This window comes from Schistocerca cancellata, chromosome 9 (genome assembly GCF_023864275.1).
Source record: "Schistocerca cancellata isolate TAMUIC-IGC-003103 chromosome 9, iqSchCanc2.1, whole genome shotgun sequence".
Taxonomy (NCBI): Eukaryota; Metazoa; Arthropoda; class Insecta; order Orthoptera; family Acrididae; genus Schistocerca; species Schistocerca cancellata.
In genome coordinates, this window is record NC_064634.1 from 394,466,638 (window position 1) to 394,610,816 (window position 144,179).

Here is a 144,179-nt window from a genome sequence, read left to right on the forward strand (position 1 = left end):
CAGTGTTTACAAGACTGATGCCATGATAGTTTTTACAGTTATTACATTTCCTATTTTTTGAAAAGAGAAATTACTGGGCTTTTGCTGTATACAAAGATGCTGAGATTTTGCAGTTTATCTGACTTCTTGAATTCAAATGGAAATCCCTGGAGAGAAAACGACTGTCTTTTTTATAAAACACTATTGAGAAAATTTAGAGAACAGGCGTTTGAAGCTGACTACAGAATGATTCTACTGCTGCCAACATACATTTTGCATAAAGACCACAAAGATAAGATAAGTGAAATTAAGGCTCATGAGGAGGCATATAGATTGTTGTTTTTCGCTATCTCTATTTGCAAGTGGAGCAGGAAAGGAAATGACTAGTAATTGTACAAAGTACCCTCCCACATGCACCATATCATGGCTTATGAAGTTCTTGTGTTGATGTAGATCTTCTTGGGTAAAATATATCCGAGGTCAAATAGTACGCCATGCCAATTTCCAAGTGGAGAATACTCGGAAGGGTGTTGTCATCAGGATAAACAAATCTGACATTCTAAGAATCAGAATCCCTTAATCAAGAAGGTGAGTTACAAAATTTAAAAACAGAATTATGTAGGTTAACATTAGATATAATAAAATTTAGTTTTATGCTGTAACAGAAAGGATGGAGTTTCTGGTGAAGTGAGTTCAAGGTTATCAACACAAAATCGAAAAGAGGTAATACAGCAGTAGATCAAATAGTGAATAAAAATTACAGAAGCAAGGTGAGCTACCATGAACAGCATTGAATGCATTGTCATGAGTAATATACAATAGAAAGCTGAGAAAAATGACTGCAAGGAGCTTGATGGGGAGTGAGGAAACAATCTTTTCTCTCACTCCTTTCTTCCCTACAGCTGCCTTAGATTCGTGTTATTGGCTCTCCAAAAAATATTGCCTCATGAATGGACTTGATGTCAGCCAGACCGTGCGTCATTGTTCTCTGGTTATCCTCTCATAGTTTTTTTTTTTCATTTTTATTTACTGTTCCGTGCCAAAGACGAAAATTCTAGTAAAAACTGAATGTGGACGTCACATCCACACTAACAGCAAGAAACAGACGAGAAAATACTACAACTGATGGTCTTTTTACTGAATAAAACCATATAAACAAAAAGCACATTCCAGTATTGGCATACACAGTACCAGTTTTAATAAATTACTGATATAGCAGTGTACTGATACCACGTACACATATGGAAAATCTGATAAAAATTATTTCAGAAGTATAACTGCAATGAAGATGCGAAACAATTTACTGTATTTACGCCGCTTAAACCACTCATCTCATTCAGCAGGACATCAGTAAGTGATGTCAGTCTGACGCTGTGATCATTCAAGAACCGTTTTGAATAACTTCTTTAGTTGATGAAGGTGCCCTGAAGACTTTTTGAGTAAAACCAATTACCCATCCAAGAGACGTGGTTACATATTTATTTGTAAATGCAACATTTTGTAGTATTGTAAAAAAAAAAACACATTAACCTCCACAGTGTAGTTATTATAATGTTATCTGTGACTTTTTATGTAGGGAAACGTCTAAGTAAATCTGAGAGAGTAACTAATAAAAATTCACTTCATTAGCTTTCAGTAATTTTGTATAAAGTTTGCTGTTTTTTCGATATCAAAATTTGACAAATGTAGAAATCTTCAGAACAGAGTTGTTTAGCTTTTCCAGTATAACAAAAATTAATAAGTTGATGTTCAGGCAATACTTTTCCTGTTCAGTGACGGTCAGTTAGATCGCATACTTTAACTCTATTACTTCTCGGATCCATCAAGAATATAACTGTTGGTTCGTTACTCGTGATTTGTTTTTGACTTATGAAACATTGGAATTACGAACATTTTCATTCTATTTTTATTTTGCTTGTGCATAAGATAAGTGTAACTAGTACGGGAAACACTTGTGCAAAAAGTCAGGGATACGATATGGGTAGTCATTTCGAGCTTCGACATCTAGAATAGTGTAGAAAGCTCTATGCCTCCGCAAAGAAGTGGGGGAGCTGCAACCAGAGATATTTGCGACTTTGTCATAATAAGTCGTTGATGTTTACGTTGTGTCAGCTGGAAAAGTAAACGCATTGTGAATGTGCTATTTAAACCACTAAATTTGTTTACTTGTAGTTCACTATAGCTGTTGAAAGTCAGCTGCAGCAGTTTGAAGACGTAAGACACCCACAATAATTCCTGTGCGAACATTATTGTAGCTTTAACGTAATGTTACACTTATCGTTTGTTTATGAGTGTTGGTTTGTCAACCGGCTGCTGTGTTTTTTTCAGAAGTGTAATTGATAATTCCAACTAACCGGCGGTATTCTAAAAGTATTTATATTGTGAAAGTAAAAGTTTCATATTTGTCATGCGCGAACCCAGTCGGGCTATTTCATTTCAGTAATTTCAGTAACTTCGCGTTTGTAGTGTATTGGATGGAATAGTTGCTCAACCACTGGAATTCTGGTAATTAGGTAATGCTGATTGATGCTGCTGTAGTGTTTGCTTCATCTTCTCTCCTGCTTGTTGACACCCTTTCAATGTGGAAAAGTAGGTCTATCCAGTTTGTGATCCAGGAAACATGACAGAATTGTTGGCGACGCGCAATGTTCTGTTATCAGTTTTTTTTCCATTATAATTAAAAGCTATTTTACGAAACTCCTATTTAATTTATACTGGAGGCAATGGGGCAAAATAAACAAAGTAATAACAAAATATTCCTCAGAGACGTTTCGGTGAATGGCCCATGGTGTAAATGTTCGCACTAACGCATTTTAATTACATCCGTGCACAACACTTCTTGTAATTAAACCTAAGTTCTGATGATTATGCGATGTAATATAACGATATAAATTTTATAACTCCAGGAGAAGTTGTTAAGTTAACAGGCATAATTAACATTTTGTGCACTACTATTTACCAATGATTGAGATAATGGGCAATTAATGTTAATGCAGTTAAAGTGTACATAGAATCATACATTGGGTGATTTAAAATTTCTTAAAAAAGGCTCCGAGAGGTAATCGGTGTTTGTATTTCTACCATGTCATTTGTTTTTTATTTTAATTTTCTTTTAAGACAACATTTGTACTGCAAATTTCTCAGTGTGCAATTCATTGCATGCTTTTCTTCAATAGAAGTGTGTGCACTCCTTAAGGCCAATCTGTTTTTAATTTGATATCAACTTATTGAATTTTCCCATTTTCTTGTAAAGCTATATGGGAATGATTTTTTCTCTCATTTCATCTAACATCAGTTTTATGATTGCGGGAAGTGAATTTTATTTTATAATGTGTGAAGTTTGTGATTATAATGAGTATTGTGTATCCAGTTCGGTAGTTTACTGCTATGTTGGTCATCAGTTGAAAGGAATTTGATGGCACCTGAAAGAGGAGAATATTTAGAAAACGCTGTTGGTGTTGACAAAATGGCCATGGGTGAATGGCAGGATTTTAGTGTTCATTGGCCACAATATTTCGGCAAGCGACCACTTTACGAACTGATATGCTGATGAAATGCCTGATTAGAGGCCAGCATTCTGCTTTTGTCTCCCCTTCCCTCCAACATACTGCTTTGTCCATCATCTGCTCCCAGTATTACTCCCCCATTCTTTCTGCCGACACATTGCTCCACCTTTGGTTCACAACCACGAATACATTCTGGCAGCACCTCTGCTGTTCCTCTGCCTGCCTCACAGTTTGTTGTGGGTTATCACCTGCCTCTTTTTAACCCTGTAATGCAGTTTTATTCTGCAGTGGACAGCTGTTTAATGTTGTTTACTTGGTGTTTTAAATCAATCCTGAGACCGCAAATACATGCAGAGCATTGCACTGGTAGAGTGTATCCACAAAAGTGAACTGCATGTGTTTGCAGCTTCAGGACTGATTAAAAATGACAAATGAGTGACATTAACAGCTATCCACTGCAGTGAACAACTGCACCAAAGCATTAATCACCAATTCTCATACTCAATTCTTGTTGGATTGTCTAATGACCCAGTCCCAGGAGTTCGACACCTGTGTCACAACTTTGATATTTTTGGAATCCATTCACTGTAAGATCTGATAGGGAATGTTTCACAACTGCTGACCTTTTAGTCTGGTGCAATCTGATGTATCTTTGGTGCTCTTGACAACAATCTTCGACATTTCTCATTGTCTGACCTATGTATGTCTTGACAATTTTATGAAAAGGATACATTGCTACTTACTATATAGCATAGACATTGAGTTGCAGACAGGCACAATAAAAAGACTACTAAACACATAAGCTTTTGGTCAGAAGGCGTTCTTCTGAAGTAGACACACACATGACCACTGTCTCTGGCCCCACCAGCCAGAGGCAGTGGTCATATCTTTGTGAGCTGCATTTGCATGTGTGTGTGTGTGTGTGTGTGTGTGTGTTTTTTTTTGTGTATTTCAGAAGGCGGCCTTCTGACTGAAAGCTTATGTGTTTAGTAGTCCTTTTGTTGTTCTGTTGTATGGTAAGTTGCAATTTACTCTTTGCATAATATTATTTATACCTGTCTCGCCACATTGGAAGGGTATCTGATACATACCGTAATTCTGTAATCTGAGGTCATTGTCGATACTACCGAGGAGTGACCATCTTTTAGCTGGTGGGTGGAAGTCTGTCTCCACTTAGTATTCATGGAGAATTTGTCCCATATCTCTGGATAATACACCACCCAAAGGAATAAACACAATGGCATCTTCCTCCTGAGGTTCCTCTTCTGTTTCTGATGGTTTTACAGTAGGTGCAGGATGGAGGACTCTGTGAACTTGCCACTCATTTTAACAGTTTTTATTTTGGTACACAGTTGTCAGATGTAAAGTTGTGATTTTCACTATCAGAGATGGTGCGAGCCCCGTGTGCCATTGTTTTGAACACACAATTGCTCTGCTCTATGTGCTTGCGGCTTTCTGTATGGAGGTATAGGTCATGTGCATCTTCTTCCAGTACATGCTGTGGCCCAGTGTGCTGTTGGCAGGAAAACAGCCACGTGTGTAATGGAGGTTAAAGCAAACCCACATTCTCAGAATAATTCAGTAGATTGCCTTGTGAATTGGCTCATTTGTGTGTTTAGTGTTGAGTTAGATGTGATCCAGGCCCTGTATATACACTTACTTTACCATGAGAAGGGTTGTCAGCATGAGAAGTTACCTCTTAAATTGGCATGCACCACAGTGATGTCATTCAAACATTCAACCCCTGTTGTCACACATGAAACATTGAAGGTGTGCGCTGTAGTGGTTGCTCCCCATGAATGGCACCAACTGATGACAACTACCTACAAATTAGACCTTGTACCTGCCCCAGAGAGAATGCAGTGGATCTACATGTACATGGCTACTTTGCAATTCACGTTTAAGAGCTTGGCAGAGGGTTCATCGAACCACAATTATACTATCTCTCTATCATTCCACTCCCGAACAGCACGCGGGAAAAACGAACACCTTATTTCATTTTGATGATCATTCCTACCTATGTAGGTTGGGCTCAACAAAATATTTTCACATTCGGAAGAGAAAGTTGGTGACTGAAATTTCGTAAATAGATCTCGCCGCGACGAAAAACGTCTTTGCTTTAATGACTTCCATCCCAACTCGTGTATCATATCTGCCACACTCTCTCCCCTATTACGTGATAATACAAAACGAGCTACCCTTTTTTTGCACCCTTTCGATGTCCTCCGTCAATCCCACCTGGTACGGATCCCACACCGCGCAGCAATATTCTAACAGAGGACGAACGAGTGTAGTGTAAGCTGTCTCTTTAGTGGACTTGTTGCATCTTCTAAGTGTCCTGCCAATGAAACGCAACCTTTGGCTCGCCTTCCCCACAATATTATCTATGTGGTCTTTCCACCCGAAGTTGTTCGTAATTTTAACACCCAGGTACTTAGTTGAATTGACAGTCTCGAGAATTGTGTGCACTGTCTTTTTTGGAGGTAACTGGGAGGGATGTGTCAACCCAGACAATATACAGTCATCTCTCTTTGATCAATGTGACATGTAAGTGACCATAACGAAGAGCAGCCACAAACTCTCAGCATCAGGACTGTTGTGGTGGGGAAGGGAACACCTAGAATGGAATGTGGATAAGTGATGCCAGGTTTTCTTCAGTGACATGAGAAATATTTATCTGTCACTTGCTGAACGGTATTGAAGAATACGGCTGCGGCCAGTTATCAATTCATGCCTTGGGCTTGTATCCCCCAGGTTCAGTAGGGACATGGTTTGACCATGTTTTGTGTCAGTTTCATAGATTAATATAGGATTCCTATCATTGCTGTCATGGGTTATTTGAGGGTACCTGTTGTCCATTCGTATAGTCAACATTTCGGTGACGGGCCGAACCAGCTTAAATTTGCAGTGCATCTTGCAGGAATGAAACAAATTTGGTTGTCAAGAGAGCAATTCATGATGCCTACTGTGACTACCATAGCAGAATATTGTCAGATGCTATTCCACAACACCCAAAGAAATTCTGGTTGTGTGTAAAGGCTATTGGTGGCACCAAAATTACTGTCCAGTCCCTAGCAAATGAGACAGGAGCTGAACTTCAGGGTATGAAAGCAAAAGCTGAAACGTCTAACTCAGTTTTCAGATGTTCTGTTACAAAGGAAAACCCATGAGAATTGGACCAATTAATACTCGTACCACTGAAAATATGAGTGAAATAAATGTTAGTGTCAGTGGCGTTGAGAAATAGTTAAAATCCTCAAAACTGAACAAAGCTCGAAGGCCCTGTGGAACCCTTGCCAGATCAGGTGAAATTTGTAACTGGCTTGAGGACTTTCTGATAGGGAAGGTGCAGCATGTTATGTTGGTTGGAGAGTCATCTTCAGATGTAGAAGTAACTTCGGATGTGCCCCAGGGAGATGTGTTGGGGCCCTTGCTGGTCATGTTGAAAATTGATGATCTTGCAGACAATATTAATAGTAACCTCAGACATTTTGTAGATGATGTAGTTATCTGCAATGAAGTACTATCTGAAAGAAGCTGTATAAATATTCAGTGAGATCTTGATAAGATTTCAAAGTGGTGCAAAGACTGGGAACTTACTTTAAATGTTCAGAAATGTAAAACTGGGCACTTTAAAAAAAAAGAAAATAGTAGTATCCTCTGATTATAGTTGACCATCTCATACAAATACTTGGGTCTAACAATTTGTGGGAATATGAAACTGAGCGATCACATAAGCTCAGTCATGGGTAAAGCAGGTGATAGACTTTGGTATATTGGTAGAATGCTGGGGAAGTGCAATAAGTCTACAGAGGAGATTGCTTACAAATCAGACATGTGCTCTAATCTAGAATATTGCTCAAGTGTGTGGGTCCCATACCAGGTAGGACCAACAGGAGGTATTGAACATATACAGAAAAGGGCAGCACGAATGGTCACAGTTTGTTTGATCCATGAGAGAGTTTCTGAGAGATACTGAAGGAATTGAACTGGTAAACTCTTGACGATAGACATAAACTATCTTGAGAAAGTCTATTGGAAAAAGTATCAAAAACCAGCTTTAAATGATGGCTTTAGGAATCTACAACAACCCCCTATGTATTGCTCGCATAAGGGTCATGAGGATAAGATTAGAATAATTACTGCATGCACAGATACATTCAAACAATCATTCTTCCCACACTCCATGTGTGAATGGAATGGGAAGAAAGGGTAACAAGTGGTACAAAGAGATGTACCCTCTACCATGGACGTCACAATGGTTTTCAGAGTGTAGATGTAGAATACTTGTCACGCACTGAATGACCACAGGAGGGTAGCCCTCAAAGAGTGAGACAGGCTCGAGCAGTGAGGTCTTCATACCACTGTGGACAGCATTTTAAGAAGAAGCCAAGCATGTTGCAACACTCAGGGTGGAACAATGTGGTGTAGAGTGTTAGCCAGCAGTGGACTTTGATATCACAGATGTGTGAAAGTGTACAGTACCAACACGTGTGTGTGTGTGTGTGTGTGTGTGTGTGTGTGTGTGTGTGTGTGTGTGTGTGTGTGTGTCCTGAGACTGGTTTGATGCAGCTCTCCCTGCTACTCTATCCTGTGCAAGCTTCTTCATCTCTCAGTAGCTACTGCAACCTACATCCTTCTGAATCTGCTTAGTGTATTCATCTCTTGGTCTCCCTCTACGATTTTTACCCTCCACGCTGCCCTCCAATACCAAACTGGCGATCCCTTGATGCCTCAGAACATGTCCTACCAACTGATCCCTTCTTCTAGTCAAGTTGTGCCACAAACTTCTCTTCTCCCCAATCCTATTCAATACTTCCTCATTAGTTATGTGATCTACCCATCTAATCTTCAGCATTCTTCTGTAGCACCATATTTCGAAAGCTTCTATTCTCTTCTTGTTCAAACTATTTATTGTCCATGTTTCACTTCCATACATGGCTACACTCCATACAAATACTTTCAGAAACAACTTCCTGACACTTAAATCTATACTCGATGTTAACAAATTTCTCTTCTTCAGAAACGCTTTCCTTGCCATTGCCAGTCTACATTTTATATCCTCTCTACTTTGACCATAATCAGTTATTTTGCTCCCCAAATAGCAAAACTCCTTTACTACTTTAAGTGTGTCATTTCCTAATCTAATTCCCTCAGCATCACCCGACTTAATTCGACCACATTCCATTATCCTTGTTTTGCTTTTGTTGATGTTCATCTTATATCCTCCTTTCAAGACACTGTCCATTCCGTTCAACTGCTCTTCCAAATCCTTTGCTGTCTCTGACAGAATTACAATGTCATCGGCAAACCTTAAAGTTTTTATTTCTTCTCCATGGATTTTAATACCTACTCCGAATTTTTCTTTTGTTTCCTTTATTGCTTGCTCAATATACAGATTGAATAACATCGGGGATAGGCTACAACCCTGTCACACTCCCTTCCCAACCACTGCTTCCCCTTCATGCCCCTCGACTCTTATAATTGCCATCTGGTTTCTGTACAAATTGTCTATAGCCTTTGGCTCCCTGTATTTTACCCCTGCCACCTTTAGAATTTGAAAGAAAGTATTCCAGTCAACATTGTCAAAAGCTTTCTCTAAGTCTACAAATGCTAGGAACGTAGATTTGCCTTTCCTTAATCTAGCTTCTAAGATAAGTCGTAGGGTCAGTATTGCCTCAGGTGTTCCAATATTTCTACGGAATCCAAACTGATCTTCCCGAGGTCGGCTTCTACTAGTTTTTCCATTCGCCTGTAAAGAATTCGTGTTAGTATTTTGCAGACGTGGCTTATTAAACTGATTGTTCGGTAATTTTCACATCTGTCAACACCTGCTTTCTTTGGGATTGGAATTATTATATTATTCTTGAGGTCTGAGGGTATTTCGCCTGTCTCATACATCTTGCTTACCAGATGGTAGAGTTTTGTCAGGACTGGCTCTCCCAAGGCTGTCAGTAGTTCTAATGGAATGTTGTCTACTCCCGGAGCTTTGTTGCGACTCAGGTCTTTCAGTGCTCTGTCAAACTCTTCATGCAGTATCGTATATCCCATTTCATCTTCATCTGCATTTTCTTCCATTTCCATAATATTGACCTCAAGAACACTGCCCTTGTATAGACCCTCTAATAGTCCTTCCACCTTTCTGCTTTCGTTTCTTTCCTTGGATTTTGATGTCACAGTAAACTTATTGTTTTAGTTTCAAAAGGCTTATTTTTTCATTTCTTGATTTTAAGCTCACACTGTTAGCAGATATACAAATGCTTGAAAACTTAAGAACAGTTAGGATGAAACCGTGTCTGTGAGGGATAAAAGTTTCTTACAGTATTGTAACCTAGCATAATTTTTGTACTTGGCAAGCAGTTATTGTTAACGTCTAGGTGTGCTGATGTTCTCCAACTTTTGGAATACATTGTTATGACTTGTTTATTGCAACAAATTAATTTTTCTTTGTTTGAGTAATTGTTCTGGGGACATTATGTTAATCCATGGGTTGCCTAATCAGCAGAGCCATATCACCCACAAACAACTATAAATGGCTTGTTTGTATATTTTTCATCAGTAAATAAAGTTTTTTTATTTTGTTTTTCAAAAACTTATCTTGATTACAGCTCCCTTTATTTCTTCATTAGGCCTACTCCACTATCTTTTTATTTTACAACATCTGATTTCACTGACATTGTAACTTATTTAATTATTTTGTTAATATCTGTTGATGTTCCAAATTAGTATTGTGCTCAGTAATTTAACTTCTGTTCTGCCTCGTTTTACTTGGTAGAGTATATACTTTGTAAAATAAGGTGGGCAAAGTAAAACTGCCCCAGAAAATATTTATAATAAAACTGCCATGGAATAGACTTCTGTTAATGAACATCACAGATGACGATGGAAATGGCTGCTGCTGGTGTCAAAGCAGTGCTGTTCTCAGTTTATCAAACTGTGACACATGCCTAGCAGCCTTTTGAGTTAATTTTGTTTAATTCCCTGCTATTTCAACCACATTGTGACATAATGTTTTCATGTTTAAATGAAATGAATTTACATAGAGTTATTGCATTTAGAAACTCAGTGAAAGATAATCAGTCTGTTTGGATGGTGTGACTCAGAATACTTAACTCGAGATCTATTCATTGTCCTGGAATTCTTGCTGAGAACTGGATTCACATTTTAGTTTCAATCAGTGTGTAACGTGAAAGAACAGGCAGCTAAGCCATTATACTTCTCATTGTAGATTTATTGCACACAGCAACATAGGTGGTGAGTCGAAAGACCTCTGACCAACAGTACCCTAGCGAACTGACTACGGTTCTTTTATATCATCCCAGACATTGTTTTCATGATTGCTGTTACTGATTTTTCTACATTACAATTAAAAGTAACTACATCCAGTTGAACTTACTCATCTCCATTATAGCTCCAAATAGTCTCATCAGTTCTAGACATACAGTTCAGGTAGATTACGATGTTATTTCACAGATTTACATTACATGTGTAAAATAAGCAGTCAGTTTCCTAATCTTCTCCATTACATAAAGATAAGACATCCAATGCTCCTAGCATGTTTTTGGCGAAATCAAACAATGGAAAATTCAGGATGGAATTATGACAATATTATGAAAGGATAGATTTCTTCTCCCCCCATGAACCTTGCTGTTGATCAGAAGGCATACGTGCCTCAGCCCCCCAGGGGGTCCACAACTCTTTTGTGGATACGTGCGTAGCGAGCACGGGACCCCGAGCTAATGTGGCCTTCCTTCCTTTCCGGGCTGCATACCTTCCCTTTCCGCATCCTTCCCCATCCCCCATCTTCGCCCCTCCTCCCCTCACCTCTGGCTCTTTCCTTCCCTTTCTCCTCATCTGGGAGTATGGTTTGTGCCTACGTCCGGAGACGGACCCTCATAAATGTACTGCATTCTTCGCCTTCCTTGCTTTTACGTCTTCTTCCTTCCTTTGTCCTTCTCTTTTCCTTACCTCTTCTCTTTCCCTTTTCTCCGCTGCGGCGTTTGAGACCTCTCTTCTTTCCTTTCCCTTTCTCTTTCTTCCTCCCTGTGCGTGTCTGAAGGCCGACCCACGCCTTTTGTGCGTAGCCGGTGACGGGGTAACGCGTAATTCCCCGCCCCGGGTAGACAGGTAGGACACGTATGTACCCCCTGGTAACGGCCAGGCCCAGGGAGGGGTGATTACCTGAGCTGATACCTTCCGAAAGTGCCGATTGGTCCCTCCGTCCGGTTGTCGGGAGGTGTGACCTGAGGTGTGAACAATCACCTAAGGCGGGAGTGCCCTCAGAGAGGGCCCCCACAAGGGAGGAGCGCGCCATCGGAGACGCCGGTAATCATGGGGGATTCTTCCGCAATGGTTTCCTCACCTTCCACTATGTCTGCTCACGAACGTAAGTATACTGAGTCTCAGCCACAGATGATTCTTCCATCGTTGCCACAGTTCCTTGTTGTTTCTCGGTCTGATGAAGGTCACGACTTCTCCACGGTCAACCCTTTCATTATTCAGAAAGGTGTCGATGCAATTGCAGGTCCTGTAAAGTCTTGTTCCAGATTACGGAATGGCACCCTGTTGTTAGAAACACACAGTGCCCTCCAGGCACAAAATTTGCTGCGTGCTTCACTGCTCCACACCTTCCCTGTCCAGGTGGAACCGCACCGTACCTTAAATTCCTCGCGTGGAGTCGTTTATACACGCTCCCTCGATGGATTGTCTGACGAAGAAATTCAGCACTATCTGTCTGACCAGGGCGTAACGGCAGTTCATAGAGTTATGAAACGGGTTTACACGAACATCATTCCAACCCGCACTGTCTTCTTGACATTTGACAAAGTTCAACTCCCATCGAAAATCAAAGCAGGTTATGAGATAATTTCCGTTCGCCCTTACGTCCCAAACCCTATGCGTTGCTGTCGATGTCAGCGGTTCAATCACACCAGCCAGTCCTGTTCCAATCCGGTCAAATGTGTTATGTGTGGCAAGGATGCCCATGAGGGTGCTTGTCCACCTCCATCCCCTCGCTGCATCAACTGTATGGGTGACCACCCTGCTTCCTCTCGAGATTGCCCCTTTTTAAGGACGAAAAGCTCATCCAGGAAATCAGAGTGAAGGAAAAGGTGTCGACCTTTGCTGCTCGAAAATTATTCGCCAGTCGACAGCCCACCGTGCCCCAGACAGGAAAATGCAGCACTGTCCTTGCTTCTTCTCGGCCAACAAAGGAGGCGGCCATGCAGACTTGCGACCTCACCTTTAGTACCACGGTCGTCAGATCGGCCAGCGCAAAGATCGCGCGTTCAACCTCACCACTTTCGCCTGCCCACTCTATGGCTCACCCTTCGTCGGGTTCTGCTAAATCTCGAGCCCAAAAGTCAGACGCCAAGTCTTCGAAAAAAGAGCATACTCGTGAAGAGTTTTTACGTACCGCAACTTCACAACCATCGGTTCCTCCTTCATCTAAACATCATACTTCCAAGAAGGCTACAAAGAAAGCCAGTTCCTCTCCTTCTCCGCCAAGGCGTGTCCCATTTACAGCACCACCTGGCGGAAATCGCCCTCGGCCGTCTTCTGTGTCGCCGAGGCGCACTGCTGGTGGCCGGTCAACCGGCCGATCGCTGGTGGCAGGGGCTGCTCCTGACCAACCTATGGATCAGGATCTTCTGCCTTCGGCTGAATGCCATTCCATGCTGTCGGTCGCAAGCTCTGAGCAGTCGTTGAGTTGACAGCACCCTTGGTCACATCCCTCCATTTTCTGTTCCCCCTATGTCCATTATCCACTGGAATATCCACGGCATTCGAGCCAATCGGGATGAATTGTCGGTCCTCTTACGATCCTACTCGCCGGTCATCTTCTGTCTTCAGGAAACAAAGCTGCGTCCCCATGACCGCTTTGTTCTCCCTCATTTTCAGTCCGTCCGATATGACCTCCCCTCTGTTGAAGGCACTCCAGCCCATGGAGGACTCATGATTCTTCTCCATGATACTCTCCATTATCACCCAATCCCCTTAAACAGTTCCTTCCAAGCTGTCGCCATCCGTCTTTCCCTCTCTGGATACACGTTCTCTCTTTGTACTGTATACATTCCATCATCCACACCAATGGCACGAGCTGATCTCCTTCATCTTCTTGGTCAGCTTCCACCTCCCTATTTGCTGGTTGGGGACTTCAATGCCCACCACCCGCTTTGGGGATCTCCACATCCTTGTCCACATGGCTCTCTATTGCTAGACGTCTTCCACCAAGCGGATCTAGTTTGCCTCAACACTGGGGTCCCCACATTTTTGTCTGCCTCCACAACAAATTTATCTCATTTGGACCTTGCGGTCGGTACTGTTCCGCTAGCTCGGCGCTTCGAATGGTTCGCCCTTGATGATACACACTCGAGTGACCACTTTCCATGTGTCCTTAGACTGCAGCCTCCACTGCCATATATGCGCTCGCGACGCTGGAAATTTGCCCAAGCCGATTGGACACTTTTTTCGTCTCTAGCGACATTCGATGACCGTCGCTTTCCCAGCGTCGACGATGAAGTCACACGTATTACCGACGTTATTCTTACAGCTGCAGAACGATCAATACCACGCACCTTCGAATTGCCCCGGTGCCCCCCAGTTCCTTGGTGGAACGAGGCATGCCGTGGCGCACTACGTGAGCGGTGACGTGCTCTTCGCATTTTCCGTCACCATCCTACTTTGGCCAACTGTATCTGCTATAAGCAGCTCCGTGCGCGATGCCGTCGCGTCATCCGCGATAGCAAGAAGGCAAGCTGGAAATTCTTTATTAGCTCATTTAACACCTTCACTGCCTCCTCGGAAGTTTGGAGTCGGCTTCGACGGTTCTCAGGCGCGCCTAGTTTCTCCCCGGTCTCTGAGCTCACTGTCGCGCATGATACCATAGTGGACCCCATCGCAATTTCTAACTCGTTGGGTCAGCACTTTGCTGAGATTTCGAGCTCTTCCAATTACCCGCCAGCGTTTCTCCCGAAGAAACGTGCAGCGGAAGTGCGACATCTTGCTTTCTCCTCTCAAAATCACGAAAGCTACAATACTGTTTTCTCCATGCGGAACTCCAACATGCCCTCTCTTCTTCTCGCTCCTCCGCCCCAGGACCGGATGGTATCCATGTCCAAATGTTGCTGCATTTATCAACCCATAGTCTGTGTTACCTCCTTCGCCTTTATAATCGAATTTGGACCGACAGTACCTTTTCCAGACGGTGACGGGAAGCTGTTGTCGTTCCCGTTCCGAAACCTGGAAAGGACAAACATCTCCCCTCTAGCTATCGCCCCATTTCTCTCACGAGTAGTGTCTGTAAGGTTTTGGAGCGTATGGTGAATTACCGTTTAGCTTGGTGGCTGGAATCCCGCAGTCTTTTAACACCAGCCCAATGCGGATTTCGGAAGCATCGTTCTGCAGTTGACCATCTTGTTGCTCTCTCCACTTATATCATGAACAATTTTCTCCGGAAACGCCAAACGGTAGCAATATTTTTCGATCTGGAGAGAGCATACGTTACCTGTTGGAGGACAGGGCTTTCGAGGCCGGCTGCCCCTTTTTCTTCGCGAATTTATGGTAGAGCGCACTTTTAGGGTGCGGGTGAACACTACTCTCTCCCGTACTTTCTCCCAAGAAAACGGGGTACCCCAGGGATCCGTGCTGAGTGTTGTACTGTTTGCCATCGCCATAAATCCAATTATGGATTGTCTCCTTCCTGATGTCTCGGGCTCCCTCTTTGTGGACGATTTTGCGATCTACTACAGCTCTCAACGGACCAGCCTTCTTGAACGACGTCTTCAAGGATGTCTCGATCGCCTCCACTCGTGGAGCATCGAAACCGGCTTCCGTTTCTCACCCAGTAAGACCGTTTGTGTCAATTTTTGGCGACGTAAGGAGTTTCTTCCGCCCGCCTTACATCTAGGTCCTGTCAACATTCCATTTTCAGACGTCGCTAAATTCTTGGGTCTTATGTTTGACAGAAAACTATGCTGGTCCTCCCACGTTTCCTATCTTTCGGCTCGCTGTCTGCGATCGCTTAACACCCTCTGTGTCCTGAATGGTACCTCCTGGGGAGCGGACCGAGTGGTCCTTCGCCTCTATCGCGCCTTAGTGCGCTCGAAATTGGATTATGGAAGCATAGTCTACTCCTCTGCTCGGCCGTCTATTCTTCGGCGTCTCGACTCTATCCACCACCGTGGATTACGTTTAGTGTCTGGAGCTTTTTACACTAGCCCTGTGGAAAGACTTTATGCTGAGACTGCTGAACCTCCACTGTCCAATCGTCGAGCAGTCCTCCTGAGTTGTTATGCTAGCCATCTGTCTTCCATGCCTGCTAATCCAGCCCATGACATTTTTTTCGACGCCTCCTTTGATGTAGGGTATGCAGGCCGCTCCTCCTCCCTACTACCCCCGGGAGTCCGCTTCCGTCAACTGCTCCATTCTCTTTCCTTCCGCTTTCCTAAAACCTTCTTGACAACTTGGGGTACAGCACCGCCTTGGCTCCGTCCCCGGATCTGCCTGCTCCGTGACCTTTGTCAATTTCCCAAGGATGGTACCCCTACACTTGTTTATCGTCGGGCATTTGCTGCTCTATGTGCACAAATGACGGACGCCACATTTATTTACACCGACGGCTCGAAAACATCGTTAGGTGTAGGGAGTGCCTATATTGTTGGCGACACCCCAAATCGCTTTCGGCTTCCCGACCAGTGTTCGGTTTATACTGCGGAGCTTTACGCTGTTCTCCAGGCTGTCCACTACATCCGCCGCCATCAGCGGATACAGTACGTTATCTGCTCAGATTCTCTCAGCTCTCTCCTCAGTCTCCAAGCTCTTTACCCTGTGCACCCTCTGGTCCACCAGATTCAGGACTGTCTGCGCTTTCTCCACCTGGGGGGCGTCTCGGTGGCGTTCCTCTGGCTCCCGGGACACGCTGGTATCTGTGGGAATGAGGCGGCCGATATAGCGGCCAAGGCTGCAGTCTCTCTTCCTCGGCCAGCTATTCAGTCGCTTCCCTTCACCGATCTACGGAGTGGTTTATGTCGCAAAGTTGCTTATTTATGGCATGCGCATTGGTCAACACTTTCCCGTAATAAATTGCGGGAAGTGAAAGCCCTTCCTTGCGCTTGGACCTCTTCCTCCCGAACGCGTCGTCGGGAGGAGGTAATTTTAGCTAGACTCCGGATAGGGCACTGTCTTTTTAGCCATCGACATCTTTTAAGCGTCGATCCTCCCCCACTCTGTCCCCACTGCTTTCAGCTGTGGACGGTAAGACACCTTTTAATTGAATGCCCCTATTTTAATCCGTTACGCTCCCGTCTACAGCTATCGCCTGATCTATCGTCGATTTTAGCAGATGACACGCGCTCAGCCGACCGCGTTCTCCAGTTTATTAGTGACAGTGAAATGACGTCAGTCATTTGAAGCTTTTTTTGGGGACAACCACCCCCTTTCTGTAGTGGATTTTTAAGCATTTCTTCTATTTTTAGTTTCTCCAATTTTATGACTTTGTTCCCATTGCTGCTGGTTTTCAATTTCGGTTTTAACTGTCTTAAGTCACGGGCTGGGCGCTAACGACCATAGAAGTTCTGCGCCCTAAAAAAAAAAAAAAAAAAAAAAAAACAATACGTGCCTCAGCAAAACAGATAGCTGTACTGCAGGTGCAACCACAATGGAGGGGTATCTGTTAAGCAGTCAGACAAATGTGTGGTTCCTCAAAGGGGGCAGCAGCCTTTTCAGTAGTTGCAGGGGCAACAGTCTGGATGATTGACTGATCTGGCCTTGTAACATCAATCAAAACGACCTTGCTGTGCTGGTACTGTGAACGGATGAAAGCAAGGTGAAACTACAGCCATAATTTTTTCCAAGAGCATGCAGCTTTGCTGTATGGTTAAATGATGAATTGCGTCCTCTTGGGTAAAATATTCCGGAGGTAAAATAGCCCCCATTCAGATCTCCAGGCAGGGCTACTCGGGAGGACGTCGTTATCAGGAGAAAGAAAACTGGTGTCTGTGGATCGGAGAGTGGAATCTCAGATTCCTTAATTGGGCAGGTAGGTTAGAAAGTTTAAAAAGGGAAATGGACAGGTTAAAGTTAGATGTAGTGGGAATTAGTGAAGTTTGGTGGCAGGAGAACAATACCTCTGATCAGGTGAATACAGGGTTATAAATACAAAATCAAATAGGGGTAATACAGGATTAGGTTTAATAATGAATGACAAAATACAAGGTGTACAACTTTGCTTCCGCCACTTTTTCCCATCATTTGAGTCTTTAATGAAACAAATTGGTTACACATGTATCATTCAAAGTATTTTCTATCGCTGGCCATTACTTTCTCCCATCTTTTGGGCAGTGTATGAATCGCACATTGAAAAAATTGAAGCGATCCATGAATCGACCCAGTTTGTAACTTCTTCATGAGATTGGAGGTGTTGGTCAGCCAGCCCATGTGCCACTGATCTAAACAGGTGATAGTCGGAGAGAGCAATGTCTGGAGAATATGGAAAGTGGGGTAGGACTTCCCATTTTAACATTTCCAAGTACGTTTTGACCTCTTTTTTTACAACAGGGGGTCGAGTGCTGTCGTGCTGCAAAATCACTTTATAGTGCCTCTCTCTGTTTTGTGACCATTTGTCTTTTAATGCTCTGCTCAAACACATTAATTGTGTTCGATAACGAGCACCTGTGATTGTTTCACATTGTTTTAATACCTCATAGTACACGACGCTGAGCTGGTCCCACCAAATGCAGAGCATGATCGTGGAGCCATGAATATTCGGTTTGGCAGTCAACATGGAAGCATGGCCACGATATCCCCATGATTTTTTGCATTTAGGGTTATCGTAATGAACCCCTTTTTTGTCCTCGATCACAATGTGATGCAGAAATACCTTCTGTTTTTGCCTCTGAAGCAACTGTTCACAAACTCACAAACATCGTTCAATGTCTCTTGGTTTCAGCTCACAAGAGACCCAAGTTCCTTCTTTCTGAATCATGCCCATAGTGTTGAGATATTTTGAAATGGCTTGATGTGTCACTCCCACTAATCATGCCAGTTTTTCTTGAGTTTGATGCGAGTCTTCACTCAGCAATGTCTCCAATTCTGCATCTTCGAAAACATTCTCTCTTCCACCATGATGCCGGTCTACAGCATTAAAATCACCATTCTTGAAGCGTTGAAACCACTCACTACATGTTCTTTCACTAATATCGTCCTTACCATATGTACTTGAGAGCATTCAATGAGACTTGGCGCCTGTTTTCTTCATATTGAAACAAAACAGTAGCAACTGCCGCAAATGACGCGATTTAGGCTTGTAAACTGACAGGCAGCAGAGGATCAAGTATGTAAAAAGATGAGGGTTAGTAGAAATCCTTGGGTAACAGAAGAGATACTGAATTTAATTGATTTGAGGAGAAAATATAAAAATGCAGAAAATGAAGCAGGCAAAAAGGAATACAAAGTCTCAAAAATGAGATCGACAGGAAGTGCAAAATGACTAAGCAGATATGGCTAGAGGACAAATGTAAGGATGTAGAGGGATATATCATTAGGGGTAAGATAGATACTGCCTCCACTTGTATGGACATCAAGAGCTCTGATGGAAAACCAGTCCTAAGGAAAGAAGGGAAAGCAGAAAGGTGGAAGGAGTATATAGAGGGTCTACACAAGGGTGATGTACTTGACGGCAATATTGTGGAAAGGGAAGAGGATGTAGATGAGGATGAAATGGGAGATATTGTACTGCGTGAAGAATTTGACAGAGCACTGAAAGACCTGAGTCGAAACAATGCCCCGGGAGTAGACAGCATTCCATTAGAACTACTGATAGCCTTGGGAGAGCCAGCTATGACAAAACTCTTCCATCTGGTGAGCAAGATGTATGAGACAGGTGAAATACCCTCAGACTTCAAAAAGGATTAAATTATTCCAATCTGGAAGAAAGGATATTGCAGAGCCCAGGCTGTGGCTAAGCCATGTCTCCGCAATATCCTTTCTTCCAGGAGTGCTAGTTCTGCAAGGTTCACAGAAGAGCTTCTGCGAAGTTTGGAAGGTAGGAGACAAGGTACTGGCAGAATTGAAGCTGTAAGGACGGGTCATGAGTTGTGCATGGGTAGCTCAGTGGTAGTGCACTTACCCGCGAACGGCAAAGGTCCCGAGTTCGAATCTCAGTGCGGCACACAGTTTTAATCTGCCAGGAAGTTTCATATCAGTGCACACTCCGCTGCAGAGTGAAAATTTCATTCTGCATTTAGAAATATATTGGCAAGGGTACCTGGTGATAAACAATTGAATGTAATTTGATGCACTCTTTGCGTGATGTGTTTCTTTTATATAAGAGCAGTGTTGAAGCTATTTGATCAAACACTTTAACTGATGATAAAAATATACATTGCTAGGTTGCGCTAGTGGGGGGCATTTGGGGGGGGGGGACATTTAATACTGACATGAAGGTAATTCTCCTTCATTTTAAAAAATCTGACCATATAATTGTAGATTTGTTTGACTCCCCATGAGAGAAAAGAAATTTGTTCTCCTGTGTGTAGAACTTCATCGCACCAGTAAAAAAATTACTTTTCATGCCTTTATAAAAATATTAATAAATGCAATGTACTGAACATTTTTTCAGTTTATTTGCAGTGCAAGCAACCTGAAAATTGGAAAAAAGTTTCTGCACAGGGACTAGAGTCCACAAACCTCTGAGTACTGTTCTGTACTCATTCCCTCATGCTAACCTGTGCCTGGACACAGAGCAATCATAAATGGCATATGCTTCACCGAACCTACATCGTAAATGCTATTTTTCATGAATTGTTGGCCATCTGGAGCTCCCACATCTGTCACTTTCATTTCTGGCTAAGTCTTGCGTAATTCACCAATTTGGACAAAATTGGTAATGGCATTGTGAGTAGGCATGGTTCCTTTGTAAAACACGGATATCCCCTTACAGATTTGATGGCTCCAATTGTTACTTAACTGCACTGTCTATGTACATAGCCACAAAGTCCTTCCAGACCACCATATTCCCTTGTCGAATAGACACAGAAGACTCTCATGAATGGTCTGTCTAGTGTCCTGATATCAACCTGTGTGCAATCCATCCTCTTCAAGCTACACCCAGCCTTTCTGAATCCTCTTACTCAATCATTCTCAGGAACATCCACTTGGAAGGCCCAGTGCTGATAACTGCAGCAATCCCCTTTAGTTTAATGTGAAATCTGATGTGTGACAACTTGATTTTTTGTATACAAAGTTGTGCCAGATTACCTTATTGAAAGTGCCAGGGCAAATCCATAGAGCCAGTTGAGTGTAATACATTCCCCCAAGTTGTACAGAAGGTGGTCATAATTTCCAAATGTGACAAGCGAAAATTCTGACTTACTTGTCCCTATTTGAATGAAATGCGGTACATTTGAATTCAATTTTTAGTTCTCTATTTCATTGTAATAACTATGCTTATGTAATATCTGTTGTTTTTTTTTTTCAGTGGATCAGTGATCCTACATTGTTTATGCCAGTTGATGGACTCTTATTTTTAGTGATCTCTTGTTTGATTTCTCATTATGACCCAGCATTTATCATGTTGTTTTTCATTCTCTGTTCTTGACATTTGTGATATGTTTTTTCTATTTCATTTTCAGGTGTTGTTCATTATATAAAACATGCAGTTTGTGCCTGGTTATCAGAACCTTGACAACAGCATGTTTGGTGAAATATCTCCTCCTCCACACCATACTAGTCTTCCATCATCAACATGGCTGCATGTGCCTCCAATGCATATGCCATGGGGGACACCACTATCTGATCAGCCCAGCATTGTCAGGTATTACTTGAAAATATACAGTTTCAATCTGTGTATTAAAAGTTTCACAATGGGAAGTTATACATTTGGTACATATACATCACAGAGTATGTAAAAATACACGAATGTTTGTGATCTTTGTGAATCGGAGATTTTTCAGTAGGAATATATAGATTATTTTAAAGTGACAGAAAAAGAGAAAAATAACCCCTTCAGTAAATAATGGATGTTGTCATATGTCATGTTCTATAGAAGTGTGTAAGATACTGCCTCTTTAATAATTTAATAAAAATATATTGTCAGATTAATGTTGCGCATCATTACTTGAATTTTGACATATTGGCTGGTAAAAGTGGACAGTGGTAGGATTAACAATTGTAAAAAGTCTTTTAGAGTGAATGAAAGTGTAAATATGTATAGCTCTCAATGTTAATTTTGCGAAAGTGGACATTGTGTCTTGGGAGATGATCTGGGATATCTTTGGGAGAAGATCTGGGATATCCTATTGTAAAACAGATTGTTAATTATCTGTATAGAGGGCTTCTTTTTTTTCAGTTTTGGTGTATATGAACCATCCTCTAGTTTGATTGTGTCGATTACAAAGAGTAAGCGCTCTAACTTATTAGTAAAATTTAGATGCCAAGTCAGAGGAAAAAAAAAAAAAAAAAAAAAGATTTGAGGTCTAGATTGTGCCTCCATAGCCTGGCAAAGACCTCATCTAGATAAAGCTTTTTCTATGCTGTGGGATAGAATTTCTTTCAGTTAGTCTTTGACCAGTGAACACACCCCCCCCCCCCCCCTTTATTTCCTCAATCCATTAGAGAATAGAACTATCATGTAAAAAATAGAAAAGCTAGTTTTTCATGCATCTCAGTGTTTATGACACCATCTCCTGAACTGTATGTTGAACAATGACATAATTTTGCAGGTATGGTCAGTGGTATAAGGGAAACTGTCTGCAAAATTTATTGTGAATGGAGTTGGCAATAAAACAAGCAATAAATTAGGTGTAAAACATCATGCCTGAAGCTGAAGTTTCAGTGTATGAACAGTGAAAATGTGGTAAACAACAAACTTTCATTATTTTGTAGGTGATGTCAGAGAAAAAAAGTTTTGAAAAGGTTTGAAATTACACCTAGATTAGATTAGATTAATACTAGTTCCATGGATCATGAATACGATATTTCATAATGATGCAGAACGAGTCAAATTTTCCAGTACATGACATAATTAAGTTAATTTAACAACATAATTAAGTTAATATAATAACTTTTTTTAAATTTTTTTTATTAATTTATTCTGAAAATTCCTCTATGGAGTAGAAGGAGTTGTCATTCAGAAATTCTTTTAATTTCTTCTTAAATACTTGTTGGTTATCTGTCAGAATTTTGATACTATTTGGTAAGTGACCAAAGACTTTAGTGGCAGTATAATTCACCCCTTTCTGTGCCAAAGTTAGATTTAATCTTGAATAGTATTGTAGTTATGCACACTGCTATTACTTTTGAATTGGGTTTGGTTGTTAATAACAAATTTCATAAGAGAGTATATATACTGAGAAGCTACTGTGAATATCCCTAGATCCTTAAATAAATGTCTGCAGGATGATCTAGGGTGGACTCCAGCTATTATTCTGATTACACGCTTTTGTGCAATAAATACTTTATTCCTTAGTGATGAATTACCCCAAAATATGATGCCATATGCAAGCAATGAGTGAAAATAGGCATAGTAAGCTAATTTACTAAGATGTTTATCACCAAAATTTGCAATGACTCTTATTGCATAAGTAGCTGAACTCAAACGTTTCAGCAGATCATCAATGTGTTTCTTCCAATTTAATCTCTCATCAGTGGACACACCTAAAAGTTTTTAATATTCTACCTTAGCTATATGCTTCTGATTAAGGTCTATATTTATTAATGGCATCATACCATTTACTGTGTCTTATCAAAATTCAGTGAGAGTCTGTTTACAAGGAACCACTTAGTAATTTTCTGAAAGACATTATTGACAATTTCATCAGTTAATTCTTGTTTCTCAGGTGTGATTACTATACTTGTATCATCAGCAAAGAGAACTAACTTTGCCTCTTCATGAATAAAGAATGGCAAGTCATTAATATATATTAAGAACAACAAATGACCCAAGACCGACCCTTGTGGAACCCCATTCTTGATAGTTCCCCAGTTTGAGGAATCTGCTGATCTTTGCATATTATGAGAACTGCCTATTTCAACTTTGTGCACTAGTTATTGGAAGTCGCTAAGTGGTTTCATTCTTGAATACTACCTGAATACAGCCTGTATAATTTGTACACCATGAGTTATGCTGCCTCAAGACATACAAAGTTTGTACCTTTGCGAAGTTGACCAATGAAATACGAAATATTTGTGATGTAAAATGCCTGGGCATTTGTAAGTTGGAGCAAATTCCCAGGATAAATGTCTGGACAAATGCCCAAAAATGATAAAAGCTCAGGAAATTATGCATTTTAAAGATTAAGTGATACACAGTACTTATAAAAAAATTTAAGCTGATATTTTTTATTGGAAAAGATGTTTTGCAACACTGCTTCTTTATTGATTGGGTAACCAAGCTGAAAAAGCTGCTTTAGAGTTAGGGGAGAGTTATTAGGGGAAATAAATTGGACTGAAAACATAACTTTTTTTTACAACTTTAATGAGGTCAATTCTATGGGTAGTAAAAACCAACCCTCAAGTTTAAAAGTAATTTTTAAAATAAAGTATAGTTTGTATTATGTGGTTGGCCTGTAGGTAATATTTTTACTCATACAATATTACTGAAAAAAAAAATTAAGAAGTTGTTCTCAATCACTGTACCTAACTCAAGCACTTTTCTCAAATTCTGAGGGCACCCGAAACACTTTTTAATATGCTTTTCCATTTTGTTGGAATGTGACTGTTTGCATTATAACACAGTGACCAGGTTATGTTGCTTCTCACTCAACCATATAGACTTGAATGACTGTCAGTGAGTCAAACCACTGTTGCCAATTACAGCTAAATAAATAACCTATAGAATTGCATGAATTACCTTAGATTACCAGCCACTCACTCAAAATTTCATCTACGTAATTGCAATAACAATAATATTGTTACATTCCATCCTGGATTTTCCATTGTTTGGTAATTGCAGTAACAGCAATAGCACTAATATTTGCTTAGAATAACTGCAAGCAGAGTTTTTTTTTGTTGCAGTCACAATAAGTAAATGAAGAAAGGAGCAGAACAGAAAACTATGTGTGTGTGTGTGTGTGTGTGTGTGTGTGTGTGTGTGGAGAGAGACTAAGAGTGAAGAGTAGAACTTGTAAAGATAAAAAGGACCCTATAAATCATAAGCAGCTGTCAGCAACACACACCGTTCCTTGGTACAGCAACTTCTCTCTTCTTTCCTTTCATTCTTAGTAATAAAGGAAAGTGTAAACATTTATCAACTTTTAATATAAGGAGTATCTTCCCATTCCCCTATGTTAATTGGTAAATTATACATTCTAGCAGTAAAATCTACTTTTTTATAAATGCTCAGATTTTGGGTATTTAAAACTGCTTTGGGCAAATTCCCGGGCGAATGCTCATTTGCCCGGCACACTTCACTATGAAATACTGAAACTCAAATTTTTGTTGCCTGTTGAAGCTATTAGATAAGCAACCTGCAACTGAGAATGATATCTTCAGCTGTTTAGTAATAGACAAATGCAGCGTCAATGAGATTAAAGTTCAGAATTTTGAAGACATGCGTAACTGGTTTGTAAAAGCTTTCTTTACTCATACTCGAGATGTATTCATGTGGAGCTGATTGAACTCTAACGTAAATAGAACATTTTATGCAAGGAATTCATTAAGAAGTGTACTGTTTTTCTGTACTGTTATTCTAGCCATCTGCATCAATATAGCATGTTTATTTTTCCCCACATAATGTCATATTGGAAATTAAAGCTGTGTGTAAACTGTAAGTCAAGTAGTACACTTATTAGTGGTGAAAATACGATTATTATATGTTTTTTTTCTCTAAAAGAATTTTTTTAGGATGTACTCATTTCTGAACATCTTGGGCCAATTTGTAATCCCTCCAAAAATTAAAATTTTCAAGTACTGAAAAATCTGTAGCCACATATTCCATGAGTCACATTGCAAGATATGTTGCAATGGTATGGAACAAGTCAGTTTACAGAATATTAACTTAAATGGTATTTAAATATTGCTACATGGTAACCATTTACAGACAAGGTCACGCAACAGAGAACAGTATTTAAATTAATAACCCAAATAAGTATGTAAAAGTTTTGCATTAAGTAAATTACAAATGTGTAAATAAAAATTTGTCTGCGGAATGGAAGGAGCATTCCAGAAGGAACTTCATCAGATTACTTCCAAATTTAGCATTTCTAGCTGTCAGGTATTTAATATTATTGGGTAAGCGAGCAATCATTTTAGTAGCATTATTATTCACCTGTCTCAAGTGAGCTAAAGTTTGTTTTAAAAGTAGTGATGATGCTAACTGTTTTCTTTTAGTATCGTGCTTGTCAAAGTCCTCATTGTTTCTTAAGTGTAATTGGCTATTTGCAACAAATTCCATGAGAGAACAAATGTGCTGTGATGCTGTAGTTAAAATAGTTAACTCTGTAAACAGTAGTTTTCAAGATGACCCAGTATGAGCATAAAATATTATTCTTATGCTACACTTTTGTCCAATGCAGACTTTTTCCTTAAAGATGAGTTGCATCAGAAAAAATTCCACATGACATTACTGAATGAAAATGAGTAAGGGTTATTGAATTGTATTTGTCCAAGGCCTGAAGGCTTGCGATAACATGAAGTGCAAAGGTAGCTGAACTAGTTGTTTTGTTAAATAACTCTAAACTAACTAACTAACTCTCTCTCTCTCCCTCACTTTCGGAGGCAGAAGGGGTGGGGGGTGGGGGGGTTGTGTCCGAGCCTCAATCTCTAAAAATGAAACCCTTATAGGATAACCTTGTTGGCCGCCTGTCTGTCTGTCTGTCTGTCTGTCTGTCCATTCGTCTGTTAGGAACCATTTTTCTCAGGAACAGGTAGGTGTATCAAGTTCAAATTTGTCACACACTAAGGTATATGGTCCTTTGGTGGTGTAATAACTTCAACTTCTAAGTCAGTGCAATCAAATGACATGGCCATTTAGGTCACATATATTGATACTCGAAAACTCATTCATTAAAACCTGTAGGGTGCTTTCTGTTGAACTAGAAGCACAAAATTTGTCAAGAAGCAAGGTTTCACAGCACAAATAATGGACGTCTTGGGGCACAGCTAACCCCAATTCTACTCCCAGTTTTCCTTCTCGTCAACTCCTGACAGCACTCAAACCCTGCCTAGCTGACCTTTTCAAACTATGGCATCCTCCAAAGCCCCCTACTAACACTTTACGAAATTCAGAACCGAAACAATCCCAGACACTTTTGTTAACCTCTCCACCAAAATTCTGAGCCAGATAGAAGTTTCAGTCATATCCGAAGGCTTCACATACAGCCCTATTCCCAGATTTAACCATGTTAGACTTATGAAAGACCTACTTTCCTTATCCTGCTCCCTTCAATGGAAACATTTCTTTGCCACCAACCTCTCTAACCACAGTCAATCCAATCCTAACATGGAACCCTAGTTGTACCATTTCATACCACCATCCAACTGTGACCCTCCCACACTCCCACCTGACCATCCCCTGGTCATCTTCCAGTAATTCCTAACTTACAACCTGACCTCACAATCCTTCCCCAGATCCCTCCTGAAGAACAGCCTTTAAGCAGAAGAAAGGACTGCTTCTTCTTCTTCTTCCCTTTTTTTTGGGGGGGGGGGGGGGGAGGGGGGGGGTCATCAGCCTTATAAGTGGTTTGATGTGGCCCGCCATGAATTCCTTTCCTGTGTCAACCTCTTCATCTCAGAGTAACACTTGCAACCTATATCCTCAATTATTTGCTGGATGTATTCCAGTCTCAGTATTCCTCTAAATTTTCTGCCGTCTACAGCTCCCTCTAGTACCACGGAAGTCATTCCCTCATGTCTTTACAGATGTCCTATTGTCCTGTCCATTCTCCTTATCAGTGTTTTCCACATATTCCTTTCCTGTCCAATTCTGTATAGAACTTCATCTGTAGCATCACATCTCAAATGCTTCGATTCTCTTCTGTTCCAGTTTTCCCACAGTTCATGTTTCACTACCATACTCTGCTGTACTCCAGACTTACATTCTCAGAAATTTCTTTCTCAAATTAAGGCCTATGTTTTATACTAGTAGATTTCTCTTGACCAGGAATGCTCTTTTTTCCATTGCTAGTGTGCTTTTGATGTCCTCCTTACTCTGCCCGTCATTAATTATTTTACCACCTAAGTAGCAAAATTCCTTAACTTCATCTACTTCGTGACCATCAATCCTTATGTCAAGTTTCTCGTCTTTCTCATTCTACTACTTCTCATTACCTTTGTCTTTCTTCGATTTACTCTCAATCCATACTCTGTACTCATTAGACTGTTCATTCCGTTCAGCAAATTGTGTAATTCTTGGTCACTTTCGCTCAAAATAGCAATGTCATCACCGAATTGTATCATTGATATCAGTTGACCTTGATTTTAATTCTGCTCCTAAACCTTCCTTTTATTTCCATCATTACTTCTTCGATCTACAGATTGAACAGTAGGGGTGAAGACTACATCCCTGCCTTAGTCTTTTTAATCTGAGCACTTTGTTCTTGGTTGTTGACTCTTGTTATTCCCTCTTGGCTCTTGTACATATCAAATATTTCCCGTCTCTCCCTACAGCTTTCTCTGAATTTCGAACACCTTGCACCATTTTACACTGTCAAACACTTTTTCCAGATTGTCAAATCCTATGAATGTATCTTGATTTTTCTTTAGTCTTACATCCATTATCAACTGCAATGCCAGAATTGCCTCTCTTGTGTCTCTACCATTTCTAAAGCCAAACTGGTCATCATCTAGCACATCCTCAGTTTTCTTTACCATTGTTCTAAATATTATTCTTATCAGCAACTTGGATGCATAAGCTGTTAAGCTAATTGTGCAATAATCCTCGCACTTGTTATTTATTTATTCACATGTCAAGTTCTGTAGGACCAAATTGAGGAACAAATCTCCAAGGTCATGGAACATGTCAGTACATGAAATTACAACATAAAAGTATAACAGATAAAAGTAAATGTTTATGAACCTGAAATAAGTCAGTCCATAACTTTAAGTAAACGCAGTCAACAATAAAACAAGAATCAGCATAATTTTTCAAAGAACTCCTCGATAGAATAGGAGGAGTGACTCATGAGAAAACTCTTCAGTTTCGATTTGAAAGCATGTGGATTACTGCTGAGATTTTTTAATGTGAGTGGTAGCTTATTGAAAATGGATGCAGCAGTATACTGTGCACCTCTCTGCACACGAGTTAAAGAAGTCCGATTCAAATGCACTTTTGATTTCTGCCGAATATAACTGAGTGAATGCCAATGGCCTTGTTGTGGTGGTAATACTGGTTCCCGTCAGATCACCGAAATTAAGCGCTGTCGGGCTGGGCTAGCACTTGGATGGGTGACCATCTGGTCTGTCGAGCACTGTTGGCAAGCAGGGTGCACACTACCCTCGTGAGGCAAACTGAGGAGCTACTTGATTGAGAAGTAGTGGCTCTGGTCTCATAAACTGACTTACGGCTGGGAGAGCAGTATGCTGACCACAATGCCCCTCCATATCCACATCCAGTCAGGCTTGTGGGCTGAGGATGACACTGCGGCCGGACGGTACCCTTGGGCCTCCCAAGGCCTGTTCGGGCAGAGTTTAGTTTCTATTAACTGAGTGAAATCCGCTTATTCTTGGGAATAAGCTAATAGAGCCAAAAATATCCTTTTAAAATGGGAAGAGTTATCCCAAAATATAATACCATACGACATAATTGAATGAAAATAAGCAAAGTAGACTAATTTTTGTGTTGAACGTTTACTCACTTCAGATACCGCTCGAATAGAAAAAGAGCAGCATTAAGTCTTTGAACAAGATCCTGAACGTGGGCTTTCCCTGACAGCTTACCATCTATCTGAACACCTAGAATTTTGAACTGTTGAGTTTCACTAATCATATGCCCAATCTGTGAAATTAAAATGTCAGGTTTTGTTGAACTGTGTGTTAGAAAATGTGAAAACTGAGTCTTCTGTGATTTAGCATTAGTTTATTTTCTACAAGTCATGAACTTGGGTCATGAACTGCACTATTTCAAACAGAGCCAATGTTGCACACAACATCCTTTGCACCAATCTAGTGCCATCAACAAAAAGAAATATTTTAGAGTTACCCATGTTACTAGAGGGCATATCATTTATATAAATAAGGAACAGGAGTGGCCCCAACACTGATCTCTGGGGCAAACACCCACCCCCACTTGACCACCTCACTCAGACCCCACATCACAGCCATTCCCAACATTGTGAATAATGACCTGTTGCTGTCTGTTACTAAAGTAAGAGATGAACCAATGGCGTAATGGTCCAACTTCTGGAGCAATATTTTGTGATCAACACAAACACCTTAGTTAAATAAAAAAAATATGCCTAGCGTTTGAAACCTTTTGTTTAACCCAACCAGTACCTCACAGAGAAAAGAGAATATAGCATTTTCAGTCGTTAAACGACTTCTAAAGTTGAACTGTACAGTTGATAGCAAATTGTGTGATATAAAATGATCAAGTATCCTTACATACACGGCCTTTTCAATAACTTTAGCAAACACTGGTGGCATAGAAATAGGTCTAAAATTGTCTACATTATCCTTTTCTCCATTTTTATAAAGCGGCTTTATTACTGAGTACTTTAATCGTTCAGGAAACTGACTGTAGGGGACTGATGACCTCAGATGGTAAGTCCCATAGTGCTTAGAGCCATTTGAAACTGACCATTCCTAAAGGAAAAATTACAAATGTGACTAAATACAGAGCTAACATGTGCAGCACAGTACTTTAATATTCTGCTAGGCACTCTGTCATGACCACGAGAGTCCTTAGTCTTCAGTGATTTAATTACTGACTCAATCTCCCCCTTGCTAGTATCACAAAGGAGTATTTCAGACATCAATCTCGGAAAGCCATTTGCCCTGAGAGTTATAAGTTTCCCTGTAGAAACTAAATTTTTATTTAATTCAGCAGCAATGCTCAGAAAATGATAGTTAAATACTGTACATATGTCTGATTTATCACTAACAGAAATATTTTTACTGCAAACTGACTTTATATGGTCGACCTAGTGTTGCTGACCAGACACTTCCTTCACAACTGACCGCATTGTTTTAACTTTATCCTGTGAATTAGCTATTCTGTTTGCATGCCTCATACTCTTTGCCTTCCTAATAACATTTTTAAGCACTTTGCAGTACTGTTCGTAGTGGGCTACTGTAGCTTGATTGTGACTATTTCTAACTTTTTGATATAATTCCCGCTTTGTCCTACATGATATCATTATCCCACTAGTCAGCCGCCCATGCTGCCTGTTACTGCTAGTACCCAATTTAGAACGTTCTAATGGAAAGCAACTCTCAAAAAGCATGGGAAATGTGTTAAGGAAAGCATTATATTTATCATCTATGTTATCGGCATGATAAACCTTCTCCACTCTTGTTCCTTGACAAGGTTTAAAAATCTCTCTATTGCTGTTGGATTAACTTTCCTACATAGTTTGTAATTAAATGTGACATTTGTTTGAGTACAAAAGCCTTTTAGTGTTAAAATTTGTGTGTCATTGTCTGAAAGGCCATTCACGCTTTTACTAACAGAATGCCCATCTAGTAATGAAGAAAGAATAAAAATATTGCCTATGGCTTTGCTACTGTTCCTAGGTGAAAAAAAAAAAAAAAAAAAAAAAAAAAAAACAGTCTGCATCAGATTATATGAATTTGAAATCTACCACCATCCTTTTTCTTGCACCATCATATACAAAATTTATATTGAAGTCACCACATATAACTAATTTCTGGTACTTCATACAAAGTGAATCAAGAATCCTCTCTAGCTTGAGCAGAAATTCTCTGAAGTCGGAGTTAGGGGACCTATAAACAACTGATGGTCACGTAGGCTTTGCATCTGTTCGCGGACGACATATTGAACAGCACTCCTTGCCAGATGTCTGCATTGTTTTCACTGCAGAGCCGGCAGCCATATCTCGTGCTCTTGAGCAAATCCACTCCTGCCCTGGCCCATCATTTCTCCTGTGTACCGACTCATTGAGCAGACTACAAGCTATTGACCAGTGCTTCCCTTGCCATCCTCTGGTAGCATCCATCCAGGAGTCCAACTATGCCCTGGAGCAGTCCCGTCATTCAGTGGTGGTTGTGGGGACCCCAGGACACGTCGGAATCCCAGGCAATGAACTTGCTGACAGGCTGGCCAAACAGGCGATGCGGAAACCGCTTCTAGAGATGGGTATCTCCAAAGCTGACTTGTGTTCTGTCTTACGCTGCAGGATTTTCAGGCTTTTGGAGACAGAGTGGCATAACAGTACACACAACAAGCTGCGTGTCATTAAGGAGATGATGAATGTGTGGAAGTCTTCCTTGCAGTCCTCTTGCAGGGAATCAGTTGTCCTCTACCAGCTCTGCATTGGCCTTACATGGCTAACGCATGGCTACTTCCTCCATCGCGAGGACCCACCTTTGTGTTGCAGTGACTCCCAAAAGTCCACCTCTTGCTAGACTGCCCACTTTTAGCCACTCTTTGGCGGACTTTTAACTTTCCCAGCTCCCTACCTTCTGTGTTGGACGACGATTCCTCAGCAGCAGCTTCAGTTTTATGTTTCATCCATGAGAGTGGTTTTTATACTTCTATGTAGATTTTAGCACATGTCCTTTGTCCCTCTGTGTCCTGCACCCTAGTGCCTTTAGGGTCAAAGTTTTCATGTGTTGCAGAGTGGCTGGCTTGGGCAAAGTTTTAATGTGTTGCAGAGTGGATGGCTTTTCCTTTTTATTCTCGTGGTTGGCCAGCCACTGTAATCTGCTTTCTTGTTGTACTCTCTTCTGTTTATAACGTCTCTCTGTTGTTTTCTTGTCCTCTTTTGTTCCTTTTAGTGTTCGTTGCCTTTGCTTCGTTCTTGTGGTTTTTCCTTTCTTTCTGTTTTGTGTTATATGTCTCATCTGTTTTATTCTCTCACTTGTGGCACTGTTTCATTAGAAACAAGGGACCAGTGACCTCATAGTTTGGTCCCTTCACCCCTCTTTTAAACCAACCAATGAACCAATAAACAACAACAATTAGAAGTTTAGTTTCACTAAATTCAACTGCCCCTACGCAAAATTCAAATGTGTGTTCAGTGTCGTGATATGTCTATGGACTCGTGCACATAGCCGCTCCCCCACCCCACAAGGAACTCCTTGGAAAATTTATCCTGGTAAAGGAAGCCTCTGAATTGTCAAATTATTTAAATGGTGCTCTGATATACCAATAATTTCAGTCAACATCTATAAGCAGTTCACTAAATGTATCTCTAATATCTCTTATATTTTGATGAAATATTCTAATTCCTCCTCTACTTGGAAACATTACATCCTCTGAAGGTGAGCCTTTAGTTAGAGGGACTTCCTGTAAGCAGGTATACCTATAAGCTGACTTCAGTCTAAAAAAGGTGCAGCTTTAACACCAACTACTACAGGAATTTTTCTGTGAGTGATCCCACTATCACCACCACCCACTACACTGTTACCTATAAGCTTTGCCAGCCTCCCCTTCCCTTACCTATTGAGGTGCAGGTCATGCCTGGTGAATCCCGATCTAATGATAGTCCCAACTGGCATCACTGAGAGGTGACACATGCCCTCTGCCATCAGTGCCCTCCCCAGCCCCATATTAATGTGCCTAACAACCGCATTGAGATGAGGCCGATCATGATGCCGAAACAGTTGCATGAAATGCACATTAGTGCCACCAGTTTGAGTAGCTATCTTTACCAGGTCACCATCTACATCATATTCCCTGTCCCTATCAAGACTGTTCCCTGCTCACTAGCTGACCCTTCTTGGTAAAATTCCTACATAACTCTCCTATGCTGTCAGTCACTTGAGCCAACCCTGCACTAGGCTTCACAATGCTGGTGACCTGGTACTCACTACCCAACACTTTCTGCAACTGCTAGCCCACACTTCTACCGTGCGAACTACCTAGCAGCAGAACCTTCTTCTTTCTGTTGGATTTTGCAACTGATCTAGGCCTCTTAACTGCTGAGAACTGTTCCATGTTCCGTACATTTACAGCTACACGAGGCTCCTCTCCACTCAACTCTGATGATTGGTTAAATCTATTGCATATACGATAAGTACAACTGTCTGAATACCTCCTCTTCCTAGCTGCCTTCTTGCCAACTGCCAGTTCCCATTCCCCACCACCCTTCACCCTCCTCAACCTATCTAGTTCCTCCATTGCATGTTGTAACTGCACCTGAAGAGGCTCCTGCTCCTCTGTCAACTTATTTCTACTGTAGGTCTGCATTCCCAGGAGAGGATCTCATTAGAATGCCCATTGGCTTCCCCACTGCATTCCACCCAATGAAAATATTTTGAACAAATCCCACACCATAACCACACCAGACATACGACAGAGCCCACACTTCTCACTCATGATAAAATTTTACAAGTACAGAAAGAAACTGTATGTCTACATTACCGGAGTTCAGTTACACCAGTAGAACTATTTATAGAACTAACAGTAGTGGTCTCAAAATTAACTATCTACTAAGAAAGCAACTACTACACCACAGCTAATACCAATACCAACAAAACTTCACAAAATTATTAGCAGAAACCAAAAATTGAAATGGCCACTGGAACACTCAATGACGTTAAAACACTGAATGAAAATTTTACTGAAATATTTCACTAGAAACAATAAGAAACATCAGCTGAAAACTAAAGCATGAAATTTACTAAATGACTTCAATGCACAGAAAACTCTAAAAAACACAGCGAGCGAACATTTCCAAAGGTTTATTAAATCGTTATTTCGCCACAAACAGCACAACTTTAATAGCTGTATAACAGTGCACAAATAAGTTTGTCGGTACTTAGCTTTATAACTGCTACAGCTGTACTGCATGCCACAAAATGTAAACACAGTATTGAGGCTTAAACGAACGACATAAGCACACTCATGAATAACAGACCACTCGAGTCAATAACACAGGAAGAAAGACTGAGATTAATATAAAGCCACTATTAAATTACTTTTACAGCAAATATTAACACAAATAAACTTCAAAATAAGTAACTGAAGACTAAAACTTCAAAAAATATTGATGAGCTATTTCAACGCAGTCCAGCACATGTGACGTCACACCAGATTACACAAGATACTACTCAGTCTTCGAAATTGTCTGGATGATATTTTTCCAAAATTCAGATGGTATGTTGCAAGACTTATACATTCTACACACCAATGTGAGTAATCGTTTTGTTGCCACTTCCTCCAGTGATTTTAGAAATTGTGATGGAATGTTATCTATACCTTCTGCCTCATTTGATCATAAGTCCTCCAAAGCTCTTTCAAATTCTGATTCTAATACTGGATCCCCTATCTCTTCTAAATTGACTCCTGTTTCTTCTTCTATCATGTTAGACACATCTTCCTTCTCGTAGAGGCTTTCAGTGTATTCTTTCCACCTATCCACTCTCTCCTCTGCATTTAACAGTGGAATTTCCATTGCATTCTTAATGTTTACCACCCTTGCTTTTAGTGTCATCGGAAGTTGTTTTGACTTTCCTGTACGCTAAGTCAATCCTTCTGATAATCATTTCTGTTTAGATTTCTTCACATTTTTCATGCAGCCATTTCATCTTAGCTTCCTTTCACTTCCTATTGATTTCATTGCTCAGTGAGTCGTATTCTGTATTCATGAGTTTCCCAGAACATTCTTGTACTTCCTCCTTTCATCAATGAACTGAAGTGTTTCTTCTGCCACCTGTGGTTTCTTTGCAGTTACCCTCTTTGTTCCTATGTTTTTCTTTGCAACTTCCGTGATGGTCCTTTTTAGAGATGTCAATTCCTCTTCAACTGTACTGCCTATTGAGCTATTCCATATTGCTGTATCTATAGCCTTGGAGAACTTCAAGCATATTTCGCCTTTCCTTAGTACTTCTGTATCCCACTTCTTTGCATATTGATTTTTCCTGACTAATCTCTTAAACTTCAGCCTACTCTTCATTACCACTATATTGTGATTTGAGTCTATATCTGTTCCTGTATATGTTCCTGTATCTGATGTCGGAATCTCTGTCTGACCATATTGTAATCTCACTGAAACCTCGTATCACCTGGCCTTTTTCTAGTATACCTCCTCCTGTTGTGACTCTTGAACAGAGTATTTGCTATTACTAGCTGAAATTTATTACAGAACTCAATTAGTCTTTCTCCTCTCTCTTTCTTTGTCCCAAGCTCATATTTTCCAGTAACCTTTTCTTCTACTCCTTTCCCTACAACTGCATTTCATTCCCCCATGACTATTAGATTTTATCTCCCTTTACATACTGTATTACACTTTCAATATCCTCATGCACTTTCTCTCTCTCTTTGTCTTCAGCTTGCGATGTCGGCATGTGTACCTGAACTATCATTGTCGGTGTTGGTTTTCTGTCTATTCTGATAAGAACAACACTATTACAGAACTGTTCACAGTAACACACTCTCTACCCTACCTTTGTGTTCGTAACAAACCCCTGTTATACCCTTTTCTGCTGCTGTTGATATTCCCCTATACTCATCTGACCAGAAATCCTTGTTGTCTTTCCATTTCACTTCACTGATCCTTAATATATCTAGACTGAGCCTTTGCATTTTCCTTTTCAGATTTTCTAGTTTCCCTACCACGTTTAAGCTTCTGACATTCCATGCCCCGACTCGTAGAACATTTTCCTTTAATTGATTATTCAGTCTTTTTCTCAGGGTCACCTCCCCCTTGGCAGTCTCCTCCCGAAGATCCGAGTGGGGGACTATTCTGGAATCTTTTGCCAATGGAGAGATCATCATGTCACTTTTTCAATTACAGGCCATATGTCCTTTGGATACATGTTGTATGTCTTTAATGCAGTGGTTTCCATTGCATTCTGCGTCCTCATGCCATTGATCATTGCCGATTCTTCTACCTATAGGGGCAGTTTCCCACCTCTAGGACGATGGAGTGCCCTGAACCTCGGTCCACTCCGTGCCCTCTTGACAGTCATGTCCTCCTCGCCGTGTCCGGCGACAGCGACCCATCAGTCATTTACTCCGCATTGTGGCAGGCTCGGATGTGGCTTGCAAAACCGAGCCTTGCTTGGAAGATCTGGTCGCACGAAGTGCAATACAGTTGCCCAGTTGAGTTACACATATAGATGTAATTAGACTTGGGCTTAGAATTCCCAGGCGTAGAGTAAAGTTAGTAATATTATTGCTTTGTAGACTGCAATTTTAGTTTGTATTCTGAGATCATGTGATTTCCATACTCAGTGATTCAGTTTGCCGAAAACTGAGGCTGCATTGGCTATATGAGCTGCAGTTTCTGTTGTCAGGTTGTTATCGTTTCTAATTTGGCTACCTAGATATTTAAAGTGTGACACATTTTCCAGATGTTTGTTGTCAAACTTAATACTGCAGTCGTCTGTATTGGAACCCCTAAGTGGTTGTTGAAGGACTTGCGTCTTGGTGATGCTCATGACTAAACCAAATCTTCTGCAGGAGTCATTTAGTAGGCTCATGAATGTTTTGAGTGATTCAGGAGAATTAGCCATCATGCATACGTCGTCTGCATAAAGAATTTCTAAGATATTTTATTTACATGCCTTTTTGTTCTGAGGCAAGAGATGTTGAAGACACTTTTGTCTGTTCTCAAGACAAGACCCATTTGATCACTGCAGGCGTTGGTCGTGTCTCTCATAACAGCTGAGAAATAAAGTGAGAAGAGTGTGGGAGCCAGTACACAGTCTTGTTATACAGCGCATGTCATGGGACACTGGTCTGAAAGCTTTTTTTTTTTTTTTGTCATCATGTTGACATGACACCATCTAATAAAGTTAATAATTTTGTCAGGGCAGCTGGTTTTCGTTAGTATAATCCAGAGAGCTTCCCGTGGGACTCAGTTGAATGCTTTTCCCAGGTCTACAAAGCACATGAACAGAGGCTGATGTTGCTCTAAGCTTTTCTCTTGCACCTGTTTGACAAGAAATATGGCATCCACTGTGCCTCTGTTCAGGTGAAAGCCACACTGTGTCTCTGGTAGCACTTTTTCTGCAAGGTGCGTTAGACGATTGTTGAGTATGTGAGCCCTGACTTTCCCAGCTGCTGAGAGAAGAGAGACTCCTCTGTGAGAACTGCAGTCAGAAATGTCACCTTTGCCTTTCTAAATCTTGCAAATGCAGGCATCTTTCCAATCTTGTTGAATTATTTCGCACTCCCAAATCTTTGAAATTAGAAAAAACAGTGGGTTCGTAATGTTTGGTCCACCATATTTATAAAGTTCTGATGGTAAGTTGCATAATCCTACTGATTTGTTATTTTTTAGCTTAGCCAGTGCTGAAATGAATTCACTGAATGAAGGGGCATCAGCAAGTTGTTTATTGACTGGCAGGCCTTCAAGTGATTCTATGTATGGAATATCAGTTGTCTGTTGGTTGGGATTAAGAACTTCATCAAAATGTTCTGCCCACTGAGCAAGGATATCATTCTGTTACATCAGCCGACAGGTTTTATCTTTGTCATAAACAGGTGCTATCTTCTTTGATTGTGGACCAAAGATAGTTTTCAGGCTTCTGAAGAATCTGTTTGGTTTGTGTCAGAGTATGATTGCATTTCATTGGCTTCATTCAGCCACTATTTGTCTTTGAGGGTGCACTCCTTCACTTTCAGGTTGTAGTGTGCTACTTTATGCTTGTCAAGATCAGGACTGCAAAGAGATGCTCTGAAATCATTAACAAGCTTTTTGATCTCTGCATCTGAATCTTCAAACCAGTCTTGGTTCTTTTTCTGAGGTTTTCCCAAGACTTCTGTGGCACATCTGCGCAGTTCGGTAGCATATACATTCCAGTGCTCATCTACAGAGGCAGACTCGGATATCAAAAGCCCTTCAGGACCGAATGCATCGTCCAGTTTTGCTCTCATAGTCTGATCGTGGGCCAAGATTTTACAGGATAATTTTGATGGTATTTTTTTGAAGCTCGGTGTGGTGCTTTCAAAGGTATGTTTAATTTGGACCTCAGAAGTCGATGGTCTGTCCAACCCTGAGCGCCTCTCATAGGATCCTTTGGATACATGTTGTGTGTCTTTAATGCAGTGGTTTCCATTGCATTCTGCATCCTCATGCTATTGATCATTGCTGATTCTTCTGCCTTCGGGGGCAGTTTGCCTCCTCTAGGATGATGGAGTGCTCTGAACCTCTGTCTGCTCCTTGCCCTCTTGTCAAGGCTGTTGGCAGAATGAGAGTGACTGGTTACGCCAGCAGTCTTTGGCCACCAATGCTGATTATTAGTCAAAATTTAAGCAGTGATGGGATCTGAACCCAGGATCGAGGACGTTCTGATTACTGATAAAGGACACTACCTGTAGACCATGGATCCAGTTGACTGGCCTACACAACATGAAAATGGATCCTGACCTGATCATACTCCCAGCAGACAAAGGTTCCACCACTGTTGTGATGAACCGGAGTGACTACCTGGCAGAGGGCCTCTGCCAGTTGTCTGATATCTCCATCTGTAAGCTCTGCCAAAGTGACCCCATTCCCGATGTCCAACATAACCTCCAATCCCTGCTGAAATCATTAGGCTCTTCCCAGAACCTCTCCCCAGAATCCATCTCTCTGCTGACTCCATCAACAGCCCACACACCCGGCTTCTGCATGCTCCCCAAAATCCACAAATCTAACAATTCTGTGTGTCCCATCACAGGATTGATGGTCACGAAGTCAATGAAATTAAGGAATTCTGCTACCTAGACAGTAAAATAACCAATGATGGACGGAGCAAGGAGGACATCAAAAGCAGACTCACTATGGCAGAAAAGGCATTTCTGGCCAAGAGAAGTCTACTAATATCAAATACTGGCCTTAATTTGAGGAAGAAATTTCTGAGGATGTACGTCTGGAGTACAGCATTGTATGGTAGTGAAACATGGACTGTGGGAAAACCGGAACAGAAGAGAATCGAAGCATTTGAGATGTGGTGCTATAGATGAATGTTGAAAATTAGGTGGACTGATAAGGTAAGGAATGAGGAGGTTCTACGCAGAATCGGAGAGAAAAGGAATATGTGGAAAACACTGATAAGGAGAAGGGGCAGGATGATAGGACATCTGCTAAGACATGAGGGAATGACTTCCATGGTACTAGAGGGAGCTGTAGGGGGGCAAAAACTGTAGAGGAAGACAGAGATTGGAATACGTCAAGCAAATAATTGAGGACGTAGGTTGCAAGTGCTACTCTGAGATGAAGAGTTTAGCACAGGAAAGGAATTCGTGGCGGGCCGCATCAAACCATTCAGTAGACTGATGACAAGAAAAAAAAAAACAGCCTAGCCACCTGTGGCAGATTCATATACAGTGATGAGAAATCCCTAGCCCAATATGCTGAAGGCCTCACAAAGGCCATTGCAGACAGGCGATACCCTCCAGACCTAAAGCACAAACAGATCTCCTGTGCCATATCCCCACACACACCTGATCCTCACATCCATCCCAAGAACCAACCACAAAGAAGCACCCCTCTTGTCACCCAGTACCACCCAGGACTAGAATGACTGAACTGTGTCCTTTGTAAGGGCTTTGATTATCTATCATCACGCCCTAAAATGAGAGACACCCTACCCAAGATACTTCAATCCCCTCCCAAAGTGGTGTTCTGCCACCCAGCCAACCTGCACAACATCCTAGTCCATCCCTATGCCACTCCCACCCCCAGTCCCCTACCGCAGGGATCATACCATTGTGGAAGACCCAGCCAGATACAAGACCTGCCCAATGCATCCATCCAGCATCTCCAGTCCTGTCACAGGCTTATGCTACTTCATCAGAAGCCAGGCCACCTGTGAAAGCAGCCATGTTATGTACCAGCTCTGCTGCCACCACTGCACAGCTTTTTACATTGATATGACAACCAACCATCTGCCAACCGGAATGAATGGCCACCACCAAACTGTTGCCGAAAGTACGGTGGACCACCCCCTGGCACAACATGTGTGATTTCAGTGGTCACTTCACAACCTGTGTCATCTGGACCCTCCCCACTACCATCAGCTTTTCTGAGCTGTGCAGATGGGAGCTATACTTACAGTGCATCCTTCGTTCCTGTAACTTCCCTGGCCTAAATTAAGGTAACTTGTTGCCCCCCCAACCCTCACTCTATATTTTGTGTGTGTGTGTGTGTGTGTGTGTGTGTGTGTGTGTGTGTGTGTGTGTTTGCGCATGCATGGGCGCGTGCGTCCACACTATCCCCTGCCCCAGTACCCCCACCCAATTCATGTCAGCTAGTTATGTGCTGCCATCTCATGCCCTAGTCTGTGAAATTGCATGCCCAGCCATCTGCCTCCTGCCCCCTTCACCTGCACCCTAGCTAGCCCACAGACAGCTCCCCACTCTCCTATGAGCTGCTAGACACTTCCCCCCAACCCACTCCCTGCCTCACACGTCTCCATCCCTCAATCCACCCCACCCTGCACCCCCATCTCACCTCAGTACACTCACCATAGACCAGGAAAGAGCTGGCAGTCAACTGAGCTCAATGTAGGGAGAGATGTGTGTGTGTGTGTGTTTGTGTGTGTGTGTGTGTGTGTGTGTGTGTGTGTGTGTGTGTGGACGACGCAGCACTTTTACATTCTGGTATGTTTTCTCCTTTATTCCTAAATAATTCATAAAGGAAAAGTATGAAATACAGTAGTTAATTTGTAATTGTATCACATGAAAAAAATATTTCTTTTGTAATTTGTTATCAGACTTCAAATCAAAATTAAATCATTTTTGAAAGCCTTGGAATTCCTAGGACACACATCTCGCTAGTATCAATCTCGGTAACAGGCATAAACAATCAGTGTAACTGATTACGGGAGCCGGTAAGCTATGTGCACTGTTAAGCATGTATGAAACCCTCAGTGGGAGTCCTTCTTGCCCATGGCCCATTTTTTCTCTTCAATTTTGTTCTCGTCAATTAGAACACCAGTCAGTAACCCTCCCAAGCAAATTTTTCATAATTTCCTTTGTTGCTGTGTATCTGTAGAGATTGGTTATAATATTTATAATCTGCAAGAAAAATTAATTCTACTTTGTGTGCATATATGAGGAATCACAGTGGATCCAATATTTAATCTTGTGGAACTCCGTTAGTCATTTTTTTCTTCCAGTCAGAAGAAAAACTGTGCTACTTCTGATGAATTATAAAATGTAACCATTAGTATTCTTTTTGTTATATATGATTTAAGCAACCTTTAGCTATATAGTAAATTCCAAGAATCCTTATTCTTTTGTAATAAAATGTTGTGGTTTACACAGTCAGATGTCTCAGGGAGATCACAGAAAATACTGACTGGTGCTCTTTGTTATTTAATCCTTGTCAACTGTGGTGAGTGAATTTATACATAAATTTTCCTTTGAGCAGCCGTTTTGAAATCCACATGCTCACGAAGGTGGATTTATAAGTGGTAAGAGTTGCGATTCTCTGCAACACGTAAAACGGCCACCAAAATGCATTAGTATCATTTGTGTTCAGTATTGTCACTGGGTCTGATAGGGTGTATACACACACCAAAAACGTTTTGCATCACCCCAGTTCCCAAAACTCCTGAAGATATACATTGACTGTGGGTATTGTATCACAGACACAGTCCCTTTGACTGTTCAGAGATGCCACTAAACCTGCCCAAAGATGTAAACAACAATGTATGGACAGAGGAGGTCCTACAGCCGACCAGTTCCAGTCATTCCACCAGGAAGGAGGTACATGGCTCATGTTGCCTGCAGTTTAACCATGCCTAGACGATCAATACCGCGGTTCGATCGCATCCGCATTGTTACTTTGTGCCAGGAAGAGCTCTCAACAAGGGAAGTGTCCAGCCATCTCAGAGGGAACCAAAGCAATGTCGTTCGGACATGGAGGAGATACAGAGAGACAGGAACTGTGAATGACAATGCCTCGCTCAAGTCGCCCAAGGGCTACTACTGCAGTGGATGACCGCTACCTACAGATTATGGCTCAGAGGAACCCTGACAGCAACGCCACAGTGTTGAATAATGCTTTTTGTGCAGCCACACGACGTCGTGTTATGACTCAAACTGTGTGCAATAAGCTACATGATGTACAACTTCACTCCCAATATCCATGGCGAGGTCCATCTTTGCAACCTCTACACCATGCAGTGTGGTACAACATGGCGATTGGACTGCTCAGGATTGGCATCATGTTCTCCTCACCGATGAGTGTCACATATGCCTTCAACCAGACAATCATCGGAGATGCGTTTGGAGGCAACCTGGGCAGGCTGAATGCCTTGGACACACTGTCCAGAGAGAGCAGCGAGGTGGAGGTTGCCTGATAAACATCAGTGAGGTGGCATTATGTGAGACCGACATACGCCCCTGGTGGTCCAGCAGGCCCATAGTGCAACCATATCGGCAGCATATTGGCGGTGCATTTGTCTTCGTGGATGACAGTTCACGCCCCCATTGCGCATATCTTGTGAATGACTTCCTTCAAGATAATGACATTGCTCGACTAGAGTGGCCAGCATGTTCTACAGACATGAACCCTATTGAACATGCCTGGGATAGATTGAAAAGGTCTGTTTATGGACGACGTGACCCACCAACCATTTTGATGGATCTACACTGAATCGCCGTTGAGGAGTGGGACAATCTGCACCAACAGTGCCTCGATGAACTTGTGGATAGTATGCCACGACGAATACAGGCATGCATCAGTGCAAGAGAACTTGCTACTGGGTATTAGAGGTACCAGTATGTACAGCAATCTGGACCACCACCACCTCTGAAGGTCTCGCTGTATGGTGGTACAACATGCAATGTGTGGTTTTCATGAGCAATAAAAAGGGCAGAAATGATTATGTTGATCTCTATTCCAATCTTCTGTACAGGTTTCGGAACTCTCGGAACAGAGGTGATGCAAAACTTTTTTTGATGTGTGTAAATACTTCGCTGTTACAATGAAATAAATGTACTTTGTAGAAACAATCTTGTACACTTGATACACACTTGATATCCTTAGGTATCTTCAATATTGTTTGTGCTAACTAACTACAGGGTGTCCAGAAAAGGACTCCCTGATTTCAAAATTAAATATCTCGAAAACAAAGATCGATAGAGGAATGCAGTAAACGGTATGTTTATTGTGAAAGCTGTAAGAAGTTTATACAGCAGTTTGAAATAATAGTTACAAAAGCTGCTAACAGATGGCGCTGTATGCTGTACAGCTCATATCAGCATACATAAGTGAAATAATCATATGAAAACACTCTTTGCAAACAGTTACATCACAATGTTTTCAAAATGTTCACCATTGGCACTACAGAGGTGGCGCAAACAAAGAATGAAATTCGCCATCACATTTCGTAGTGTCTCAACCGAAATGGATTCACATGCCACAGAGATCACCGATTCAAGATCGTCCAGCGTGGCGGGATGCTTTGGGTAGACCATGTCTTTCACTGCGCCCCACAAAAAAAAGTCACAGGGAGTCAAATCCGGCGAATATGGAGGCCAATCCATGCCTGCACCAGTAAATTTGGGATATTCCAAAGCAATGACTCGATTCCCGAAGTATTCCTCAAGAAAGCGAAACACTTGTTCGATCCGATGTGGTCGGGCTCCATCTTGCATAAACCATTCAGTATCTGGTCGATCCTCTAACGCTTGCTGTGTGGCAACAAATTGTTCCAAAATTGCAACATAATGTGCACCAGTGGCCGTTTCTCGAATGAAAAAAGTACCAATAATGCCTCAGCTGCATACTGCAGCCCACACAGTAACTTTAGGAGAATACAGGGGTTTTGCTTCACACCAATATGGCTTTTCGGAACCCCAAAATCGCCAGTTCTGCTTATTCACGTATCCATTCAGGTGGAAGTGTGCTTCATCTGTAAACCAGATGCAGCCAACATCAAATCCTTCACTATCAATCATTGTGAGCATCTGATTAGCAAAGGCATCCCTTTGTTGCACAGCTCGTACAGATATGGCCTGGTGCGTTTGAATTTTGAATGGAAACATGTGTAGGCTCTTTCTCAGTATTTTCTGTGTGCTGGAATGCTTCAAACCAGTCTCAGATGCAATTCTAGGGACATATGACATTGGATTTCGCTGAATAATTCCAGAAACTGTGGCGATATTGTCAGGCATAACTGCGGTTTGCTTGCGGCCAACATGCCCCACTAGATCATCAGTTACGCTGCCTGTTCGTTGAAATTTTGCGAAGAGCGTACGAATGGGTTTTCGCATCGAGTCCTTTTGGAACATTAAATTGTGCTTGAAAACTTCGCCTTGTTGTCGTAGGACTCTCCTCTAACCTGTGGTAGTCTAGCACCAGAAAAACGCGTTGTTCAATGGAGTAAATAGTTTTAATCTCTTCCTTCGGTACGCTAACCTTCTTTCATGTTTCAATAGTGGAACTGATCACTCTGGGCTTCAGATCACTATTTATACTAGGCATTATGTATGGCGATTACAGCGCCATCTGTTAGCAGCTTTTGTAACTATTATTTCAAACTGCTGTCTAAACTTCTTACAGCTTTCATAATAAACATACCGTCTACTGCATTCCTCTATCGATCTTCGTTTTCGAGATATTCTGGACACCCTGTAAGAATCTCAAATATTAGAGCAACACCCAGCAATTGGTCACATGATATCCATTGTGTTATTAAAGTGTGACTGAGTGAGGTAGTGCAGTGGTTAGTACACTGGACTTGCTTTTGGGAGGATGATTTTTTAAATCTGTTGTCCAGCCGTTCAGATTTATGTTTTGCGTGATTTCCCTAAATCGCTTAAGGTAAATGCTGGAAAGGACATGGCCGATTTCCTTCCCCATCCTTAAACAAAAAACAACCTCTGCTTGTGCTATGTCTGTAATGGCGCTATTATTGGTGGGGCACTGATGTGCTAAGATTCCAGAATTTGGTTGTCTTTGATTTATTGGAAAACCACCCTGTTTGGTGACTGAATTTGTCATGTTTCTTGGATTTAATGTAACTTAAAACCATCAATGAATTAAGTAATATTACTAAGTCCAGAGCATGCTGGTCATTCTGTATTATAGACCAAATTGTTATTCAGTATTGGGATGTTATTTGCAGATTAATTTTTTTTTCTTCCAGTGGTACTACTACTGTGAGAAAAACACGCTGACAGATTCAGCTCCTCACATGCCTATGATAAAAAAAAAAAAAAAAAAAAAAAAAGTGATTTTTAATAGCCTTCTACCAGCTTATTAAGTGGTATAGTAAACTCGTGCCTGGATTTTCTTTCTTCAGTCAGTGCTTCACTAAAAAGAAAGAAAAAAAAATTGAATTGCTTGACAATTCTTAGATGTTAATAAGCACATTAAATACTCCAACTACGCTATAGTTCATATCACTGCAGTGGGCAGGGTGGCATAGTGGTCAAGACACTGGACGTTCAGATGGTCCAAATCTTTGCCCAGCTCTGCAGATTTAGGTCTTGCAGAATTTCCCTAAATCATTTAAGCTGAATGCCAGGATGATTTCTTCAATAAGGACATGGCCAATTTGCTCCTCTATTTGTATCCTACTGGAGCTTCTGTTCAGTCTGTCATTGCCGTCGTCATCCCATCATCATCATCATCATCATCATCATCATCATCATGTTATTCAATCTTAATATTCTGTCCTTTTTTTAAAAAATTTCAGTGAAATTTTTATTACTTTCTAGTTTGTTTTTGTTGTTTATTTGTTCTTGATCTCTTGCTCACATTAGTTGAATTCTTAATTTCCAGGTTCACTGCAGAATCAGCAGCAGTGGCAGCAGCAGAAGCAGTAGCATCTTCAACGTTAGCAGGGATTCAAAATGAAATATATAATTCAAATGCTTTCCAGTGTAAGAGGAAGATTGAGACTGAGGTTGAAATGTTAGTATGATTTTATGTAAAACAAAATTTTGGTATTATTTGGGGGGGAAATCATTGAAATCTCTGCATGCTTTGGTTAAAGACTATTATTTGCCATTGTGTTACCTGCTTAGATTTATTTTTGTTGAAAAGCTATGTGCATTTAGCTTACGCAATTTACACGACGTGCTATTATTGCTACTCAGTTAAGTGGAGTATTCACACACAAAAAATTGTTCACAAAGAGCAAAATCTAAGTTTCTGAGATTGTTAATCACCAAACAGATTTTCATATCTTATATGTTAAGAGTAATATCAGGTAAGGACAGTTTGAACTGCTATTTTCTGACTATTCTTTCCAGTACTGCATTTCACCAAAAGTAAAACAAAGAAAAAAAATTTAAAGTACATTTTTGTTATATTGACATGAGTACTTTCTCAGAATTAATTTTTTTCTTTAGTATGATTATTTTTGCATGTTGTCTAGTTTCTTACATTAGAAATTCCTAGCCCATCTTTTCTGTGGGACACCACTCATAACTAAATAGCATTTTATGTGTTATTCTGTGTGTAGTGTTAATACCATTATTAGGTGCATGACACAGTTGTACACTGTGTGAAAAGTGGAAGTTTGTTACTGCATAGATAACAGTGGCACTTCTCTTCAGTTATGAATTTTGCTCTTTTGCTATATGGAGGACATATTTGTTTTTATGACATTTATATTTTAATTTTACAGAAATTGGGAATTAACAACTGCAAACATCCCTTCTGGTTGTCGATACTGTATCACTTACGTGAAATTTTCCTGTATCAGAATTTTCTATTGGTTCCAACATATCTTTTTGCAATACTTTGAAGGATCACTTTCTTGTATCATATAATATAATAATACAACTAATTTCATTTTGTCATTGACAGTCAAACCACCTCCTGTACCCTCTGCAAGTATCAGTGTATTTTGTCAACAGATGTCTGGATTGTAAACTTTTGAAAAACTGACACATTGTCGCATATATTAGAAAATAATTGAATTTTACAGCCCTTATTTGATGTCATCATGTTAGAGGCAAATCTTAAACTTCTGAAGACAACAGATTTGTCAGAATTGGTTAAGTGCAGTAAAACATTTCAGTTGTACAGCTGACACATTAAATAAGGTTTAAGAATAATGGAAATGGCAGGATTTAACAGTAAACAAGAATGAGGGAGAGAATAACTCCCTGCAACCTACATCCTTTTGAACCTGCTTACTGTATTCATATCTTCATCTTTTGGTCTACTTCTCCATTTACCCCCCTCCCAACACCCAGTATTAAATTAGTGACCCCAGAATGTGTCCCATCAACAGATCTCTTCTTTTGGTTAAGTTATGCCACAAATTTATTTTTTCCCTTGTTCTGTTCAGTAACTTCTTATTGCTTACATGATCTATGTATGTAACCTTAAGCATCACATTTCAAAAGCTTCTATTCTCTTCTTGTCCGAACTGTCAATCATCCACTTCTTATTCCCATGTAAGGTTATAATGCAGACAAATAACTTCAGAGATGACTTCCTAATGCTTAAATCTGTATTTGATGTTACAAATTTCTCTTCTTCAGAAATGCTTTTTGTGCCATTGCCAGACTCTATTTTATCCACCATCAGTTATTTTGCTACCCAAATAGCAGAGCTTATCTTCTGCTTTTAGTGTCATATTTTCTAATCTCACTCACTCAGCATCACATCATTAAATATGATTATATTTCATCATCCTTGTTTTGCTACTGTTAATACTCATCTCCTCATTCAGTTTTCCATTCTTCTGTAAATAATTCATGTTAGTATTTTGCAACCATGACTCATTAAACTGATAGTTCAGTAATATTCACATCTATCAGCACTTGCTTTCTTTGGAATTGGAATTATTATATTCTTTTTGAGGTGTGAGGGTATTTTGCCATCTCATACACCTTGCATTGTCTTAGGTCTTCCAGTGCTCTGTCAAATTTTTGTCCATTGGACAGCCCCTCTTTATACTACTTCCGCCTTTCACCTTCCCTTCTTTTCTTAGTACTGGTTTTCCACCTGAGATCGTGATCTTCATGAAGCTGCTTTTCTTTTCTTTAATTGCCTCTTTAATCTTCCTATAGGCAGTATCTATCCTTCCCCTAGTTATGTATGCTTAATCTATATTCTTACATTTGTCCTCTAGCAATTCCTGCTCAACCATTTTACACTTCCAGTCAACCTAATTTGTTAGATATTTGTATTTCCTTTTTCCTGATTCATTTGCTGCATTTTTATATTTTATCCTTTTCATTAATTAAATTCAGTATGTTCTGTGATATCCAAGAATTTATATTGGGCCTAGTCTTTTTAGCTATTTGATCTTCTGCTGTCTTCACTGTTTCATCTCTCAAATCTACTGTATTTCTTTCCCTGTTTCAATCCGTCATTGCCTAATGTTGTCTCTGAAACTGTCAGCAACACTTTTGACAATAAACCAGGTCATTGTAGTGACAATTAGTTTCCTCTTGTAGTATGTAGATCCTGTTATCAATAAGTCTGTCTGAGGTGTGGTATACATACTTTATGTGTAATTGGGCCAGCCCTAGTAATTGTAACTTAATAAGCTGTTATGTCGTGTGGCCTCCTTTCTTTCAAATTTGCATGGTCCTGTGGGGGGGGGGGGGGGGGGGGCTTTCCATTTCTGTAGGTCATTGGGGATAGACCAGAGACAAGCGAAAATATAGATGGAGCCATTGTGAATGTGGAGGGGTTATTGGGGGAGGGTTCAGACGGTGACTAACATAAATCCTCATCTCGTCCATCATGACACTTCCAATTGAATGCCTCTACATACATTGTAGCTAGGGATGGAACTGAGTGGTAGATTGCAAATTTTTCATCTTCTGGAGGAAGATCAACTGCACTACTTATGCTTGCTGTGTTGTTGACTGTCATCATGCTTTCCATCCTATTTTTGATAAAGCAGTGCTATGTCTCATGAAGAAACACACTGAATCATATGCTTGAAAAGTCTAAAAACAATAACTGGACTGTGTCACTTGAGGAACTGGAAATATTTTATTAAAGATATCATACAGGGTGAGTCAGGAGAAAAGGTACATGCTTTGAGAGGTGTTAGTATAGGTGATTCTGAACAAAAAACTTCAAATGAACATATGTCCTTTTCTTAACTGTATCTGACATACACCTGTTTGAAAATCACGGGTGTCAGTCTTATTGGAGTATGGTATCTTGATTTCCTTCAAAACGTGCTCCCAGAGTACTAGGAGTATATTACTTTGGAAATACAATGTCGTATGTACTTTCAGCATAACGGGGCTACTGCACATTCTGTACAGCCAGCGACACAGTACCTCACTGAAACATATCCAGGGTATTGGATTGGTCACCATGGAGTTGCTTCTTGGCCACCTAGGTCACCCAGTCTAACACCATTAGATTACTGTTTGTGAAGTTGACTTAACTCATAAGTCTGCAAGTGCACAGTAGACCCAAAGAATGAATTTCTCACTCATATTTTACACGCATATGCTCAAGTAAATGACCGTATGAATGAGCTCAGATCAGCAACACAGCAACTGTCTGTAAGAGCTGCAGAATGCTTTGCAGTTGATGATGGACAGTTCGAACATATTTTGTGAGGAAATGTACACAATCAAACAGTTCCTACGGGACTAAACACTTTGTGGTGAGTTCATGCTTGGCGACCATGGAGCTCCAGCCGTTGGAGCACCTCTTCCCTTTCCGTGTCGCATGTCTATCTTCCTGTTATTCTTTTTCCTCTCCCTTGGGGAACATGTCTGGGAATATGTTCTGAAGTTTTAGTAGCCTGATGTCAGAACAGTCCCTCCACTATTTTTTCTTTCTTTCTTTATTTCTTCATTCTCCATCTCGTATCTTTCCTCCGCTTTAGTGTTTGAGGTTCCTCTTTGTTTTTTCTTTCTCCCTGTGGGCCCCTGAAGCCTACACGCTGACACACAACAAACAGTTGACTGGGTGACAGGTAATTCCAATCCTGGGTCTACAAGTAGGGTTCACACGAACCCCCTGGGAGAGGTGATTGCCTGAGTCGTTACCTTCCCAAATTGCCAGTTCGGCCCTCTGTCAGGAGGTCAGGAGTCATGACGTGAGGTGTGAACAAGCACCTAAGGCAGGTGCAGAGGGGAGAGGGAGGGGGGAGGGAGGGAGGGAGAGGAGGGCAGTTGGGAGGTGAGCTTCATTGGAGATGCTGGCAATCGTGGAGGATTGTCTTGCAGTGAGCTAATCACCATCTCAGTCTACATCTACTAAACGTAAACAAAGTGAGGCTAAAGATTCAAACAATCTCACAGCTGCACCTCAGTTGCTTGTGGTGCCACATACTGAAGGAGGCCAGTCCATTGCTACATTTAATATGTTTATTATTCAGAAATGTGTTGATGCAGTTGTAGGCCTTGTGAAACCCTGCTCTTTTTTAACTAATGTCACTTTGCATTTGGAGATGAATTGTGATTTTCAATCCCAAAAATTGCTTGCAGCTTCGCTCCTCCACAGCTATCATGTTCATATCAAATACCATCCAATGCTGAATTCTTCATGTGGTGTTGTTTACACTAGGCTGCTTGATGGGCCTGTCTGAGGGAGAACTTCAGTCTTTCATCTCTAATCAGAGTATTACTGCCATCCATCGGGTAATGAAAAAGGTTAATGCAACCTTAGTGCCTACACACATTCTTTTTCTCACTTATGACAGAGTAGTGTTTCCATCAAAGGTCAAGCCATCACAGTCCAGACATATCTTCTAAACCCGATGCACTGCTACCAGAGTCACCATTGCAACCACAGTTGAATGTCCAGTCAAAACACGGCCAAATTTGTTACTTGTGGTAGGAATGCTTATGAGGGCGATTGCCCACTTCCTTCTCCCTGCTGTATCAATTGCAATGGGACCATGCAGCCTCTTCCCAAGAATGTCCCTTGTATCTCAATGAGTGGAATGTCCACGAGGTCCTGGTAAAGGAAAAAGTACCTTACCCAGTCACTTGCGAGTTGTTGGCTAGTTGACAGACCTGCAGTTTGCCATCTGGTACTTAAAGTAACATTCTTTCTACACCTCATTCCACAAAGGAGATGGCCACACAGACTTGCAATCTCAAATTCAGCCCCGTGGCTGTAGAATCGCCCAGTATCATGGTAGCATGCCCATCTCCTCTTCCAGCTGTGCAACAAGCCACCAAATCTTCGCTTCTGGCAGTGAATACTCTCGCGAAGACTTTTGTCTCTCCAGCCAGCAAACATCATCTGCCAACTGCAAAGGCTCTAAGAAATCAAACAAACGCAAACAATCTTCTCATTCGCCAACTCGGAGATCCTCTTCAGTGATGTGTGATACCCTCGCCCAGCAGACCTGCATTTCACTAGTGTGCCACTACCAACCGTTTTTCTGCCCTGGAATCCTCAGGCAGGCCCAGTGAGAATGATGACAGCCCTAGATTTCATGGAACAAGATCCTCCAGACTCTGTGCCCTATAACAGTGAGTCTTTGAAGGTTGGCACTCGAAACCACTGGGGTGACAACCCTTCATTTTTTCCCTCCTCCCCTTTCCCTATCGTGACTCTTGTCCAATGGAACATATACAGCATTAGGTCCAACAAGGAGGTGGTATGATTGCTCTTTGAATTGCAGCATCCACTTATTATTTTTTTTTTTCCTACCTCCAGAAACAAAATTGTGTCCTCGCAATTGCTTTGACCTCTTGCATTTCTTTCCAGTTCACTTTAACCCATATCCTTCCGCCATCTCACCTCCCCACACTCGTTCTCTTTTCTCTTCCCCCCCCGCCGTTCTCTTCCCCCCCCGCCGTTCTCTTCCCCCCCCGCCGTTCTCTTCCCCCCCCGCCGTTCTCTTCCCCCCCCGCCGTTCTCTTCCCCCCCCGCCGTTCTCTTCCCCCCCGCCGTTCTCTTCCCCCCCGCCGTTCTCTTCCCCCCCCGCCGTTCTCTTCCCCCCCGCCGTTCTCTTCCCCCCCGCCGTTCTCTTCCCCCCCGCCGTTCTCTTCCCCCCCGCCGTTCTCTTCCCCCCCGCCGTTCTCTTCCCCCCCCGCCGTTCTCTTCCCCCCCCGCCGTTCTCTTCCCCCCCGCCGTTCTCTTCCCCCCCCGCCGTTCTCTTCCCCCCCGCCGTTCTCTTCCCCCCCGCCGTTCTCTTCCCCCCCCCCGCCGTTCTCTTCCCCCCCCCGCCGTTCTCTTCCCCCCCCGCCGTTCTCTTCCCCCCCGCCGTTCTCTTCCCCCCCGCCGTTCTCTTCCCCCCCGCCGTTCTCTTCCCCCCCGCCGTTCTCTTCCCCCCCCGCCGTTCTCTTCCCCCCCCGCCGTTCTCTTCCCCCCCCGCCGTTCTCTTCCCCCCCGCCGTTCTCTTCCCCCCCCCGCCGTTCTCTTCCCCCCCGCCGTTCTCTTCCCCCCCCCGCCGTTCTCTTCCCCCCCGCCGTTCTCTTCCCCCCCGCCGTTCTCTTCCCCCCCGCCGTTCTCTTCCCCCCCGCCGTTCTCTTCCCCCCCGCCGTACTCTTCCCCCCCGCCGTTCTCTTCCCCCCCCCGCCGTTCCCTTCCCCCCCCGCCGTTCCCTTCCCCCCCCGCCGTTCTCTTCCCCCCCCGCCGTTCTCTTCCCCCCCCGCCGTTCTCTTCCCCCCCCGCCGTTCTCTTCCCCCCCCGCCGTTCTCTTCCCCCCCCGCCGTTCTCTTCCCCCCCGCCGTTCTCTTCCCCCCCCCGCCGTTCTCTTCCCCCCCCGCGTTCTCTTCCCCCCCCGCCGTTCTCTTCCCCCCCGCCGTTCTCTTCCCCCCGCCGTTCTCTTCCCCCCGCCGTTCTCTTCCCCCCCGCCGTTCTCTTCCCCCCCCGCCGTTCTCTTCCCCCCCCCGCCGTTCTCTTCCCCCCCACCGCCGTTCTCTCCCCCCCCACCGCCGTTCTCTCCCCCCCCACCGCCGTTCTCTCCCCCCCCACCGCCGTTCTCTCCCCCCCACCGCCGTTCTCTCCCCCCCCACCGCCGTTCTCTCCCCCCCCACCGCCGTTCTCTCCCCCCCACCGCCGTTCTCTCCCCCCCACCGCCGTTCTCTCCCCCCCACCGCCGTTCTCTCCCCCCCACCGCCGTTCTCTCCCCCCACCGCCGTTCTCTCCTGCCCCCCCACCGTTCCCTCCCCCCCGCCCGCCCCGCCAGCTTCTCTCCGCCCCCCCGTTCTCTCTCCGCCCCCCCCCTCCCCCGCCGTTCTCTCTCCCCCCCCGCCGATATCTACCCCTCACACCTGCCGTTATCTACCCTCCTCCCCCCGCCGTTATCTCCCCCCTCCCCCACCGTTATCTACCCCCCCCGCCGCTATTTACTCCCCCCTGCCATTATCTACCCCCTCTCTCTCTTATCCCGCCCCCCGCCGTTCTCTCTCTTATCCCGCCCCCCGCCATTCTCTCTCTTATCCCGCCCCCCGCCATTCTCTCTCTTATCCCTCGCCATTCTCTCTCTTATCCCCCGCCATTCTCTCTCTTCCCCCCAGTGTCTCCCCATCCACCCCACTGCAATCACTCCCTTCCCCTTCCCCCACTCCCCCTTCCTCCCCCCACTCCCCCTTCTGCCTCCCCGCACTCCCTCCTCTTCTGCTCAGTCCCCCACCCTGCCCCGCTCCCACCCTCCCCCAGGGGCAGCATTCCATCTCATGAGGGAGTCATGTCGCTTATCCGGGATGGCATTCATACCCATCCGTCCCACTGAAGGCCTGGTTGCAAGCTGTTGTAGTCTGCATTTTCTTTCCTTGCATCACCTTTGCTCTTTACTATGTTTACATCCCTCTGTCATTCCAGTCTAAGCAGGGCAGACTTTCTCTAGCCTAGTCATCAACTCCCTCATTCCTTTTTGCTGCTCGGTGACCTTTATGCACACCATCCCCTTTGGGGCTCTTCCAGAACCTGTCCAAGAGGTGCCCTCTTGGCTGACCTGCTCAGTCAACTCAACCTCGTTTGCCTTAATACTGGTGCACTCATGGTCCCTTCAGACTTCATGTACGTCTGTTCCCATTTGGACCTAGCCTTCTGCACTGCCCAGCTTGGCTGTCATGTTGAGTGATCCATTCTCTCTGACACGTACTCGAACAACCATTTCCTGTCTACTGTCCATTTAGTCTCCTACCCCAGCTACGTGTAAACCAAATTGGCACCTTTCTAAGGCCAGCTGGAGGCTTTACTCCTCCCTGGTGACTTCTGGCGAACGCCATTTCCCCAGTTGTGATGACCAGGTAGAATACCTTGCAAATGTTATTTTTACTGCCGCAGAATGTTTCATTCCTCACACTTCATCTTTACTATGCCACATTGTGGCCCGTTGGTGGATTGTGGAATGCTATGATGTAATTTGCATGTTGAGATGCGCTTTGCATTTTTAACCAGCATCCTATGATGATGAACTCTATTCGTTATAAGCAGTCGCATGTGCAGCGTCATCACATTCTTTGGGATAGCGAAAACAGCTAGCTGGATTTCATGTACTAGTTCTTCTAGCAATTCCACTCTCCCTTCCATCGTGTGGATCAGCCTCCTACGACTCTATGGGACCAAGATCCCATTCCTCAATTTCTGCCCCGACTGCAGCAAATGATGTCATTGTGGACGCCATCGCTGTCTACAACACCTTACACTGCTATTTTGCAGAAATTTCAAGCTCGACCCACTATCACCCTGCCGTCCTCCATTGGAAATGAGTCTAGGAGGCTCGAGTGATATTCTTCTCCTCTCAGAATCATGAATACTACAATGTCACTTTTACTCTGAGGAAGCTGGATTATGCTTTCACTTCATCCCGGTCTTCCGCCCCAAGACCGGATCATGTTCACATTTAGATGTTGCAGCACCTTTCTCTTGTGGGAAAGTTCTTTCTCCTTTATATGTACAATCACATATGGGCAGATAGCACCATTTCCAGATGCTGCCATGAAGCCACTGCCATACCTATACCTAAGTGGTTATGCCAAACACTTTCTTTCGAGCTACTGCTCCATATGTCTCGCCAGCTGTGTTTGCAAGGTGATGGAACCTATGATTCATGCCCGGCTGATATAGTGGCTCGATTCTTGCAATTTACTAACCACTGCACAATGGGGATTTTGTGCACACTATTCTGCAATTGGCCATCTTGTCGCTTGGTCAACCCATGTCACGAATGGTTTTCTGCGGAAATACCAGAAGGAAGCCCATGACACCTGCTGTAGGACTGGTATTCTCTTTACTCTACACACATGAGACTTCCGAGGCCGCCTGTCCCATTTCCTTCAGAAATGTGTAAAGGGCCGAGTTTTGAAGGTACATGTGGATTCTGCTTTATTGGACACCTTCATTCAGGAAAACGGGACACCTCAAGGTTCCGTTCTGAGCGTTGTCCTCTATGCTAGAGCCATTAACCCTATTATGGCTTTCTCCCACTCGGCATCTCAGACTTCCATTTCTTTCACAATTTCATGATCTATTGCAGTTCTCTGCGGACTTGTCTCCTTGAGCAGTGTCTTTGGCAATGTGTCAATTGTCTTTACTCATGGAGCATTGACAGTGGCTTTTGCTTTTCCACTGATAAAACCATTTGTATGAATTTCTAGTGGTGCAATGGGTTTCTTCCACCGCCTTTACATCTTGGGCCTGTTGCTCTTCTGTTTGCTAAAACTTGAAATTCCTGGGGCTGATACGTGATAGAAAACTTTTTTTTGACCCTACCTTGTGTCTTTCCTGGATGCCCGCTGTACCTGGTCCCTCAATATCCTACATCTCCTAAGTGGTACTTCCTGGCGAGCGGATCAGACCACCATCCTCTGTTTGAACCGATCCCTTGTCCGTTCAAGGACAGGTGTTTCGTTTATGCGTCTGCCCGTCTGTCTCTCTTATGCCTTCTGAATCATGGAATCCATTTGGCCACTGGTGCCTTTTACACTAGCCCTGTTGATGGTCTCTATGCAGAAGCTGCTGAATGACTGCTGTCCTACTGCCGTGACTTTCTCCTCAGCAGATATGCATGCTGTTTGTCTAGCATGCCTGGCCATCCATCCTACGAACCCTTCTTTGATGACTCCTGTGACTGCCAGTATGGGATGCATCTCTGTTCTGCATTATTTCCTGGAGTTCGCTTTTGGCTATTGCTCCAGCAACTTAACTTCATGCTACGTGCAATTTTTCCAATGGGTATGAACCTTTCACCAGTTTGACTTCATGCAGTGGCCCGTGCTCCCCTTGGACTTCATTCGCTTCCTAAGGAAATTACTCCAGATTCAGTCTATTGCTGTAAGTTTCTTGATCTTTGCACAGAACTTAGTGATAGTGCCTTTGTGTACACACATGGTTTTCTGACTGACTGTAGTGTCAGATGTGCTGTGTCATTGGCACTGAAGATTTTTGGTGTTGCTTTCTGGAACACAGCTAAGTATTTATAGCAGAGCTCTTCGCTATGCATTAGGCCACGCAGTACGTCCAGTGAGACAGGCTTTTTAACTGTGTCATATAGTCCAGTTCTATCTGTGTCCTTCAGAGCCTCTGTGTGCTGTACACAGTCCATCCATTAGTGCTCACCCTGGAGGGGGCCAATGTGATGTTTGTGTGTGTTCCTGGTCACGTTGCTCTGACAGGAAATGAGGCAGCTGACGCTGCTGCCAAGGCTGCCGTCCTCCTGCCTCGACCCGCTAGTTCTTCCATTCCTTCCAATGATCTCCATGTTGCTGTCTGTAAGCAGGTGGTGTCACTTTGGCATCACCACTGGCCTTCCTTTCATGGGAACTAGCTCTGGGGAATGAAACCTCTCCCAGTGGCTTGGCCAACCTACTCGGTCTTCTCGCAGTGAAGAATTCATTTTAGCTAGGTTGTGTATTGGGCACCATCGTTTCAGCCATCACTATTTGTTAAGTGGTGATCCCCCACCATTCTGTGCTCATTGTCTTCAACCTTGACGGTTTGCCATTTCATGACCAAATGCCCTTTTTTAACCACTTAAGTTTTACTATATGTTTGCCATCTGAGTTATCAGCCATTTTAGCGAACAGCACGTGGGCTGTCAAGCGTGAATTACTTTTTATTCATCATAGCAATATGACGAAGGACATTTAATCTTTAGTTTGGGACCTCTGTTGTCTCAGCAGCGTATTTTGTGGACCTTTCTCCTTTCTCCTCACTCTCTATCCTTTCATCGATTGGGCTTAATGTGTAGTTGCTTTTAACTCCTTTTTCATATTAGTGTTCTAACGGTCTGACATGGGCGCATATGTCCTTAGTTGTTTTTGCGCCCTAAAACAAAACAAAACAATACACACAATTCAATAGAACATTAGATCACCATGTTTCATTTACTATCACTTACATATGTCCTGCTCCCCATTGTTTCCACCGGTTTCCTCGGAAACTATTAAGAACATGATGTATGTCCATATGATGTTTGTTTTGTTCAGAACTACTAACACTACCACCCCCCACAAAACATGTACCTTCCCCCCCCCCTCCCCCCGACTCACACTGCTCATAATTGGGATATCGTTTGTACAAAGTACACCTGTATATGAACTTCTCTCACATTCTTGGGGGTTTGATTCCGTGAAGGATGTTAGGTGAAGGGACAGATTTCAGGACCCTTGCAGGTTTCCCCATTTCAATGAAAAATCAACCTGAGCTGAATGCCTACCTGCCAGTAAATTCACTCACTCTTGTATCTGAAATCTGCGAGAAGTTCATAGAAAACAGTATTTGTTCTTATTGCCGTGGAGAAAATATAACCGTGGATGAGCAACTGCTACCAAGCAAAACATTTCAAGCCCAACAGACTTGTCAAATATGGTCTCAAATTCTGAATTATTGCTGGTGTAACAACGAAGCATGTATTTAATGCTTTCCTATCCCTCAGAAAAAAAGATGTGTTTGATGCGAAGCAACCATTCGCTGAGTACGTGACTCCACATCTCGTGGAACCATTTCTAAATCAAGGAAGAAATGTGACAACAGACAACTTCTTCATGTCTCTTCAATTTGCTAAGTAGCTCAAAGAAAAGAAAATTTCATCAGTTAGTATAATGAACAAGATCCACTTTGAAATGCCTGATGAGATAAAGAAGTAAAATGTTGAAATATCGTGTCACCATCCTGCACCAGACTGGCAACCCTAAATGTACCATGACTTTATACCAAGGAAAGAAGAATGGAAATGCCATGTCTCTGTGTACACTGCATTCTGAAGTAACCATAATTAAAGAAGGAATCTGAAACCATGACATTGTGCAGTGCAACAGACTGTTGGGTGGATGTGGTTGATCAAATGACTCATAAATATACTGCAAAGGTTGCATATAGGATACGGTCGATGCATGTCTTCCACGACATCTTGGAGATGTTGGCAATAAGTGCCCGGACCATATTCAAAATAATAATGAACTAGAAAGTGGAAAGAATACTTCATACTTGAGTGGGGGAATGAACCAAGGGAGTGAAAGAGCAGGAAGAACAACAGACAGGAGGAGAGGATACAGCTCCAAAATCGTCTAGAAAGCAGGAGAAGTGTAGCCTCTGCAAACGCAATACCAGCAACAACTATGTGAAGTCCCACAAAGCTACACTACTGGCTGTTAAAAATTGCTACACCAAGAAGAAATGCACATGATAAACAGGTATTCATTGGACAAATATATTATACTAGAACTGACATGTGATAACATTTTCACGCAATTTAGTTGCATAGATCCTGAGAAATCAGTACCCAACATTTTCACGCAATTTAGTTGCATAGATCCTGAGAAATCAGTACCCAGAACAACTACATGTGGCCGTAATAATGGCCTTGATACGCCTGGGCATTGAGTCAAACAGAACTTGGATGGTGTGTACAGATACAGCTGCCCATGCAGCTTCAACATGATACCACAGTTCATCGTGAGTAGTGACTGGTGTATTGTGAAGAGCCAGTTGCTCAGCCACCATTGACCAGATGTTTTCAATTGGTGAGAGATCTGGGGAATGTGCTGGCCAGGGCAGCAGTTGAACATTTTCTGTATCCAGAAAGGCCCGTACAGGACGTGCAATATGCGGTCGTGCATTATCCTGCTGAAATGTAGGGTATCGCAGAGATCAGATGAAGGCTAGAGCCATGGGTCGTTATAAATCTGAAATTTAATGTCCACTGTTCAAAGTGCAGTCAATACGAACAAGAGGTGACAGAGACGTGTAACCAATGGCGCCCCATACCATCACGCCGGGTGATACGCCAGTATGGCGATGACGAATACACGCTTCCAATGTGCGTTCACCGCAATGTCGCCAAACACGCATGCGACCATCATGATGCTGTAAACAGAACCTGGATTCATCCGAAAAAAATGATGGTTTGCCATTCATGCACCCAGGTTCATCTTTGAGTACACCATCGCAGGTGCTCCTGTCTGTGATGCAGCGTCAAGGGTAACTGCAGCCATGGTCTCCAAGCTGCAAACTTCGTTGAATTGTTCATGCAGATGTTTGTTGTCTTGCAAATGTCCCTATCTGTTGACTCGGGGATTGAGACATGGCTGCACGATCTGTTACAGCCATGCGGATAAGATGCCTGTCATCTCAACTGCTAGTGATACGAGGCTGTTGGGATCAAGCACAGCATTCCGTATTGCCCTCCTGAGCCTACCGATTCCATATTCTGCTAACAGTCATTGGATCTCGACCAACACGAGCAGCAATGTTGCGATACGATAAACCGCAATTGTGATGGCGCGCATTTCTCCTCCTTACACGAGACATCACAACAACGTTTCACCAGGCAACGCTGGTCAACTGTTGCTTGTGTTTGAGAAATCAGTTGGAAACTTTCCTCATGTCAGCACATTGTAGGTGTCGCTACCGGCGCCAACCTTGTTTGAATGCTTTGAAAAGCTAATCATTTGCATATCACAGCATCTTCTTCCTGTCGGTTAAATTTCGCGTCTGTAGCATGTCATCTATGTGGTGTAGCAATTTTAATGGCCAGTAGTGTATGTGCAGAAAATGTGTGCATAAAGCTGTATTCACTTGTGCTGAATTCATCTTGCCGATTCCAATGACCTGAGTAAAAAATATAACAAAGTCTTGTGTAGAACTTGTGCATGTATAATATAGACCATATATTTTACATGTGTCTGAGGGTTCTACAAATTTTTAATATATTAAAGTCTACAGTTCAGGAAACTTGTAAGCATGAACAGCAGTAAGATATTTTGTGTTGTTAAAATAATTAATGTATTAATTGTATTAATTGAATATCCAAGATGTCAATGCATTAATTATTGTGTCAAATAATTATTGTTATAACTCACAAAACGGTATGGATTTCATGCATTAACCTGATGTTATGGGACTGAAGGATACTTGTAGTGGTTTAGGTTATTGAGATTGCAAAGACATAGTTCAAGGGAGCTGATAGTGGGAGGAAGGCATGGAAGCAGCTATTAAAAGTCATTGGTATTGGTGTATATAGAAGTTGGGTGGCCATGTTGGCAGTGCCCATTTGTGCATGTAGACAGCTGTTTAGTTGTCATCTCAACCTAGAATGCTGCACAGAAATTGCTACTTTAGGTGGTGATGGGAGTTTAAGCAAGCTATCTCACAGGTCAAACTGAGCTCTCGTGAATGAGTTAATTGTGTTTTCGAAGCCTAGGCAATGAGGAGGTTACCAACCAGTGATTGGTTCACAGTGAGTATGGGTTTTGCTGGACTTGTCAGATGATTGTCATGGGAAATTGATTTCTTGGATTACTGTGTAGGAAAGTGTCAGTTTGTACAGGCACTGAAAAGGGTATTAGCATATTAGTGTAACACCTGCTTCCCACCAGAGATGTGTGTCTCTGACACCGTCTCTTCTCCCTCCATTATCTTCATTTTTCCACTTCTCACACAACTCCAACAAACATTATAGCTACTCCCTCCCACCCAGTGCCCCCCTCCCCCAATCCCTGTTTTTGTGTGTCCATTTCTCCTAGTCTTGTTTGTTTTTGTTGTGTATAAAGAATAAAACAAATACTGAGAGGAATTTCTTCAAGCAGTTAGCTCTAGAAGGAATTGGTACTTCAAGTAATGTAAACAAATCTGTAGTTGAGTTGACATAAGTCCACGACAGATGCTGCATGCCTACCTAAGCCAATAACATAACAAAATCTTGTAAACGTCTCTATGACAACACCTCAGTCTTGTCTCAGCTCTGTATACAGCTACTGTTTGCACGTAGCCATTACTGCTCCGCAGTTGAAAGCTGGCAACAATGCTGTGACGTGTCAGAGAACTTCTTATGCCATCTTGACTATAGGAAGCCATTGCCTAAAGATTTGTTTACAACTAAGTTGAAGAATGGTGAAATGAAATAAAACATGTAAAGATGATGTGTTGGCAATGAAAAGGGAGTTTGAAGTGGAAGTTTGAGGAGGATGAGTATTGTGTCCACGTGGCACATAGCATTATTTGGGATATGCACAGATCATAAATGACTTATTTATGGAAAAGCTAATTCAAATGTTAGATTACAGTATGAACAGTGCTTGTGTTGATCTTGCAAAGAAAAGCTGGGAGTTCAAGGTATACTAACACAACAATGAAATGATGGGAGGAAGTCTGCTGCTAATGGGAGTGTCAGATAAACTTTGGTTGTGCATTTCTGTGTCTCAGAAGAGAGTATTGATTTCTTTACCACTTTTGTTGCTGAACTTGCTGAATGTGATATGCGACAAGTTACTGTAACAGCTACTCAAAAGAAAGTTGTAGGTAGGTTAAGAAAGAAGTGTTTTCTGCAACAAAGACCATCTGAAGCTGATGCTGTCTTCTAATGTCGTATTCTGACATATCCATTGTGTTAAAAATGATGACCCTTGAAGTGTTTCTTCAGAGTAGGAAACAAATGGTTGTCCAAAGGGGCCAGGTCAGCTGAGTGGGAAGAATGGTCAAACAATTTGGAACACAGACATCCAGATTGGCAATCGGAATTAAGAACATGTGCAAAGGTGTGATGTCCTTCAGCGAGTCAAAGAATGTGGCATAATCACCTCCTTTATAACCACAACCCTGAGACAGGGATTCTACCAACAGAATGCTATGTTTGTACAAGAAAACAGGTGCCATAACTTCTGTGGTCGATTACTTGGTGCAGTTCCTTTGACCATAAATATGCAGCAGATTTTATCTTTAGTGTGTAACTGAATCAAAAACTTCTTTACAGCATAAAAATCAATCAAAACAATACGATGTTTCAACTCGTGCATTTTCGTGTTCACTACCCAAATGTTTTTGGCAACCACTTCACTGAGAACATTGTCATGTCGAGGATACTGATAGTAATGAAACCATTGTGCTCCCTAGGTACATCCAATACCTTAGTTATTTCTTTGGCAGATATTCGTTGTTTTTCAAGAATCTGCGTATGGAAAGTGTGAATTGTAGCCAGGTCTGCAGATGTTGTGGACCACCTATTGCAGCATTCATCTTCAGGAGTGAAATGTCCAGTTTTGAAATGAGACATTCATATTTTGGCAGTGCTATAGGATGGATACTTCTCCGTTAACAGTTGACACACTTCAGTGTTAACATTTTGTGCAGACTTTCCCTGCAAAACCAAAAGCATCATGATGGCCTGTAACTATAGGTATGAACCTTCTTGTGTCTCAGCCATCTCATAGTCTACCTGAAATTAAAAATAATTATTAGAATAGGAAGTGTGTGATGCATTTTAAGATATCAAGCTTTCATTTGTCAATCCTAATTGTAAGGAGCCAAAGCCAAGACCTTTTCAGTCTCCCCTTGAATGTATTCCTGTTGCAAGAACAAAATTGGAAAATATTGCTAACAGAGACCATACTGGAGTTAGGAGTGTGGTGGCGTTTTGTATATGTAACTGTGTTCCAAGATTACCCATTCAGAAATGACATGTGTTTAAGGGCTGATTAAGTATGTTAAAAGTGTGTAGATAAGAATTTTTTGAAAACATTGTTCTGAATTTTGTGATTAATCTCAAACCCATTATTCAAACATAATTATTTCAGCATAATACAATACCAGAGCAAAGCAGTGGCAAAATGGTAGTTTATTTATCAAAATATATTTACAAATGAGTAATGAATAGCACTGATATGAGTATTGCTAAAAATTTTCACTTTCTACATCCCACTACATACAATATGATTGCTACAGAGAGTTTTAAAAGTAATTTATAATAGCTGAAACTGTGTGCAGCAGGATGTTGTTAGAAACAATTGCTAGTCCCTTTTAACTTGATGAGAAAGAAAATGATATAAAAATAGTGTCACAAAATGCTGTATGTTTACTGGAGTCTTTATTTTGCAGCCGCCCACCAAAGAAGCACATTACAGAAGAAAAGATGGCTGCACATATGAGTCAGCTGAGCATCAGTGGGGACTACAGCCCACCACCAATATCTGAAGAAAAGCCAACAACCAGCACTGCTGCTGAAGATATGACCCTTGGCAGACGGTTAATCTTGTCTGATGAGCTGCGTGCATTGCAGAATGAGCCTATATTACCCCAGAGTCTTGTGTCTAAATTGTGAGTATCAACATGATTCATGTTTGTATTACATCAAGACATTTTATTGTTTTTTCAATGAGATAAAGTGTTAATATGTAGCATGCTTCATACTGCATTTTTGTCTCTCTGTGTAATCTACATCATTATTTGGGTATGGAAGGAGAAGGTACTGAATTGGTAAGAGCTGAATTGAGTGCATGGTTTGTGTGTTTGTGTGTTTGTGTGTGTGTGTGTGTGTGTGTGTGTGTGTGTGCGCGCGATGAGAGAGAGAGAGAGAGAGAGAGAGAGAGAGAGAGAGAGAGAGAGAGAGAGAGAGAGATGGGGGGGTAGTTTTTTTTTTTTTTTTTTTTTTAAGGGGGAGGGTTGGGAAGGACGGGGGACAGCCTACCTGTCGTTTCAAATAAAAGAAATCAAAGGAATTATTCTGTAGCAACTAACTGATTCTTCTTTCTGATGAGTAGTTATTAGAATACAATTTTTGAGCAGTCATTCCTCTTTGAAGGTTACGAATTTGACTATTCACAAAGAAATGTAATCATTCTTGCAAATGATATATTAAGATGGACTTAATAAAGAAATGCTTGCAAAATAACACGTGGAAAAGTCATTGATTATACCAAAAAAAAATTACAATTCATTGCTGATTTTTCATAGTTAGAGATTTCTTCTTGCACAATAAAAGGCTGGTGTTATCTGGACATCTGGAAATGAGTTTCTTCTTCTAAAACTTGAGAGGAATAGAATGACAAGTCAGCTCTCAAGGTTTGGGGAAACAGATAATTGGAAGAAAAAATCAGATGGTTGGTAACAAAATGTGCAAAACATTAGGGAAATGAAATGATGGAGAAGCTTTTCATACATTTTCTGAACTTCTTTTATGTCACTTGATGCAAATGAAAAGAAACTAAATGGTGGATAGGGTGTTGGGACTCTCTGAATCTAAAAGTGTGAAGACTTTTATAAACTTCTTTACTATATGTTCTCTTACATGGATATGCTATTATTGTAAGTTTAGTGGCGTAAGCTATTAAAATGTAATTTTAATTTCCATGCACTTTCTACTATGACATATTCTGTCAGACCAATACACCTCCAATTCCTTAATGAATCTAACTCTCACGCATAAAACAGCTTCAAACATCTAATTACTTAACAAATGAGTAATATGATAAATATTTTATGTCAAGCATGTGAGAAAAAGTTTAGAAAAGGTTTCAGATAGCAGTTAAAGTGTGTTGCAACTCACTAAGTGCTCTCATTATGAAATGCTGGATGAATGTAGGCTGGGCAATTTGTGCTTCATTTTAAGCAAAAGCTGTCCACGGCTCGTGGTCTCGCGGTAGCGTTCTCGCTTCCCGAGCACTGGGTCCTGGGTTCAATTCCCGGCGGGGTCAGGGATTTTTTCCTGCCTCGAGATGACTGGGTGTTGTTGTGTCGTCATCATCATCATCATTCATCTCCATTACGGTTGGAGGAAGGCAATGGCAAACCACCTTGCCTAGTAAGGCGGCGCTGGTCGCCCGCGTCACTCCCCTATGCTCTGTAAAGAAGTATGGGACTCATCATCATCATCATTAAGCAAAAGCTAGTTTTCCACACAGCTCAGTGTTTATGACGTAATATCTTCTAAACTGTGTTTCACACAGTGATATAATTTTGCAGGTATGTTCAGTGGTGTACACTGAGGTGGCAGTCGTGGGATACCTCTTAATATCGTGTCTTACCTTTTGCCCAGCTTTGTGCGGCAACTCGACATGACATGGATTTAGCAAGTTGTTGGAAGTCCCCTGCAAAAATATTGAGCCATGCTGCCTCTATAGCCGTCCATAATTGCGAAAATGTTGCCGGTGCAGGATTTTGTGCACAAATGACCTCAATCATGTCCGAAGAATGTTTGGTGGGATCGGGTGTTCTGTGTGGCCAAACCATTCGCTCGAACTGTCCAGAAGGTTCTTCAGACCAATCTTGAACAATCATGGCCCAGTGACATGGCGCTTTGTCATCCATAAAAAAAAATCCATCATTCTCTGGAAACATGGAGTCTATGAATGCCTGCAAATGGTCCCCAAATAGCCGAACATAACCATTTAATGATTGATTCAGTTGGACCAAAGGAATGCCATGTAAATGCAGCCCACACCATTATGAACCCATGGCCAGCTTGCACAGAGCCTTGTTGACAACTGAAGTGTATGACTTCATGGGGTCTGTGCCACACTCAAACCCCACCATCAGCTCTTACTATCTGAAATTGGGACTCGTCTGACCAGGCCATGGTCTTCCAGTCATCTAGGTCCAACAGATACAGTCACAAGCCCAGAAGAGACACTGCAGGCAATGTCGCTCTGTTAGCAAAGGCAAGTGCATCGGTTGTATGCTGCCATGTCCCATTAATGACAAATTTTACTGCACTTTCCTAGCAGATACATTAGTCATGCACCCCAATTAATTTCTGCAATTATTTCACGCAGTGTTGCTTGTCTGTTAGCACAGACAGCTCGACACAAACACAGCTGGTTTAGGCATTAAGTGAAGGCTGTTGGCCACTGTATTACCCATGGTGAGAGGTAATGTCTGAAATTTTGTATTCTTGGTACACTCTTGACATTGTGGATCTTTGGATATTGAATTCCCTAACAATTTCCGAAATGTTGTGTCCTGTGCGTCTAGCTCCACTACCATCCTGCAATGTCAGTGTACGTGGATACTGTCTGCAAACTACATTGCAAATTAGAGTTACTAGTAATGAAGAAGTGACTTAGGCCATCATGCCTGATGCTGATGTTTGCATGAACAGTGAAAATATTGTAAATGATAAACTTTTTCCCTTTCATCATTTGTGTGGGGTGTCGGTGAGAATTTTTTTAAAGGTTTGAAATTATATGTAAATCTGGTTGCAAGTTTCTGAATGCTCTGCTTCTCAAATACTGGATGAATACAGTCCGGGTATTTGCACATTGTCTGTTGAAGAAAAATGCAGAGATTCTGACTGTAATACTTGTCTTGTTGTTTTAAACTTTTAACACAGTGTTATACCTCTGACAGTCAGTTGATAATGACACCATTAAAATTTTTTAGATTCAGTCAATAATCATACAGTATATGGAAAATAAAATCCCACAGAATATGGATACAGGTGAAGATGTAAATAATGCTACAGGTATAGGGTATTGTTGTTGTGGTCTTCAGTCCTGAGACTGGTTTGATGCAGCTCTCCATGCTAATCTATCCTGTGCAAGCTCTTTCATCTCCCAGCACCTACTGCAACCTACATCCTTCTGAATCTGCTTAGTGTATTCATCTCTTGGTCTCCATCTACGATTTTTACCTCCCACACTGCCCTCCAATGCTAACTTTGTGATCCCTTGATGCCTCAGGACATGTCCTACCAACCGATCCCTTCTTCTAGTCAAGTTGTGCCACAAACTTCTCTTCTCCCCAATCCTATTCAATACCTCCTCATTCCCCCCAGGGGGTCCACAACTGTTTTGTGGATACGTGCGTAGCGAGCACGGGACCCCGAGCTAATGTGGCCTTCCTTCCTTTCCGGGCTGCATACCTTCCCTTTCCACATCCTTCCCCATCCCCCATCTTTGCCCCTCCTCCCCTCACCTCTGGCTCTTTCCTTCCCTTTCTCCCCATCTGGGAGTATGGTTTGTGCCTACATCTGGAGACGGACACTCGAAAATGTAACGCATTCTTCGCCTTCTTTGCTTGTATGTCTTCTTCCTTCCTTTGTCCTTCTCTTTTCCTTACCTCTTCTCTTTACCCTTTTCTCCGCTGCGGTGTTTGAGACTTCTCTTCTTTCCTTTCCTTTCTCTTTCTTCCTCCCTATGCGTGTCTGCATTTTTGTGCGTACCCGGTGACGGGGTAACGCGTAATTCCCCGCCCCGGGTAGACAGGTAGGACACGTACGTACCCCCTGGTAACGGCCAGGCCCAGGGAGGGGTGATTACCTGAGCTGATACCTTCCGAAAGTGCCGATTGGTCCCTCCGTCCGGTTGTCGGGAGGTGTGACCTGAGGTGTGAACAATCACCTAAGGCGGGAGTGCCCTCAGAGAGGGCCCCCACAAGGGAGGAGCGCGCCATCGGAGACGCCGGTAATCATGGGGGATTCTTCCGCAATGGTTTCCTCACCTTCCACTATGTCAGCTCACAAGCATAAGTATACTGAGTCTCAGCCACAGACGGTTCTTCCATCGTTGCCACAGTTCCTTGTTGTTTCTCGGTCTGACGAAGGTCACGACTTCTCCACGGTCAACCCTTTCATTATTCAGAAAGGTGTCGACGCAATTGCAGGTCCTGTAAAGTCTTGTTCCAGATTACGGAATGGCACCTTGTTGTTAGAAACAGTCAGTGCCCTCCAGGCACAAAAATTGCTGCGTGCTTCACTGCTCCACACCTTCCCTGTCCGGGTTGAAGCGCACCGCACTTCAAATTCCTCGCGTGGAGTCGTTTATACACACTCCCTCGATGGATTGTCTGATGAAGAAATTCAGCACTACCTCTCTGACCAGGGCGTAACGGCTGTTCATAGAGTTATGAAAAGGGTTGACACGAACATCATTCCAACCCGCACTGTCTTCTTGACATTTGACAAAGTTCAACTCCCATCGAAAATCAAAGCAGGCTATGAGATAATTTCCGTTCGCCCTTACGTCCCAAACCCTACGCGTTGTTATCGGTGTCAGCGGTTCAATCACACCAGCCAGTCCTGTTCCAATCCGGCCAAATGTGTTACGTGTGGCAAGGATGCCCATTAGGGTGCTTGTCCACCTCCATCCCCTCGCTGCATCAACTGTATGGGTGACCACCCTGCTTCCTCTCGAGATTGCCCCTTTTTAAGGACGAAAAGCTCATCCAGGAAATCAGAGTGAAGGAAAAGGTGTCGACCTTTGCTGCTCGAAAACCCACTGTTCCTCAGACAGGAAAATACAGCACTGTCCTTGCTTCTCCTCGGCCAACAAAGGAGGCGGCCACGCAGACTTGCGACCTCACCTTTAGTGCCACGGTCGTCAGATCGGCCAGCGCAAAGATCGCTCGTTCAACCTCGCCACTTTCGCCTGCCCACTCTATGGCTCACCCTTCATTGGGTTCTGCTAAATCTCGAGCCCAAAAGTCCGACACCAAGACTTCGAAAAAAGAGCATACTCGTGAAGATTTTTTACGTACCCCAACTTCACAACCATTGGTTCCTCCTTCATCTAAACATCATAATTCCAAGAAGGCTACAAAGAAACCCAGTTCATCTCCTTCTCCGCCAAGGTGTGTCCCATCTACAGCACCATCTGGCGGAAATCGCCCTCGGCCGTCTTTTGTGTCGCCGAGGCGCACTGCTGGCGGCCGATCAACCGGCCGATCGCTGGTGGCAGGAGCTGCTCCTGAACAACCTATGGATCAGGATCTTCTGCCTTCGGCTGAATGCCATTCCATGCTGTCGGTCGCAAGCTCTGAGCAGTCGTTGAGTTGACAGCAACCTTGGTCACATTCCTCCATTTTCTGTTCACCCTATGTCCATTATCCACTGGAATATCCGCAGCATTCGAGCCAATCGGGATGAATTGTCGATCCTCTTACGATCCTACTCGCCGGTCATCTTCTGTCTTCAGGAAACAAAGCTGCGTCCCCATGACCGCTTTGTTCTCCCTCATTTTCAGTATGTCCGATATGATCTGCCCTCTGTTGAAGGCACTCCAGCCCATGGAGGACTCATGATTCTTCTCCATGATACTCTCCATTATCACCCAATCCCCTTAAACAGTTCCTTCCAAGCTGTCGCCATCCGTCTTTCCCTCTCTGGATACACGTTCTCTCTTTGTACTGTATACATTCCATCATCCACACCAATGGCACGAGCTGATCTCCTTCATCTTCTTGGTCAGCTTCCACCCCCCTATTTGCTGGTTGGGGACTTCAATGCCCACCACCCGCTTTGGGGATCTCCACATCCTTGTCCACGTGGCTCACTATTGCTAGACGTCTTCCACCAAGTGGATCTAGTTTGCCTCAACACTGGGGTCCCTACCTTTTTGTCTGCCTTCACGACCAATTTATCTCATTTGGACCTTGCGGTCGGTACTGTTCCGCTAGCTCGGCGCTTCGAATGGTTCGCCCTTGATGACACACACTCGAGTGACCACTTTCCATGTGTCCTCAGACTGCAGCCTCAACTGCCATGTATGCGCCCGCGACGCTGGAAGTTTGCCCAAGCCGATTGGACACTTTTTTCGTCTCTAGTGACATTCGATGACCGTCACTTTCCCAGCGTCGATGATGAGGTCACACATATTACCGACGTTATTCTTATAGCTGCAGAACGTTCAATACCACGCACCTCCGAATTGCCCCGGTTCCTTGGTGGAACGAGGCATGCCGTGACGCAATACGTGAGCGGCAATGTGCTCTTCACGTTTTCCGCCACCATCCTACTTTGGCCAACTGTATCCGCTATAAGCAGTTCCGTGCATGATGCCGTCGTGTCATTGGCGGTAGCAAGAAGGCAAGCTGGAAATTCTTTATTAGCTCATTTAACACCTTCACTCCCTCCTCGGAAGTTTGGAGTCGGCTTCGACGGTTCTCAGGTGCGCCTAGTTTCTCCCTGGTCTCTGGGCTCACTGTTGCGCATGATACCTTAGTGGACCCCGTCGCAATTTCTAACTCATTGGGTCAGCACTTTGCTGAGATTTCGAGCTCTTCCAATTACCCGCCAGCGTTTCTCCCAAAGAAACGTGCAGCGGAAGTGCGACCTCTTGCTTTCTCCTCTCCAAATCGCGAAAGCTACAATACTGTTTTCTCCATGCGGGAACTCCAACATGCACTCTCTTCTTCTCGCTCCTCCGCCCCAGGACCGGATGGTATCCACATCCAAATGTTGCTGCATTTATCAACACATAGTCTGCGTTACCTCCTTCACCTTTATAATCGAATTTGGACCGACAGTGCTTTTCCCAGACGATGGCGGGAAGCTATCGTCGTTCCTGTTCCGAAACCTGGAAAGGACAAACATCTCCCCTCTAGCTATCGCCCCATTTCTCTCACGAGTAGCGTCTGTAAGGTTTTGGAGCGTATGGTGAATTACCGTTTAGCATGGTGGCTGGAATCCCGCAGTCTTTTAACACCTGCCCAATGCGGATTCCGAAAGCATCGTTCTGCAGTTGACCATCTTGTTGCTCTCTCCACTTACATCATGAACAATTTTCTTTGGAAACGCCAAACAGTAGCAATATTTTTTGATCTGGAGAGAGCATACGATACCTGTTGGAGGACAGGCATCCTCCGCACACTATTCTCTTGGGGCTTTCGAGGTCGGCTGCCCCTTCTTCTTCGCGAATTTATGGCAGAGCGCACATTTAGGGTGCGGGTGAACACTACTCTCTCCCGTACTTTCTCCCAAGAAAACGGGGTACCCCAGGGCTCCATGCTGAGTGTTGTACTGTTTACCATTGCCATAAATCCAATTATGGATTGTCTCCTTCCTGATGTCTCGGGCTCCCTCTTTGTGGACGATTTTGCGATCTACTACAGCTCTCAACGGACCAGCCTTCTTGAACGACGTCTTCAAGGATGTCTCGATCGCCTCCACTCTTGGAGCGTCGAAACCGGCTTCCGTTTTTCTCCCAGTAAGACCGTTTGTGTTAATTTTTGGTGACGTAAGGAGTTTCTTCCACCCTCCTTACATCTAGGACCTGTCAACCTTCCGTTTTCAGATGTCGCTAAATTCTTGGGTCTTATGTTTGACAGAAAACTATGCTGGTCCTCCCACATTTCGTATCTTTCGGCTCGCTGTCTGCGATCCCTCAACACCCTCTGTGTCCTGAATGGTACCTCCTGGGGAGTGGACCGAGTGGTCCTTCTCCGCCTCTATCGCGCCTTAGTGCGCTCGAAATTGGACTATGGAAGCATAGTCTACTCCTCTGCTCGGCCGTCTATTCTTCAGCGTCTCGACTCTATCCACCACCGTGGATTACGTTTAGTGTCTGGAGCTTTTTACACCAGCCCTGTGGAAAGCCTTTATGCTGAGACTGCTGAACCTCCGCTGTCCAATCGGCGAGCAGTCCTTCTGAGTCGTTATGCTAGCCATCTGTCTTCCATGCCTGCTAATCCAGCCCATGACATTTTTTTCGACGCCTCCTTTGATGTAGGGTATGCAGGCCGCCCCTCCTCCCTACTACCACCGGGAGTCCGCTTCCGTCAACTGCTCCGTTCTCTTTCCTTCCGCTTTCCTAAAACCTTCTTGACAACTTGGGGTACAGCACCGCCTTGGCTCCACCCCCGGATCTGCCTGCTCCATGACCTTTGTCCATTTCCCAAGGATGGTACCCCTTCACTTGTTTATCGTCGGGCATTTGCTGCTCTATGTGCACAAATGACGGAAGCCACATTTAATTACACCGATGGCTCGAAAACATCGTTAGGTGTAGGAAGTGCCTATGTTGTTGGTGACACCCCAAATCACTTTCGGCTTCCCGACCAGTGTTCGGTCTATACTGCGGAGCTTTACGCTGTTCTCCAGGCTGTCCACTACATCCGCCGCCATCAGCGGATACAGTACGTTATCTGCTCCGATTCTCTCAGCTCTCTCCTCAGTCTCCAAGCTCTTTACCCTGTGCACCCTCTGGTCCACCGTATCCAGGACTGTCTGCGCTTGCTCCACCTGGGGGGCGTCTCGGTGGCGTTCCTCTGGCTCCCGGGACAGGTTGGTATCTGTGGAAATGAGGCAGCCGATATTGCGGCCAAGGCTGCAATCTCTCTTCTCCGGCCAGCTATTCAATCGATTCCCGTCGCCGATCTACGGAGCGTTTTATGTCGTCATGTTACTCTTTTATGGCACGCACATTGGTCGACACTTCCCCAAAATAAATTGCGGGACGTGAAAACTCTTCCTTGTGCTTGGACCTCTTCCTCCCGAACGCGTCGTCGGGAGGAGGTTATTTTAATTAGACTCCGGATAGGGCACTGTCTTTTTAGCCATTGACATCTTTTAAGCGGTGATCCTCCCCCACTCTGTCCCCACTGCTCTCAGCTGTGGACGGTAAGACACCTTTTAATTGAGTGCCCCTATTTTAATCCGTTACGCGCCCGTCTACAGCTGTCGCCTGATCCATCGTCAATTTTAGCAGATGACACGCGCTCGGCCGATCGCGTTCTAGAGTTCATTCGTGCCAGTGAAATGACGTCAGTCATTTGAAGCTTTTTTTTTGGGACAACCAACCCCTTTCTGTAGTGGATTTTTAAGCCTTCCTTCTGCTTTTAGTTTCTCCAATTTTATGACTTTCGTTCCCATTGCTGCTGGTTTCCGTTTTCGGTTTTTTACTGCTTCCTAAGTCACAGACCGGGCGCTAATGACCATAGCAGTTTTGCGCCCTAAAAAAAAAAAAAAAACCCCTTCTCATTAGTTACATGATCTACCCACCTAATCTTCAACATTCTTCTGTAGCACCACATTTCGAAAGCTTCTATTCTCTTCTTGTTCAAACTATTTATTGTCCGTGTTTCACTTCCATACATGGCTACACTCCATACAAATACTTTCAGAAACGACTTCCTGACACTTAAATCTATACTCGATGTTAACAAAGTTCTCTTCTTCAGAAACGCATTCCTTGCCATTGCCAGTCTACATTTTATATCCTCTCTACTTCGACCGTCATCAGTTATTTTGCTCCCCAAATAGCAAATTTCCTTTACCACTTTAAGTGTCTCATTTCCTAATCTAATTCCCTCAGCATCACCCGACTTAATTCGACTACATTCCATTATCCTTGTTTTACTTTTGTTGATGTTCATCTTATATCCTCTTTTCAAGACACTGTCCATTCCGTTCAACTGCTCTTCCAAGTCCTTTGCTGTCTCTGACAGAATTACAATGTCAGCGGCGAACCTCAAAGTTTTTATTTCTTCTCCCTGGATTTTAATACCTACTCCAAACTTTTCTTTTGTTTCCTTTACTGCTTGCTCAATATACAGATTGAATAACACCGGGGAGAGGCTACAACCCTGTCTCACTCCCTTCCCAACCACTGCTTCCCTTTCATGTCCCTCGACTCTTATAACTGCCATCTGGTTTCTGTACAAATTGTAAATAGCCTTTGGCTCCCTGTATTTTACCCCTGCCAACTTTAGAATTTGAAAGAGAGTATTCCAGTCAACATTGTCAAAAGCTTTCTCTAGTCTAAAAGTGCTAGAAATGTAGGTTTGCCTTTCCTTAATCTATTTTCTAAGATAAGTCGTAGGATCAGTATTGCCTCACGTGTTCCAGTATTTCTACGGAATCCAAACTGATCTTCCCTGAGGTCAGCTTCTACCAGTTTTTCCATTCATCTGTAAAGAATTCGCGTTAGTATTTTGCAGCTGTGACTTATTAAACTGATAGTTCAGTAATTTTCACATCTGTCAACACCTGCTTTCTTTGGGATTGGAATTATTATATTCTTCTTGAAGTCTGAGGGTATTTCGCCTGTCTTGTACATTTTGCTCACCAGATGGTAGAGTTTTGTCATGACTGGCTCTTCCAAGGCCGTCAGTAGTTCTAATGGACTGTTGTCTACTCCCGGGGCCTTGTTTTGACTCAGGTCTTTCAGTGCTCTGTCGATCTCTTCACGCAGTATCGTATCTCCCATTTCATCTTCATCTACATCCTCTTCCATTTCCATAATATTGTCCTCAAGTACATCGCCCTTGTATAGACCCTGTATATACTCCGTCCACCTTTCTGCTTTCCCCTCTTTGCTTAGAACTGGGTTTACATCTGAGCTCTTGATATTCATACATGTGGTTCTCTTTTCTCCAAAGGTCTCTTTAATTTTCCTGTAGGCTGTATCTATCTTACCCCTAGTGAGATATGCCTCTACATCCTTACATTTGTCCTCTAGCCATCCCTGCTTAGCCATTCTGCACTTCCTGTCGATCTCAGTTTTGAGACGTTTGTATTCCTTTTTGCCTGCTTCATTTACTGCATTTTTATATTTTCTCCTTTCATCAATTAAATTCAATATTTCTTCTGTTAGCCAAGCATTTCTACTAGCCCTCATCTTTTTACCTATTTGATCCTCTGCTGCCTTCACTATTGCATCCCTCAAAGCTACCCATTCTTCTACTGTATTTCTTTCCCCCATTCCTGTCAATTGTTCCCTTATGCTCTCTCTGAAACTCTGTACAACCTCTGGTTTAGTCAGTTTATCCAGGTTCCATCTCCTTAAATTCCCACCTTTTTGCAGTTTCTTCAGTTTTAATTTACAGCTCATGACCACTAGATTGTGATCAGATTCCACATCTGCCCCTGGAAATGTCTTACAATTTAAAACTTGGTTCCTAAATCTCTGTCTTACCATTACATAATCTGATACCTTTTAGTATCTCCAGGATTCTTCCATGTATACAACCTTCTTTCATGATTCTTGAACCAAGTGTTAGCTATGATTAAGTTATGCTCTGTGCAAAATTCTACCAGGCGGCTTCCTCTTTCATTTCTTAGCCCCAATCCATATTCACCTACTATGTTTCCTTCTCTCCCTTTTCCTACTGTCGAATTCCAGTCACCCATGACTATTAAATTTTCATCTCCCTTCACTACCTGAATAATTTCTTTTATCTCATCATACATTTCATCAATTTCCTCATCATCTGCAGAGCTAGTTGGCATATAAACTTGTACTACTGTAGTAGGCATGGGCTTCGTGTCTATCTTGACCACTATAATACGTTCACTATGCTGTTTGTAGTAGCTTACCCGCACTCCTATTTTTTTATTCATTATTAAACCTACTCCTGCATTACCCCTATTTGATTTTGTATTTATAACCCTGTATTCACCCGACCAGAAGTCTTGTTCCTCCTGCCACCGAACTTCACTAATTCCCACTACATCTAACTTTAACCTATCCATTTCCCTTTTTAAATTTTCTAACCTACCTGCCCGATTAAGGGATCTGTCATTCCACGTTCCAATCCGTAGAATGCCAGTTTTCTTTCTCCTGATAATGACGTCCTCTTGAGTAGTCCCGCCCGGAGATCCAAATGGGGGACTATTTTACCTCCGGAATATTTTACCCAAGAGGACGCCATCATCATTTAGCCATACAGTAAAGCTGCATGCCCTCAGGAAAAAGCACGGCTATAGTTTCCCCTTGCTTTCAGCCATTCGCAGTACAACAACAGCAAGGCCGTTTTGGTTAATGTTACAAGGCCAGATCAGTCAATCATCCAGATTGTTGCCCCTGCAATTACTGAAAAGGCTGCTGCCCCTCTTCAGGAACCACACGTTTGTCTGGCCTCTCAACAGATACCCCTCCTTTGTGGTTGTACCTACGGTACGGCTATCTGTATCGTTGAGGCATGCAAGCCTCCCCACCAACGGCAAGGTCCATGGTTCATGGGGTGTATAAAACATATTTTGTTGTAACAGTGAAGTATCTTTTTGTGTGTTTTCTATCATTTTTTGGTTATATTCCTCCCCTCATTTTAAATAAATTTTTTCTTCTTACATATGGATCTGGTGATAACTGCCACTGTTGTGGAAATTTTCTTTGCTATGGGAGTATTGAGCCAACAGCCTTGCCACAGTGGTAACACCGGTTCCCATCAAATCACTGAAGTTAAGCACTGTTGGGCTGGTCTAGCTCTTGGATGGGTGACCATCTGGTCTGCTGAGTGCTGTTGGCAAGTGGGATACACTTGTGAGGCAAACTGAGGAGCCACTTGATTGAGAAGTAGCAACTCTGGTCTCGTAAACTGACATATGGCCGGGAGAGCTGTGTGCTGACCAGATGTCCCTCCATATCCGCATCCAGTGACGCCTGTGGTCTGAGGATGACACAGCGACTGGTTGGTACCGTTGCGCCTTCCAATTCCTGTTCGAAAAGAAGTTATTTTAGTCTATGTGAGTATTGAGCCAAGCCAGGTAAAGGTTACTGTATGTGATACTGTTTTCTTTGCTTGATCAGATGGATTTATCTTCCGTAGTGTTTGCCCTCTGTGTTGCCATATATTGCTTGAAGTGGGCAGTAATTTACTTGCTTACTGTCATTCATATATGGGTAAAAGTGAATTAGTTGTCTGTCTGGAATTAGTGTCTTCCACAACATTTTCAGCTATTTCATTTTGGAAGTAGTGTATTTTTTGCTACAGAGATGTGAATTACCCCCCTGCGGGTTCGGGGGTAAGAATAGACCTGTGGTATTCCTGCCTGTCGTAAGAGGCGACTAAAAGGAGTCTCAAACGTTTCGGCCTTCTGTGATGGTCCCCTATTGGGTTTGACCTCCATTTTTCCAAATTGTTCCGCAGAGTGAGCCAATTGGGGAAGGGCGCCTTACATGGTGCATTTTGTCCATCGTGCATTAAGACCTCTAGCCAGATTTCTCGTCGTCGCATTGCCGTCCCGCTCGTTCTGGATCTCTTGGGTGAGGATGTGTTCCTGGGTTCAGTTTTCACTATGCACTGTGTAGTGTTGAGCTTTACGGAGACGACGACTGTGGACTACATGTCACCTAACATCCAGCACGGTAGCCAGTTCATTGTGGTGGGGCCACCATGTACCCTGTTGGTTGTAGCCCCCTGACAACACAGGGATCGCTCTACTGATGCCTGTGCCGTTAACTCCCCATGTATGCTAAGGAGTAGATGCCTATCTTCCTGGGGTATCTGGACTCCCGGCAATGGGCATCCTGCCACGTGGCCCTTGCTGAGGCTGGGTGGCGCCCATGGGGAGCGCCCTTGGTCGGAGTAGGTGGCATCAGGGCGGATGACCCGCAATGAAGCGTGGTACATCATCTCTCGCTGGCGGCCAGCCGCCAGCAGTCTCTAAGCGTTCTCGGTCTCAATTTAATGCTCAGAAGTACGATCCGAAAACGATCCCCTCTCTGGCCACACCGTGGGAGGAGTGTAAGTCCCAGAATGACAGTGACAGTTATTCGCCCCGGTTCCTAGTATGTATGAGGTCTGATGGGGAGTCTTTTCTCTTTACAAAGCCTCAGTTCTTCATAGAGCATTTAAAGGACAAGTTTGGAGAGGTGGAGGGCTTGTCCAAAATGTGCTCTGGGTCAGTCCTGATACAAACGGCATCCTCTGCCCAGTCACGCAGGTTACTTGCTTGTGACAAGTTGGGGGATGTTAACATTGCCATCACACCACATAAGAGTTTAAATATGGTCCAGGGTATTATTTTCCATAGGGACTTTCTTCTGCAGTCTGATGACGAGCTGCGCGCCAACTTAGAGTGTAGAGGTGTTGATTTCGTCCGGCGGGTTCACCGGAGTCCAAGGGACAATCAAGTTGCTACCGGTGTCTTCATCTTGGCCTTTGAGGGTGATACATTACCGGAGAAGGTCAAGGTGATGGTCTATCGTTGTGACGTCAAGCCCTATATCCCCCCCCGATGCGGTGCTTTAAGTGCTGGAAGTTCGGCCATATGTCTTCCCGCTGTACTTCCAGCCTCACATGTCGAGACTGTGGACGCCCATCTCATCCCGATACTCCATGTGCCCCGCCTCCCATCTGTGTTAACTGTGGAGAGCCTCATTCACCTTGCTTGCCAGACTGCAGAATCTTCCAGAAAGAACGCAAAATCATGGAATATAAGACCCTGGATCGACTGACGTATACTGAGGCCAAAAGGAAATACGACCGATTACATCCTGTGAGACTGACATCTTCCTATGCCGCTGCTACAACACCTGTGCTAGCCCCATCAGTTTCGCGAATTCCGGCCGGATCGACGAGTAGTACGACTCCTCCTGCCCCCTTGCCAGTGGGGGGCTCTACCCACCAGGTTGCTCCTGCACCACCTACCTCAGGAGCAACACCATACCACCCATCGGGGACGTCTGTCCCCGCTTCTAAGCCAGAGAAGTGTCCAACTTCTTCGGCTTCTCACGCTCGCAAGGAGTCCCTAGGGTCCCTCCCTTCCCAGGTTTCCACCAGCGGGAAGGCTGACGACCGACAGTGGCGTAAGTGCCCACAATCAGCTGGTCGTAGGGCTTCGCGATCCTCCTCAGTCCCGGAGACTGAATCAGTGAAGCCCTCCCAGCCAGTGAAACACAAGGAGCAGCGTGAGAAATCTATGAAGAAGGGCTCTAAGCCCAAGGAACTCGATGTGGCACCCACCCCACCGCAACCCTCCCGCTCTGCGTCTGAGGACGAGGTGGAGATTCTGGCGTCCGCTGAGGACCTCGATCTCGCCGGTCCCTCAGACGCCATGGATAGCACTAACACAGGTGCTCAATCGGAGGCAGCAGGTGACCCAGCGGCGTAATCTGCCTTCCCCGTCCCGTCACGCCTTTCTCAGACATGGACAATACCATCCTCCAGTGGAACTGCAGCGGTTTTTTCCACCATCTAGCTGAGCTCCGACAACTTATCAGCCTTCACCCTTTCTTCTGCATTGCTCTTCAGGAAACTTGGTTTCCCACAATGCGAACCCATGCCCTCGGTGGCTATCGGGGTTATTATAAGAACCGGGCAGCTTACGAAAGGGTGTATGGTGGCGTCTGCATCTATGTCCTTAACTCTCTTCATAGCGAGTCTGCCCCTTTACAGACAGCTTTAGAGGTTGTCGCTGTTCGGGTGTGGACGCCACAGGCTGTTACCGTCTGCAGTCTTTACCTTCCACCAGATGGTTGATGTTGTGCAGCATGTCCTGGCTGCGCTGATAGCCCAGTTGCCACCACCTTTCTTGTTACCGGGCTACTTCAATGCCCATAACCCTCTGTGGGGTGGGTCAGTGGCAACAGGTCGAGGCGCCACCGTCGAGCATTTATTGGCGCAGCTCGATCTTTTGATTTTAAATGATGGTGCCTTCACACACTTCAGTGTGGCGCATGCCACATACTCCGCCATTGACCTTTCGATCTGCAGCCCTAGCCTCTTACCGTCTGTCCAATGGAGTGTGCATGATGACCTGTGTGGTAGTGACCACTTTCCGATCTTTCTGTCACTGCCACGGCGTCACTCTTCTGGGCGCCCCAGCAGATGGGCTATGAATAAGGCTGACTGGGAATTGTTCTCCTCCATTGCCACTATTGAGCCTCTCTCTAATGGCGACATTGATGCGGTGGTTCAGTCAGTCACCACCAGCATCGTTACTGCCGCAGAATCGGCCATTCCCCGTTATTCTGGGTCCCCTCGTCGGAGGACTGTGCCTTGGTGGTCGCCTGAGATCGCTGAAGCGATTAAAGATCACCAAAGCGATTAAAGATCGCCGGCAGGCGCTCCAGCGTCACAAGCAACATCCCTCCATATAACACCTCATCGCCTTCAAACGGCTGCGTGCGCGGGCCCGCCGCCTGGTTCGCCAACGCAAGCAGGAGTGCTGGGATCGGTATGTTTCCACCATTGGCCTCCATGTCTCTCCATCGCAGGTCTGGGCCAAGATTCGATGCCTTTACGGCTCTCGAACCCCTGTCAGCGCCCCAGCGCTATCACTGAATGAAGCAGTTTGTACTGACTCCGACGTCATTGCAAACAGCTTGGCAGAGCATTTTGCTCTGACTTCCGCTTCTGCGAATTACCCCCTGGCCTTCTGCTCCAGTAAAGAGCGGATGGAACATCAGAGCCTTTCGTTTCACACCCACCATCCTGAATCTTACTATGTTCCATTCAGTGAGTGGGAATTTCACAGTGCCCTCACCGCTTGTCCTGATACCGCTCCTGGGCCAGATAGCATCCACTGTCAGATGCTGAAACACCTTTCAGTGGACTGCCAGCGATGACTCCTCGACCTTTACAACCGTATTTGGGTTGAGAATGAGTTTCCGTCGCAATGGCGGGAAAGTATTGTTATTCTCATTCTGAAACCTGGGAAGAACCCTTTGGAGGTGGACAGCTACCGTCCCATTAGCCTCACCAATGTTCTTTGCAAGTTGCTTGAACGGGTGATGAGCTGGCGGTTGAACTGGGTACTGGAGTCTTGGGGCCTTCTGGCTCTGTCTCAGGGTGGGTTCCGTAAAGGCCACTCCGCCGCCAACAATCTGGTGAGCCTGGAGTCGGCCATCCGTACTGCCTTTGCCTGTCATCAGCACCTGGTCGCTGTCTTTTTCGACATGTGGAAGGCGTACGATACGACATGGCGTCATCACATTCTTTCTACACTTCATGGATGGGGTCTTCGGGGCCCTCTGCCGATCTTCATCTGCAATTTTCTGTCATATCGTACCTTCCGCGTGCAAGTCGCGGCCTCCCATAGTCCCTCCCGAGTCCAGGAGAACGGGGTACCACAGGGATCTGTCCTCAGTGTCTGCCTGTTTTTAATTGCAATAAACGGGCTCGCTGCAGCGGTGGGAAATTCTGTCCCCGCTTCCCTGTATGCCGACGACTTCTGCCTTTACTACAGCTCTATTGGCATTGCAGCTGCTGAACGTCAAAGACAGGGCGCTATCCGTAAGGTGCAGTCTTGGGCTGTAGCTCATGGGTTCCAGTTTTCGGCGGCCAAGACCTGCGTTAAGCATTTCTGCCGGCGACGCGCTGTTCACCCGGAGCCGCGGCTTTATGTTGATGGCGAACTTCTTGCTGTGGTGGAGTCACATAGGTTTTTGGGTGTGGTTTTTGATGCCCGGTGACTTGGCTGCCTCATATTCGGCAGCTTAAACAGATGTGTTGGTGGCATCTAAATGCTCTGCGATGCTTGAGCCACACCCGCTGGGGTGCCGACCGATCTACCCTGTTACGGCTCTACCAGGCATTAATCCAGTCCCGCCTGGATTATGGGAGCCTGGCTTATGGCTCAGCATCCCCATCTGCATTGTGGGTGCTGGACCCTATCCTCCACAGTGGGATACGCCTTGCCACTGGTGCCTTCTGGACCAGCCCTATCGACAGCCTACTTGTGGAGGCAGGTGTCCCTCCACTACGGTTACGGCGCCAACGTTTGCTGGCCGCTTATGCTGCCCTTGTTTTCAGCTTGCCCGGGCATCCTAACTATTGGCTACTATTCCCACAGTCGCACGTCCATCTTCCAGAACGTCGGCCCAGGGCTGGATGTATGATTGCAGTCCGCGTCTGAGAGCTTCTCTCCGGGCTTAGGGCTTTACCTCTTCCGCCTCCTTTCCGGGCACTTCTGCGTACACCCCCATGGTGTGTGCCTCGCCCTCGCCTTCAGCTGGAATTGGCACAGGGCCCGAAGGACTCAGTCCCTCCGGAGGCCTTCCGCCGCTGCTTTCTTTCCATCCTCGCAATGTATCAGGGCTCTGGCATTGTTTACACTGACGGCTCGATGGTTGCTGGTCGTCTCGGTTATGCGCTAACTCTAGGGGACAATTCTGAACAACGTTCATTGCCGGCTGGCTGCAGTGTTTACACTGCTGAGCTGGTCGCCATCTTTCGTACCCTAGAGTATATCTGCTCCTGCTCAGGTGAGTCCTTCGTGATCTGTAGCAATTCCCTGAGCAGTTTACGTGCTCTCGACCAGTGTTTCCCTCGTTCTCGTCTGTTGATGGCTATCCAAGAGTCCCTGCATACTCTTGCCCGTTGTGGCTGCTCTGTGGTCTTTGTTTGGACCCCGGGCCATGTTGGGATACCCGGCAATGAAAATGTTGACCGCCTGGCGAAAGAGGCCATCAGTAAACCATCTCTGAACATTGGCCTCCCAGAGAATGATATGCGAGCAGTCCTCCGCTGAAAAGTTTTTGCGCTTTGGGACTCTGAATGGCGCGATCGGTCCACGCCCAATAAACTCCGTGCCATAAAGAAGACGATGACTGTGTGGCGGTCATCCATGCGAGCCAACCGCAGGGACTCGGTCGTCCTTTGTCGGCTCCGCATTGGGCACACCCGACTGACACACAGTTATTTACTGTGCCGTGAGGACCCACCTCTTTGTCGTTGTGGGGCGGCCTTGACGGTGGTCCATATTCTGTTGGAGTGTGCCCTTTTAACTGTGCTCAGGCAAACGTTTGCGCTGCCTGATACGCTCCCTGCCCTTTTAACTGACGACTCTGCCATAGCGGCCTTAGTTTTGCGTTTTATTCGGGCAGGGGGCTTTTATCACTTAATGTAAGTGTGTGTCTTTTTGTGTTGATTCTGGCCTATGGCCTACGTTTTTAAACTGATTTTTTAATGTGTTTCTCGGTGGTTGGCTTTTCCTTTTTTGTTTCTATGGTCGGCCAACCACTGTCACACTCTGTGTGATTTTAGTTCGTCTTGTCTGGTCTTGTCTAAGTTTCTCTTGTTCTGTGTCGTCTGTCATCTATTCTGTTGATCGTTTTTATTCTCTGTGGGTGTTTTTAGTATTTGGAAAAAGGGACCGATGACCGTAGCAGTCTGGTCCCTTTAATCCCACAAACCAACCAACCAGAGATGTGAATTATCCTTTCTTGTTTGAGAGTAGTTCCCAAAAATTTAAATCTTGTACTTTTCAACCATATTGGCTTTTCTGCAGATTTTAAGAGAAACATAGTTAACATATTGTCTGTAACACATGTCCTGAAAGCTATCAGTGATACAGTAAAATACAGTTGGGAGAAGAGAGAGCCAATTATGTTGCTGCAGAATCTGTTACGAAGAATAATTGGTTGCCCTAATCTAAAAGAACCCACTACAAATTGTGGAGTTGGAATACACCAGAAAGGGTTAGAATGTGATACTGTCCCTCCCTGTCCCAGCCCCTCACAATTTTGGTTGTGCTGACAGTTATCTGTATTATAGCCTAAGGCTTGGATTAGATTGGAAGATAACACATTTCATTAAGAGTTGGCAAAGCCAATGAATGAGAATGCAGAATGGAAGATGTGGTAATAGATTGATTTGTAGCTTTGTTCAAGGTCTACACTCCTGGAAATGGAAAAAAGAACACATTGACACCGGTGTGTCAGACCAACCATACTTGCTCCGGACACTGCGAGAGGGCTGTACAAGCAATGATCACACGCACGGCACAGCGGACACACCAGGAACCGCGGTGTTGGCCGTCGAATGGCGCTAGCTGCGCAGCATTTGTGCACCGCCGCCGTCAGTGTCAGCCAGTTTGCCGTGGCATACGGAGCTCCATCGCAGTCTTTAACACTGGTAGCATGCCGCGACAGCGTGGATGTGAACCGTATGTGCAGCTGACGGACTTTGAGCGAGGGCGTATAGTGGGCATGCGGGAGGCCGGGTGGACGTACCGCCGAATTGCTCAACACGTGGGGCGTGAGGTCTCCACAGTACATCGATGTTGTCGCCAGTGGTCGGCGGAAGGTGCACGTGCCCGTCGACCTGGGACCGGACCGCAGCAATGCACGGATGCACCCCAAGACCGTAGGATCCTACGCAGTGCCGTAGGGGACCGCACCGCCACTTCCCAGCAAATTAGGGACACTGTTGCTCCTGGGGTATCGGCGAGGACCATTCGCAACCGTCTCCATGAAGCTGGGCTACGGTCCCGCACACCGTTAGGCCGTCTTCCGCTCACGCCCCAACATCATGCAGCCCGCCTCCAGTGGTGTCGCGACAGGCGTGAATGGAGGGACGAATGGAGACGTGTCGTCTTCAGCGATGAGAGTCGCTTCTGCCTTGGTGCCAATGATGGTCGTATGCGTGTTTGGCGCCATGCAGGTGAGCGCCACAATCAGGACTGCATACGACCGAGGCACACAGGGCCAACACCCGGCATCATGGTGTGGGGAGCGATCTCCTACACTGGCCGTACACCACTGGTGATCGTCGAGGGGACACTGAATAGTGCACGGTACATCCAAACCGTCATCGAACCCATCGTTCTACCATTCCTAGACCGGCAAGGGAACTTGCTGTTCCAACAGGACAATGCACGTCCGCATGTATCCCGTGTCACCCAACGTGCTCTAGAAGGTGTAAGTCAACTACCCTGGCCAGCAAGATCTCCGGATCTGTCCCCCATTGAGCATGTTTGGGACTGGATGAAGCGTCGTCTCACGCGGTCTGCACGTCCAGCACGAACGCTGGTCCAACTGAGGCGCCAGGTGGAAATGGCATGGCAAGCCGTTCCACAGGACTACATCCAGCATCTCTACGATCGTCTCCATGGGAGAATAGCAGCCTGCATTGCTGCGAAAGGCGGATATACACTGTACTAGTGCCGACATTGTGCATGCTCTGTTGCCTGTGTCTATGTGCCTGTGGTTCTGTCAGTGTGATCATGTGATGTATCTGACCCCAGGAATGTGTCAATAAAGTTTCCCCTTCCTGGGACAATGAATTCACGGTGTTCTTATTTCAATTTCCAGGAGTGTATTTAGTTGTTGGCAACATTGTTCCACAATAAGACAAGTCATTATGATAACATGCATACCCTGCTTTGTAATTGGCTCAGTCATTTATAATTTTTGTATGAATAAGTTGTAGCCAACATTCACTCAATATTTAGTATTTTTCTTTATGAATAGTTGAAACTGTAAGATAAATTCAGAAACAATCTATTATGTAATAAACAAATCTCATACAAATATTTAGTGCAAATTATTTACATATATTTTACTCCAGCCATTAAGAATGCAAGGCGATGGGGTACCAAGTCAACTCTTATTACAAAAAGATCTTTAATTTTGTGAATAATATTGCAGAAAACCTTAATTAATTACAATAACAGAAATTTAGGGATAAAAATAAAGAACAAAAATGAAGGAAAAGCTAGCAATCACTCATAGCTGATAGAATTTGTGGTGCATAGGAACATGCAACAACACACTGACAGTACTAGTTTTTAAGCTTGTGCTCTGGTCTTATAGTTTTAACCAACCAATTTGTTTGCAGTTGGGTTTCTGTGTGCTGCAAATCAGCGGCTACCAGCATATAATTGGCTTTTCACATTTTAGTTTGCTAATCTTACTAACATGATACTTACAACACCACAGCCTCTAAATTGAAGCACATAGTTATTCATAAATTTTATAAACCAATCTCCAGTTGATGAAAATTATTTATATAGTGCTGTTTGTTTATACACTGCATTTATTTACATGATTAAGTGTTAAGATTTACCTCCCCTAGTGATTTTACACCCTTTCTTTCCACTTGAAGGTAATGCCAACAGTTTCCCAATGTAATAATGCACATAAGCAGCTTCATGGTGTCTCTGCATCAGTCCAATGTACCCAATGATAGTGAAGTGAATTTTGCAAAGCTTAGGGTGAAATCTTAAAAATTGGAGGTAGTTGTCCCCATTTATTGCCTGGCAGTACATATTGGTCGACATTTATCTGTCTTTCTTCACTGACTGAAAGTAATGTGTAACATGTGTGCTACCATTCTTTGTATTGTATGCTTAGTGTTTACTCTGTCTGTCTGTCTTAGGATCCCATGTACTGTGACAATATTCTGATATATGTTATGGAAGTTATTATTCAGAAGAAAAACATTTATAGTTCAGCAGCAGTTTTCCATTACTCTGGTTCTGAAACAAATCTTTTGTTATTTTCGCAACAGCTCAATGCTTGTGATTTTTCTTTTTGTTTCATTGTTACTCCCATATATTTGCGTGACAGGAATGATTATAATTGTGACATACAACCTTCTAGGGAGAAGCTACAACACTTTTGCATTGTGTGAAATACATTTGTCATGTTTTTATGTTGACAGTTTTGAACAACTGTAATTGTACTGGACATTTGCAGTTTACTGCAAATAAATTCCATTTTGTTTTGTATCTTGATTATATTCACATCTTCTCCTCAGAAATGATTCATGTGGTGTCACCGCCAGACACCACACTTGCTAGGTGGTAGCCTTTAAATCGGCCGCGGTCCGCTAGTATACGTCGGACCCGCGTGTCGCCACTATCAGTGATTGCAGACCGAGTGCCGCCACATGGCAGGTCTAGAGACTCCCTAGCACTCGCCCCAGTTGTACAGCCGACTTTGCTAGCGATGGTTCACTGTCTACATACGCTCTCATTTGCAGAGATGACAGTTTAGCATAGCCTTCAGCTACGTCATTTGCTACGACCTAGCAAGGCGCCATATTCTTCAAGAATTTATTCTGAACAGATAATATTGTGAATCATGTACCATCAAGAGTGACGTTCATCATTAATGGATTAAAGTTAAGTATGAAAATAATTACGTCCACTTTCTGAATTCTAATTCCTTGTCATGTTCCAGACCTCACGTCAGTATAGTTCTTCCCTCCTCATGCCAGCCTGCGTGAGCTAAAACGCATGAATTTTGGCCTCCACTCGTAACACGGTGTTGGCTCTTCTGCCGACACAACAATTCAGGCATACTACATGGATTTTCTGAACACACCACTCTATTCCAGTTTTGCTATTAGTAGAGCAGCCATGGTTATAATGTTTGATTTCAACACCACTGTGCTTTATGGGCATTTTCCTCTTCCCAGAGAACTAGCTCACCCATCAAAAATTAGAAGACATGCAGCTTAGTGTGCAATCTGAACCATGGAACAGTTTGTAATTTTTGTCACACAAATTAGAGTGAGTTCTTTTCTTAATTTAGTTTGCACACAACACTATTACCGTATTTACTCGAATCTAAGCCGCACCTGAAATTTGAAACTCGAAATTCAAGGAGAGAGAAAAGTTTTAGGCCGCACTTCCAAATCGAAACAGAGTTGGTCCATTGTAATATGAGACACAATTTAGGTCGAATGAATGACGATATACCTACAGTAGTTTGGTTCGAGTCGTAAGCTTAGCAGTTAAGCTTTACCAGGTAGCCATTGCTATGCGTCAGGCGCCCCGTCCGTTTTTATACGGGTACCCTTCCTTTTTCACGTGCTTCGTCTGGTTTGAATCGATTGCTTACTTTGCTTTGATCTGATAAATGCCGTTTTCTTTTTATAGGTGTTTACGTCACTCTAAGCTGAAAATGCATTACTGTACTGTGTCATGTATTGTTTGTCGCATTCTGTAGTGCGTGTTTACGGCCTGTCGCTGCTCGCGGCATGGCTTGCTTTTGTGCGCGCTACTGTCGCTTACAATTTAAACAAGAAAAAAGAGGAAACGTCTCATTAGCGAAACAATGGCAAGAGACTGCTATTTGTTGTTACTTACACTGCTGCTTTCTTTGATAATGATAAACAAGAACCAAATAATAGACTGCGTATGATAGAACATGTTCTGAACGAGAGTTAGGCGAAAATTTTTCTCCGTTTGAAAAGCTTTGCGGCTGATTCTTTAGTACATCAAATTCTGCACAGAAATTAGTCATATCTTAGAATTAAAAATCTAGTCAGTTGCCGGGCTTCATTTTTGACTGTATCACTATTAGGCATAAGAATAATACGAATATAAACATGACACGATACGTATATTCTTCCGCGTTTGCTGTTGTCTCACTTTAGTTTCGTAGTTTATTAGGCAGACAGGATTTAAATGAGATAGCAACAAACACAAAAAAATACATGGCAAAATGCTTATATTTGTATTATTCTTATGGTGAAGAGAATACTGTACGTGATTCACATTTCATCAGGTTCCTATTAGCAACCATCTCTTCACACAGGTAGGAAAAAATTCAGAACATAGAGTTGGCCATATTGACAAACATCCCAAACAGTCATGCCAGTCAGATTTTCGTAGTACATTGAAATTCTGCTACATTCGAAGATGAACAATACGGAATTTGTATTTACTTCATTGGATAATGTATGAAAATGCAGTTGCCGAAACTCGGGGCGGAGAAAAAAGCTCGTCTTCCACCTTTTTTCTTTTTATTTGACGGCAGAAATTAGTTGTGGCGACACCTACCAACATTTTTCAGAACTTCCGCTTGCTTTGCACTCGATTCTAAGCCGCAGGCTGTTTTTTGGATTACAAAAACCAGAAAAAAGTGCGGCTTAGATTCGAGTAAATACGGTATTAGCTCACAATGACACGCATTTCATCGATGTTAATGGCTTAGATGAGTGAGATAATCAGTAAAGATCATATTGGCTAACTGGTTACACATATGGAACTGAGAAGACTGATAATGAAAGTCTACCTTCAGGTTCTCTGTTGCAAATTTCTTTATTTGCACGTAAGGGTTTCAACTTACAAAACTGATCTCCAGGCTGTATGTGCAAATGAGAAAATATGCTGTAATTCTTGAGCCAGTTTATATTGACTTCAAGCCATGCCACATGTGTGTTGATCTGTGCTTCACGTGCAGCCTAACGACAGAGTAATGTGAATGAATGAGGTTGTGGTAAAGCTAATGGGGTGATATTTCATTGCTCTTAGTCTTCGTATAAATAGTTAGATGAGACAGTTCTCAAATCAGGAGGTCGCTGAGGGTAGAATTGACTTTTTTTAAGCCACCTTAGCCTTGGTATTGGTTAGGATTTCAGGTGTCACACCCTGTGGCCATTAACCCTAATGGGCCCTTGTTTGCAAGTAATTGACAAAAAGAAAAAAGAAAAAAGGTCTCGTGATCCACTAGAATCTTTAAAATCTAAAAAGCTGTTATGCTGAAGATCGTGTGTCCTTAATGGTCAAGTGTGTTGGTTACCTTGTGACTGGACATGGTGAATTGATAGTCAGGAATGCTGCTAAGGTGACAAAAATGCTGTCACCAACACCCCACTGAGCTTGGACAAGGTCACGTAATAAGGCTACGAGAAGCTGGACGTTCTTTCTGTGATACTGCAGAAAGACTTGGAAGGAATGTAGCCAATGTACACGATTGCTTGAAGAGGTTGTCATGAGAATGTACAGTTGCAACAAGGCCGGGCTTTGTACGGCCGCATGGCACTACCGGGATGGAAGACCGTCATGTTCGGCGTTTGGCTCTGTTGCAATGTACTGCATCTGCAGCAGCAATTTGAACAACAGTGGGAACACAGTGAACTGTTACAAATCTGTTACCTCAAGGGCAGCTTCAAACCATCGCTTTGCAGTGTGCATTCCATTGACCCCAAACCACTGCCATTTTTGACTTCAACTGGTGTCAAGCAAGAGTTCATTGGAGAGCAGGGTGGAGGCCAGTTGTTTTTTCTGATGAATGCTGGTCACGTGTTGGTTAGGAGGAGGCCAGCTGAGGATTTGCACCAAAGCTGGGTGTTAGACACAGTGGACCTACATCTGGAGTTATGGTTTGGGGTGTGATTTTGTATGACAGCAGGAACACTCTCATGATCATCTCATGCACCCTGACTGCAAATTTGTATTTTAGTCTGGTGATTTGATGTGTTGTGCTGCCATTCATGAGCAGTATTGCAGGGGGTGTTTTCCAGCAGGATAATTCTTGTCCATCTGCTGCTGTTGTAACTGAACATGTGTACAAATCGTTTACATGTTTACTTGGACTGCTCATCAGCAGATTTATCTCCAATCAAGCACATATGGGGCATCATAGGATGACAGCTCCAGCATCATCCACAGGGAGTATTAACTGTCCCTTTATTGACGGACTGAATGCAACAGGCATGGAACTCCATCTGCCAAACTGATAATCACTTATATATATTACCTAGACGGATGTATTCCTAAAATTTCATTCCTGTACATTAATAATTGTTTTGGTGTTGCAATTTCTTTATTTCCTCCCATCAGTGTATTTTATTTGCTCTCATTTTTTCTTCCATTTATTCTTTTTTGTGTTAGATTCCTGTCTGTCTGTCTAATTTTAATTATTTTTATGTATTTATTTCAGTTTAGCTTCTTTCTATCATTTTATATTTTCATACGTGTTATCCCAGTCATTATTTCTATACAATTTACTTGAATTCTGTTCTATTCATAAGCTTTGTTGTTGTTATTTTAGTTTACCTTTTATCTAGCACTAGACAGGGTTAGGACGTTAAAGGTACCACCTTCCTCTGCCGTTCCACCATTCATCTTCTGTAAATGTTTTGTTCCAGTCCAGCTTCCTTCATCTTAAACTTGTCTTTATTGTGTCAGTCCATCTTGACCTAGGTCTCCCTCATGTCCTCAGACTTGGCCTCCATCATTTCTTTTGATATTCTTGCATCTCCCATTCTCTTTTCACGTTGAAACCATTTTAATCCATTCTTCTCAATTCTCTCATTGAGTTCTTCTTCTCCAATTTCATTATGAACATTTTCATTCTCATTCTGTCTCTCCTCATTTTCCCTAACATACTTTTTATGAATTTCATTCCACTGGCTTGAATTGTTCTCTCCTCTCTTATTGTCATTCTCCAAGTGTATGATGCTTATGTGAGATGAGTAAAAAGTGCATCTTGTACTGCACTTCCTCACACTTCATTGGCACCTCCCTTCCCCAGTCTAAGCACCTCACACCTGGATAAAATGCTTTGCTTTGTTGTACCTCTTTGCTAACTTCTGCCACTTTTCTTCATTTTCTATTATCATAGTTTCTAAATATTAAAAGTTATTCACAATTTCTCTAGTCTGACCTTTAATGTTAATCTGTCCTGTACCTTCTTGTCTCCTCTGGTTACAACCAGAGTTTTTCCTGCCCACATTGCATTTCATTCCATATCTCTCATTTTTTTCCATTTAAGGTGTCTTGTTAGTTTTTGTATCTTCTTACTGTTGGTTCCCCACACCATGATGTCATTAGCAAACTAGCAATACCTTCACCTCCCTTCCTATGTGAGCTTTTTTTCTCTCATACAATTCCATCCATCCCCATTATATATAATAATTGTGGCACCACACTTACTTGTTTCTACCCTGTAACATTCCTAAACCAGTCAGTTCTACCAACTTGGGTGTGGATGCAGCTGAAGCTTTTGTCATACATTGCTTGAAGGATTTCAATTTGTTTTTGCATTCCTTTCCTCTCTTTATAAATCTATGTTTTATTTAAATCCTCATCTGCTTTATTATACCCATAATAAATATTATAAAACTGCTGTTGGCAACAATTTTTTGTCAAAGTAGATATGATGGGATTTGGGTCGATCTTGACCACTCCAGTGGGATCTATTTTATTGGTTATTTGCCATTAACCATCACAAATCAGTTCCTTTTTGTTTTTCTGTTGACTACCTTCTCTGGGTTTTGCTCTTGCATTTATTCTTTGCAAGTGCGGCATTTAAAATGTGTGAAAACACGAATCCATCAGCCAACAAAGGACACGATACAAGAAAGGAGAAATTTGGTGATGAACTGAGAACTCATACAAGTGCCTTACACTATGAGCTATCTATTTATAAGAAGATTTCTCTTATTTCTCAAAACTCTCCTGGTTTTATAAATGCAGATGCTGTAATTATGGGCAAACAGATCACACTAGAAATGATTTGACTATTGGAGGATGTTACTGTTCGCAATGAGAACCTTATTTTACATGGCAAAACTGATGATATATGCCTATCCATACTGCAACATATTGATTTGCAGATTTTTTAAATTCCTTAAAAAAATATGTTCATTGCAGTGTACTCTCAATGATGAAAATATATTCCAATTTTGAAGCATCTCCATTGAATTACATTCTGTTAACATACAAACCAAAAGCAGCTGCCCATACCAAAGCCAGTCTTTGTTATTCTAGGAAAAGTCTCTAAGGAAATGGTTTCTCCCTTTTCTGGAGAAGAAAATATTTGAAGAAATTGAGAGATGGTGTCAAGAAAGGCAGAATAAAAATCAACAAACTGTGTCTGATAGTTTTTGAAATGACTGGCAGTCTAACGAGAGTGGCTGGAAACAGCGGTCATGTGTGCACAACGGCGGCCTGCTTGTGTGAATATGTGGGTGTTTTCCTTTCTTTTCTGAAGAAGGCTTTGGCTGAAAGCTTAGTGTAATGGTCTTTTTTTTGTGCCTGTCTATGACTCAATGTATCATCTTTATGTGTGTCATCATTATGGCGAGTAGCAATCTCTCCTTTCATGATTTTTGATGTTTTAAAAATTTGTGTGACAGTAAAAAAAGTACATCCTGTTGTAACAAAAAGTAAATTTTTGTGACCATTGCAAAGCCAGCACAAATAGATTGTCGCTTTTGTCTTTAAAGCAAAAGATCAGTATTGTGAAAATTTAAGTATTATGATAGGTAAATAAAAATAATTAAAATCACACAGGCAAATTCCAAATAAAAAATTACAGTCATTAAAATGACTTTGCAAAAGATATTAAAACTAATTAGTTGAATAAAACTAAGGATCACAGTCAATTTGGTAAAGACAAAAGGCTATGTGATACTTGACAGTGCTTGGACACTCTACCTTCAGCATGCCACCTAGATAAATTAAATGCTACACTACAGTGCTGTTTTGGTAAAATAATCTGTATTATTTCAAGGCTCTAGTGAAGCACAAGAAATTTCATTTATGTTGATTACTCACAAATGAGGCCCCATCTGAATGAATGGCTGCAGGGTGTAATACCTGAGACCATAACTTGCACCACCATATAGGAGGCTTCAAAAAGTTGAGTCCACCCTTGAGAATCTTTCCTCGTCAGATCAGTGAAACACAAAGGTAACCTCTTCTGACTAGAACCACTTCTTGTAAAGCACTGTTGCCTTAAAAAAGAATCTGCTGATTGATAAATGCTGCAATAAGTTGCATGTTGCCGAAATGACCTTTCTCTAAAGATGTTCTGTTTCCTAGTTGCTTCTGCATGCAGTCACACAAGAGATATTTCTTGGAGCTCTGAACTGCTAGCTATATAGCATTAATGGTGACAGTATCCTGTAATACTAGCTCATTCTGAACTGAGTAATGTACCACCTAGCACCAGGGTATCTCATCTGCGCCGAGTTATATTGCATGGTGCACGCAGGGAGAAACCTTCGATGGCATTGGTGCTGTGGCAGCCGCCAGCTGGGAACCTGGGTGAGCAGCTGCGCAGTGCTGCACGCCTCAACGCTTCTCATGCGGCTGAGGAAAGGCAGCAGCAGCAGCAACAGCAACAACAGCAGCAGCAGCAACAGCAACAGCTAGACTCCAATGACAATAACAACACGCCTGCTGCTGTTGATCTGAATACTTTTACGTCACAACAAGGGTATGTATCAACAGCTCATAAATCAGTAAAATCAGTAGTTTCCCCTGTGACCTCCAAGACATGTAGCCCTTTGTGCTCCCTTTTGCAGACCACTTAAAGTAACCCCATGGTAGGAGTGATATGGTGCTCTGGATTAATTTGAATACATTTGTCATCATATTTTATGCATCAACTAAATAATGTTTTTGTAATCCTTAAAACTAATGGCCTCTGATTGATGTTGCTTAGAACAGTTTACCTACTTCAATATAATAACAGGGGGACATCCAGTAAGTAACGTCTATTTTACAGTAAAATTGCAACCAGCAAAGATTTTAGGAAGAATCAGTGTAATTTTTGCAGCTATGTATCTAACATCACTTTTGTGTATGGTCTGTGGTCCTTCCACCCATCAAGAATTTAGAGGGAAGGGGGGGGGGGGGGGTCAGAAGGATCCAGTGCTGGCTTTTAACAATAAAGAACTGTATGCCAGCACACACAACATATGTGTGTAGTGGGTGAACAACGTGAGGAACCCGTAACATCCACCTCATTAATGCTATTAATCCTCAAAGTAATTATAAATAACTTACGTAATCAATATTAGAGTCTTACAAAATTGTGATAATAGTGATGATTGTTTGAAAATAATTTAGTTCATGACTGAAACAGAATCAAATCACTCAGTTTTTACCCCCCGGCTAATTCCATTTTATCCCTCAGGGAGTAATTACCCCCTAGGTTGGGAACCACTGTTTTAGAGGAACCAACAAAATTTTTCTTAAAGATGAGCTACCTGAGAAAATAATTCCATATGATAGTATCAAATGGAAAATAAGCATAATGTTAACTTACTGATCTGTCTCTCCCAAGTTTTACGATGTTTTGAAGTGCAAATTTGGCCGAAGTAAGTTGTTTTAGGTGGTACTAAATGTGCTTTTTCGAGTTTAACTTCTTATCAAGATGAGCACGCAATGTTTTTGAAGTTTCCACCTAGTTGTTATTTCCTCCTCATGTGTTACACGCATCATTGGTGTAATACCTCTGGATGTACAGAACTAAGGATGCGTCTTCCTGAAATTGAGTGTGAGAAATTTTTCAAACAGACAAAAACCTCTTCTGAGTTATTACCCAAACCTTTAATATTACAATGAAATAAGCTGTTCTGTGAATTCTTAAGCATTTTGTGGGGCTCTTCTGTCATTTTAATTTCTATAACAACAGAGAGCTGGTTCCTGGCTCTAACCAAAAAAAGGGTACCCCTATGACACCATTAAGCACAGTGAGTATGCTTTCTGTGATGGGGGCTCCCCATACATTATCTGCAAGAAGCTCAGCCAACCTATCTTTCTCCCCCTTACTCATGTATAGGCTCTATCTAATACACCCACATCTCCCAGTTATAGCAACAAGCACTGCACTGACATGAGATTTATTTCAGTCAGGAGCATCATGCTCAACTCTGTGTTTAAACAGCTGACAACAATGTTAACAGAGGGTTGGTCATGGTTGTTGCAGGATGTCCACAAAACTTACACTTATGTGTGAAGCTGCTACTCATATTCTATCTAGGTCACCCTTATTTCTGTAATTTTAGCCAGACTGTTTCCTGCTTCAGTTAATTAGCTCACCTGATCCTCTTAATCAACTTGTATATTCAGCATTGGCCTCCTCGACATGCATTGACTTCTCTCCTGCCTAGAGAACCACATCCACAACTCCAAAGTTTTGGTGGAGAAAGGAAAACATTTAGGATGGGGAGAGAGAGTGCCTGTAAACTACTTAATCCACATTGTTTCCTGAAGAGACTTTTGTCTTAGCTTGGCAGGGAATAAGAAGAAAATAATTTAAAATCAGCTAAACAAAGAAGTTTGATACTATTTCTTTAGCAGAAATTTTCTCTTGAGAGTTGAGAGGGACATTAGAAACCCTAGCATAATTTCCATTAACTCTGTGTATCTGGATTGGGACTTCATTAGTTTGTGACCAAAAAAGATTCACACTGCTGCTTTTTTTATTTTTTTAGGGAAGTGAAACAAATGATAAATAGTACAGAGGAAAAAAGAATAGAGGCTTTTGAAATGTGATATTATAGCAATATGCAATATTAGAAGTGTGCATCAAATAACTTATGAAGAGGTGCTGAACTCAATCCAGCAGAAAAAGTTGTTTTTTTTTTTCTTTTTTTTTTTATGGCATTTCAAAGTACATATAATTAGGGATATCGGTTGGTAGGACATGTTATGAGGTATCAAGGGATCACCGATTTAGTATTAGAGGGCAGTCTGGAGGGTAAAAATCATAGAGGGAAACCAAGAAATGAGTACACTAAGCAGATTCAAAGGATGTAGGTTGCAGTAGGTACTGGGAGATGAAGAAACTTGCACACAATTGAGTAGCATGGAGAGCTGCATCAAACCAGGAGAGCTGCATCAAACCAGTCTTCAGACTGAAGACGACAATGACAGATACAATAACAACAATGTAAGCATGCAAAGAATAAACTTACAGTAAATGTTTTGGATGTTAAATGAAATCTCTCACTTTCGTGGATAATATTGGACATCTGTAAAGATGTTCGCCATTGACACTCGTCAGTCATTCCTCACCAATTCATCACTGAGTACAATGTCTCCATACATTTCTTTCATTTCTAATTACTATAGTATGAGGTGTTTTTTTTAAAGTATCAGACCTGTCATTCGCAGAAATACATGTATTGAATTTGAGGTACAGAACCCTAATCCTCCTTGGTAATGCACACGTTACCCAGCACTCCTGCCATTGTTGGAAACGCTCTGGAATGAGTCTTTTGGAGTGGTGATCAGCCAGGCAATCATATCCACATCTTGCGTCCATCGGCCGTGGTTATTTAATATATTATTATTGTTATTATTATTATTTTTTGATTGTTGCCGACTTATGTGGTGGGCCTTAATAAATATGATATTCCATTTAATTTTGATTTTACGGTTAAATGCTTTCCTGAAGTTCTCCTTTTTAACAATATTAATCTCAAATTATTTGTTACGTTAATGAATGTTAGACTCGCTGCATCTTAAAACATGAGCATACAAGCTGAACAATGTAATAAACTTTTCATATTAATTTCCTCGGCTAGTCAATTCACTTTAAAGCAAAAGATCTTTAGTTATTAATTACAATGGCGGCCCACACACGCGCGAGAGTATTTTTTCTTACCTCTGTTAACCATTGTATTGTAGTCGGAGTCCTGGCTCTGGGTCTCTGCTATGGTATTGAAAAATAGAATCTTAAAGCTAAGTATTTTCTGCAACTTCAGGGGGTTGTGGAGAAAAATTAATATTATGTTAATAGCGGGCGAGTTTTCCGCTTCCGCTAATTTTTCATAAGTTAATATCGCCACGTAATGGCGTTGTTGGCTGCATCGGCCGCTGCGATTGTTGAGCTGTAAATTACTTGAATGCAGGTTAATTCAAGGAAGGCGGACATGAAATCGGGATCACCTCTTACAAATTAAAAGTGCACAATAATATTAAATCATTATATTATATGCTTAACTCATACAAATATGCTTACATTTGTCAGCACTCGAAGGATGTCCGTTGATACACTCAAGACAAAAAAAGAAGTGAAGACGACTAAAAAAATTAACAAAAGAGCGTATCTTGTCATCTCTTTAGATCATTTTGTCATAAATTATTTCTTTGCAATCGAAACCTACACGGAGAAATTATTATTTTACGGCTACATGATAAAAATATATACTGTTTTTAAGTCTTTTCGTAATATGGCACTGGGGACGCTATACATTGTTGGAAACGCTCTGGAATGAGTCTTTTGGAGTGGTGATCAGCCAGGCCATCACATCCACATGGTGTCTTCTGTTGACACAAATTATGTTCTTTTTGGAGACTTTCCAGCTTGGGAAGTCGTCAAAAGTTTCACAGTGTGTTTAGAAAGTTGGGGTTACTGTTTGCATTGTCCAGCAGGACCTGTGCAGTTTCTCCAATGGCATTTCTTTTGCTCCATTGTCAACAGTTTTGGTACAAATTTCGTGCCCACCCTGCTCTTGCACAAGTTGTCTGTCAGAATTGAAACTGAATGAGGTGATGCAGTGGTTAGCACACTGGACTCGAATTCAGGAGGATGGTTCAAACCCACCTCCGGCCACCCTGATTTAGGTTTTCTATGATTTCCCTAAATCGCTTCGGGTAAATGCTGGGATGGTGCCCTTGAAAGGGTATGACCAACTTCCTTCCCTAATCCGATGGGACCAATGACTTCACTGTTTGGTCCCCTCTCCCGACCAAGATATCAAAATTGAATATGCCAATGCAATGCTTACCTTCATCTCATTTGAAAACTCTCGTATTGTTATATGTTGATCTTCTTTGACTAAAGTCTGCACTTGTTCAATGACACTGTCATTTCGGCTTATTGAAGGTCTGTCTGAACATGGTTAGCACTCCTTTAATGTGTGGCCACATCTCAAATGATTGAACCATTTCTTTATCGTGAGTTGCTCATGGCATTGTCCTCAAAAGCCTACTGAACCTTGTGAATGGTTGTCACTGGAGTATCACCAACTTTTGGCAAAATTTGATACATTATTGCTGCTCAGTTTTTTCCATAATTTTACAAACTAAATGAAATCCAATGAGTGCTCGCTATGTGTCCTCACTCGTAGGCAAAATATGTGCCTCAAGTAGAGATAGTGGCCAGTAACCAAAATACAGTTCTTTCCTATGACATCTGGATGTCACAGTGGACCATCATACAAACCTGTGTGTATTACTGCAGCAAAGATAAAAATGAGGATCAACATCTTGTACAAGCTCTGTACAGGTTGGGGAGTGAACACAGCAGTTCTATGAATATCAGCTGTTGCACTGGTCTATCCACTTGCAGACTGATGCTGTCCTATGTGTCTTTACAGCACACATACTGCAAAAGTTAAGACCCACCTAAATGATACAGTTAGGAAAATATCAGGCATCATCAAATCAGCACCTCTAAAACACTTATCAGTGTTATCCAACATCCTTCCCCCTCACACATGAAGACAAACAGCTCTGCCAAGAGAATGGCAGAACAGTAACTGCCATTACATCAGGACTACAATCCCTAGGAACCAGAAAGATTTAAATCTAAGAACCTATCATGGAAGCTTGGCAAAAAAACTCATTAAAAATCATGTTTAGATGTTGATCAGACCTGTTATGTAGAATGGACCTAATCAAATAATGACCACTTATATCAACAGTCCATGCAGACCTCTACCTAGTTTCAATATACTAAGAAAGGAAAGGGCGTATTAAAAAAAAAATTAGGACATATCTTGGAAGATGGAAATTCTGACTTCACAAGAAGTGAAAAATCTGAAAACCTTTTTTTGCGGCTTTGACAGTATGAGACACACTACCCACCATGTGGTATGGAAGGTCCAGAAGGAGATTAACACATTACCACCAAGGATGATGTGAACTGACTGAAAATGCTGGACTTTGGATTTCAACTTACCAAAATGTTACTAACAAAGTCATTTGTAATATTGTGTATAAGCTTTTTTAACACATTGGTATTTCCAATGAAGTGTGCTGTGAATTCAATGAGTTGGTAGCAATTTCTGAATTGAAGTGAAGTGAAGTGATTAGTTGCATCATCAGAAAAAAGTCATATTGTTTCTTTCTGTGAATACAGCTGTTGAAAACTTACATGTATTGTAACAGTAGATGTGCTTAATTGCATCCTCTGTAATCATTTATAGCTGAAATACTTGAGGTCTTATTTTGAAAATATGTTACTACTGTAAAAATGGAAACTTGATTATTACTCCAGTGATACTCCTGTGCTTCCTGTGACAGAATCACAGGCCAATTCTCAGAAAAATCACAGTAAAGTACTAAACATATTCGTTCAGCCTCTACATGTTTCTTCACTTCCACAATACAGTGGTATAGTTTCTCCCGATGTTGGTGTTTTACTACTTTCATAGACCATTTTATAAAATGCCAGTTGAAATATCTGTGGTAAAAGGTTTCTTAACGAGTTTATTCTCTTCCCACGTAGCATATCGTAATTGAAGAAACACTACTGCATAAGAGACATTTTTGATTTTATAGATTTCTGGCAGTTTATGTGAGTTATGAATTTGCATTTCTTTACAATGACAATGAAACTTTAAAAATATTTGTGCAAATAATACAAGGCAAGAAAAAGAGTAAATTTTTAGTAACTGTAAAAGACTGAAATACTGCCTGACTGGACTGTCAGAAGCACTGTGTGGCAGTTCACAAATGATGCTGTTGTCTATAGTGAATTTACAATAGCAGAGGACTATATCAGAATGATTAAAGACATGCGGAGGGTCGATAATTAATGCAGTTAATATCATCTAACACAGCCACACATCGATCAAGACGCATCCAACACATGGCTAAGAAAAGGCGGAAGGATTCATGATTGCAATAACTGCAAGCATATGGAAGGATTCATGATTGCAATACAGGATCAAACAATAAACACCAGATATTACAGCAAGCATATTATTAAAGATCCCAATACCGCAACAGATAAATGCAGACTTTGCAAACAACAAATAGAAACAGTAGATCACATCACAAGCAGATGGACAATACTAGCAAATACAGAATACCCCAGAAGACATGACATCGTAGCAAAAATAATACATCAACAACTTTCCATACAACATAAACTAATAAAACAACACGTTCCCACATAAAAGTATGCACCACAAAATGCACTTGGGAATGATGAATACAAATTATACTGGAACAGAACCGTTATAACAGATAAAACAACACCACATAACAAACCTGACATCATACTCACCAATAAAAAGAAGAAATTAACACAACTAATCGAAATATCCATATCCAATATAACAAATATACAGAAGAAAACAGGAGAAAAAAAATTGAAAAATACATCCAACTGGCTGAGGAAGTCAGACATGTGGCATCAAGATAAAGTTGACATCATACCAATTATACTATCAACTACAGGAGTCATGCCACACAATATTCACAAGTACATCAACGCAATACAGCTACATCCAAACGTGTATATACAACTACAGAAATCTGTAATTATTGATACATGTTCAATTACCCGAAAGTTCCTAAATGTAATGTAATATATACCATACAGTTAAAAGGAAGTCACGATTGATCAAGGTCCGCATCACTTTCCATTTTTAACCAGACATAATGTCTGAGACAGGAAAAAGAAATAATAATAAATTCATTATAATCTTCAGTTATTTAAATTGTTTCAAAACATATTTCTTCCTCTTCTAGTTTTTCATATTATTGTAGAGTATTGTTACATTCTGCTGTTATGTGAAAGCTTCCACATTATTCCAAAGATATTTCATAATTTCTAAAATTTTATGTAAAGATAGTTCATAACAATACTTATGTTATCTAGATTCAGCTCTTACAACATCTTTGTGGGCTTCTGTCAGGGTGGCTTCTTAGAAATTCTGTTACGTCGTGATAAGCATCAGTCTCATTGCCTTCTGGCAAAGTGTCGAGATGATGTGGGTGTCTCATAGGTGCACCTGAATTGCGGCCGCCTCTGCGTGCCTTCTGCCTGGTGTGAGGGTCGGTGACTCATGGTGGTAAGCAGACTGCCGTTTGACTCTTGGTGCGTTCATTCTTGTCCAGATTCATGAAGCGTCAGCTGTTGGACGCGTGTTTTTCATCAAGTTTGTTCTGCAACTGCTGAGACCATGTCCAGCAGTTGATGATTTACAAATCTGGGCAAAGTCAAATGTGACAAGAGTCTAATGGCTGTCTGCGAGGTCACCAATCCTTGCACCAGAGGAGAGTGGTGGAGACAGGTGATCGCTGCTCAGGTATGTATATATGGAATGCCTGCATAATCTTTAAACTTAGAAGAGAATGAGAGTTATGCTCATAGAAATATTGCATAATTTCGGTGCAATCACGTGGATGGAAGTGCAAAAAGATTTACTCAGCAATGTTGTAGTTTTTGTTGTGGTCTTCAGTCCAGAAACTGGCTTGATGCAGCTCTCCATGCTACTCTATCCTGTGCAAGCTTCTTCATCACCCAGTACCTACTGCAACTTACCTCTTCTGCATCTGTTTAGTGTATTCATCTCTTGGTCACCCTCTAGGATTTTTACCTCCACGCTGCCCTGCAATACTAAATTGGTGATCCCTTGATGCCTCAGAATATGTCCTAACAAGCGATCCCTTCCTCCAGTCAAGTTGTGCCACAGATTCCTCTTCTCCCCAATTCTGTTCAATACCTCCTCATTAGTTATGTGATCTACCCATCTAATCTTCAGCATTCTTCTGTAACATCACATTTTGAGAGCTTCTATTCTCTTCTTGTCTAAACTGTTCATCGTCCACGTTTCACTTCCATACGTGGCTACACTCCATACAAATACTTTCAGAAACAACTTCCTGACACTTAAATCAATACTCAATGGTAAAAAATTTCTCTTCTTCGGAAACGCTTTCCTTGCCATTGCCAGTCTACATTTTATATCCTCTCTACTTCGACCATCATAAGTTATTTTGCTCCCTAAATAGTGAAACTCATCTACTTCTTTAAGTGTCTCATTTCCTAATCTAATTCCCTCAGCATCACCCAATTTAATTCGACTACATTCCATTATCCTCGTTTTGCTTTTGTTGATGTTCATCTTATATCCTCCTTTCAAGACATCGTCCATTCCATTCATTTGCTCTTCTAGGTCCTTTGCTGTCTCTGACAGAATTACAATGTCATTGGTGAACCTCAGTTTTTATTTCTTCACCCTGGATTTTAATTCCTACTTCAAATTTTTCTTTTGTTTCCATTACTGCTTTCTCAATATACAGATTGAATAACATTGGGGATAGGCTACAACCCTGTCTCACTCCCTTCCCAACCACTGCTTCCCTTTCATGCCCTTCGACTCTTATAACTGCCATCTGGTTTCTGTACAAATTGTAAATAGCGTTTCACTCCCTGTATTTGACCCCTGCCACCCTCAGAATTTGAAAGAGAGTATTCCAGTCAACATTGTCAAAAGCTTTCTCTAGTCTACAAATGCTAGAAATGTAGGTTTGCCTTTCCTTAATCTATATTCTAGGATAAGTCGTAGGATCAGTATTGCCTCACGTGTTCCAACATTTCTACAGAATCCAAACTGATCTTCCCTGAGGTCGGCTTCTACCAGTTTTTCCATTTGTCTGTAAAGGATTCGTGTTAGGATTTTGCAGCCGAGGCTTATTAAACTGATAGTTTGGTAATTTTCGCATCTGTCAACACCTGCTTTCTTTGGGATTGGAATTATTATATTCTTCTTGAAGTCTGAGGGTATTTCACCTGTCTCGTACATCTTGCTCACCAGATGGAAGAGTTTTGTCATAGCTGGCTCTCCCAAGGCTATCATATGTGCCTTAAAAGTCTACATTCACATTGGTCCAGAGCCAGTTAAAAAAAAGTTTAATCCCAGAGCCAGTGTGACTTGTTCTACTTTTCAGGCAGTGCAGCTTCTTTAAACATTTTCAAAATTTATGGAATTGGTGTGACAAAATTATGAAACAACTGCAGCAAGACGTTAGACAAAAAAGTTAAGATGAACATTGTTACTCAAACTTAATACATTGAAAATTAGAAGTTCTTCTTTTAAGATGATGTAGTAATACTGATTGGTACTGATAAACAGTAACAAGTTAGGACTATCATTTTCTTGCAAAAAAGTGGCAAGTATAGCAAAAGAAATTCAGACATTTAACCAAATTTTAATCAGTAAACTGTTTCACATAAATTAAAAAGGAACAAAATATCTGGAACATATCCAAAGACAGAGCATTCTAAAATTTTCCCAAAAATTGCAGATGAACAACATCAAATGAGGTGCCATCTTTGGCAGGCTTTATCTCATGCTGGATTGTTTTGTGATAAAACAAAAAATGTTTTTTCCTTGTCCTGATTTTTAAGTGTTAAATTCAATAACACCTGAGACTATGAAGATAGCACCCCAGCCTGAACTGATAAGGGCCACATTTAACCCCACACAGTTTAAAAACAGAAGAATTCTAGTAATAATAGATTAGTGCGCTGAGCAGATGTTAATTAATTAATGTTAAGCATGCATTTAGGTGTACTTTACAAGATTCATAGCAGAAAACATACAACAAGAGGCAGTAAATGTTAGGAGGCATTGTTTTAAAGTAAGTACTGTTTTGAAATTCCACTGCTGCAGCACCACATTGGCATTTGGCATGTGCGCAGTGTGTACCACACACTGTTGGCTAGCCACAGATGCTGGTACAGAGTCATTCAGTGTGTTTACATTTGTGAGTATTTGAAATACCTCCTCCAATTGCGAATCATACCGACTGTCAAATGTGTGCTGTGGTTTGCTTTCTTAGTGTTTAAGGCATGATAGCAGAAGAAATTCATCATCAGATCAGTGAAATGTGTGGAAAAAACATTGCCCATCTTTTTCCAAAAAAATGAGAAATGTCAAGATGTGTGGTTTTTGAAATTATTACGGTACTTGCTGCAGTGGTTGACCAACCAGGCTGCAGGTTTCTTAGAAGATAGTATTCAAAAGCTGGTTGTATGACCTGGTAAGTGCCTTAGTATTTTTGGGAATTATGTAGAAAAGTAGAATAAAGGACAGACTTTCATGTAAAACTAAAATTGCTAAGAGAAGTCTTCATGTTTTATTTTTATTTCAGAATGATACTTAAAAAGCAAGCACACCCTGTATATCAATATGCAGTGAATGAATGCCATTTTTATAAGTTGGCTCCAAATCAAATAAATGAGTGTGTGTCGTAATCCAACACAGTTGTTACAGAGCACGCGCGCTCGTGCGTGCGTGACCCCATCCCCCCCTTCCCCGCCCCACACACACCCGACTGAAGGAGTTCCAGTTATCAGACTAGACTCTCACTGCCATTTAAGCATTTTGGTTTTTAGTAGTATTATTGATAATTTGGTAACTAATTTAATTAAATATATGAGAAAGAGAGGAATTTACTGTACAAGAAAGTAATTTTTGATTTCTTCTTTTCTATCATTCTTATTTCAGGGAACTGATTCCTGATGATAACTCTGAAATGGAACTTTGATGGGTGATATGAAGTATGTCAGGATACTGGCAAAATGAGGGTGTTTGTGGATGTTATTTAAAGTGTGTCATTAGTCCATCAAGACATAAGCACAACATTAAATGTTTTTATATACATTTTTAGAAATAATGTGATCAAAATCCACTTATCATAATGTGACGTGTGAAATATATGTCCATAACTTAAGTCATAAGAGTGAAGTTTGATTGTGTGACAATATCATTATGAAATTAAATGATTGAGTCTGTATGAAAGCACATATATGTATAGGGCATCGTACTGCAGCATTAAAAATGTATTGCACTTTTTGTTGTTTTCATTTGAAAGTTTGGAATTAATTTCTTTCTTGTTTATTGCTTTTCTTTGTTTTAACACCTTAATAAATGACATTTTCTGGAATGAAAGGCAAACTTAAGTACTTATATTTGCATCATATATGTAGCCTTTTATTTTGTGTTAAATTGATGAAAATAATAGGTAATAGAACAGTCTGTAACTCATACAGAATATTTAGTATTGTTTGTATCACACTCTAGGAATTGTAATACATCCTGTATGATTTTTCATTGTATAAATTTATAATTCTCCAACATTCAGACTTAACTCACTTTACTGCATGCAAAGTGTCCCTCCAAAACTTAAGATAATTATTTAGTTTTGGTATAGCTGTTTGTACTGAACCCAAGATGCTATTTGTTGATAAAAGAATGTACAGGGGGGTTGAATCTGATTCTGTAACTGTGACTGTCAGCTATTTGTTTACTGGTGTATTTTATTGTTACCATTATCATCCATTAAAATGTCATGAATGCTTTTGAAGAAACTGATGCAAATGGGGAAAAATGGGGAATATTAAAGTATTGCTCTTTAGCAAGAAACTTCAAGTTTATGATTGGTTATGTTGTTCATAGTTAAGGTTAGTTCCTTGCCAGGCAGTCATCTTTAATTTGCTAAGAAGAGTTATACAAACATTTTCAAATCACATTGGGAAATCTTTCTTTGCAGCTCTGTGAACATATTTTGTGTACTGTTGTCTTTCATGTAATAATTGACTGTTCTTTTGTTCTAAGAATCTTTTGTGTTAAATTTATTTATTTGCGTGCTTTCTCTCTTGCTATTGGAGACTGTTTATGTGTGTACTACCTGTGTATTGATGGAGGATGAGTATTGTTGATATGGAGGGAAAGTTTCTGACACTGATGAAAGGTTTCTTGCATTACTAATTAATACCTGTTATACATTAATTGTTATGATGTGTGTGTTTGGGATTCAAAACAATGGAGTGAAATGACTTAGAAGTAGAATAGAAATTAATCTAAGATAATTTTTCTGGGTGAAGCACCTGTATTCTGTATTCACAGAGACTAATTCATGAGTGTGTATTTTGTTCGGCATTTGCTGCTAATAATATGTAGGTATGAGTGGTTTATTTCTGTGTAGTGCTTCAATAATTATGAACTTTAAAACTATTTGTAGAGCAGTGAGATTAGTTAATGATAGTGACAAAGTGGGAGTATGACAGTGCTCTATAGTATTCTCAGTATTTTGTTATGCGTAAAACAAAGCTTGTTTCAGTTAAGGTAGGCTGAATGCTTCAAGATTTGCAAATCTAATCGCTGCCATTTATTCTCAGAATAATTTTTCTATCTTCTTTGACTCACTCATTTCACTCTTTACATTCATGTCAGATTAATATATGCACAAGTGTAATGCTTGCAACACATGGTATTTTGGACAGCAGAAAACTTTAACTCTTGATGGTATAATCATGTTTACTGCAGGTATCCTAGATGTTAGAGCCAAGCATATACAAATCACTTTCCTCTGTTCCTTAGGAATGTCTTCCAAGTTGGTTGAAATCAGTTCCTCTCTCTCTCTCTCTCTCTCTCTCTCTCTCCCCCCCCCCCCCCCCCCACAACAATAATCTTTTGTTGTCAATGAGAACATGCATTTATATGCTTTCACCATTGTTTCTTGATTTATATCTGCTAAATTTGGTTGTGTAAGAAGCATTAGAGATTCTCCTCTCTACTTTGTCATTCATGAATTGCTTTAATCAAAGAGTGATGACCCAGTATGCAAGTCCTTATGACGGGTTAACATAATGTATTTTTAATTAACTTCTCATGGTTGGGGTTCATAGTTCTCTAAAATATTGTAAATGACATCATAGTCACCCTTGAATGTAAAAGTTATTTGTTTGTAAATAAATAATGCATTTCCATATCAATGCTGAGGAACTGATGATAGACCGCTACACATTGTTACTGTGTTCCTACTGGTTCATTTTTCATAAACAAAATATGTGACAGAGTGCTAATGTAAATGGCTTTTAATAAGATTTAAAGGAAAAACACATTCATATAGGTTGTTGTTCAGTCAACCTCCTGGTATCTGCTTCCATAATAGGTAACAGGCTCCCACATGTGAACAGGAGTTTCGTCTGTAACAAATCTACAGATAAACTTCTGACAGCTTCTCTTCTCTCCTCTCCTCTTCTCTTCTTTCTTCTTTCTCCTCCTCCTCCTCTCTCTCTCTCTCTCTCTCTCTCTCTCTCTCTCTCTCTCTCTCTCTCTCTTATCTGATAATGTGAATTTTAACAGGAATATTGTAGTCAATTTTTGAAAGAGAGAAATTTAACGGATTTTTGTGGGAAGTGTCACCCAGAAATGTTACATGATACCATGTAATATAGTGTAGAATTCTGTGTACAAGAATATCATTTATGGAGTTTCCATTATTTTCTTCATACATTTAGTTTCGTGGGTTGTGTTCTATGAATTTTTCTTTGAGAAACTTTGTGAACAAAATTGTCTATTCCATGTCATACTGCTAGGAAATTTGTCTAGTACATGACTATAAATAAATGAATTATTTTATTTGTATGAACAGTTGTAGAAACCTTGTTGGCTCCTTAGCCACAGGTATCTTTACTAATAAAGGAGTTTTTATACACCTAACTGTAAATGTGTTATAGTTAAATTATTATTTAAGCTTTATGTCCCGTATTTCCTCTGATATATGTCTGATATATTGGCCACAATGGTAAAAACAGAAAATCTGCTCAGACATTGTTTATTATTATTATTATTATTATTATTATTATTATTATTATGTATTTCATTTCAAGAATGACCATTCACAGATGGACTGTCGAGATAGGAAAATGATTTTATTATACTATACATGCGTTCTACCATACACTGTATGGTGGTCTGCAGAATTAACTACACTCCAGGGATGTACCTAGTGTGATGTTCTATATATTGAAAAATTCGCTTTATATTTAGTACAATAATATGTAATTAACATTTTGTGTGAAATATAGACAAGCTTCTCCGCATATAAACTTTGACATGTGGCAGGTTAATATTTGTGGGTTGCATAATAAATAGGTGTCCCTTAGTACTACAGTGAGGTAGAGACAGTACAGTGTTCAGTTGTCAGCCACGTGAACATTTCTGATATGTATACTGCACGCGAAAAAACACTGTAGTGTCGTTTTAGCTACTAAAGACCAGGAAATTAAAGAAAAGAAAAACAAATATATTTATTTGGGAAATCACAATAACTAGGTCAAGAATAATATTATATTACCCTTGATGCAAGAAACAGTCATTGAAAATAAGTTGTCTAAACACTTCATGTGTTCGAACAATAAATTTTATTCCTAAAACTGAAGACTTCTCATTTAGGTTAACACACAACAAAATTGTGTAGCAATTTACGTTATGGTTCTTGTGTCTCTGGTCTTCCTAAAAATAAACAAGATTCTTGCTGTGACAGTAAAGTAGTTCATGTTTCTGAAGAACAGTACTATATATAAATGTAAGGGAAAAAATACAAATATAACAGAAACTAGTTTGAAGCTCTAATCAAGAGATGTTACAGTGTGATTAAAATAGCATTATCACAATAGAGGTACAGGGACAATGTTAGTGAATAATGTACCGGTAAGATGTGTTTATGGGATTGATTAGAAGTTGTGTGGTGCTCATTGCTGGAACATGTAACAGGGTTGCTAGATAAATAATTTTTTATGTTACCACCATTGTGTGTGTGCTGATGGTGGCCATTACTGTACATGTCATGCAAATGTTGATATCCAGTATTGTATTTGTGTGTTCAAAGGTTAAGAGCAGCTTTAGGATGACCAATCACTAACACACTGTAAATTTGTTGGAGTAACAAATTAACATTCTTCAACTGACACAACGCTTATGAAATTTAAGCACTGTCCCCTCTCATACAAGAAATTGCTTAGAGCATCTGCGGATACCAAAATTGTTATGCCCCCTGTAACTGTAACCAGTGTCAGAGTGTAAGGGGCTCAAAAATATTTTCTTGATATTTGTACTGTAGAGCAACATCATTTTGCTGTCTTCAATATTTTCATTTGTATTCGCTTTCCTCAAGCTCCCCGATCTCTCAACAGATTGTGCCACAATATTGTTGCAGTTTGTTTTGTAACTTTCATCTTAATTAACTTCTGTCAGTGTAAATTATTTTTTTACTTGGTTCATTGTTCTTTGGTTGAGTTTGTGTGGATTTTTGAAATAGTGTTGAAGAGCACAGTGGCTGTATCTCCTTGCCTGTGTCTGTACTACATTACATACAGGCAAATAAGTTTTATTGGCAGCCACAGTCTCCAAAAGAGTCACGGTCTCAAACAACATGACCATTTCAAAATAATCGAACAATGAAGCATTCACTTTTAACAATAATCAGAATCTCAAAAAGTCTAATTACATTTTTTGACATGCCAAATCAAACCATTTCTGGAACATGTTTCCATCCAGTTCTTTATAATAATTGGCAGTTGACTTTCTTTGAAACAGTACCACACAATTTCCAGTGGTTCCTGCCACCACACTTGCAGACATAAGTGATCTGCTGCCTTTTCTGAAGAGTAAATTGCATGGATGACTGTACCATCTGTCCTTTTATTTAAAATATGACCTGTATTTTCCTTCATTGGATATGCTACGAAATATTTTCAAAATTCCCTTGTGGTATTTCTATCAGAAAATTATGTGATTCAGTTGCAGAATTACCTCACAGCACTTTTTGTTCATGAATTATAAAAATTCACTAGAATTTTCACCAGTCATACTCTGGTTATGAAAATCTCTGTCCGTAGGTTAGCCTTTACAGTATTGAAAACAGACTGCACTTTTTCCTCCTCCTAATAATAATAATAATAATAATAATAATAATAAAAACAGGAGAAAAAATTGAAAAATACATCCAACTGGCTGAGGAAGTCAAGGACATGTCGCATCAGGATTATACCAATTATACTATCAACTACAGGAGTCATACCACACAATATCCACCAGTACATCAATGCAATACAGCTACATCCAAACTTATATATACAACTCCAGAAATCCGTAATTATTGATACATGTTCAATTACCCGAAAGTTCCTAAATGCAATATAACATATACCGTACAGTTAAAAGGAAGTCACGCTTGATCAAGGTCCGCGTCACTTTCCATTTTTGACCAGACATAACGTCTGAGAAAAGAAAGAAAGAATAATAATAATAATAAATATATTGACATCTACATCCTGAAAAGCAGCAGTTTTGTGATGTGCTTGTTGATGTCTTCTCTTGCTTCCCCCCCTCCCCCCCCTTTCTCTCTCCTCCAGCTTCCTCTCAAATATTAAGAGTCTTCTTGTTTCTGATGTTGCTCTGATGGATAATGTCACCCAGCTTCAGATCCATTTTTAATTAATTAAACTTTAGCTTCATGCTCCCTTTGCAAGTAACAAATTAACCTTTTCCAAAAGTGTCAGTTTATTCAGTGAAAGCAATCTCTATTTCCTTTGGGTCTTTGACTCTTCACTGCATATAAATTCACTTTTACTCCCTCAGACAATACCTCTTCACTCGATTTTCTGCGATAGCCTGAAGATGAGTCTCAGCAGGCAGTGACAGAATAATCCATAGACATACTGTATGCAGAATATCCATTGATTATTTTGAAATAGTCTGCCTCGATAGCTGAGTGGTCAGCATGGCTGAATGCTGTGCAAAGGGGCCCAGGTTCGATTACTGGCTGCGTTGGAGATTTTCTTTGCTCAGGGACTGGATGTTGTGTTGTCTTCATCATCATATCATCCCCATCGACACACAAGTGGCCGAAGTGGCATCAACTCAAAAGATGTGCACCAGGTGACCCGTCTACCCAACAGGAGGCCCTAGCCAGATGACATTTCATTTCATTTTGAAATATGCTAGGGGAAAACTGAGTAACCAACTCTTGGTAAGTTATTTTCACTATTTGACATACAATGCAAGACTTCCACCATTAACTAACAAAATAAAGACCAATATTAATATATTGAGAAATGCTTTTTCACCCATGACATTTTGCAAATACACAACTTCCTTTGCAACCTTTCGTCCTGTTTTTCCTATTATTTGGGCAGCAAGCAGCAGCAGCAGCAGCAGCAGCAGCAGCAGCAGCAGTCATCACGTCTGGTACTAATGGTTGGCAGTGCTCACACCACTTGCTCCCAGAACTGACCTGAAAAATTAAATAACTTACAGATTAGTAATAAATCAACCTGAAATAATTCCCTAACAAGGAACTACTGTTTCTTTCCTCATACTTCATCATTTTTACCATCCTTTATGAAACACCATGTCTGAGGTATGTTCACCACAATAATTTTCTGTCATTAAATTGTGATGTAGAAAAAAACATACTAAACACTGATGTGTAATAATAATTCCACAAATGCCGTGGGATTTGGTTATCTTTCTTCTTAATTTGTTGCCTTTTCTTGGAGATGTTAAGTACCTTTCCAGTAATGATTTTCCTTTCTACACTTAATGTTAAGTCAGTTACCTAATCATGATTTATGTTAAGACTCGATGAGCCAAAAAATTGAATGCCCATTTACTATTGTGTTGGTTCACCTTTGGAAAGCAACAGAGCACATATTCTTTGCGGCATGGTTTCAGCAAGTCCTTGGGAGGTTTCCAGAGTTATGCTACACCACACCTCTATGCGCACGTCACACAATTCTCGTAAATTACGGGTCAGTGGTTTCTGGGTGCAGAGCTGGTTCCCAGTGGTGTCAGAGATGTGTTCCATCAGACAAGGTCAGGCATATTTAATGGCCAAGACAAAACAAGAGTTAACTGTCACCCTCTTCAAATCACCATAGCATAATTCTGTTCTTGTGACATCAACAATTCTCCTGCTGGAAGATACTACCAATGTAGAGGAAAACAATGAGCATGAAGAGACATGGGCAGTCAACAATTATCTTCCATAGCTGTCATGGTACATCAGATTACTACAAAAAGTCCCATGGATGACCAGGTGAATGTCTCCAATAAAGTAATACTGCCCCACTGGCCATCCTGGAGACATGAGGACAGAAAATGCATCTAATCAGGCAATGAGTTTCCTTTAATCCGTGGTCCATTCTTGACAATCCTGTGCTCACTACAATTGTCAACAACGTATTCGGTATGTGCTTTGAAAACTTGGGCCTGCATCAGCAGTGTACCCTGTCACCAGAAATGCCACAGATCGTTGACTGTCATGCTTTACAGAGCAGGCCAGCTCTGTGACGAACCGTGGACATCAAACACCTTGTCGCTATTCATTGTTTCACTGTCCTTCAACCATGGTCCATAGATGCATACTGTTCTACTTGTTTGTGTTTTGATCACTTCATTGAAACTTCGCATTTGCACTCTGATGACAAATAAGGGAAGAGTGTATAACACACCTACTTCTATTTCAGTAAATAACTCTGTAAGTACTGCAGTCTGTTTCAAACATATGCCCACTAATACTTCATGAATGTAATTCAAGTATTGTGTTGGTTTCAGGTGACTCAATATATTTGTTTCCATCACAGTTTCATTTAATGTTTTTATTAGTGACTAGTTGTAAACATTTTCGTTGATTCTCAAACCATTACTTACGTTAGAAGGAAGTGTTATTAAAAAGCATGAAATACAAAATTTTCAAAGACTTTATGTGCGCAGATTACAATAAACCTGAAGGTGGCTGTCAAATTTTTCTGTATAAACAACTAAAGATGTCTGTTAAATTTTTTATGTACAAAGATAATTGTAATACAGTCAAGTAATATTTGATATTTGATTTTATGTAAAAACAAATGTATTACATTAGTGAAACATCACACATGCAGGTCATAAAAGGTTTTTTGCACTTCTGTAATCCATGCTTGGTACTCTGTTTATGGTTCTTGCAAATCTGCTGCTCATTTTGTCTGTTATGTGGTGTTATTTCTTCTAATACTTGTTCGTCTGCAGTCATCACATTTGTTAACTTATAATATGGACTGTACACAAATGCAGAGTTGTAAAGATAAGCAATCTTCTTGGGTGGTACAACAGATACAGCTTCGTATTTTAAAATCAATTTGTTCAGTTTTACGCATTCAAGATGGGAGCTTCCTTTATTATTCATAAATAGTTACCTTCTGCAGCTGTACTTTTATATCTTGTGCTTGCATTTCAGGTAAGTTTCATCACCTTTAGCACACAAGTTTTCAAGATTGTTATTTTTGTTGTTTTCCTTAATTGATGCGAATTAGTTTTGAGGAGACTATATGCACATACGGGACATGACTTCATATATATTTGTTTATTTAATCTTTCACATGTTGGGTAGTCAGTATTGACCTCCAAGCCAGTGAAGCAGAGGTTAACCTCTCTGGGGCATGACTGTAGATGTACTACTACAAGATTTAACTTGTGAACACTTTTATACTCTGTGTGTGAAGGTTGTTGGTCAGTAATAGAAGTGCGTGGGCACTATTATGTATAGTATTTGTAAATAATGTAGTTAACTATTTTCTGAGGCTCATTGAGGAAACAGAAATGTGTAAAAGCTTAATGACACAGGCATAATGGAAAAAACTGAATTTGTTTACCATGATTAAAGTTTCAGCCTGAAAGTTTGGACAGTAATGGTGGTACACTGTAGACTGTTGTTTGTGAAGAGTTTAGCATAATCCATCTTGGAAAAATAAATAACATTCCTTTTTAAGTTCACTGTATTTCATCACCACCAAACAGAACCTTTTACGAGCCATGTTCCTATTAAGCCATACCAATGAAAAAGAAATAAATCTAAGTGATGAAAAGACAACAGTGATTTACAGCTGTAATTAATGGTCAGTAGCACAAAATTAAAACAGCAATAAAAGTCCATTATAAAGTGGAACATCAGTTAAGCGCTATCTTATAATGTGACATTTGATGACAGAATCACACTGAGCAGGAAGGCTATAAGCATATGGGAGAGAAGTGTTACCTTATAGACAATGTACAAAAGGAGTTGGTGTGTAACCATCTTCCCACTGCAGTGTCGAGGGGGGGGGGGGAGGGGATAGAATAGATCCATGGCCCCTCCTTGCCTGTCGTAAGAGCAACTAACCGGATTCTTTTGTATTGGGTCAAGTTTTATAGGTGACTGTTCTTCGGACTTCTGTAGATTTTTGCTCTTTTCACTTCTCCCCCCTCCAATTTTTGGCTTTTTAAATTCTGGTCCCCTTTTTGGGCTTGACCTCCACATTCCAGATATTACTGAAGTGCGAGCTGTTTGGAGAAGGACACCTTACTGTGATGCACTGCCTCTGCACTGTGTGATATTACCTTTTGCACCTCCCAATCAAGTGGACTACCTTTGCACCCAAAATCCAGGGCAGTAGCCAGTGTGTAGTGTCATGTACCCTCTTGGTGGTAGCCCCCTGACAATGCAGGAATCACACTGTGAGCTCCCTGTGTCAGCCAGGGAGTAGTCGCCTGTCCACTTTGGGGTACTGGGACTCTGGGGAATGGTTAATGTGCCAGGCAGCCTTTGGTTTGGCGGGGTGGCGCCCATAGGGAGAGCTTCTGATTGCATTGAGTGGCATCGGGGCGGATGATCTGCAATGAAACAGATCAAACTTAATGGTGGTCATGCCAACATGGCTGTCTCATCGGTCAGGAACAGTGATTTTAATGCAGAAGTTTAAAATCCTATGGTATTTCTGTCACTGACCGTACCTCAAGACAAGAGCTAGGCAAGGAGAAATGGAAGTGGACAGTCTGCCAAGTTCTTGGTTTCTTCCCACATTGACAGTGGCTATTTCACAATAAAGCCAATGTTTTTCATTGAAAATATTGAAGATCGGTTTGGGAAGGTTGTGGCAATGGAGAAGATGAGAAATGGATCTTTGTTGATCAAAACATCACACACCAACCAATCACGGGCACTTCAGGCATGTGTCAAGTTAGGAGATATAGCAGTCACTATTTCTCCTGATAACAAGCTCAATAGAATTCAAGGTGTTATATTGCATTGGGACCTAGCACTACAAATTGATGAAGAGCTATGTACCAATGTGGCGTGGATTTCATTTTGTTTGCTGCATCCAGAAGGGACAAGGATAATAGAGGGGACACTGGAGCTTTTATCCTAGCCTTCGACGGCAACATTTTGCTTCAGAAGGATACGGTCATGGTTTATGGGTGTGAAGTCACGCCTTACTTACCTTCTCTGATGAGATGTTTTAAGTGCCAAAGTTTCGGACACATGTCCTCCCGCTGTTCTAATGAGGCTACCTGAACGGCCTTTGGATGGGCATCCCACGAGGGCAGTCCTTGTGACCAACTCCTCAATGTGTCGACTGTCCGGAATCACATCCTCCTTGTTTCCCGCTTTGCTCAGTGTTCAAGAGGGAGAAGGAAATTCAAGAGTATAAAATGGTTGACCGCCCGTGTTACCAAGATCCAGGGGAAAAGTTTGAAAGACTTCTCCCAACTAATATGTCTCTAATTTTGTGACTGTCGTGTCACAGTCTGCACCTCATGCAATAACAATGTCTCACATGACACCTCCAGGCCCTGGTCATTGTCCAGGGCCTGCCCTGCAAGTAGGAGGGAGGGGGGGGGGGGGAGTCAGCTCCTTCATCCCTACACCTACAGCACCAGTGGTTCCCACACCATCGGTGCGGCCAGAGGTGCCTAGTCGTCCTCTGGCATCAGGGTTGAGGACACACGTCAAGGGGCACCCTCTCAAGACAAGGACCAAGAACCAGTCTGTGGCTGAAAAAAAGCATGGTCCTTTTCGCTCTTAGAAGATAGAATGGGGAAATCTTTACAGAAATTGAAGCCTCAGAAGGATAAGCAGAAAGGTGAGCTAGTATCTGAGGCTTTGGATATTCTGCTCCCCAGCCCTGGAGCAGTTGAGCCTATGCACATGGACGATGTATGGTGCAGTCAGGTGGACCAACCTGTTAGCAAAACAATCACCCATATTTTCCATTTGCCACTTTCTCTGACCTGACACTAATGCTCCTTCAATGGAACTGTAACGGCTACTATTGCCATTTGACCAAACTCCATCATTCAATGACTACTTACTCCGTAATTGGCGTAGTGCTTCAGGAAACACCATTTACAGGAACGCACCTTCCTGCTCTGGTAAACTACCAGCCCTACTGTACCAATTGTGTTAACGGCAAGAGAACATCCGGTGGGGTCTGTACCTTCATATGCACAAATATTTTCAGAGAGCAGGTGCCCCTTACCACAGCACTAGAGGCCATGGCCATTTTTGTCTGCCTGTTGGGATGACATTATGTAATGTTTATCTACCCCCAGATGGACCTTTCCATTATCATGAACTGTTAGAGCTAATGGCACAGCTCCCTTCCCTCTTTCTGTTATTGGGGACTTTAATGCCCATAATCCTCTGTGGGGTGGCAACACAGTATCACGGAGGCCAAGTAGTAGAGCACCTCCTTTCAGAATAGAATGTCTGCCTACTAATCACTGGAGCTGCAGCCCATTTCAGTGTGGCCCATGGAACATTTTCAGCTATTGATCTCTCAGTTTGCAGCCCATGTATCTTACCCCTTATTCAGTGGCATCTTCTTCTTATTCTCTCCTCCTCCACTCACAGCCATTTAGAACATGCTCCATGTTGGTCACTTTGGAAAGCTGAATGGCAGGCTTTCTCCTCTGCAGCCACTTTTGCAGCTAGTTTTGTGATAGATATCAACAAATTGGTACAGGATATTATTGATACTATTGTTCATGCTGCAGCAGCAATGATACCCTACTCCTCCAGCTCATCCTGACGACTTCCGGTTCCATGTTGGTCTAAAGATATGGCACAGCTATCAGGGAATGCTGCAGTGCACTTCAATAGCACCCGTCCACCACTCATGGCAATTCCCTATCCATGACAATGGTAACTTGTGCCCTGATCCCGTGGTAGTTGCAGCATGCTTCACTGAAATGTCCACTTGCAGTAATTACCATCTCATTTCTTGAGCACTGCCCACTATCTTTCCATGCACACAGCTATCTATCATACAGTGTCCCTTTTAATGAATGGGAGCTTTGCAGCACTTTGTAAGAGTGTCGGGATACGACCCCTGGACCCGACAAAACCCACAATCAAATCCTCAAACATATCCTCAGGCTTTTTAATCACATTTGGTGGGAGGGAGTAGTTCCCTCTCAAGCTAGGGAGGTATTATTCCTGTTCTTAAACTGGGAAAATACCCACATATTTAAACTAACTACCGGCCAATCTCTCCAACGAATGGACTGTGTCAGCTATTCGAGTGAATGATCATCCATCATCTTTTTTTGTGCATTGAAGCTGGAGGGCATATATCATGATTCCAAAGCAGCTTTCGGGTTTCGCAGTGCACCACAGATCTCCTGGTTCATTTGGAATCCGCAGTGCACAATGTTTTTGTGCATCATCAACATCTGACTGCTGTGTTTTTTGACCTACAGAAGGCATACATACCATGTGACGACATCACATCCTCTCTACATTGCACGAGTGTGGTTTCCAGTGAAATTTACCCATTTTTATCCAGAATTTCCTATCTCCCCAATTTTTTTTCAGGTCCAGATAGGTTTGACTCTCGACAACCATTATGTCAGGAACCTGGAGTCCCTTAGGGTTGGTTCTGAGTGTAATGCTGTTTGCTATCACCATAAATGGTATCGTAAATGCAGTGTGCCCCACAGTCTCTCCATCACTGTACATGGATGATCTTTGCCTGTACTATGCCCCTGTACCACTGTGCACTGCTGAGTGCTAACTTCAGGGGGCTGTATGGAGAGACCATGACTCATTTTCCCCTGCAAAATCATGACTTATGCATTTTTGTCAACTCCAGGCTGTGCAACCACACCCAGATATTTGTATTGGTGACCAGTTACTTGAAGTCAAGTTCCAATTTTTGCTTGACCGAAAGCTAACTTGACTGCCGCATGTCCTCCGGCTCAAAGCAACTTGCATGAAAAAGCTGAATGCTCTCCAGTTCCTCTGAGAGTTTGCAAAGTGCTGATTTTACTCCGCTTGTACTATGGCTGTGTTGCCTATGGGTCAGCAGCACTGTCCATACTGAGTCTGCTGGACCCTGTTCACCTCACTGGTGCGCAGTTGTCAACGGAGGCCTTACATATGAGCCCTGTTGACAGCCATGTGGCGGAAGCCAGTGTCCCACTACTACATGTTGGATGACAGCAGCTTCTGGCAAGTTACACACTCACAATCTGTCATATGCCTCCCCACCTATGTCACTCTACTCTGTTCCATAACCAGCAGTTCGAGACTGTTTGTGCATCGCCATGAACTGGGAAGACCACCTGGAATCCGACTCAATATTCTGCTGAGGTACCTCCAACAGCCTCCATTAGTATGTGTTACTAGAGCTCCCTCTCGACATCTCCCGTGAGCTGTACCCTCTCTTGTGATATGAATGGAATTCTTTTGTGGCCCTAAAAAGGATACTGATTTTACCTTTCTCTGACGCCTGTTTCTTTCAATCCTCTATGAATATTCTAATTTGGATTTGCATCTACACAGATGGATCAGAAGTCACGATAGCGTTGGTTATGTTTTTGCACATGCAACGGGGGACACCCTACTGAGTGCCAACAGTGTATACACTGCAGAGTTGGTTGGCATCTATCAGGCCTTGTGGTACATCAAATCTCTGGCCACGTTGAACTTTCTTATCTGTAGTGATTCAATGAGTTGTGTAAGAGGCATAACTCTGTGAAAAATCTTTCCATTGGAAACATCCAGGACCTACTGGCTGACCTCTAGACCTCTGGAATGACGGTGACCTCCTTCTGGACAATGAGCTACATAGGCATTCCAGGAAATGAACTTGCCGCCCATATAGCTAAAGATGCAACTACAGGAGAATCAACATGTCAGAATACTGGACCCAGATTTAAAATTACAACTTCGACGCAATATTTTGAGGCTCTGGTAATTGGAATGGCAGGCTCCTACTGCCCAAAACTAGTTGAGAGGGATTAAAGCATCCACTAAGGAACGGCATATGTTCTTCCAGGTCTCTCGGAAACAGGCCTTTGTGTTGTGCCAACTATGCTTGGTCACATGAGACTTACCCATGAGTTCCTTTTGTGTTGGGAGGATCTTCCTCACTGGAACTTGGTCGAGTACTGACGATAGTGCATGTACTTGTTGAGTGTGCCCTGCTGGCCAGTCTACGGCACACAGTCAGCTTGCCTCCCTCTACCTCAGATGCTTGTAGATGACATGACAGCCACTACCAAAGTGCTGCATTTCCTGGGGGAGAGCGGATTTTACTCTAACCTACAATACTCTTCCACTTCCAGCTTTATGGGTGGTTGTGGGGGCGAGAGCCTACCTCTGTGGCTGGTACCCGCCATGTGACCGCAGATTACTTTATGCCATCTTGTTGTGCCTTTAGACCCCCATGTGAAAGATGACGCCTGGGTTATTTCCTTTCTTTTACCTGTTGTAGTACAACTATTGCCATCTACTTTTAAATTCTTTGACTTGTTTATATAGTTTGAGTAGCGAAGTCACCATTTTTTTCGCATTTTACCTTTTTGCATGTTTCTCTCATGATAAGAAGGGACTGATGACCCAATAGTTTAGTCCCTTAAACACACAATTGTCGTCGCCGTCGTCGTCGTCATCATCATCATCATCATCATCATCATCGTCATCATGTAACCATCTTTTGACATTGAGGATATTGGCATGCACTCTAGCTCAATTGAACAATAATGAATAGGAAAGAGGACTTTGACCTGTTCGAAGGAGTAACCAGATTTGTGAACCCCCCCCCTTCCCCCCCAAAAATGAAGCCTGCATTATCAGTTGTAGATTTGAACAACACCATTCCTGGATTTCTCTACGTTGTCCATAACTGTCTGTAGAAATTTTTCCAGAAGTGAGCAAAATTTGTACTTCACAGTTTTGACATAACTGCTATGTTGTTTTTGAAAACTTATTGGGTGCCAAGAACTAAATTTCACAAGTGTTACAGAAAACTTATTGTTTCCCAAAAGATTCATACTTACCTACTTAAGAGCTTTAAAGTAGCTCACTTTGGTACCTAAACACTAAACATATTTCAACAATTTAAGTAAAGTACGTCTTTTTATTTTACTCGTATTAATACGAATACAGACGTCACATTTTGGATTCATTGATCAGAAATTACATCCTCATAATTAAATTCAGGGTATCCAATGAGTTTTGAAATCAAGCTACAAAATATTCACAAAAATAATTTGGTCAACTCACATAATGTCACATGGACAGTTAAAAACGTAAAATTGGAAAAGAAGTCAGAATGACTGAGAAAATCCTGGTGGATATCAACAAAAACACCACATTAATATCTCTTGATGTGGAGAAACAGAGAAGAGATTTTTAAAAAGAGTTATTCAACTTTAATTCCATCTATAACACTTTACTTATACGAATTCACAGCTGTTCTCATTAAGTAGAACCAATACGTGATGAATTCAACGTGGCAAATCTGCTGAAACCATCCTAAATTTGGCTGGTAGGGTCAACTTTTAGCAGCCTAAGACTGCACTAAGATAATATTCATCTCTCCATTTTGTCTCATTACTGTAGGATGCCAACTGGAATGCAGAACTGGCATCTCTGTGAGTGCGTGTGGCACTGAGTTACACCCATTGACTGTGACAGGGAGCCAGTCCTGGTGAGCACATTTCTTCCAGTGTGAAACTTCACACTTTTTCACTTCTCTTCTTGTGCAAAAAACGGTATTTTCCATTTTCAACTGATGTGTTTGGAATTAAGTGTACATATACATTACTTATAGTATAGCATGACTGTTTCTCCAAATGTACTGAAATAATGCTGTGGTGTATAACTTAATGCAGGATCAGCAAGCCACAATAGGTTTTCCTTTTCCACAGACAAATGATAGGCAACTGTAATGATGGGGAATGGGGATGAAAGAGTGTCATATATACTGCCGTTGTGTGTTGACGATGGAATCTGCTTTCTACAATGCTAGATTGGCTCATTTGTGCAACTTGTTAAGGGCTGAATGAGGAAGCAGTAGAGAAGGATTAAAGATATTATCCTGGCACTGTTCTGTAAAGGTTTGTACCTATATTGACTGCAGATTAGCATAAAAAAGCAGTCGCACTGATGAATTGGCATAATTCCTCATGAACAGTTTGACAGCTAAGAGAACACGAATGAAGTATTTTTCATCATATTGACAAACAGTGATTGCTAGAAATTTGAAAATCAACAGAATTCAGGGGCAAGTGCCCCGTCTGCCCCCCCCCCCCCCTCCCTCCTTGTGGAAGCTTGTGGCATTCTCTTACTTATTTTCCTTTAATTGAAGAGGAACATACTTTATGTTTATTAGATGAATATGGAAGATATATTTACCGCATTAGAAAAATTGGACCTATTAGCAACACCCCTTATATTCTGGATACAGGTAATTTGTAAACTGATATAAATCCTTGTATTCTACCTCCTCTTCCTTTGTTGCTCCTATTGACCATTATGGTAAAGTTTCTACTGAAGATTCGAGAGGAGTAAGATTTACAATAAACTTTATAGTTTACTTACGTTTTCTTGCATGGCTGGCTCCAGTTTTTCATGTCTAGGACTCTGATTCTTGAAGCTGAAATTCTGACATTTTAGGTTCATTTGGTTCAATTGATCTAAATAGTTTTGAAGAATGTTGTTGCAGAATTTTTGTTTTTACGTTAATTTATTTCTTCACATTTGACTATATCATACAGTCTTTCGAATTTTCACATTAACAAAGCCAAAATTAAATTTTTCGCTCAAAATACAAAAATATGTCTGATCACATAAGAGACATGCTTACTACTACTTCACTCTGCAGTAATAATATTCCAAAAATGCTTGCAATTTTTCTTGGCAAATGAATTAAGGCATAAGCTTACGATGTGAGGACCAACCGATGAATCCAAACCACACTGGGTACACACCAGCAGAAATGTTTCGACACAACAGAATGAATAAAGTTCATAATCTTATATATCAATAAGTTAATCATGTGTAAAGAATAATCATAGAAAGTGCATAGTCTCAGTAGTTGCACACTCTCCTTGAGTACACACATACAGTCGCAATGATCAGGGGTACCCAAACCAGAATTAAGCATGAGTTTCCACACAACTCAAGTTCCAATGAAATAGAATAATGCACTATTCAGGATAAATACAGGTAACCAGAGTCATAAATAGTTTCGAAGGATGATATAATCTAGTAGCTTGAGAACCAAAATCAATTCGTGAAATCAGAAATGTATACATCTTGTTATACAGTCTCCACTTGTAAATGTCTTCCACACTATTTGCTAATTGTTCATACAAACTAACTTACATACAGCCTAGAAGATTCATTTACAATTCATAAAAAATACATACTGAGTGTTGAGATAAGAAAAATCATTGAAGTGTATGACTACTAACCTAATAGTGCCTAAATTTATCAGATTCTGATAATTATTTACAATTTGGTTCATAAAATGTGCTCTTGAACTTTTAAAGTTTTCACATAACAAATCATCAGTAATAGAACATCAACCTTCCACAACATTATTTAAAGTTACGTAATGTATTGGGAAGTTAATCCCCCTACTTGAAGAAACATACATTTATGTGGAATAAGGCTGTCCATAGCAGTGACTTCTTTTCTAAACAAATAGTTCTACAAACTCTTCATATAACATAATTATTTGGCTACCAATTTACAAATTTTAGTCACAACACTGATGTAGCTGACAGATGGTTGAGTACATTACCCAGCACCTATGATCTCTTGTAAGCCAACTGGACCAGCAAGGGTGCAGCCATACAGGAGCCTGGGAATGGATCCACTCACATCTTCCGGTTTCCTCCCTAGATTTCTCATCACACACTCCAACAGATAGGTAACTTCCTGTCTAGCTTTCATATCAAATCCTGAAACATTGTTTTGTGTATTAAGTATGTTGTTCAATACTTCTCTCACATCAGACAGCACAAGTGTTGCCTACCTATATTATGCCTGGCACAAAACTATCTCTGCAGTGGTGCAGAAAATCCACTGGATGTAAATTATCTGATGGAAAACTTTTGACAGCAGTGTTGGACCATGCAATACCATTGTTTGCATACAGATTTTGGTTCAGATAAATTTCCTGAACTGCTGAAACTTCTTGATCTAAAAAGTTACATTAGTTTGCAAATTGTTTTCTACATTTAAAATTTTTTGGTTTAAATTGTGGATATTTTAATGGTTTTTTTCCCACTATGGCCTTCTCTTCAACTCTGATGTCGTTAACATTCTTTGACTGTTTCGCTGACTCAGCTACAAACACATTTTCCAAAACAATAAATGTATTTTCTAAAACATCAACTTTTTCATTCACACTTTTTAACCCCTCTGACAACCCTTTTTTAACTCTGAAGCTTGATTGCTAATTTGACCTATCTGGTCTTGTACTCTGTCTGCTTTGCTGTTGTTTTCAGTTCTTATTGAAGTTAACTGATCATTAAGTGCATTAAATTTGCTACTATCATCTGTCATCATTTCCTCTAGTTTTCCCAAAATTAACGGCAAAACATCAGTTTTTACTGTTTCTTTACTGACTACGATTTCACTAAGCTCAGATATGTCCTGACTGGATCCTTAAACGGAATAAAGCACTTTATTTTCTGCAACAGACAAAACTTCATTATTAGTCAGTTAATCATAGGTGACGCCCACACTTGTAATCTACCCCCTCCTTTGTTGTTGCTGCTGACCACTATGGTAGAGTTTTTTTGAAGATTTGAGAGGAATAAGATTTACAATAAACCTTTTAGTTTACTTATTTTTCCTTGGACTGTTGGCTCCAGTTCTTCATGTCTAGGACCCTGATTCTTGAAGCTGAAATTCTGACATTTTAGGTTCTCAGGGTTCAATTGATCCAAATAATTTTGAAGAAGGTCGTTGCAGAATTTTACCTTAATTTAGTGTGTCACATTTTACTTTATCACACAGTCTTTTGAATTTTCGCATTAACAAAGCCGAAATTACATTGTTTGCCCAAAATATAAAAATACATCCAATCACTTCAGTGGCATGCTTACTAGATATACTACTTCACTCTGTAGTAATAACAATATTACAAAGTGCTTACAATTTTTCTTGACAAATGAATTCCTGTTAAGTTCAATTATTATTTCATAAATGAATCCAGAAGTAAACATAGTAAACAGTACTAGATTGTGCAATTAATAGTAGAAATTTTAAGTGTACCAAATATTTCGTAATTTTAGATGTTCCTTACACACACACAAAAAAAAAGAAAAAAATTAACTGTACATTCAGATTGTAACAATGAAAATAAAATAATCCTTTTTCATAAATGTTAGCTTGAAATATAAGATGCTGTGTATAAAATTATATGAAATTTTTCATAAAAACAGCTGAGATAATATTGGCCTGTCCAAAATTCGAAAAATATTACTGTATCAATTACTACTGTTGAGGACAAGTAATGCTAGAAGAGGATCTCCCTTTTCACCCTGTTGAGTGACAGCCGTGGTCTAGTGGTACCATCTTTGATTAGTAATCAAAATGTTCTGGATCACTCCCAGGTTCGAACCCAACCACTGTTTAAATTCTGAATAAAAATCATCAGCACTGGCGGCCAAAGACTTCTGGCATATGAAGTCACTCCATACTGCCAACAGCCTTGACAAAAGGGCTCGAGGAGCAGACAGATATTCAAGACACTGTCTTGCCTTTGGAGTGGGAAACTGGCCTAAAAAGCTAACAATTAAGCAATGATCGGTGTCATGAGGATGAAGAAGGCAGCCACAGGACATGTGGCCTGTTACTGATAAAGGATCATGATGATATCTCCACTGGCAAAAGACTTCAAATTAATGACACCGTTCAGATCTCCTGAGGAGGACTTCCAATGGGGAGGTGACCATTAGAAATGGCTGAAGTAACCAACAAAGGGATAACACACTGTGAGTCAGAGAATGGAATGTCAGGAGTCTGAATGTAGCAGGAAAGCTAGGAAGTCTGAGAAGGGAAATTCAAAGGCTCGGTCTAGATATAGTGGGTTCAGTGAAATGAAATTGAAAGAAGATCAGACAAATATAGGGTAATATCAACAGCAGCAGTAAATGGTACAATGGGTGTGGGATTTGTTATGAATGGAAAAGTAGAGACTGAGCAGTTCAGTGATAGGATTCTTCGCACAAGATTCAACAACAAACCAAACGATAGTTCAGGCATACATGCTGACACTGCAAGGTGTAGATGAAGAGACAGAGAAAGAATATGCATACACTGAATGGGAATTCAGTGTGTGAAGGGAGATGTAAATCTAATTATCATTGGGGACTGGAACATGGGGAGGAACAGAAGGAAAGGTTCTGGGAGAATATGGACTTGGCAGTGGGAATGGGAGGGGAGAAAGGCTGAGTCCTGCAATGAATTTCAGATGTTACTAGTGAATAATCTGTTCAAGACTCTTAAGGTATACTTGGAAAAGGTCCAGAGACACAGTATGATTCCAGCTGGATTACATTATAGTCAAACAGAGATTCTGCAATGACATATTGGCTTGTAAGACATACTCAGGTGCAGATATAGACTAACATTGCAATTTAGTGACAGTGAAGTGATGATGAGAGAATCGTCTGGAAGAATCAGTGAGGAAGGAAATAATATACTGAAGAACTGAGGAATGATGAGAGGCATTTGAAGTTCACTAAGGAAACATCAATCATAGATGTTGGACAGTCGAACATAGGCCCAAGAGAGTAATATTAGAACAAATAAGCCCTTGGTCACAAATATTAAGTCAAAATTGACCAGGTTTCGACACTACTATGAGCGTCGTCTTCAGAATTAGACTAACTGTTCTAAAACATGTTAAGTATGTAATACATTAATAAAATTTAAGTTTGTACTGACTGGAAAAAGATGCAGTACTTACAAGTCACATATTAAAAAAGATCTAAGCCAGAAAGGCTTAACTACACACTCTCTCTCTCTCTCTCTCTCTCTCTCTCTCTCTCTCTCTCTCACTGGTCATACCGCATACCGGACTCGAGAGTCCATTACCACAGCAATGTATTTTCTCCATCTGTCCCTGTCTTGGGCTATTTCCTTCCATTCACCTTCAATACCTAGGCTCCTCAAATCAGCCTTCACATTGTCCTCTCATCTACGCCTCGGTCTCCCCACAGGACGTTTTCCCTCTAGGTCCCTACCAGTACTCTGCATGCTGCCATGCCCTCATCCATTCGAGCTACATGACCCGCATTTGCAGCCTACATGATTTAATAATATTGATTATGTTAGGGCTTGAATAGAGTGAGAGACCAAGTCTCACACCCATACAGCATAACTGGTAGAATAATAGTTTTGTATATTCTAATCTTTAAATTCTTAGACAATATCCATGATGAAAGTAATCTAGCCAGTGAGAGGTAGCACGCATTTCCCGCCCGTAATCTCTTCTTCAGTTCGGATTCAATCTCATTTCTCGAATGATGTCCACGCCTAGATACTTAAATGTGTTTACTTTTCCAAACTGCATGTCTCCAACTCTTAACACTCCTGATCTACTGCTGTTGGCATTCTAGTAGTAACCAGGTATTTGGTTTTGTCTTCACTTATCCTTAGACCTAAATCTTCACTAGCCTTGATTAACGCATTCGCATTTGCTGTTACAGATTCTTTCCTATCGCTAATGATGTTTAGATCATCTGCGTACCCTAATATCTTAATATTTCCATTTAACTCCAGACCCTCTGAATTATCTGCTGCCATTCGAACAATATATTCTAGGACTAAAGTAGCGGAGACAGGGCATCTCCCTGCTTAAGTCCATTCTTTATTACAAATTCTTCTGACTCCAATTTCCCCACGCGTACTCCACCTTTTGTGTTTTTCAAACTCGCTTCTATAAGTCTAACATACTACTTTGGTATTCTAAGTTCCAAAAGAATTCTGTACAATTTTGACTGCAATACTGAATTATATGCTTTTTGTAAAATCTATGAAAAGATTATGAACTGGTTTATTGTATTCCCATTTCTTTTCCAAAATTTGACACAGGGTGAATATTTGGTCTATAGTTGATCTGTTCCTCTGAAAGCCAGCTTGGTAATCCCCCACAATTTCATCTGCATATGGTGAAAGCCTGCTTATCAGAATATTCGAGAAAATTTTGGAACATACTGGTAATAGCAATATCCCTCTATAATTACTACAATTCATTTTGTCGCTCTTCTTAAAAATTGGGATCAGAATTGACTCCTGCCACTCTTCAGGTATCGTCTTTGAGTTCCATACTTTAGTTATCACTTTGTGAAATACTTTCACCAATTTCTGTCCCCCATTTTAAATAATTCTGCAATTATCCAATCTGATCCTGGTGCTTTATGGTTTTTCAATTTGTTGATTCCATCTCTTACTTCCTTTAACGTTGGCTCAGGTATCTGGGGTTCTGCTGTATGTTTTTCGTACGCCTGCTCATTTCCTGCTTCCTGGTGTACATTTAATAGATGCTCAAAATACGCCATCCATTTACTTAATATAGCACTGGGGTCTGTCAGTATTCCCCTCGAAGTGCATTTGTCCTGGCCTTGAACCCCTTCCTATACCCATTTATGTCTAGGTAAAGTTCCCTAATGTTTTTTGTTTTACTGTTTGTTTCCATTTTTTTAATTTGATTGTTCAAATAATCCCTTTTCTTTGCCCATAGCCTACGACCAACTTCCCTTCTCATGTTCAAGAACTTCTCTCGTTTTCTGTCTCCCATTCTATCCCAATCTAATCGCGCTTTTCTCCTTTCCTCTACCAATTTCTTGCATTCCTAATCAAACCATGGTTTCCTCCTGTTCTTCTTAATTGTACCTATTGTGACCTTCGTTCCCTCTTTGATATTATTCCTCACAGTGATCCACAGTTTATTTACATCCTCGTCTTGATCTTCATGTGTCCTGAGAGCATCAAACCTATTTGAAATTTCTATCATGTACCTTCTTCTAAAGTTTTCATCATTTAGCTTGTCAGTGTTGAACCTAACAAGTTCTGTATTGTATTGTATTTGTATTTATTTATTTATCCTGTGGATCACATATTGACAAAGTACACATGATATAGGACAAGTCATTTTTCTTAACAAATATCATTTAAAAAAATGTACACAAAATTGTTCATTGATGAATATAGTAACTTGACATACAGAGAATACAAACAATTTACATGGGGAACTAAGAAACATGTAGGCAATGTAGTGCTACTTTAAATTTACACAAATAATCACTGAGATTACAGAATAGTGAAAATGTCAACTGGAAACACAACAGAAGGACAATGTCATTTAAAAACTACATTAAACTTGAAATTAACATTGAGATTTCACAGACAGTTAAGTTTTAATACTAATAGAATGTGTACTTGTACATTGAAAAAGTGAGTTGAAAAATTTTGGGAAGTGAAACTGAAACATAGTTGTGTATAGTAGAAATTAGGTTATTATTTTGCCTACAGAATGTTTTACTCTAATCACAGTATTTTACAAAGGAACTGTATAATTTTTCATTTCCAGGAATTCTTGTACTGAATAGAAACAGTGCTTTGTCAGAAATGCCTTTAGTTTATTTTTAAATATTGGATCTGGAGCAGTTTTTATTTGTTCTGGAATTTTATTGTGTAATATGACATCCAGATGGGTTATATATTTTTGGTATGATGATGTCCTAGAAAAAATTTGATGGATATTAGATTGCCCTCTGGTATAATGAGCGTGTATATCATTGTTTTGGATTAATTTACCTGTTCTTGAGAGGTATTCCCTGGTGAATAGGATTGTTTCTTGAATGAATATGGATGGGATGCTTAGAACATTAAGTTTTATAAATTGACATTTACAGGATTCCAGCTTTTTGAGGCCACAGACTATCCTCAGTGCTCTTTTTTGTAGTTTAAATATACTTGTGCTGTGAGTTGAATTTCCCCAAAAGATGATTCCATAGCAGAGCAATGAGTGGAACTGTGCATGGTATGCTTGCATTAGTGTGGATTTACTTGTAGTAGATTTTAGTATTCTTAGTCCATAGCACAATGATGAGAGTTTCTTTGATAAGTTGTTTATATGTGTGTCCCATTTTAAATTTTGTTGGACCCATAGACCCAAAAATTTTGTTGCATTTACATTTTCAATTTTATCATTATTTAACTTTACTTGGATAGTTTTTTGACTGGATGTGGGAATCAGATGGAAGTTGATACATACAGTTTTCCCGCTATTAACAATTAGGCCATTTTTGTTAAACCACTCAGAAAGTTTTTTCATAGAGTTATCAGATATTGTCTGAAGGGATTCAGGGCTAGATCCAGCCAACACTATGCTTGTATCATCAGCAAACAGGATAGTTTTTTGTGGGCTCATACGTTCAACAAGATCATCTATGTAAACGAGGAAAAGTAATGGCCCTAGAACAGAACCCTGGGGAACACCATATCTTATTGTTCTTTCCTCCGAGAGGAAAACTGTGTTATTTATTTTATTCTGTACATTAATATCATATTGAAGTGATACCTTCTGTCTGCAGTTTTGTAGGTAAGAGCATAGCCAGTTGTGAGCCACACCTCTTATTCCTCTTCTTTCCAATTTAGCAAGCAGTATTTTATGATCTAGTACGTCAAAGGCTTTAGAGAGATCTAAGAAGATACCTGCAGCTATATTATGCTGGTCAATTGATTTCAGTATGTGGTCGAACAGTTCAAAAATTGCTGTCTGGGTGGATAAAGATTTACTAAAACCATGTTGTTGAATGCTGATTGGTGCGTGGTTTTTTATGAAATTTATAAGCCTGTCATAAAACAGTTTTTCCAGGATTTTTGAAAAGATGCTTAATATGGATAATGGTCTATAATTGTATACTAAATCAGGGGAACTTTTCTTTAGTAATGGTGAGACTTTAGCTATTTTGAGAGCATCTGGAAAAATGCCAGTTTTTAATGATTGGTTGTAGATGGTTGATAATGGCTGTACTATATGGGGAGCACACACCTTTAATATGAGGTCAGGTACTTCATCATAGCCACTAGAGATTTTATTGCGTAACAGTTTTATTATGTTCATAATTTCATCAGGGTTTGTTTCATAAACAAACATTGTAGCATTAGTGCTGTTTGACGTATTGGTGGAATTGAAGAATGATACCTTGCAGTTTGCCTGAATGAGATCTTCTGCTAGTGAGGTGAAATATTCATTGAACTTGTTTACAACTGTGTATGGATCTGTGACCTTAGAGTCATTAAGTGTTAGAGAAATGTTTCCTTTTTAGGTGTTGAACTACAAGTTTATTTTTTAATAACTTCATTTTGTTTGAAGAGTTTCTTATGAAATTGTCATTCCATAAAAGTTTTGCCTGTCTAATCACTCTAAGATAAGTTTTTTTGTAGGCTTTACAATAGTCAGAAAATTCTTCAGTGACTATGTATTTTTTGGAGCAATATTGGAGAAATCAGTTTCTCTCACTAGAAATTTTGATTCCTTTTGTTACCCACGACTTTCTATTTTGATTGCTTGAAGTTTTTGTTTCAAAAGGAAATGCTGTATTAAAGTAATAAAGGAAGGTGTTATGGAAGCTTAAGAACATATTATCAACAGTTGTTTGCATGTAAACACTGTCCCAATTTTCCTTAGCTAATAGGAAATTAAAAATCCTAATATTGCCATCTGAAAAGTTTCTTCTTTGAAATACTTTTTTGGGGCTGATTTTACTATTTTCCATGTCAACGCTCAATAGCTGAGCAGCATGGTCACTGTATCCCATGCTCAGTACTTCACCAGTGAATTTGTAACAAGTATCAGTTATGAAGATTTGATCAATTATTGAATCAATATGCTCTGTTGATCTTGTTGGAGAGTGTATTGTGGGGATCATATTAAAGGATTTGGTCATGTTTAACAAATCAAGTTTAGCATTACTGTTTTTTGATAAATCAATGTTAAAATCGCCACAGAGTATTATTCTCATATTTAATGAGCTGACACTATTCAGCAGAACTTCTAATTTGGTCATAAAATTTGGAATATTACTACTTGGTGCTCTGTATACATTTATAATAATTTGTGTCTGTGTATATGCGGATGGATATGTGTGTGTGTGCGAGTGTATACCTGTCCTTTTTTTCCCCCCAAAGGTAAGTCTTTCCGCTCCCGGGATTGGAATGACTCCTTACCCTCTCCCTTAAAACCCAAATCCTTTTGTCTTTCCCTCTCCTTCCCTCTTTCCTGATGAGGCAACCGTTGGTTGCGAAAGCTTGAATTTTGTGTGTATGTTTGTGTTTGTTTGTGTGTCTATCGACCTGCCAGCGCTTTTGTTTGGTAAGTCTCATTATCTTTATTTTTAGATTTATAATTATATAGTTTAGTTCAGGCAGCTTAACCATAGAAAGCTCAAATTCCTTATCTTCAGATAATGCAATCTGTTCATTTAGGCCTACCTCACTGAATTTTATCTGGTCCTTTACAAATATAGCAGTACCGCCATGTGTGGAGAAATTCCTACAATAGAAGCTTGTTAATGAGTACCTTGGAATAGAGGTTGACTGAATTTCTTCTTTAGACAGCCAGTGTTCGGTAATACATATTACATCTGGATTTATTTGAGACTGTTGTGACACCTTGATGTTGCTGTAGATAGCCATTGGTGAACTTTGGCATCTACAAGAAAATGATCAGAATCGCAGTCTGCTCCCCCTAAAAGTCCTAACATTTTCTATACTAGTATGCCATCTCCGATCTACAAGAACATGATCTATTTGGTTTCGGGTGTGTCCATCTGGAGAGACCCAAGTTGCTTTATGAATTTCCTTCCTTTTGAAATATGTGATCTCAACAATCATGTCTTTTGAAACAGCAAAATTAACCACCCTTGTGCCATTGTCATTCGAAATGTTATGCAAACTTTCTTTCCCAGTTGTAGGCCGGAACGCTTCCTGTTTCCCAACCTTCGCATTAAAATTACCTATGATTAATTTTGTATCGTACGAGGAGAACTCATCCCACAGTTGATCTAGTTCTTCATAAAAGCCGTCTTTAACAACCTATTCAGTGTCCTCAGTTGGTGCGTGTACATTAATTACTACTAGTCTACTCCACCTGCTGGACAACACTATAACTGATAGTCGGTAAAAAATGAGCCTTATATCTCTGATTGCGTGAAGCACTTTTCTCTGTACTGCGAAACCTGTTCCAAAACTGTGAGCTTCCGCACCTCCACAGAAGAGACCTTGGGTAAAAGAAGAAAATTTCAACTGATCGACAAAAGAAGGAAGTACACAAAAATGTTCAAGGAAAGACGGAATACAGCGATGAAAATCTCTTTAGGAATGAAACAAGTAGATCAGAATGATGTCTTACATTGGAGATTTAACCACTATGAAGTCCGCATACTATGGGTATTTTCACTCTGTTATGTGTTACGGAATTATCTTCTGGGGAAATTTAGCTTTGGCAAAGAAAATTTTTGTGGCCCAGAAAAGGGCTATTAGAATTATGTGCAGAGTACCCCCTGGGACATCATGCTGTAACCTTTTCAAAAAGCTGCAAATAATGACCACTGTATCCCAGTACATATATTTGCTGATGTGTTTTGTAATTAAGAACCCTGCACAATTTCCATCAAATAAGAACTATCACAAATATAATACAAGATGGAAAGAAAATCCTCATTGTGAACTTAAGAGCCTGACAGTTGTTCAAAGAGGTGTCAAATGGTCAGGAACAAAACTTTTTAACCATCTCCCTGACCAGATAAAATGTTTAAGAGAAAATGAATCTCTTTTTAAAGCAAAACTAAAGGAATATTTGTTAAGTAGGTCTGTTTATACATTGGAAGAGTTTTATGATGCAAAAAGGGAAATAGCATTTAGATAGAATTATCCATCTTGTTAACAAAAAAATGTGCTTGAAATTTTTCTCCAAATTAAAACACGAAATTTTGTATTAACACTCAAAGAAATCTGCTGTTATATGTACAATATCTGTTTTTCCTCTAAACTTTGTATTAACTATATGCAGTTATGTAGAACATTTTTTATATATTTAATGAAGACTGTTTTGTATCTTTTTGTATGTTTGTTGTTTTGTATGTTTGACTCATTCCACATCTCATGTGACGTGCTCACAATACGAGATCTACGGAACATGAAATAAATAAATAAAAGGAGTGCAGGGCAGCCAAGGATAAATGGCGGCAGAAAAGATGTGAAGAAACAGGAAAAGAAATGATAATCGTGAGAACTGACTCAGCATATAGAAAAGTCGAAACAATCTTCGGTGAAATTAAAAACAAGGGTGGTGACATTAAGAGTGCAGTGAAATTCCGCTACTAAACGCAGAGGAGAGAATAGAAAGATTGATAGACTACATTAAACGTCTCTATGTTGGCGAGAACTTGTCTGATGACGAGATAGAAGAAGAAATTGGAGTCGATATAGAAGACCAGTATAAGGGATTGAATTTAAAAGAGCTTTGGAAGACTTGAGATAAAATAAGGCAGAAGGGATAGATAACATTACATTGGAATTTCTAAAATCATTGGGGAAGTGTCAAACAAACGACTATTTGAGTTGGTGTGTTGAATCTATGAGACTGGCAATGTACCATTAGACTTTCAGAAGAATAACATTCACACAATTCGGAAGATGGCAAGGGCAGCGCACGATTAGCTTAAAGGCCGGTTCCCACTAGGAGTGCCGCTCGTCAAAACCGCGCGGTAGCGGCGTGGTTGCCATGGAAACGCCGTCAGCGGCGCGGCGCGGCGCGGTGCGGCGCGGCGGGCTCTGCGTCGCGGTTTGACCATGTCGAACCGCTTCCGCTTCCGCTGCCGCGTGCCGCGCTCCAGGTCCGCGCCGCCAATCACAGAACGCGCTGAGCGTGACGTCAGGTACGGAACCCCGGGCCACACGAACTTTCGCCGAACCACTGGCGCGGACGCGGCGTCATCTATGAAATACTTATCATCCGATTCCAAGGAAACTATCCGGTAGAAAAATTTGATTTTTGGGCATGTTACAGCCTGATATCTTCTCTCAATAAAGGACCGAATTTCTTTTCGTTATTCGTCGTGGTTACTTGCTGTATCGCATTTACGTAAACCTTTACACGAAATTTTAATGAGTGTGCAGAGGTAAAAACGCATTGCGTGGACTTTGCGTACAGTTCATTTTAGGTAATATATTATTGCGTATGAAATTTAGTCAACATATCGAAATTGTTTTTCCAGCTGAGAGCAGAACGATAGCTATCACCGTTCTCTAGATATTGAATGATATGTCGGCGGACGGGCTGTGCGGTGACCGCGCGCGGGTCGCTCGCGACGCGACCGATACTTTGTCCTGCTCGTCGTAATCCATGTGGTTTTATCAGCCGCAAATTTCGTAAACGGTTCAAGAAATCGAAACGTGTTTTTTTTTGCAAACAATAACTTGTAAAAAGTCATGTATTTCGTCGCATGATAAATATCCAAAATCTGTTTATCTATCGAGATACGAAAGTAACTACAATTTTTCAGAAGGGATAGATGAATGTTTTTAAATGGCGTTTAATAGCATGTGGAATGAGAAGTTAAACCGAAACTAATTTGCTGGTATGTCATAAGATATAATTTGCTAAGTATCTACAGCTATTGATTATTTCCTTTGGTAAGTAACAAACGTTTTTTTTCTTTATGCAGTGTACTTTATTGGTTCAAGACGCGTTTCGCCTTTTACTTTAAGGCATCTTCGGTGGAATCTAGAATGATTCAGTTTTGTTTTGATATATGATACTTGCAAATTATAAAACAGTTGACATATTTTTTATGTGAGTAGCTGATTACTTACAGTGAATTGAGTTTTTGGTGGACATCTGCGTTCCCCCCCCCCCCCCCCCCCCCCCCCTGCTCACATGCTGGAGGTTGAACTAAAACTTAGATTATGGAACATAAGCACATTTTCATGTTCGCTTTTTTTCCTTCTGTCACTAGTTGTAGACATTTTACCGAAAACACTGATTTGAAGTCGTAACCACAGTGTGTTCACCTCATGTCCCTTCCTGTTTGGTTTGTTTATGTACATGTTGGCAACCTAAAGAATTATATGCTGAAAACTTAAGTTTGTTTATTTCTGTTCTCCTTATATCTGTATGTGTGTGTGGCTAGCCAGTGATAGTTATAGAAAGTTGAAAGTGAATGCAATAGTTGTCAGACAGTGGTTGAAAGATTTGGTGTTCAGCTTATTTCAGATTTGATTTAAATTTTTTGTGGAGGAGTGCATGGAAGAGTAAATTTACCGCTTACATTAATAGATAAAATAGTAGAATAGCATTTCAACAGATGATTATTATCAGAATACTATCACCCAACCCCTTTGTCCTCACTCTTTGACGCCTCATACGTCCTGTCAACTTACCCCTCTTGTAGTCAAAGTTGTGCCGTAATTTCCCCTTCCTCCTCTATTTAATTCCGTACCTCTTCTTTAGTTACACAATCCTCATATCTAATCTTCAGCATTCTTATTGATCACCACGTTTTTATAGCGTTCATTGTTTTCTTGACAGAACTGTTCATCGCCCACGTTTCAATTACATACAAGGCTGCACTCCACACAAATACCGCACTCCACACAAATACCTTTGTAGAATAGTACCCAATCATTATAATCTATATTCGATGTGAACAAATTTTCTTTTTCAGAACGCTTTTCTTGCTATTCACAGTCTTCATTTTATATCCTCTCTACTTCTACCTTCTCAATTGCTGCTTCCCTTTCAAGCCATTGAAGTTGTCGGGTACAGCTAAACTGGTGGCTGTCCGACCTTTGCTTAACGTGATTCGGAAGAATGAAGACCTTCAGTTGAGTAACAATAACTTTATTGCGAACGCGTATCTTGCGACGCCCGGCATGTATGGACAGATCGGAGCTATAAAATTTGCTTCCGGCCTAAGCAGAGTATCCTTAATCCTCGGAAAACTTCCGTAATTAGGAGAGGAAACAGTACTCGTCCACACAAGTCAGGAGGCAAGGAACTACTAATCACTCAATAAAAACAAGGAATAATAACAATAAACCGAACGTATATAAAAGATAGGAAACACAGCGCCTCTAGAGGCTGGGCGCGGAACTACACCAACGTCGCGTAGAGTAATTGCTACAGCACCACTGCACTGACACACGCGCACAGCACACACACACACGGCGAGCTTGAATTAGCGCGCTGCAGCGTCGCTACATCAGCCCCCCGGGCGGAAGCGGAGCGTCGGCGTCGAGATACCGCGCCGGAAAGTGCACCCGACGTCCAGAACGGGTCGTCCTCGTCGGAGGAGGAGGAGGAACAACGTCAGGAGGTGGATGTTGTGCTGCGTTGGGCGGCGGATGTTGAAGAGCCGGCGCCGGAGATGTGGCGTCAGTGTCTGGAACAGCGGTAGGTGAATGCCTGCGACGAGGTGCCGCTAGTGGGGTGTCAGGAAAAACATACGCAGGTTTAACCCGATTCAACGCGACATTCGTAGCTTTGCCGTTCACTAGGATATCCATGGTGTGGGCACCGCGCCGTAGCACTTCATATGGACCAGAATAAGGAGCTTGTAGAGGCGGTTTGACGCCCTCAGTGCGGAGCATGACGTGACGACATTGTTCCAGGTCCTGGTGCACGAAAGTGGGCGGCTTGCCATGACGTGTGGCTTTCGGAGGGCGAATCTTTGATACATGGTCCCTCAATCGTCGCAAGAAATCCGGCTGGCCAGTAGACACTGTCTCTGTGGCATCAGCGTCTACAAAGTCACCAGGAAGGCGCAGTGTTTCTCCATAAACCAGTTCTGCCGCTGACGACCCCAGGTCTGGTTTGAAAGTCGTCCGTAAGCCTAACAAGACCACCGGTAGTGCGGTTGTCCAGGTTTCTTCGTGGCACATCAGCGCGGCCTTCAAACAACGGTGCCAGCGTTCGATCATTCCGTTGCTTGCTGGGTGATAACTTGTGGTCTTATGGTGGGTGTAACCACAAAACTTGGCCAGCTGTGAGAACAGGTCTGATTCAAATTGCCGTCCGCGGTCAGTGGTAATATGTAGTGGGCATCCAAATCTTGCCAACCAAGTCATTGCAAAAGCGGAAGCTAATGTGTCTGCTGTGATATTATCCACCGGCACTGCTTCCGGCCAACGTGTAAAACGGTCGATCATTGTAAACAGATATCTTTGCCCGTTCGAAGGTGGAAGTGGCCCGACTACATCTAAATGAACGTGGGCAAAGCGGGCGGTGGTATCCGGAAAATCGCCGATCGGTGCGTGTACATGGCGGTTAATCTTGCAGCGTTGGCACTGAAGACAAGATTGGACCCACTCGCGGCAGTCTTTTTGCATGCCTGGCCACACAAAACGTTGCGATACTAGGCGGAATGTCGGGCGTACCCCGGGATGGCACAATCCATGTACTATATCAAAGGCTTGTCTTCTAAAAGCCGGCGTCAGAAAGGGACGAGGTCGGCCGCGAGAAACGTCGCAGTATAGCTGTGTATCTTCCCCCGGAACATCAACGAGTTTCAGTTGCACTGCGGAAGCCGTGTCTTTGACATAGGCAAGGAGTTCTTCGTCGTCTCTCTGTGCCTGTGCCAGTGCAGGAAAGTCTATGGTACTGGAAACACTGCTGATCCGTGAAAGGCAATCCGCAGCAATGTTGTCGATCCCAGAAATATGTCTAATGTCGGTAGTAAACTGGGCCACGAACTCAAGGTGACGAAATTGACGGGGAGAGCAGTTGACACTATTCCGACGGAAGGCGAACGTGAGTGGCTTGTGGTCTGTATATATCGTGAAAGTTCGCGCTTCCACTTGGGGGCGAAAATATTTCACTGCCTGGTATACTGCCAGGAGCTCACGGTCATATGTGCTCCATTTTGTCTGTGCAGGCGAAAGCTTGTGGGAATAATACGCCAGTGGCTGCCATGCGTTGTCGGACCATTGTTGTAACGCGGCACCGATCGCCGTCTGGCTCGCATCTACAACAATTGCTAATGGCGCGTCGAGCCGTGGGTGTGCGAGAAGCGCCGCGTCGGCCATGCTCCTCTTTGTTGCCTCAAACGCAGAACACATGTCCTCTGTCCACTGTATCAGAGACTTGCTATTTACTTTAGGGCCCGATAATGCCGCCGTCAAAGGTTCCTGCAGCTCCGCAGCGTGAGGAAGGTGTCGTCGATAAAAATTGAGCATCCCCAAAAAACGACGTAATTCTTTGATCGTAGTTGGTCGGGGTAGCTGCAAGATAGCGTCCACCTTCTCGGACAGAGGAAGAGAGCCTTCAGCAGAAATCTTATGGCCAAGAAATGTCACCTCTGACTGCCCAAAAACACACTTGTCCACGTTCAAGACGACACCGTAACGCTCCAACCGCTCGAAAATCTCTCGCAGATGTTGTCGGTGTCGATCGTGGTCAGCAGAGAACACTAACACATCGTCCAGGTAGGCGAAACAGAACGGCAGCCCCTGGAGAACCGAGTCTATAAACCTTTGCCAGGTCTGAGCGGCATTGCGTAAACCGAAAGTCATAAATTTGCTTTCGAACAAACCGAAAGGCGTTATTATTGCAGTCTTTGGAATGTCGTCATTGGCCACCGGAATCTGTGTATACGCTTTAGCGCAGTCCAGAACTGTGAACACCGTGGCACCATGTAGAGCGTGATTATAATCCCTCAGTAACGGAACGGGATATCTGTCCGGCACTGTTCGCGCGTTAAGCGCACGGTAGTCACCGCATGGGCGCCAAGCTCCACCCTTCTTCGGAACAAGATGTAATGCGGAGGACCACGGGCTCTTAGATGGCCGCATTATGCCCTCGCGAATCATGGCGTCAAATTCTGCCTTCGCTATCTTCAATCGGTCCGGAGCGAGACGCCTAGGTCGGCATGCTACTGGGGGACCGTCCGTCGTTTGAATGTGATGCACCGTGTCATGTGGTATGACCTTGGGAGCGCCGGGCGGCCTGGTCAAGTTCGGATAGTTAACAGTAATTCAGTGTACTCACCCTCCGTAGCATGGACCAACTTGGCACTGTGCGTTGCGGTGTCGCGACGGAAACCCGTGACTGCTAAGCCAGTGACGCTGTCCACCAAGCGTGCGTTCGCGACGTCCGGCAGCAGGTGGTAGTGCGCGAGAAGATCAGCCCCGACGATCGCCTCCGTGACGTCAGCCACTGTAAAATTCCACCCGTACGCGCGACGTAGGCCGAGATTAAGCTCCATCCTCTGTGTGCCATATGTTGCGATGGAAGAATTGTTGGCAGCCGTCAGACGGAAGGCAGTTAGCGGCCGGCAACGATGTATGGCTGTTCGTGGTATGATACTCAGGTCCGACCCCGTGTCTATTAAAAACTTAACGCCGGAACTCCTATCGGTAACGAACAGGCGCTTGGAGGATAACTGGCAGCCGGTTGCGCCTATTGTCGACCGCCGGTGGCGTTTGGGTGCGAGCATGGCGATGTGCACTTCCTTGCCTGATCGCCGAATCGTCGGTGGTACCAGCACAACGGTACCTCGCCTTGCGGAGTGGTAGTACCGCCGGAAGATCTGCTTCTCGAACGCCGCCGTCTGTATCGGCTTCTTCTATTATTGTCGTCGTCACGTGCCAGCAGCGCACTGACCTGGGTGCACAAAAGCTCAACCTTGGCAGCGAGAGAATCATGGTCGGCTCGTGCTACAGACGCGGTACTGTTTGCACTGTTGTCCAACGCCGCGACTGCGCTGACCGGAGCCGGTGTGATCGCATCCTGTATCCGGTCTGCTAGCTGCGCCACGTCATCCAGCGGCATGTCCGTTTGTGAGGCGATTATGGCTTTTATTTGCGGCGGCAACCTACTGCTCCACAGTGTTCTGAGCAGACTGTCTGGCACAGTAACGGTGTCAACTTTGCTGCGTAGATGTCGCAGGTATTGAGAAGGCTTCCTGTCGCCAATTTCTTCCTGTGTCAGAACCTGACGTATCCGGTCCTCTTGTGACGCGGCCACCCGTCGAATCATCTCTGATTTTAGCCTGGCATAAGCTCCAGCCTCGGGCGGTGCTGTGATTATGTCCTGCACCTCGGCTGCATAACGTTGGTCGAGTTGGCTCACAATCAGCGCAAATTTAGTTGCTTCGACCGTTATTCCAGCGCAGCTAAAACTTGCCTCTGCCTGCGCGAACCAGAGTACCGGATTGTCGGGCCAGAACGGCGGCAAACGGACTGCAATCCGGGAGACGGCCTGCTGTTCGGTCATTATGTGCTCGTTACTTACGTAGCTCACGGCTGCTTCTCCTTAATCACGTCGGTCTCTGCTTGAATCACGTCGGTCTCTGCTTGAATCACGTCGGGGTCACCACTTGTCGGGTACAGCTAAACTGGTGGCTGTCCGACCTTTGCTTAACGTGATTCGGAAGAATGAAGACCTTCAGTTGAGTAACAATAACTTTATTGCGAACGCGTATCTTGCGACGCCCGGCATGTATGGACAGATCGGAGCTATAAAATTTGCTTCCGGCCTAAGCAGAGTATCCTTAATCCTCGGAAAACTTCCGTAATTAGGAGAGGAAACAGTACTCGTCCACACAAGTCAGGAGGCAAGGAACTACTAATCACTCAATAAAAACAAGGAATAATAACAATAAACCGAACGTATATAAAAAATAGGAAACACAGCGCCTCTAGAGGCTGGGCGCGGAACTACACCAACGTCGCGTAGAGTAATTGCTACAGCACCACTGCACTGACACACGCGCACAGCACACACACACACGGCGAGCTTGAATTAGCGCGCTGCAGCGTCGCTACAAAGTCTTAGAAATGCAGTTTGGGTTCTGTACAAGTTGTAGATAATCTTATGGCCCTGTGTTTTATCGATGACATCTCCAGAGCTTCAAAGAATATTTTAATTAAGATTGTCAAAACCTTTCTCTAAATAAGCAAATGCTATAAACACAGTTTCACAGTTCTACAGTGTGTCTACTTAGCTAAGTGGTAGGATCAGTATTGCCTTGCGTGTTCAGACATCTCACAGAAATCTAACATTGTGCTTAGGTTACTTTGTACAACCCCTCCCCCTCTCCTCTCTACATATTCCTTCCACTTTCTAGCCTTCCCTTATTTGCTTAGTTCTGGCTTGCCAAATGAGTTCTTGACAGTTGCTTCTCCTTTGAGCAAAGTTTTCTTTGTTGTTTCTCATTTTCATTCCCCTATGTTTTCCAAGTAATATCTGACCAAAGACTTTGCAGAGCTCCAAAACTTAGTTACAGATCTTGCATCGGAATCTCAGCTGGTTGGCTTGAACATGAACCTTTCCAAAACAAAAGTAATATCCAACAAATGGGTCCCAGCTGGAGATGTGAAAGTCAAGGACAGTCTACTAGAAGAGGTCAGTGAATATGTCTACCTTGGCCAAATTATAAATATGAAGGGAGACATAAGGCCAGAAATCTATCGACGCATCAAGCTTGGCTGGCAAGCATTTGGGAAGAATTCAAAAGTATTCAGATCAAAAATGCCAGTAAATCTGAAGAAAGCAGTATTTGATCAATGCATTCTTCCTGTGATGACGTATGGCTGTGAGACATGGACACTGAACTCATTCACAAATGGGAAACTTAGGACAGCACAGAGAGCCATGGAGAGATCAATGCTGGGCTATACAAGAAAGGACAGGAAAAGGGCAGATGACATCCGGTCTGTGACGAAGGTTAATGACATCTTAGAGAGAGTAGGTTCCTTGAAATGGCAGTGGGCTGACCACGTCGCAAGAAGAAAAGACAGCAGATGGACGAAGCTAGTACTGGAGTGGAGTCCGAGAGAGCACCGGAGGCCTAGAGGAAGACCACCAGACAGATGGGACAAAGACATCAAGAAGATCGCTGGTAACACCTGGCAGAGAACTGCCCAATACCGTCCCACTTGGAGAAGACTTCTGAAAGCCTACCTGAATCCAAGACTCGAAGATGCCACATCATCTAATGATTGAATTGGCTGCTGCTGGTGATGATGATGATGTTTTCCAAGTGCAAAATCACATTGCAATTTTGGACTTTCTGTCAACGTCATGTTTAGACATTTCTATTTTCCATGGCCTACTTTATTTGCTGCATTTTTATGTTTTTCCCTCTTGTAAAATTTAACATATCACGTTTCATCTAACGATTTCTACTGTACCTTCTTCCCGTTTACATACTCTGCTGCATTCACCACTTCTACTCTCAGAGATATCCATTCGTATTCTTGCTGATTCCTTCCTCTGTTTCAGTCAGTCGTTACATTACGGTAACTTTAAGAATATCAAAAAACTGTGGGTCTTGACTTATTCAAGTTCCATTTCCTTAATTTTCTACCGTTTACTGTCACTTTAGTTGTAAATTGCAGCTCGTAACCAATAAATTATTGTAGGTTTGCGTCGGCACTGGGAAATGTCTTATAATTTAAAATACGGTTTCGAAAACTTTGTTCCAAATACGTATTATTCTTTCGTGATTCTTAAGCAAGGTGCTGGTGATGATTGCATTAGGCTCTGTGCGAAATTCTATCAGGTGGCTTCCACTTTCATCCCTTCCCCCAAGCCTTTGTGTTCTGTTTTCCTGTACCTGCTGCGGTATCACATTTTAAATTTTTGTGTCGCTTAACTAGCTGAATAATCTCTTTTGTCGTACATTGTTGCAATGTGTTAGGAGATAGTGAACAGTCATGAACGGTAGTCATGAAATCTGTTTATGGTGAAATGGGAAAACATTAATAATGAAATATGTGAAAGAGTACATTGTACAGAAAATGAAAAATTGGTATGTCTTCACCCAACTTCGTCTTTCCTTCATGTAGGTGTAAGATATAGTTAATCAAACGCACCGGGCGTTTCAGTGGGTCCGGCCCCATACCTCAGTGGCTGTCCGTCATTGGCTACCGCTAGCGTCTGCCGCTTCCAGATGGGAACGCCAATTCCGCGAGCTGCCGCGTCAAAGCGGAAAACGCTTGCCGCTGCTATTGCCGCACGACGCGCTGCCGCGCTCTAGTGGGAACCGGCCTTAACAGCTCATACACCTACGCTGCTGATAAAAATAATTTACAGAAGAGAGGAAAAGAAAATTGAGGATCTGTTAGATGGCGACTTGTCGACCTAGAAATGGTGCAAGGTGTTCGAAATTCCGAGAAAAAGCTGTGTGAGCTATAGAGAAACACGGATAATACACCGTATGAACAAGAACCAAGAGGGAACTATGAGACTGAAAGACCAAGAACGACGTGCTCGGATTAAAAAGGGTGTGAGACAGGGATGCAGTCTTTTGTCCCTGCTGTTCAATCTTTATGTCCAACAAGCAATGTCAGAAATAAGAGGAATGTTCGAGTGTGGTATTAAAATTGATAGTGAAAGGTACGGTATCTATGGTAAGTTTCGCTGATGACATTGCTATCCTCAGTAAAAGTGAAGGTGAATTACAGGATTTGTTGGATGGAATGAAAATGAAGATGTAATGAGTTCAGCATATGGGTTGAGAGTACAGAAGAAAAAGACAAAGGTGATGAAAAGCAGTAGAAATGAGAATTGCGAGAAACGTAATATGAAAATTGATCATGATGTAGACAAAGTAAAGGAATTCTGCTACTTTGGAAGCAAAATAACCGAAGACAAACTAGGACAGGCAAAGAGGGAATTCCCGGACAGGATAAGTCTGCTTGCATCAAATACAGGCCTTAATTTGAGGAAGAAATTTCTTAGAATGTACATCTGGAGAACAATATTGTATGGCAGTGAATCATGGACTTTGGGGAATCCAGAACAGAAGAGAATGGAAGCGTCTGAGGTGTAGTGTTACAGAAACACGTTGAAAATTAATTGGACTGATAAGATAAAGAATAAGGAGGTTCTTTGCACATCGGTGAAAAAAGAACATATGAAAAACGCTGGCAAGAAGAAGGGATGTTATGAGAACACATGTGTTAAGACATCAGGGAATAACCTCCATGGTACTAAATGGAGCTCCTATA

The 144,179-nt window shown here is 41.9% G+C and overlaps 1 protein-coding gene and 1 pseudogene across 1 annotated transcript; both read left to right on the plus strand.

Annotated features, from left to right (window-relative positions):
* Positions 1–2,027: 2,027 nt before the first annotated feature.
* LOC126100582 (regulatory protein zeste-like) lies at positions 2,028–107,784 on the plus strand. Its single transcript, XM_049911204.1, has 6 exons — positions 2,028–2,193; positions 21,116–21,297; positions 46,271–46,402; positions 63,704–63,922; positions 93,499–93,723; positions 104,771–107,784. Exons 2-6 carry the CDS (start codon positions 21,137–21,139, stop codon positions 104,808–104,810), a joined length of 777 nt encoding a protein of 258 aa, XP_049767161.1. The 5' UTR covers positions 2,028–2,193; positions 21,116–21,136; the 3' UTR covers positions 104,811–107,784.
* LOC126102338 (5S ribosomal RNA) lies at positions 76,447–76,564 on the plus strand (annotated as a pseudogene).
* Positions 107,785–144,179: the final 36,395 nt, after the last annotated feature.

Excerpts from the sequence above, each read along its gene's own strand:
- LOC126100582 (XM_049911204.1), top strand. The coding sequence starts at position 21,137 with ATGCAGTTTGTGCCTGGTTATCAGAACCTTGACAACAGCATGTTTGGT. Across the intron at positions 21,298-46,270 it reads GATCAGCCCAGCATTGTCAG|GTTCACTGCAGAATCAGCAG; the intron begins GTATTACTTGAA and ends CTTAATTTCCAG. Across the intron at positions 63,923-93,498 it reads CAGAGTCTTGTGTCTAAATT|GGAGAAACCTTCGATGGCAT; the intron begins GTGAGTATCAAC and ends TGGTGCACGCAG.